At 31.2% G+C, this 141,400-nt stretch overlaps 2 protein-coding genes across 7 annotated transcripts; one reads left to right on the forward strand and one right to left on the reverse strand.

Annotated features, from left to right (window-relative positions):
* The first annotated feature begins 4,048 nt into the window (after positions 1 to 4,048).
* LOC134687439 (cubilin-like) lies at positions 4,049 to 115,859 on the forward strand. Of its 6 annotated transcripts, XM_063547740.1 has the most exons (18): positions 4,049 to 4,109; positions 20,592 to 20,679; positions 60,888 to 60,972; positions 77,589 to 77,772; positions 92,409 to 92,623; positions 93,659 to 93,860; positions 96,346 to 96,596; positions 97,228 to 97,275; positions 98,553 to 98,736; positions 99,361 to 99,548; positions 102,164 to 102,371; positions 103,449 to 103,654; positions 105,352 to 105,516; positions 108,197 to 108,326; positions 109,763 to 109,845; positions 110,518 to 110,655; positions 112,407 to 112,439; positions 114,923 to 115,859. In XM_063547740.1, the coding sequence occupies exons 3-18, from the start codon at positions 60,894 to 60,896 to the stop codon at positions 115,375 to 115,377; spliced, it is 2,769 nt and encodes a 922-aa protein (XP_063403810.1). In that variant the 5' UTR covers positions 4,049 to 4,109; positions 20,592 to 20,679; positions 60,888 to 60,893; the 3' UTR covers positions 115,378 to 115,859. The 6 variants fall into 6 exon arrangements, with proteins under 6 accessions (XP_063403810.1, XP_063403811.1, XP_063403812.1 ...); XM_063547741.1 differs by lacking the exons at positions 4,049 to 4,109; positions 20,592 to 20,679 and adding an exon at positions 35,835 to 36,101; XM_063547742.1 differs by lacking the exons at positions 4,049 to 4,109; positions 20,592 to 20,679 and adding an exon at positions 53,443 to 53,565.
* Positions 115,860 to 123,083: 7,224 nt separating this feature from the next.
* On the reverse strand, positions 123,084 to 133,502 carry LOC134687440 (mitochondrial carrier homolog 2-like). The gene is made up of 12 exons (XM_063547745.1): positions 133,361 to 133,502; positions 132,066 to 132,156; positions 131,307 to 131,413; positions 130,732 to 130,827; positions 129,882 to 129,939; positions 129,236 to 129,287; positions 127,876 to 127,935; positions 127,447 to 127,540; positions 126,731 to 126,763; positions 125,980 to 126,047; positions 124,416 to 124,491; positions 123,084 to 123,672 (listed from the first exon to the last, which is right to left on the reverse strand). The coding sequence occupies exons 1-12, from the start codon at positions 133,436 to 133,438 to the stop codon at positions 123,574 to 123,576; spliced, it is 912 nt and encodes a 303-aa protein (XP_063403815.1). The 5' UTR covers positions 133,439 to 133,502; the 3' UTR covers positions 123,084 to 123,573.
* Positions 133,503 to 141,400: the final 7,898 nt, after the last annotated feature.

The following is a 141,400-nucleotide window of genomic DNA, read 5'->3' on the forward strand; positions in this document are numbered from 1 at the left end:
GGTCCACAGCTATCATCTCTCAAAAGCTTTATGATGTATTGAGGTCCACAGCTATCATCTCCCAAAAGCTTTATGGTGTATTGAGGTCCACAGCTATGATCTCTTAAAAGCTTTATGATGTATTAAGGTCCACAGCTTTCATCTCCCAAAAGCTTTCTGAGGTATTGAGGCATTGAGGTCCACATCTATGATCTCTTCAAAGCCTTATGATGTATTGAGGGACACAACTATGATCTCCCAAAAGCTTTATGAGGTATTGAGGTCCACAGCTATGATCTCATAAAAGCTTTATGATGTATTGAGATCCACAGCTATGATCTCTTCAAAGCTTTATGATGTATTGGGAGACACAGCTATCATCTCCCAAAAGCTTTATGACGTATTGAGGTCCACAGCTATCATCTCTTAAAAGCTTTATGATGTATTGAGGTCCAGAGCTATGATTTCTAAAAAACTTTATGGGGGTGGGGGGCTTCATGATTTCTGGAGAATATTATTGTCTGCTTATCTTTATTTGTTCATCTAGTCTTGAATCCAGTTAAGGTTAAAGTTTGAGATAGTTTACTATGAAATAGTGGTCACAATTGTTAATTATAATGTGAAAGTTTTAAAATATATGCCAAATGAGGGTTTAGACCCAGATAACCCTTTTCAAAGAACAAGGCAAGTGATGGTGTAAAAACTTTTGTCAGATTTTCTTATTTATAGTAGTTATGTATCAATAACAGTATTGGTCTGCCACAGTAAAACATTAGTTAAATTTTATCAACGATATCTTACTACAGACTGGGAAAATTTGAATTGTTTTAGCATTATATAGAATGAAACATAGTTTTGATTTAAATTTCAAATTTCTGCATAATTTCCTGAAATTGTATCAATAAATCGTTGTTATTTTTCGTCCATTTATCAACGAATGCAATAATTAATACATGCACCAATATCAGAATTTACAGTTTTCTGTTTGGTCCATCAAATAGATTTAACATCTGATTACACCTGGCTAAATAAGGGGTGGATGAGTTCAATCAAAAATGAATTACTGTTTTGATTTATTTATTTTTCAAATTGCAATTTATGATAAGTTCCAGTAAGGAAGCTCATGAATAATAGATCTATCTTCAGAAGCATTGATTAAAATTTTGAAATTTTGAAATTATATTAAAAACATCCTGACATGCAAACCATCTTCTGATGTCTAAATGAATTAACATGATCTAAATTATTTTTCATTCCATTTTGGATTTGATTTTGAATTATTTCTTACTATGTCTACACAACTAAGTTTTCATAATAGATATGGAAAAAAATGATTCAGAAAAAACATTTTTTACCTTAGATTTCTAATTTCAAAATTGAATAATTAAACTCTCTAGAGTGATTATCAGAAGCCAGGTATACTCCCTTTGAAAAAAAAACACTTTTTGTACAAGGTTATATAATTCAAAGGATAAATTTTCCTTGATGTTTGATTTAAGCTTTAGCCTAGTCTGTATACAAACATATATATTTTTTTGGACTTTGGTTATCTCACAAATGATAATGAATCCACAGTAGATATATGAAACGCTTTGTAGATAAAACCTTTTGAAAACTAAGAATGTTCTTGCCTGCAAGGAATGTCACAGAAGGTGAGACATATGGATGCTGTTCATATTTTCTAGTTCATTGGTCAACTTTAAGTTTCTGTTAAAATAGCTTTGTACCTTAGATACTATAAGCAATAGCCAAGCTCTACTTTTTGTTTGTGATCATCTCTCTGTCGGAGTTCATCTTACCTTTAATGTGGCCTACTGATTAAGACTTAATACCAGGATGTACTAACATGAGCAACATGAGGGGTGTCACATGTGGAGCAGGGTCTGCTTACCCTTCTTGAGATCAACCCCAGTTTTGGTGGTGTTCGTGTTGCTTGGTCTTCAGTTTTCTTTGTTGTGTTTTGTGTACTGTACAACAAATGGAAGTTTTTAATGACCTTGACTGGCTATACAGCCCTTGCACGGTCGGTTGTGTACTGCTGTTTGTTCGTTTTCCTTTTTAAGCCATGGCATCGTCAGTTTATTTTCAACTTATGAGTTTGAATATCCCTTTGATATCTTCCGCCTCTCTTTAACTAATTTTGAAACAACCTTACATTTTTTTTACATAAATAAGGTCGTTAGTTTTCTCGTTTGAATTGTTTTACATTGTCTTATCGGGGCCTTTTATAGCTGACTATATGCGGTATGGGCTTTGCTCATTGTTGAAGGCCGTACGGTGACCTATGATTGTTAATGTTTGTGTCATTTTGGTCTTTAGTGGATAGTTGTCTCATTGGCAATCATACCACATCTTCTTTTTTATATTACAGAAATTATAAGCATTAGGTAAACTATATTTGGTGTAAAAAAAAACCAAACTTTTACTTATTATAAAAGCAGGCAAGATATTTCAGACATCTTGTGAACTATTGCATAAAATATACTGTGAACAATTACAGGTGACAAATACTTATATAGGTTTTTGTAATGGGAAATCACTTTTGATTTGTACGTATAAATTAGGCGTATAAAATGTTTCTGCATTTATGTGTAGACATCGTTAGACAAGAGATTTGTATTATGAATACAATAATATCTCTAGAGTCTATGGCAGATTCAATTATTAGTTAAAATAATTTATTTCTGTCTGGACTGTACATATCATATTTATATTAAATGCTCCTATAATTGTTTGTCACTATTAGTAATCTTTAATTTTGCTCAGTCTGGGCTGTACATAGCATATGTTTATATTGTTCGTATGATGACAATTGTATATATGATGTCCTCTTGTCCACCTATGTGTCTGAGGTTTATTCATTTAAAAAAAAAATCAACTTAATTTAACATCTTTATTGCATATTTGCTGTAACAATTTACTAAGTTTACAGCTTTAACTTAGTATCCCTCATGTTAGCTTACCTAATAGTTAAGGGAAGCACTATGAGGTTTATTAATAAAGTATTGTCTATTGTCTATTATTAGTTATCTTTAAAAAATGGTCAAGAAATTATGAGACAATATGTTTAAAATTGCTCTAAGGCTGGTAAGAAAGAATCTAAAATAATATGATACTAGCGTTTGAACAAACTTAAAAAGTGATAATTAAATTTGATTAATTGATTAAAAATAAAAGATATTAATTGATGATGAGAAGAAAATGCAGGAAAATGATTCAATAAAAAAGTGTAATACAATGTATCTATGATCTTTTGTAATTACAGTAAAATCAAATAAGAATGTTCAAGACTCTAAGTTCAAAAATAATTAAAACTATCATAAATTACCAACCATTCAATAAAGATATCAAAGTTTTTCACAAGTTAGTCAACTGTTTTATTATTTCTATGATGCGACAGCTGCCCCAGATTTTTCTCCTGGGTTTTACTTGATATTTACATTTTCTCCAATGATATAGTGTAACATGTGCTAATAAGATGTTTTCAAATTAGCATACATATATTGGTTCAATTAGACAATCTTGTATCTAATGTCAAAATGAGAAATAAGCAAATACTTATGATATATTGAGAAAAGATTTGTATCAGAATTGTATAGGTTGCTATCTGTTTTAGCAATCGACTGTAGATTGTAGTGAAGACGTTCCTCTATGATACACTTATACAATTATACTTCTGTGTTTAAGTAGGAAATAGAACGAATTCTGTGTTGATTTGTTTCTACGCCTGGACATTGTGGTGACATAATACAATCGGAGAATCTTCTGTCTCGTTTTCTAAGTTAAGAATTGGTTTGACTTAGGAGTAGTAAGAGGATTACAATAAAAGTGACTATCAATACTATTGATCTGATAGAGCTAAATGTCTACAAGACGTTCCTCATGTAGTGTATTACTATATTTCTTGGCGAGGAGAATGTTTTTAGTGTAAGAACAGAATTGTTTTTTAGGTCAGTGGTCCCATCTGCTGTCAAAAGGAATCAAGGACTATTGAATGTTGGAAGCATAGATCAGACCAATCATTAATCGGTGGGTTTTTAGTTAATGATCTCCTGTCACTGACGTTGATAAGACCTGAAGGATTAATACAATAAACACTCAATTGATCTGATTTCCTGAATGGGTGAAAGGTAAGTCACTTTTCAAATAGTTTCTATTCAATATTAAAAAAATGGAATTTTTATTTAATGATTATTTATTAAAATATTTGCTCATGTTATTTTTTTAAATGCATGACATAAAATCGATGTGTTTAATTGGGGCTGAAGAATGTATGTTTGTAGGAAAAATAGGCAAATAATGTCATCTATTTCTAAGGATCAATATTTATTTCCTTTTCAATAAATAATTTTTTGTTCAGTTTTAATTGATTTAAATAGGAATTTCTTATACCGATTATCAATCATATAATGCATGAAAATGAAAATTAATCGAAGTCTAATATTGAATCAAGGAGAAATTTGTTCAGAGTAAAGGTTGTTAGGTGTATGATGGGGAAAAAAATGTCTTTTTACATGAAATATATTCGAAACCAGAATCTTTTAAGACTGATAGTTTGGAATTATTGATTATTATAAGAAATGGAAGCATTCCTAAAGAATAGAATACATTCAAATATTTTGAATCAATTTCATTCAAATAATTTTAAGTCTGTGAAACCATTAAGAAGAATGTTGTGATTTGTGGTTTTTAAAATTAAATTATTTTCTCTTAAGTTTTACCATAAAACAACGGAGAGTGGGAAAGAAAATAAATGTTTTATTGAATTTTGAATTAAAACAACAAGTCTGTTTATTGTTCTGGCTAAGTGATCTATCAATATTGGCAGAAAATAGGTTTTCTTAAGAGAACAAAGCAAATCACATTTCTAATCAAACATTAGTTGTTATCAAGCAGCCATATAAAACGTTGCACTGGCTAGCATAGCACTTTGATACTTCAAGAGGAAGATATTACTTGTTAAATCAAAACTATAGTGATTAGTATTTGGTTTTGAAAAATTAGATATAAATGCTAGATATTTCCCAGATTTTATCAAAATGATGTATTTATAATAGTTTTAGAAAGAAAAAAAAGTCTGAAGATTTGATTTACAGGTTGTCCTCAGTAGCTAATTTTTGAATGGACAGTTACGTTTTAATTCACATTTTCTATTGTTAATATTCCCACAAAAAATATAAATATAAGAAGATGTTGTATGATTGCCAATGAGACAAGTGACACAATCATCCTCCAAAGTTCAAATGAAGTGTATGTAAGCAGTTATAACAAATTATATATGTAGTATATTATTATTTATAACAATATAGAAATTAAGGTTAATTTTATTGTATAGAGTTAATATAAGGTGAAAGGTCAAAGTAAAGTACTTTGCAAACTGTGAAAATCCATGTTTAAATTAATATGTTTCTTATTATAGAAGTTTAGAATTGGTTACATGTCAGTCAAATCAAAAAGGGCACTTTTGACTTAAAATGTAACCAGCTTTGCTTTCCTTTAGTAAGCTTTTTTTTAAGGCCCATCTACGATAGTAGAGGGGCATTATGTTTTCTGGTCTGTGCCTCCGTCTGTTTGTTCGTCTGTCCGTCTGTCCTGCTTCAGGTTAAAGTTTTTGTTCAAGGTAGTTTTCATTTGATGAATTTGAAGTCACATCAACTTGAAACTTAGTACACATATTCTCTATGATATGATCTTTCTTATTTTAATGCCAAATCAAAGTTTAGACCCCAATTTCATGGTCCACTAAACATAGAAAAAGATTGTAAGAAGATCAGTTAAAGTTTTGGTTAAAGTTTTTGGTCAAGTTAGTTTTTGATGAAGTTGAAGTCACATCTACTTGAAACTTAGTTCACATGTTCTCTATGATATCTTTCTAATTTTAATTCCAAATTTAAGTTTTGATCCATATTTCAAGGGCCACCAAATATGGAAAATGATAGTGCGAGTTGGGCATCCGTGTACTATGGACACATTCTTATTTATTGTAAAAAGGGGTAATTTTGGTCTAAAATTAAATAGCTTTAGCCTATATTTGGAAAGCATTTTTTTTCCATTTGATCATTAAAAGATGACTTTTGGCTAGATCTTAATACAGCTTGATATATATGATGAAATAGCTTAAGCCTCAATTTGTTAGCAGTTTTTTTTTGCATTACATCATAAGTTTAAGGATACTTAATGTTGTTAATTTTTCTCCATTTGTACAGTTCATTGACTCCAAGTCTCAGTTAAGCTTTGATTGAACAATGTCCGTTGAATGTATCGTTTCACAGAAATTGTCATGATAGAGACATTGTATCTAGACATTTACTTTAGATTGAACAATTTCTCTTTTCTCTGTCAATGGCATCATTTATAAGAACGATGATTTTGGATTATGTTGTTCCGTGAACCAAGAAAGTAATTACAGTATCTTCTGTAAGAGGAATGCCTTGAAGCGCTGGTGATCTGCTATTTCAATCGTTCATCGATTCAATCTTATCTACAGAATATTTTAGTTCAGCTTTCAGTTTGGATCTTTACATTTTTTTTTTAAATGAACTCAGTGCATAATTTTTTGGATGGTTTTAATGCATTTCTAATGAGAGAGATATTTATTTTGATTTTGTCTTTATCACAGTGAGATTTGAAGTCAGTTTTTTCTTGATGATATTTAGTTCTTTAACCCAACATGTTTCTCACATTTTCTACAAACTTTTAAAGACAGAAAACTTTGATTAATGATACTTATATTATTCCAACATTGTTTGCCTTTATAAAAATACAGTATACGCCAATGCATATAATTAACATCACCAGGCACTGTTAATTGTGTGTATTGGCATATACTATATTTTTATGCTTTCACATTTTCCCCCGCTGATACAAATATAAATTAATATGGCTTCTACTAACGAAAGCTCTATTTGTAGCTAATGTGTTTAGAAACCTCTTATGTCAGTACACCTTTCTTATATTGCCTATCTGATTGTTTGCTTTCATACCTGAAAACATGGTCACCTTATTTCAAACTAATTTAATTAATTTAGCCTTTCGTATAATACTTTGAAAAAGACATGTTGAATATTGAAGGAGTGCAAGCACTGAATGTAATTTCCTAGTGATATTGATGATTTGCTCTTGTCATACTAGATTATTTGAACTGATTTCTGGACAAAAAGTTTAAATGACAGATATTGTAAAACGACATTCTTCAAAAAAAAAATCTGTAATTTTTAGATTACTTGTACTGTAGTGCCATATTTTGGTAATGTTTTATTAAAATCTTTAAAAATATAGATACTATTGATTTATCTTGTAACTTCATACTGATGTAAACTTTACATCATGTATCACAATAGAAATTTGAAAGTAAACTCTTAACACTCAAAGTAAATTGTACTGGTAGACAGACAGTGCATGTAAGAGGTAAAACTTTAATCCCATCATGTATCAAAGGTAAAATGATAAAACGATTGCCTTTTAATTTTGGATTTAAAATTTCCCAAAACATAAATTTACAGGGTTCATCCTGGATCAGCCCCTGACACACCCCTTTTTAAAATATAATAAATGCAACAATATCAAATGCCATAAAAACCATTTCATCTGTGTAATTTATTTATAATTATAATACAAAATAATCCCCTCTTCCCTTTAAGCTTCAGATGGCTGCATTATTACAGTAAATACAAAAAATCATTGTTCATACTGCAGTGATCTGCCGTTTATTATACAGAGAAAATATGTTTAAAAATAGCAACAACAACATCATTTTCTTGTGGTTAATCATAAAGAAAATTGACAAGAAAAAATGCCTTGGTACACATCTGTCATCATAAGCTGTTTCCATACAATTATGTACAGGTAGTGGAGTTCATTCATTATACACAGTCGGTATCCTTTGCTCTGTTTTAAATAAATAATCACAACATGCACAATATTACATAATTCAATCACAGATTCCCAACATCTGAAGGATACACCTGTGACAGGTGGCGTTTTGTTTTCCAGTTTGGTACACACATGAATATTCTTATTTCCTGTAGCTGGCTTAGGTTTGCTGAATGTTACATATGTAAATGTTTATCAGATGGGTTTCAAATTAAGAATTCATTATGTTAACAATATAGTTCATGTTTGATTTGTCATCTTTTTCTTAATAAATATGTGGCAGTGGTGGATCCAGGTGGTGTGGGGATAACTGTTATTTGGACAGCTACCCTTACAAAAAAAGCAATACTGTAACTGTGTTATGTGAATGTCCATACTATATTCTTTAATATTCCATAGCCTAATGATCAGTATGCCAATACATTCTTCTTGCTGTGTTGACGACCCATTGGTGGTCTTTATCTGTTTAATGCTTTGGTCCAGTATATTCTTAATGGTTGTTGTTTATTTGTCATTCCACTTTGTAACCACAACATTCCTATTGAAAAAGCAAATTATCAACTAGACATTTGTTTGTATGTTTTTATCAAATTCTAAGAAATTCATGTACCTTCATATTGAAGAGTTGTTATAGTGTTATATATTGACTAGCTGTGTCTGTCCATCTGTTATTTCATTTTTTTTTGGTTTGTTTATTTTCTCATTCTTTCATCTGTCTATCAGAAATTCCTCAACTCCTCCTAAAACAGTGATATGATTTCACAGGTCAAACATGGATTTTGATATCTATTCTTACTCTTATTCAAATGGTTTTGGGGTGTTGATGTTTTACTCAAATTTTTGATTGACACAATTTCTCTAGTTAACCTACTTCTGTCTATAGCTTTTACTTTGGGTATAAAATCAACCCCATTGGTTGTTCATCCAATTGTGTAATAATCATGAATATATCTTGATGGATTTTTTCCTTTACAGTGAATAATAATTATATTATTTGATTATCTAAGTCTCTGGACAGTTTCTTATGTATGTTTATTTACATTTGATGTTCATTTTAGTATATGCAGTTTGGCTGAGAATTGTGATGGATAAAGGTTATTATTATATAAACTTAAGTTTACATCTATGTTATTTCTTTTGACGGAAGATAAATCAGTAAAAGCCTTAGTATGGTAAAATATGATTGATTTATAATTGATTGTTTGCTACAGCAAATACAGGTTAAAATACAGACCCTCCAAATGTAGTGAGAGAATTGCAATAAAAAGAAGTGGCATTCTTGAGAGGGGTTGGAGGGGTTCTGATCCCTAAATCCCAGGCTTAAAAACATGAACTCATGAGGTCCCGAATTTAAAGAAATCTAAAGCGTGAAATTCAAATAAAAAAGAATTCCGAAGGAATCAATCACGAAATTCCGAGCTTGAAAACACCTGATCCCTGAGTCCCTGACAAGTGTCTCCTCTACGTTCTCCTTATTTTTTCTGTCCTGTTTATCGGAAAGATTTCTGTAACATAAGGGGCTTGTTGATGTCTAAAAACAAGTATTGTTTTGCAACAAATGCTTGCTTTAAAGATTTGTTTTCCTTAAACTACTATTATCAGGGTTTTTTAATTGCAGAAAATGTTGTAGGCTAGTAAAATATTTTATCGGACCACAGATGAATTATCACGTTGTGATTGGTTAAACGCCGTCACGTGGTGACCCCCTATGAGAATGTATGGGGTTAGTAAGTTTCATATGGGGTTCATGACGCGTTAATGGCGACGTCATCTATTAATGTTGTTGTGTTTCATTGTTTATTTTTCAACAAAACGCCGCAGAAGAAGTCCATTGTCCGATAAATTCGTTATACGCTTAACTACTGACCCCCTACGGATCCATAGAGGGTGAATAAAATTCATAGGGGACTCGGCCTCTGGCCTCACCCCCATTGGATTTTACTAACCCTCTATGGATCTGGATGGGGTCAGTAGCGAACCATATAACTTATAGTAATAAGGTATAGGTATGTATTCACAGTCCCTTGAATATTATATTAATGTACAACATGGCCTTGAATATATTACCTTGGAATATGATTTCCCTCAATATGGACAACTATATCATATTTTATATTTATCCTGGTTTGCATTATTTATCATCAATGGGAAATGTTTGATAGAAATATGAGTCATCTCCTTTGATTTCATGGAATGGTAATATGTTATATGGATTATGTTATACACCTGATTTTCTTTGAAAAAAAAAAATATCCTCCAAGAAAATATGTTTGGTAATGATGAATATATTAAATTTTGAGCTCGTCCTGAATATGCATGAAATATTTGCCACTGGACGTTAAGCAACCAACAATCAATCAATAGATTTTGAGCTTGACATATTGTGCATTCATACTTGCTTATTGTTGAAGACCATAATGTTTTTTTAGCCTTTAGATGTTTTTCTTATTGTTGTTTTGTTAGGTTGCTGTTAAAGACTATATTCCACATCTCCTTTGATTAGGATCCTGCTAAATGGTGGGTTGCCTTATAGTGATCAGTCCGTTCGTTTGTCTGTCTGTAACAAATTCAGTGTCCGCTCTATATCTGGTGAACTGTTATGATTTCAAAGATTATACTTGACTCATATATTAAACAATACCAGAGGAAAGCACTATATATAAAAAAGAAGATGTGGTATGATTGCCAATGAGACAGCTATCCATAAAAGACCAAAATGACACAGACATTAACGACATTTACCAACTATAGGACAAACAATCTGTTAAGAAATGATACTTCACCTAAGGCTTAGACACTGTTTTTTATAAGTTCAGTTCAAATCTTTACAATATGCTCAAATAAATTCCTGGGAAAGTATTAATATATCTGTTTTAAAAGTTAAATGTATTTTAGGTAGAAGAAATGGACAAAATGTCTGATGGAAAATTTTAATGGCTTTTTACAGCATTAACATTTACAGTAAAAGCTATCAATCACATAATTTTATTGCTAGATTTATTTCTGTGAAAAACCTATTGTCTGTAAAGAATTTCTCTTTTATCTGGTCTACAGTATTTAGTAAGTTGGGTTACAATACTGGTAGCCATCAAGGGATTGGATAAGTGTTGATAAGTTCTCGACTGTGAAATTGATATTTTTTCCTGGTCATTCTACTTAAGATAGTTCTAAGGCTGTTAGACAAGGTTAATCGGCAGAAGAATTACATAGAAAACATACCCATTGATTGTCAACTCCCTGAAGACTAGGTCCAAATAGAGGTGATGAATCATTAAAATGTTTTCACTAGCAGTCATGTTCCGAATCCCAAAACAACAATCTATATGTTGTTCGCATGTTATTAAAATCTGTTCAAACATGTGTTTGACTACACACTGAAAAAATACATTTCTTTCCATATTGTATATTTTTAGTCTTATTTCTTGGTGAGTGTCATTTTATTTTTAGTTTCTTGGCTTATAATAGTGTGATTTTATGAATCATTGGTCAATGCTAAGTTGTGTGTGGTAAGGTATGATCTAAATCGATATTAGGAGCAAAAGGTCAACTATATGTAGTATATATATAATGAATGACTGTAAGTTATACATTTAAGTCCAGCAGAGTTCACCTGACTTTGACCTCATTTTCATGGTTCATTGGTTTATGTTAAGTTTTTGTGGTAAGATATGTTTCTAAGACACCATAAGTAAAAGGGTCATTATATTTGGTATGAAAATTCAATATATAGAGATTTGGTATGATTGCCACGACGACTACTATCCAGATTAAGCGTCCAAAGGATAAGGCTTTTCGGAAAAAGTAAAGAATACAATACAGCCTTCAACAATGAAAAAAACGCATTAATTTTAAATAATAAGATGTTGTATGAGACAACTGTTTTGCTTTTGTTACGGAGGTATGTACCAGCTTTAGGCTTGTCTTGAGATAGTCTGACGACTTTCTTTGATATTTATTTTGTGTGATTTTGTGGGGGAGTAACCCATTTAGTAGGCAGTGTATTAGTTTTCATTATGGGCATGACGTCTTTATTCTTCAGTACTTAGCCTTTAGAAACTTGCCTAACATTATCATTTACATAAGATGAATACAAAGATTAATTTTTTAATGCTGTTGTTCTATGAAACCTATATGATATTGTTGATGTTTTACAATGTTCAAAGAAAGATATTTCTTTTGTACAAACTATACCATGAGGTCCTCCTACTGACTTGTTTATCAGTATCTTTATCTATATCATATAGACTCAATAAGCACGAAAGAATATCTAATATAAGCAAAATGTTTAAAGCTGATTGTACACTACGAATTCGATTTGAATTAATAATTATAGAATAAGGAATTCTGCTTTATCATTAATACCAGCTATTTATAGCTTTCAGTCTCCTTATTTTAAGCTGTTGTCGTACATGTGCTTTGATAAACTTTCGCAATATTGACCTCTTTTATCAGTTTTTGCCATCATTTTGGGTCTTTTATCTGCTGTCCATTGTCTTTAGACTTTTTTTTTTTAAAATACTCTGAAATTGCTGAATGGATTGAAACAAAAGTGTGTCTGCCTCTTCAATAAGATTTCTACTTTGAAGGTTATGATTTTTGTTCAGATTGATCAGCCATGTTAATATTTTGAAAAACTATAGCAATTAGTGAAATACAAACCAGGGTAATCATCACAAGCTGTATTAACCGTCAATTTCAGAAAATTTCAGAAAACTGTAGAGCTTTTTTGGAGTTATTGCCCCTGAAATGTTAATTTTTTACAGTTCTTGACTGTTGTTTAAAAAACTCAGCTAGGATAAAAGTACCAAACTAAAAAAAAATCAACATGGCAAGTTCTGTGAACCATGAAAAGATCTGAAAATCAGTTCAGGAGTTAATGCCTCTTGAAATTTTGAATGGTGTATTTTCTCATAATTTTATAGGTACCATTTTATTGTATCTGCATTATAATTCAATTGGCTTAGGGTTGAAATCAAACTTGATAAGGTTTTGTGTATTTTTTGGCAGAAATTGCTTTTTTTTCAATCTTAATATGGATTGATGGTAATGTATTTGTGGTAGAAAAAAAGTTAAACTGATTTTCCACCATTCTGCTCCAGGGTCGTTTTTCAAACTAACAAATGAGATTTTGAGTGATTTTAATCATTAAGTCCTGAAATTCATTTCATCAAAAGCTCTCCAAGGCATGATCCCATGAAAAATACAATTTTTAGTATGACTTTTATTTATTTTGTATTTTTTGGCTTTGATCTTTTCGTTGATATAATTTGAGGCACTTAGGGGAAATAGCAGTCTCATGAAAGAAAATCACAATTTGAAAAAAATGTCAATGTTTATTACAATATTATGACAAATTTGATAAAAAATGATACAAAACGTTTGGTTTATAAACATATTTTAGATCGATATTAAATTTTTGAAAATTTCTAATATTTCCGAGGATCCTGGCGTTACCTTGGCTAGATCGTAATGTCAAATCCATTCATCATTCATCTTGTTAGTTTCATTTGGCCTGTCCGTTATTAATCTTACTCATGATCTAACTGTCCGTGATACGTTAATTTAGAATGTCCAGTTAATTAAATAAAAACCAGTATTGAACCTATAGGTTCCTTTCATCAGACTGCCAAAATTGGATTATGAACGACTTTGCTTTCATAACCACGTTTATTTTATGTGGTCAATTTTGTCCAGTTACATCAATAAGGTCCTGATATGAAGTCCTTAGGTCTATAATTAGGTTTGAGATTATTTGACTGGAAGATATCATAATAGATTTTAAGCATAAAGGTTATTAGGAATTAACAAGAGGACTGGATGTTTTTGGGACCAGTAAAGTAATTTGGTGTGGACTCACTAGATAATTAAGGGAAGGATTGGGATTTAGTTCTGTATTTTTTTAAATTAAGAAAGTTTTTACCAAGAATAGATGTTATCGCTAGGATACTTATCTAATATGGGTAAATGTACATTTACAATTCAAATTCTTACTGCATTATTTGTATCCAGCATTTCCATTAATCCCATTTAGTTAGAAACACATCTATAATACTAAAATTACGAAGTCCAATTTGTCAGCCGTCATCACGTAAAAACGACGAATCAAAGAATTCAACTTTATATATAACTAATATAGTACAAAGGTATAGATTAAAAATTACACCACTCCGGGACCTTTTGTTTTCCACGTTATTAATATTGCCAATAATTAAGAAGTTCCGGGTCGAGTCCGATACCGATACCAATAGTATAATTTACCTGGTACCTATTTCCTTATCTGTACGTTCCGCATCTGACATGCGCACCACCAAACGGTGTATTCAGGATTAATATGCTATATACACAGGTCATAATCACAGGGTAACGTTGACACTACTAAATTGTCAAATTGTTACCTATTGTAGTGTTTTAATCAGTAAGACTTTCTAAGATAACAATACGAATACTAAAAATCTATACTGAAAATAAGGCGCATAGGTACAGTTTTCAATTTGTTAGCGGGCATTACCTAAAACAGCATATCAAAGAATTCAACTTTATTTATAACTTATAAACGACAATGCTGTTGATTAAAAAATAATCCATTCCAGGACCTTTTGTTTTCCAAATAATTAATATTACCAATAATTGATAAGTTCCAGTTCGACGGTTTCAAGCAGAAAGATTTGAAAGCAGAGAAAACTGTGTATCTTATAATCGGTATGACTTTATCAGATGACAAAACTAATACTAAAAGAAGGCTTGCGCATAGTTATATACTTTAATTCAGTCACGGACCCGCGATATCATGGGTGTGTTCTAGTAAATATTAAAATGTAGACAAATATCAATAACTATAGATAACCATGACCTACATTCCATGTTGCAATGATTTAGTTTGAAATTTTTAATTTGGTATAAAGTTTTAAATTAATGATGCAGTAAGATGTACATCTATATGATATTAGGCACTACACACATATTTGGCTAGTCAAGAGTGCTCTTAAGACTTAAAAAGTTTGTTAGGTTTTTTTAAAAATAGGGAACATACTTTATATAATTATCAATGGATATCATAGAGTACATATTGGTCAACTGTAGTTGACCTTGCTGAAAGGGGTAAACTCTTCTTTTTATTAGCTCACCTGGCCCAAAGGGCCAAGTGAGCTTTTCTCATCACTTGGCGTCCGTCGTCTGTCATCGTCCTGCGTCAGTTGTCCGGCATCCGTCGTCCGTAAACTTTTACAAAATCTTCTCCTCTGAAACTACTGGGCCAAATTAAACCAAACTTAGCCACAATCATCATTGGGGTATCTAGTTTAAAAATTGTGTCCGATGACCGGGCATATCAACCAAGATGGCCGCCACGGCTAAAAATAGAACATAGGGGTAAAATGCAGTTTTTGGCCTATAACTCAAAAACCAAAGCATATAGAGCAAATCGGACATAAAAGTGTTTATCAGATCAAGATCTATCTGCCCTGCAATTTTCAGATGAATCAGACAACTCGTTGTTAGGTTGCTGCCCCTGAATTGGTAATTTTAAGGAAATTTTGCTTTTTTTGGTCATTATCTTGAATATTATTATAGATAGAGATAAACTGTAAACAGCAAAAATGTTCAGCAAAGTAAGATCTACAATTAAGTCAACATGACCAAAATGGTCAATTGACCCCATAAGGAGTTATTGCCCTTGTTAGTCAATTTTTAGCCATTTTTCGTAAATCTTAGTAATCTTTTTGAAAAATCTTCTCCTCTGAAACTACTGGGAAAAATTAAACCAAACTTGGCCACAATCATCATTGGGGTAGTTAGTTTATAAATTGTGTCCAATGACTTGGCATACCAACCAAGATGGCCACCACGGCTAAAAATAGAACATAGGAGTAAAATGCAGTTTTTGGCTTATAACTAAAAAATCAAAACATTTAGAGTGAATTTGACATGTGTAAAATTGCTGATCAGGTCAAGATCTATCTGCCCTGAAATTTTCAGATGAATCGGACAACCTTTTCTTAGGTTACTGCCTCTGAATTAGTAATTTTAAGGAAACTTTGCTGTTTATGGTTATTATCTTGAATACTATTATAGATAGAGATAAACTGTAAACAGCAATAATGTACAGCAAAGTAATACCTAAAATAAGTGAACATGACCAAAATGGTCAATTGACCCCCTAGGGAGTTAATGCCCTTTTTAGTCAATTTTTAACAATTTCATAAAATTTGTAAAATTTCACTAACATTTTCCACTCAATCTATATGGCCAAGTTCATTATAGATAGATATAATTGTAAGCAGCAAGAATGTTATGAAAAGTAAGATCTACAAACACATCCCCATCACCAAAACACAATTTTGTCATAAATCCATCTATGTCCTTTGTTAAATATTCACATAGACCAAGGTGAGCGACACAGGCTCTTTGGAGCCTCTAGTTGTTAAAAAACAGCTCTCCTCATTGATAATTTTGATATTTGTTTAGGTATACAATGTACTTGAAATATATTTCAGTTTTGTTTTAAATTAGCCAAATTGGTTTCCTTATGAAGGTGGTATTAAGCTGTCTATGTGATAATTTTCTAATAAAAAAAATCTTAAATTTTGTATCTGTGATGCCAAACAAAATAATTACAAAAGGAGGAGAGAAAACTCCTCATGCTGTTTTATAAACTAATACCAGGCTAATTTAATGAAATGTAGATTCTTTTAGCGGAAATGCATTTCAAAAGTAACGTTTTCATATATAACTTTCTCCACAAATAACCCCTTCTCGTAACCACTAGTCAAAAATAGCCAAATTTTACATTAATTCTTACACTGTTACAAGGTAAAGCTATTGAAACTCATTAATAAAATCTAATAGAATCGACAAAATACATATTGGTGTTCCAATTAAATTAATTCTCTTGTTTTGTTGATTAAATGGAGAAAATTAATATTAGTAGCTCAATGCAAATCAGATGGAATAAACATGTTTTAAATTAATAGTTAACAACGACCGATACCTCTTAGTTTTTCTGCTGATGATTTATATAATTGTTCTTTATTGGAACAATTATCTATTAAACAGGAAGAATATGAAAACAGAAATAAGACGATATTGAAAATTCTGATGAAATTGATTGCTATTGATCATTTTATATACGAACAGCTGACAAAAATACAGACATTGATGAATTCTATCTGTTTGTAAGAGTGTTTGAAAGCACTTGAGATAATTGTGAAAAGAAAGATTGTAAAGGTTCACTATTGTTTACTACTAATTACCATTGCACGTTGTTACAGTAATTACTATATTTATATTTGATGTTGATGAAAATCGTTACAAATACTAATTTATCCAATACTATATGATCTTCACTATTGTACAATTTTTCACCATTATTCAGCAAGCCAATATGTGAATAGGTGGTAAAATGTGGTATTTTTTCTCTCAGTTATTTCCAACTAACTAGCATTGCTTGTCTTCACAGTAGAATGTTGGTCAGTTTTATATCAGTTCATTGAACATTTGGCAGGGTTTATAGAAATAGGAAGATGTGGTTTGAGTTCCAATGAGACAACTCCCCATCCAAGTCACAATGTGTAAAAAGTTAACAATTATAGATCAAAGTATGACCTTCAACACAGAGCCTTGGGCTAACACGGCAAGCTATAAGTGGTAAAATAATGTCCAGCATCAAACAAATCAAAAAAGAAATTTAACGGTCTATTCTATATAAAAACATGAATCGAGAAACACTCACAATCAACATCAACAAATGATAACCACTGAACAACTGGCCTGGACCAATGACAGGTGCAACAAAACCCAACAGACCTAAACGTTCAAACAGATGCTAACCCTCACCCAATCCAAATCAGCAGTGTAACACCACAGCACAGACACTAGAACTAGTTTGTTTTTGTGATCTCAACTCTCTCTCTTTAATATACTCTGCAACTGGAGTAACAATATGTATAGGTATATATAATAAATGTAAATTAAATATTGGTGAAAAAAAGTTCTGAAATCTAAAATAAATGTGAAATAAATATTAAAACAATTTAATCAATAAATTATGCCTTATAAAGAATGCTTACAGTTTGTTTACTGACTATTTAAAAAAAATATTCAAGATAACAGATTACAAAAACACAAAACAATTTACAAATTATACCTAATAAAGAATCCCTACAGATATATTTACCGACTATTAAAAAAACATAATCAACAAATTAATGTACCAATTTGTCACTGTTAGTCTTTGTTAATAACTGTCTGTTGTCCTATTAACATTGCTGCCTCAGTGATCCCATGGTAGAATGTTTGCATTGAGAACCAGAGGTCTTGGGTTGGAACTCTGCCAGGTCAAACCAAAAACTTTTAAATTGGTATTTGCTGCTTCTATGTAAAGCCCCCAGCATTAAGGAGTAGGGAAAAGAAAGGTTGTCTCAGTGTGAGAATAATGTGTCTGGGTAAGTTTATAGGTCTAATCCTGCAGACTTGCCTAGTGAACTAGCACATTAAAAATCAGATTGATCATGGTGGTCTAGTATATTAAAACAGTGTGAACATTTATTTTATATTAAAATGTACTCTGCCTGACTATGCGATTGATTTGCCCTGGACATTAAACAGCTAGCCCACCATCATCATTTTCTTATAAAAATTTGGTAGTTTCTTCAGATCTTTGGGTGACATATGATATAGAAGTTAACATCAGTAGGTCACTGTTAGACTAAAGACAGACTTGACCAATAGTTATATTTTAAAGTTTCATTGTGTATTTGGTTTGCATAGGCGGATCCAGGGCCCCCCCCTTTTTGTGGGAAAAATTTGATTGATTAAATAGTGAATCACTGACGCATGACTGGAGAGGCCCCTCCCCCTTTAGGTCAGTCAGAGGGCTCCCCTTATGAAAAGTTCTGGATCAGCCACTGGGTTGTTGTCTTGTTGTCATATTTTATACCAATATAAATATACCCTGTCACAATATTTCATGTTCAATTTGTTGCCTGTATCCTAATTATATTGTAATAATACAGTTATATATAACATAGCTGCACCCTGTTGACTAGACTCTCTCTGTCAGTCTTCATTAAAGTGCCGTTATATAGACTGGTATTGTGATAATGAGCCATGATGTAAAGATACGTTATTATGCTGGAGAAAAATCACATTTCTAAAATTAGATACTGTAGTTTGTTTGTGAAAAATTTGTCATTGTTTCGAGAGTATAATGCAATGTCATGTGATTTTATTTAAAATACTGTGAATTTGAAATTTTTGCATTGCATTTGTAATTTGCAGTTGTTTAAAAATGAACAATTTTTTTTTTGTTTGTTGATAATTGCAATTTCAGGAAATATTTAATATACAAATGATGCTACCTGTATCAGTATTAAGAATGAAATTCTTGTTTTTGCTTATCCCATCCACTCGCTCCCATTAAAACTAATGGTTTCTGCCATTCACAAAAAACATAGAATCTGGATTTCCTGAGAGCTAGGGATATAGTATCTATTTGTATCACACCACAGAAATATAGTTTACAGAAATCTGGATTTTTTTCATGTAATTTAATGTTTTCCACCTGCACATGAAGTTTTAACTAGTCATGAATTTCTCTATTTATAATATTAACTATCACTTTCATGATTTAGGGAACATTTTTAATTGGGATATCAATGAATGTGACATTATGGCCTTTTCTTTGCTTAGAAACTTCAATTTGTTTTTGGAGTACTTGATGTACTGTACCCCCTAATTTTTTTGCTTTACTTAAATTTTATTCTCTGTGTGTTTTTTCTGAACATTGTTTGTCTTTGGGTTTTTTGCATCATAGACTATTCAGTGGCAGATTCAGAACTTTTCATAAGGGGGGGGGGGGGCTCTGACTGACCTAAAGGGGGGGATTCAGTCATGCTTCAGTGATTTCCTATATAATAAAACAAAACCCTGGATCCGCCTATGCTATTAGTTTTTATTCTCTGGGTATATTTCTTGTTTTAATTTTGTTGTGAAAATCACATGCATGTAAGTTAAAACTAACATCACTATTTAAACCCATGTATTTATTTATAGTTCTCTGAATGTAAGCTGTATTTGATGGTTAACCAGTTATTTTTCCAAGAGCTCTTGTTATAATTAGTAGAGTGACTTATTTTAGCCAGAGGGGAGCAATTAAAGTCTCTTAGGAGCCTCTAGTTTGTATTCAGATTTTGATTAAACCTTGAAACTCCATGGAATTGCAAATAGGCACTGTGTTTGCTCTGGGATGTTACAAATCAATATAATTACATACATTCTTTTAATTCCAGATTACAGTCTATGGTGCATGTTGTGCTTTTGTATTTTTATTCATTTGCTTTTAATGCTCCAGTTATTCTTATGCTTCAGTGTTACGAAAGTTGTCCTTATAGCATTGTATAGTGTTGATTATCAATATTAAGAGTAGAATAATACAACACAAACATCAAGTATAAAAAAAACTAGTATTTTAAAGTGTAACAACAGCTGGTAGTCACTTGAAGTTTATAGCTTTGTTAAAGAAAGTTGTTTATTGATCAGTATTGAAATATGTTCTCATTGCCTGGTGAGAAACTCTCAATCAAGTTTGGCCTTCGTGTTTAACCATAGTTTGCCTAGTTATACAATGACTGAATTTCCGAAGCTTATCTACAGTTTCTTCGTTTTAATTTCACTTAATTAACTTGATAAAATTAATGAAGGAAATGATAAAGTCGTAAAATATTTGATTTTGATTTGTGTTTTAGAAGTGATCCTATGGATATGGTATGAGATCTAACCTTAAGGATGTAAAACAGACAATGGGAGATATTCCTGGATGTTTTTACTTTTACTGTAAGTTCTCTTTTACATTTATAACTTCCTATTAGATGCCATGCTATCTATGTTTAATTTGTTAAAAACCTTAATTACTTGTTTACATGAATATTCATGAATGTTTGATATTTCCACCTTCATATACTGAACAACCTAAAAAATGCACCATTATCATAATTGTGTAAAGAAATGACTGGATTTGTTAAAAGAATTACACGAAGTTGTTTGCCATTAAGGAATTTTAGTTCAAGATTTATTTATAAGAAGTTTTCCAATACATGAATACTGAAAAAAAGTTTTTTTAACCTGTCAATGAATATTCTAGTACTGCTATGAAATTGAAATTTTCTACGTGAGTTAAATTGACATAGACTTTGAGCAAATAAAATTATATGTAAAGTACAAAAAAGGAGGCACTCTTTCATTGATGCACTTTTTAGATAAAGAAGTGTTTTTGATAAGCTTGAGCGATAAGAGAATGCATAAAGAGTTAAAGACAGATCGAATTGTACTTTTAGATCAACTAAAAAAACTCAGAAGTATACCTCTATGAATGATAAAGATATAAAAATTTTGTATTAACTGTTGTTATTAAAGATCTGTATTATTTCCAAAAAGATTTAAGATATATCAAATCAATATTAATTTATCCTTTAAAAGAATAATTATGGTGAACAATGATATAAAAATGACAAGTAATTTGAAGTTTTTCAAGTCTTTTTGACTGAAATTGAGGTTTTTGTTTCCAATTCTTATTTGCTTAGGGCACTGCTATTGCAAACAACTAGTAATTGAATTTGCTAAAACTCCTGTTGCCTTAAATTAGAAAAATTCAAGTAATGTCATATCTATCAAGAAAAACAGTGTCAGAACTTTGAAAAATAGATTTATTTCCAAAATGAAGGTGACATTCTGGCGCTAAAAAGAACCCGAATTGTAGACAGATTTGTCTGACTGCAGTCATATACTTCAATGAAATGAAATTTGTCTACGTTTTTTTGAAAATCATGTTATTTTTAATTCTTTTTTTCAACTTTGAACATTGGATACTAACACCATCATAGGACAAAAGACTTTAAAGACAGTGTAATTGAATTTTACTATACAATTTACCAAAACACTTTCTCTCCAGAGGCAAATTTAACTAAAGTAAAAGTCTTTTAAGATATAATTATAAAACATAAATTTAGGCTTGTGATTGGATTATAGTCGTTACTGGATTTCCTCTGTGGTAGATTATCTCTTTTAGACTGAAGCCAGACCATAATTCTGATCGTAAAATCAGCATCAATTTGTTCCTTGTCTTATGCAGACCTTTAGTGTCTCTACAACAGTAACCATACAAGGAAATTACAAAGGACAAGATAAGCTCTTTATGATATATGTAATTAAATTTTCAGTAGATTTATGCTCCTCCTTTGGCTTTGACATAATAAAAATAAAAGCTAAAGTGATATTTATGTCCCCTGGATTAATTGGATCCTGTCTATTCAACCTGTTTATAGATTTCAATAGGATGGTCCTGTGGTATTGGAAAATTATCAGTGATCAATTTCATAAAAAATCTTACCAGAAAAATTACTTGTGAGTTACAAACATTTCAGTATAATGACCAATTTTAGTATAAATATTATTTGCTACAATCAGCCTTTTTTTTTTAATGCAGACTTCTTGAAACATGTAATATAATGTAATAAATAAGGATAAGATGATATTTATTGTATGATTTATATTGCTACAGAAATATTATATATGATTATATACTTCTGAGGTCTGAATAAATTATTAGCTAATTATTGGAGGGTTTGGCGCCAGCAAACATGTTTAATCAGCTGCCTCTTTCTATTTGTGCTTGTCCTAAGTAAGGAGCCTGTAATTCAGTGGTTGTCATTGTATATCATATTTGTTTGCTTGTTTATTATTTGCATTGTTTCATTGGCAAGAAAACCAAATCTTCTTTATTCTATATAATCTATGAACTTTTGATTCCCTGGCATATGTATTTAAAACTATCTTTATATTTCCTTATTTTATGGCAGTTAGAAAGAGTATAAGTTAAAACATTATCATAGCAAAACATATGAGATGGCAAGTTGAACTCAAGCTCTCAGTGTTCTTGTCTGGTTTTTATCTCACCTGTGACAATAGTCCATTTTGAGGCCTCATTGTCTGTTTATTTCACCTGTGACAACAGTCCATATTGAGGCCACATTGTCTGTTTATCTCACTTGTGACAATAGTCCATTTTGAGGCCTCTTTGTCTTTTATCTCACCTGTAACAATAGTGCATTTTGAGGCCATGTTGTCTGTTTATCTCACCTGTGACAATAGTCCATTTTGAGGCCACTTTGTCTGTTTATCTCACCTGTGACAATAGTCCATTTTGTGGCCACTTTGTCAGTTTATCTCACCTGTGACAATAGTCCATTTTGAGGCCACATTGTCTGTTTATCTCACCTGTGACAATAGTCCATTGTGAGGCCACTTTATCTGTTTATCTCACCTGTGCCAATAGTCCATTTTGAGGCCACTTTGTCAGTTTATCTCACCTGTGACAGTAGTCCATTTTGAGGCACTTTGTCTTTTTATCTCACCTGTGACAATAGTCCATTTTGAGGCCACTTTGTCAAAGTAACAGCAGCTTTGATAGACTGAATTTGAGCTAAATGATTGTTGAAAGAAGATCTTTTGTACTATATATGTATTGGCTATCAATCTTGGTCATTTAATGGTCAATGTACCTATTGATTTTCAGGTCACTGCGTCTAATGTCAAGGTCACCGTATAAAGAGGGATACTGAAATTGATTTCTGAACTATGTTAAACTTTCACCGAACTTGCTTGAAAAATGCCATGGATAGGAAATCCTATTGTTTCAGTAAGTCATAGGTGAAGGTTACAGTGTCAATGACTGAAAACTTTGGTAAAAGTCTCATTTTAGGAAATTGCCTGTTGAGATTAAGATTTTTTTTTAGTTTTTGTTTAATGATGCTGGTGAAAAAGATTCTCATTGATTTTGAGGTCATTAGGTCAAAGGTGAAGATCACAACAGCAATTGATAGACTAAAAAGTAGGCAAAAGGTTTGATTCCTTTAGAATTTGATTATAAAGACAGCTTTACTGAATTTTCTGGTCTAAAGGTAAAAAGTCATAGTCTTACCAATGTTTTTGTGAATCATATGACTTCAGTCATTTGAGTTCATTTGTCCAAGATCAAGTTCACAGTTCACAGCATCATACAAGAGTATGAAAATTGGGAAAAAATAATGTTTTGAAATGTAAAATATTTTGTCTGTTTCTTTTACTCATGCAATTCATAAAATATTTCAACTAGGCTAATGCACCCATTGTGCTTCTGAAATTTGAATTATTAAACAGCTACAGACATGTACATGTACTTTCAAGTTCACTTGTATCAACATTTAAATATCAGTTCAAAAAGAATCTGTTTGACAAAGTACTTCAAGTGAATATTATAAAGGTAGAAAATGAATTGTTAGTTTATTAAATCTTCACAATTATATGCAATCTTTATGGTCAGAATATGCAAATTTTAACTGTAACAGTTGTGATTTGTAAAAACAGAAAACTAATATGTACTGTGTTCACTTGAAGCAGCTGTAGGCTAACAATTGAAGGGTAGGGAGAAGAATATTTTATTTTTTTTGTTAAATGTCTTGATTTACTGAATCATCCTTTTGTTAACTAGAATATAAGTTACATCATTTATATGCAGGGTTTTTTCAATACTGTAGTGTAAATATTCTCTATCAAATGTGTCTTCGTATTATTTTTTCTTAAGAATATACTCCTTGGTGAAATTTATTTTTGTATATAGATATAACCAACATGAAGACAAAATTATAGTGGCCAAGTCACTGGTCCAAGTAGTTACTACTGAAATCACTAGCCAGTCAACACTGAGATTGTGAGTTTTAATCCCTCTCGTGCAGGTGCACTCTACTCCAATCTTAATTGACCATGAGACAACTATTCACAAAAGACCAAATTGACACAGACATTAATAACTATAGGTCACCGTACGGCTTTCAACAATGAGCAAAGCCCATACTGCATAGTCAGCTATAAAAGGCCCTGATAAGACAATGTAAAACAATTCAAATGGGAAAACTAACGGCCTTATTTATGTAAAAGAAATGATCGAAAAACAAATATGTAACACATAAACAAACTACAACCACTGAATTACAGGCTCCTGTCTTGGAACAGGTGCATACACAAATAATGTGGCAGGGTTAAACATGTTAGCGGGATCCCAACCCTCCCCTAACCTGGGACAGTGGTATATCAGAACAACATAAGAATGAAAAAACTCAAAAACACTTTTTATGAAAGAAGTTTATAAGGTTATTATTTTTCTCGTTTGTATTGATTTCCATTTGTAATTTTCTGGGCTTTTTATAGCAGACTATGCATTATTGGCTTTGCTAATTGTTGAAGGTCTTACAGTGACCTTAAGGTGTTAATTTCTGTGTCATTTTTTTCTTTTGTGAAGAGTTATCTAATTGGCAATCATACAACATCTTCTTTTTTATATGAAAATAAATCAGAAATACAAATACACATTTCATAGAGGTTTATGTTTCCTTTAAACTTTGGCATCTATTTATAAAATATTGAACAAATAAGATAATACTATTGCAGGAAGCTTTGTACATCTGAATTGTCCTGGGGTAAATTTTTCTCTAATAAATTTCCAATTAGAAATTCAGACATATTCCTCATTCTGACATAACCCATACAGCAACAAACACAAGTAGCTGGAATCCTTATTTAATTCTGAGCTTGTCAAATTTAATTCTCACCAGACTTGCCATGGATTAATCTTGGCATGCCTGAAACCATTGACGATGTCAACACTGAGAAATGACAAATCGTTGATTTATAAACAGGTTTTATTGGCTCTCTTCATTGATTTCAGTTTACATGATAAATTACTAATTGGCAGATTACATTAAGAAAGTGCCGAGAAGAGATAAGGAAATATTTAACTTCCAACTTCACTGTCATCATTTATTTTTTCTAAAATAAAAGAAATTACAGAATTGCCGAGTCCAATTTTATTGGAATCATAGTTTTCTTTTTCAAAAGTTTTGCTAGAACAATTGAAGTTATCTCCCCTTTTCTTCACTTGCAGCACAAGAGGTTAAAGTTGATATATTATGAAAAATCTTATGACCAGAACATTTTGGTTTCATTTTGTCTTAAAAAAGCTGGTCTATTACACATATTTTCTTGCAAATTAATTGTTGTTTAAGTCAATCTTAAAGAGAAACAAACCAATTAGCTGTTTTTAGGCCTGGATGTATTCAACTTTTAAAAGGACACAGACAGCCTTCAACATTAGGTGAAATGTTAATGCTTCAAAAGTTCATGGCATAACAAAATGAGAAACTAATGGTCAGATTTAATGCTCATAGCAATAATTCAAACTAAATAAGGCCAACAGTAACCAACAACAAATTTATCTCATGCCCTATTTATTTTGGAAGATTTTAGATTTGTATGAAAGATTTGTTATGTCAATATCACAGTTGTGTTTTCAAATGAGGGGGGAGTAATAGTCAGTTGGAATGTGAAATAGTCTTAAATTGCTGTTACCTTAACATTTTTTACCTTTATAGATATCATTGAAACTCATATAACTTGTAGGAAATAAAGGATATTTAGAAATATATGTCAGTCAAGTTATTAAAAATAAATGGATGCCACTTGATATTTTTGTGACAGTTATGACTGTTAAGGTGCGTTTACACGGTACGATTTTCCATCCGATTTCCATCCGACTTTTTACCTGTGATGTCGTTTCGTCAAAAATCGCACCGTGTAAACACTAAAATCGGATGTCGTTTTGTTGATCAAAAAGTCGTTTCCAAATCGGTTGGTACCCTATTTTCATCCGACAAATCGGTTCAAAATTGCATCGTGTGAACGGAGAAACGACAAATCTGTACGATTTCCTGCTATTCTGATACTATAAAAGCAACACACAAAAGAAAAATTACTCAAAGAAAAATAAATTTAGAAAAACATCTGATTGCTCTTTTCTTCTTGCTGTTCATATTGCTGTTTGCGTTAATGAAATCTTGAACGGAATGACGTCATTGCAGATATTCAACGTTATGACGTCATGTGTAGTGCAAAGACAATAAGTGACTGACCATTCAATTATTTTAACAAAGGGGTTCTGGACAAACAGTTTATTGGGAGTAAATAGATATTTTTTCAATTACATACAGAAGTCGGTGCCTCATGTAAACGACAACTTTCTCATTTTCGCATCCACTGCGTAAACAGATAAAAGAAGCGACATCCTTACAACATAATGTCTGCGCCAGTGCATTCAGCTAAAACACAATTTATAATGAATAAAGTCCCGGCAACTTGACATAAATATATTGTACAGACACATTTTTTGGAAACGGGTATGTTGGCCTTTATAGGTCATTTTGCCGTTAATAAATTACTAGTGAATTAAATATAATTACAGTAGGCTGATAGTTCTTCCATGGGAAATAATTCTTATTTAGGCTTATAATTTTCTTTTTTTGATATTTTTGTCGTCAGGTTGCTGTCTTGTAAAGTATACAGTCATATCTCCTTTTATTCATTATATTTCAAACTTTAATGTTATTTGATAGTAAGAAAAGACATCAGTGCGAGTGATGTGACATATTTTGCAAGACGAAAGCATTTTTTTTTTATCGCTTACTGTAACAACTCCTAGTTAAAATGCATCAGAACTTTTTCAAAACATAAAAAAATAAACAGTGCCCGTCGTCTTGTGTGTGAATTTTTATGCAATAATCATAAATAGTTTCTAACATACGGCACGACATGTGAAAAAAAACTTTTACAACAAAAAACTCAATATAACTCTAAAATAAAATTTTGAATCAACACCCATTTCACCAGAAGAAATGTACGCACATTTTACGAAGCTTAACGAAAGTATGGCAAATGAGAAGGAAGAGTTTCAACTACCTAACCTAGAGTTAAATGAGTTCGACGAAATTTTAAATGGGCCTATTACAGAGGAAGAAATTATCAAAGTCATTAAAAATTAAAAAAAATAACAAAGCCGCTGGATATGATGGAATAAGAAACGAGTTTATTAAAAATTCCATGTCTGTATGTTTACCTCTTTAAGGAAAATTGTTTAATTTTGTATTCGAAAAAAGGAATTATACCCGAAATTTGGTCAATGGGAAAAATAATTCCATTTATAAGAATAAGGGAGCTCTGAACGATATCGAGGTATTACTTATATAATAGTTCATGAAAAACTGGTCATTATCGTGATATATGGTTTGCCCACAGGACAGTGGTATTGACTAAGATAGTGATAATGACTGAGCCGCAGTCAATACCACTTTCCTACCAGCAGTCCATGTATCACGATAATGACAAGTTTTTCAAGAACTATTATGTTTATTTCATTGAGAAACCATGTTTTGGAAAATTCGCATAATTTAAAAATGCCTATAGCAAACTCACTTAGTTGTATTATTTTTATGGCAAGGAGTGAAGACCAGTCGTAGTAAAACTGCCATTAATTTTAGTGCAATTTTTAGTTGATAATACTTAATCAAGTTTTATAATTAACGATAACATATAATAAACAATTCAACAACTTAGATATAATATTGAAAATGTTTTTTTAAAGGGATATCTCATTTCTAAAAAGAGAAACCACGCCACATCGGTCATTAACAGAGAAATCACGCTCCAACGGTCATTATCAGACGGAAACCACGCCCCAGCGGTCATTATCAGACGGAAACCACGCCCCACCGGTCATTATCATGTTAAAGTTTGTTAACGACCGGTTTTCTGGTCTGTTTTGTTCTGTTAATGAATTTATTACTGAGGAATAATGAATGTCATGTGGCCTCTTTTTATCCAATAAAAGAAGCTTATTCTTAACCGATATGAAATAAACTGGTATCATGTTTAGGTAAAGTATTTACAGCTAGTATACTGAATAAAAGACTAGACAAGTTTGCACAAGAAGTTGAATTACTCTCAAAATGCCAAGCGGGTTTTAGGAAAGGGTACTCCACACTTGATAATATATTTAGTTTATACTGTTTGATTCAACTTTATTTACTCTCTAGAAAACGTTTATCTGTACATTTGTAGATTTCAAGAAAGCCTTTGATACAGTATGGAGGGTAGGACTGTGGCAAAAGCTAATTTCTAGTAACATAACAGACAATTGCAACATATTCAACTCTATTTATAACCTCTATTCTAATGACAAATCATGTGTAAGACATAACTCGAGTTGTTCAAATTGTTCAGTGCGAAGTTGGAGTTAGGCAAGGTGAAAACTTATCACCCTTTTTTTTTCTCTTTTTCTTAATGATCTTGAAAGCTATTTTATTCAGCATGATATAACAGGTTTCAAAAAGGTAAATGAATACTGTCTAAATGAACTAGGCATTTATATTCGAATTTTCTTGTTATTATATGCCGATGATACAATATTATTGGCAGAATCAGCTAACGATTTACAAATAATGTTAAACAAGTTTGATGAATACTGAACTGACTGGAAACTAAATGTAAACATTGATAAGACAAAAGTAATTGTGTTTGAGAAGGCGAAACGTAAAAGAAATATGAGATTCATGCTAATGGGCGAGGAGTTACAGCTCACCGACAATTATATTAATTACCTGGTGTTATTAATAAGATACAATTGTAATTCTAATTTATCAAAGAAAAAACTTGTTGAACAATCACAAAAAGCATTGTATGCATTATACTATAAGTTAAGAAATGTAAACATCCCTTCAGATTTACAGTTTTGTCTACTAGTATTTGATTGTATGGTCGCTCCAATTTTACTTTTATGGGTCGGAAATCTGGGGTCATGAAAATGTTGACATGATTGAAAAGGTGCACTTGGGTTTCCTAAAAAGAGTCTTGAATGTTAGATCAAAAACACCAAACTATATGGTCTACGGGGAAACTGGCAGATTTCCATTTAAAAAATTAATATCAAAACTAAATTCCTATGCTTTTGGTCAAGGCTAGTGCAAAGCGGTAGTAACAAATTATCTGGGATTTTGTATCAGTTAATGTATAAATTACATAACTCAGGCCAATACTCATTTAAATGGTTATCTTTCTTGAAACAAATTTTCGATAATACAGGATTTTCTTTTGTCTGGAATGCGCAGGGTGAAATCAAAAGTTCGGATATTAAAAAAGAAATAAAACAGAGATTGGTTGACCAATTCGGACAGGGTCTATCTGCTCATATGACAAACTCATGATCTAGAGGTGTGTTTTATGCTTCATACAAAACAATGTTTTGTTTAGAGTCATATTTACTCAATCTTAAAGTGGCAGATAGATACATCTATAGTAAATTTAGATGTTCAAATATCAAAATCCCTATCGAAGTTGGTCGGTGGAAAAATACACCAAGAGAAAATCGTATATGCTGCCACTGCGATTCAAATACCCTTGGTGACGAATATCATATTTTTTTTTGTATGTTCCAATAAACAAAGTATGTCTTTAAGAGAAAGGTACATACCTACATATTGCATAAAAAATCCTTCCCAATTGAAATTTATTGGTCTATTATCACACTGTAACGTGCCATAAATAACAAAAGTGTGCATGTTTCTAAGACATATTGAAAAAATATTTTCATAATTCATAGCATGTTACAATAATTTCTAACCACGTTGCAATTAAGAATTTTGCAAACATATCAACTAAATATATTTCAGTTTTATTGTACAGCCCGTAACAGAGTAGTGATCGAATTCGCGTTTCTTTACCGTCAGAATAAGTTACGTTATCAACAAACTTATTTCAGAAGTGACATCATTTAATTTTCTTCATCGGGATTCAACACTGTAATAGTTTTTCTTTAGTCTGATACAAAATACCCCATATCTTTTCTTTTTCATACCTATCTGTGTATTATGTCCCCGGGATTATATGTCAATCATACATTGTTCCAATACCAACATGCTTGTACTTTGTCACAGAAACGTAATGAAATAAATTTCCTACGAATCGAAGTAAAAAATACAAATGTACCCTTTAACATTTAAAATGTTGAAGACAAAATTGCTCTATATTTGAAGTTATTGGCGAATATTTGAAATTTAAACCTCTATAAGATGTGATGAACGGCATTTCATTTTGTCATTGGTAATGATCCATATCTGACAGAGACGAAATATCCATAATTCTCAGAAAGTTTACGTAAATATTGTTAGATACCACTAATCGTTCCAACAATCAAGACATCAGAGACAAACAGGGGAAAAATATGAAAATGAAAAGATATGACTTAAGTGTTAGCATGTTCAGGGAGACGGCACTCAATTTACAAAAAAAGTATTGATGTTTTAAGGAACTGTATAGGTCTCCACAGGTTTTCAACAAGGGTAGAATTCAAAACCTTGAATATGAAAGCCTCGAAATCCATGATACTCTTTCTGTGCGGTAGTTATATCTACAAAATTCAATCATGTACACGACATATATTACATGTATATTCATACATGTATATTTATATATTGGGAATTTATTTCTGTTTCCAAACAGAATTATAAGGTGATGTATAAGTTCCTTCGTTCACTGCAAAATTGTAAATTGTCTTCCTAAAGACCAGCAAAAATAAATGGCACAAGTTCACATAGTCATAAAAAAGTCGTATAATTTACGTTATCGAACAAAAAATCAGAAATACGGAATATAATATGTGAATGGTTAGGAAATCCGTTTCCCCTACATGTTTCAAAAGTCAAAGAAAAATGTTTTCCCTGATACAAACGTTTTAAGGACCAGCTTTGTGTTACCTTTAGACAAATTCGAATCTATATAAGGAAGTTAATATGTTTACTCTGATTTGAAATTATCTTAAAGAACTTTTTTTAGTAATTGAGAACCTGTTGTTTATGGGTAAAGGGTGAAATGTTGCATGAACCCTCAAAATGACAGCAAGCGCAGTTTCTGGACGATTTCCATTTGTACACAGTCACTGCTAAAAACTGTCAGGTCCTGGCCATGGTATATTTTGGAGAATTTTTTTTTTACTGATTTTACTAAAAAAAAATATTCTCTGTGTGTGCCTTTGCAAGAAATGGTTTTGCTCGTTATTTTGTCATATTAAAAAAAAATCTCAACAAAATTTTCCCGTTGAAACTGTACTAGAAAAAAGTTTGGCATGTGAAACGGCCGAAGACATATTCTAACAGAAGTACAAATACCAGCCCTCCCTTTTGTGTATACATAGGAGAAAACATTTCAAAGTTATTGATTGAATTCAAATCCATCACACATACGGTACACATTGTAGTCCGAAAAAATAAAGGACTTCATTCCTATCAAACACCTTTTTAATTGTTTACCAGTATATTTCTTTTAGTTTTGGGTAAAATTGTAAAGGAAATAATACTATCAAGATGTCCTTCCATAAATCTTTTTTTTCTGTTCTGACTTTGAAGAAATTACTACTTTCCGCCCAATCGAAAAAGTGCATGGACATATATATTTTGTTTCAATATTATCGGTATTAAACTTGATTATCGACACATGAAAGTTTGTCAGCATTGTCAATCTTTTTAACGTTTAAGTACTAATAGTTCGATCACTTCTCTAGATCTGTTACGGACTGTATGATATCAATTATTAATTTATTGTGTGTCTTGCTTGTAAATGTATAAGTATATATGTAATTGTTAATGTATAATTGTTATCCTATTCTAGAACCATACGTGTGCCTAAGTTGTAATAAATTGTCTTGTCTTGTCCCAAAAAAGATACAGGTCTTTAGGTATCACTAAGAAGTGTTTACAGTTGTAAGCAATAATCATAAATCGTTTTTGAGATACGGCTGAACATATCAAAACCCCCCTTCCCCGTTTTTTTTTTACAAAATACTCAATAACTCAAAATAAAATTTTGAATCATTACCTAACAGCAATAATCATAAATCATTTCTGAGATACGGCGTGACATGTGAAAAAAACACAACCCTGTTTTAGTTACAAAAAAGTATCGGTTGACCATCATAAGAAACAACCGTTATGTTAAGTTTCATGAAATTTGAATGAGTCGTTGTCATGACATTGTTTACGCCGGACATTTGTATACATACATAATACTTCCCGTCAAAATTTTGACGGGCGTATAAAAAAACTTATCAGAAAAGAATGCGCCACGTAATTACATCCGATATGGAAAGTAAACATATATAGCATTGGTTCGAATCCCGGCGAGGGAAGAACAAAAAATTTGCGAAAGCAAATTTACAGATATAACTCAACAATGTTAGATCTGTAAATTTGCTTATATATACGTATACTTACAAGATAAAATATTCAAGTTGTATGTTTATTGTTTGGGATTTGGGGTTATATAGATTTTTTCTTGGTACACCATAGAGGTCTACGATTATAAGTCTAACAAGAATGTGTCCTCAGTAAACGAATGCCCCACTCGTACTATCATTTTCCATGTTCAGTGGACCGTGAAATTGGGGTAAAAACTCTAATTTGGCATTAAATTAGAATGATCATATCATAGGGAACATGTGTACTAAGTTTGAAGTCGATTGGACTTCAACTTCATCAAAAACTACCTTGACCAAAAACTTTAACCTGAAGCGGGACAGACGGACGAACGGACAGACGGACGAACGGACGGACGAACGGACGGACGGACGGACGAACGGACGCACAGACCAGAAAACATAATGACCCTCTACTATCGTAGGTGGGCATAAAAATACAGAACGGTTCTTCGTAACTGTTTCAAGCTTCCATAAATATTGCCAAAAACATGCAATTGATGGTCTTCCACGAATCAAAACGTCATAATGTCGGAAGAATAGCATTTTATATGCCATTAGAAATTAATAATAAACGAAGAATAATGTTTTATCCAGAATAACTTATTCCGTTTTATTTTTATGATACTCGACATGATATTTGTTCAATTATCAAGCAAAACGCACTTGTTCGAATCTGTACAAAATCGGATGGAAAAACGTATCGTGTAAACAGAACGCTATACGATTTACCTGAGCGTCGGTATAAAATCGGATGGAAAATCGGATGGAAAATCGTACCGTGTAAACGCACCTTTAGAAGCATGAGACAAATTAAAATTAAATCTGTGAGTGTTCTTGTTTTTACAATTTGTTTATGGATTTCATTGAAATTTATTAGAAAAATTTAAATATCAAATAACCCCTGGATTTTTAAATTAGCAAAGCTTTATACATTTTTATGAGAGTTATATTTGCCCATTAAAAAAGTGAAATTCATATTAAATAGTCAAGTGAGCACTCTCAGGATAATATTTGATGAAAGTGACTTCAATCAAATTAATATATGTCTGACCAGCTGTGTCTTTAAGTTCAGTTTGAAACTGATTTGAAGCTGTATAATTCTACTAGAAGTTTTACTTCTCTGAATGGTAAAAGACTTGGCAAAAATAATAGTTTTTGTGTATCATTTTTTTTGTGTGTATTGTTTTATAGAATTTGTTTGTATGTATGTGCCTGTCCCAAGTCCTGTAATTCAGTTTGTTGTTTGTTGCTTCATATGTCCTATTTGTTTTTCGTTTATTGTTTTGTACATAAATCAGTCCTTTGTCTTTTAAGGCCTTTAATAGCTTTTTGTATATAATGGGTTTTGCTCTATACAGCGACTTATAATTGCTTAGTTCCCAGTCATTTGGTCTCTGTTGGAAAGTTGTCTCATTTGCAATCATACCACATCTTCATATTTTTTTTTTGTATGATATTTATCAAGTTTCATCTGAAATATATTTGTATCACTAAACCCAAAATATATTTGTATCACTAAACCAAAATATATTTGTATCACTAAACCCATATTTTTTGCACACATACACATGTTAAGTTATTGGCAAGGGTAACATCAGCTATCATTAAGAATATAATGGTAATAAAGCAGGATTTCTCAACTGGGATCAATCTAATAAAAACTAAGAAAACAACCATTATTTTATCAATAAAGAGGTTTTATTTCACATTCACATGCAAACTGTCTGTTAAAAAAAACTGAACACTTGTACATTTAATATTTTAACCTGTTGGAGTTCTATTTGTGGAGTATCGTGGGATAAAATGGTGAAAATTGAATTTGAGAAATTTTATGTAAAATTTGTGATAGATATACTAAAAGTTCAGTCATTATAGTGCTACATTTAAAATGATGTGATATATAAACTAGGAATTTGACCAACTTTTCATGATTGATTGATTGATTGATAGATTGTTGGTGTTCAATGCCACGTTCAACACTTTTGGCTTTATCATGAAACTCCCTTTAAATGGGAGAAGGCAGCTGGAGTTCTCTGAGAGAACCACTAACATTTGGCAGGAAAACCAACATTCCTAGTCCATTGTAAGCACCTACCTTATGTGGTTTCAAACTCACAACCTCTGTGTTGACATACTAGTGATACTGTAGATGAACTCAGGGGCGGATCCAGCCATTTTAAAAAGGAGGGTTCCAACTGTATTACCCATTCAAATGCATTGATCGGCCAAAAAAAGGGGGGTTCCAACCCCCAGAAACCCCCTCCCTCTGAATCTGCCAATGAAACTACTTAGACCACTCAGCCACTAAGCCCCCATTTACTCTCCATGTGCATGACAGATGGTTGTTAAGCTTAGACATATGCACAATTTTGTGTTACAAATGCAAATTCTGATTGTTTAACCTGAATATCAATATGACTTAATTTCAAACAAAATTTTCTGATTTATCATAAAGTAACAAAAATACCTGGTATTACAAATAAAAGAACCATGATTATTCTCTATGAAATTAATTATTTGTAAGCTGAAAATAATGTAATTTAGAATAAATAAGTTATATAACAGAGAATGTATTAATCTTTATTAGTATCCTAATACTCAAGTTTAATGTTATTTTGAGTTGTAGAGATTTGCGTCTGCTTTGTGCCAAGAATCTGGTAGATACATCAAAATAGTATGCCATAACTACTGTGATGGCAAGGTTGTAGTTCATTGGTATATAAATTGTTCTCCTCTGTAATTAAACTGGCAATTTCATGCTCTGTGATGAGTCTTTGTGTGATACAAATTATTTGTTCTCTTATTCAGTCTTTTAGCTTTGGTTACTCTCCTTATAAATATGATACCAGACTATTTTGTAAACCAATTGATTTATTTCTAGTATGCAAATTCATCAAATCGTTTTTCAGCTTTTTCTTGCAATTGATCTTGAAGAATTTGATCATCTCCGATGAACATGTGTGATTGTAAAATTTGTGTTAATGTGATATGATGTTCGGATGTAGAAACTCTGTGTATTTCATTCTTAAACATGGATTATTTTGATTGACAACATAAAACAATGGTGTAACATTTAAATTAGAATTTTAAGGTAATTTTATTCTCTTTTCCTATTTTGAAGCGCTATGACAATAAATCAAGAGACTATTTTTTTGTATTTTATTGCCGATTTCTTGTGTAACTCTATAATTTACATTGTATTTTGCAGCTGAGGAACATTTTATCAATAAAATGTTGTAATTGGCATTTACTCTTCAAAAAGCTTTTTCAACCATCACAAGAATCTAATCTTCAAGTTTCATAACTGAAGATAATAAAATGTCACTTGATTTAGGATAGCAAATCTTTTATTGTTTGTCTTTAAATTTTAATGCATAAGCAGATACCTCAATAAAGTTGATACCTGTTTCAACAGCTATGGTGTAAGATGTGTCCCCTAAATTCATAGCTTTATTCTTATCTTGATTTGTGATGTTGTTTTCAATGATGTGAAAGTTGTAGCATAGGAATGAGCTTAATTCCTACGTTTCGTGAAAGTTATTCAGATTTTATGCGAATTTACTTACCTGTTGCTTGACTTCATTTTAAGTTTAAAAATGCTCTATTTGCAAAATAAAGCATATAGATGAACAAGATTTCAATATTTTCATTTTATTTCATTTCAACCTATTTCAACCCTAGAAGAAAGTTGAAATAATTGCGGAAGGAAGAATATAAGACAAAAAAATGAATTTAAGATCTCTTAGATATGTCATGAGAAAATGTATTTGAATTCTCTGAAAGGGCATTCTTGTTGATATAACATAAACGTTTTCTATGTCAGAGATTTTTGCTATGGAAGTAACCTCTGAATAAAAACAACTACTTTTAAATATGACTGAATAAATAAAGTGAATTGGTTATTTGTATAGAATGCATACAAAAATATAATGTTAAAAAAGTTATTTTTATTATATTGAATTGCATCTTTATTGTCTTTATTTTGCACATCTGAATCCCCCATCATAATTTTGCATTCATCTTTCCTATGAACACTGTAAAATTCTTTTATTACCCCAAAAATAGAGGGGTGTACGGCATGCATAATAAATAAAGTTTAGGATATGAGATGATTATTACTATCACAGAATGAAAAGAAGAATGAGAAATATTTGACTGTGTGTGTCATACAAACTGAAAGAAGCACGCCTTCAGGTGCAGGATTTTCTTGCTGTTTTGAAGACCCATTGGTGGCATTCAGCTGTTTTCAGCTCTTTGGTTTGTTGTTGTCTCTTTGTCACATTCCTCATTTCCATTCTCAATTTTATAGTTATCTGTTTGTATAGTGTATTTGACTTCAATCAGAATCTTTAATAACTTGGAGGGTTTTTTTGCTGGTTTATGAGATGTTGAAATTTTTGTTTCCTTAGTTATTAAATCTTATCAAAATTGATACAGAATATCAAATGAAAGAAAAACTGTTTTTTGCGGACTTCTTGCCATAAAATCAACAGTATCAACTGATTTCAATAGGAATATCATAAGATTTTTCTAAAAAAAACAATAACTGGCTAATTGCTATGGCAAATTAATGTCACAAATATAATCCCCATCAACAATCTCATCCATGGTCTGAAGCATGACCTGACGAATATTTCTAGACTGAAGACTGAATTATAAACATTTGATAGATATTTATCAAACAAACTAGCACACCTACTGAAAGTGTTCTTATATAGGACTAATTGTGAGTTATCACCCCTGGATTATTATATACATTGGTTTGGGGGTTTTGTTGGTATACAGAAAATTCAGAAATAAATGCGAGGTTTTTATTATTGCGAAAAATGCGACTGAGTTGTAAATGCAATAATTTGAACTCGTATTCTGAAATATTTTACATGAATTTAACAGGATTTTTCTCAAAATCGTAAAATTTGAAATCACATTTAAGTCTAAAATGACAAAATCTCAATAATATAAAATGCACGCAATAACTTCTGAATTTACAGTATACCTAAATGCTCCTTGAAGTTTAATTTTCCTCAAGGTTAATATAAGCAATTTTTTTTCAAACCCAGGAAATTAGATAACCAGGAAAATAAGATTATACATATATGTTGGTCTTCTTTATGGCTATTTGAAGATAATATAGGCTTAATGTAGCATACTAGAATCCCTGATTAACGTTTATATAATGTAACTTTTGAATAATTGTATTTGTTTGATTATATTTGCCTGATGTAATACATTAGCTCTTTCAAATGTTGTTGTATTCTTTAATCAGATATTGGTAATGTTGTCATAATATAAGAAAATCACTAGATGCCAGGGATGAAAATATAAATTGTATGTGCTAACACAAGTTTATAGGAGAAAACTGCAGGGTGACTGCCAATGATCTGAAAGATTCTGCACCAATTATCAAGCAGGCATTCATAAACACAGTGTTTTAAGGATATATATATCAGGGATTAGTAGATTTGATGTAAATATTTTATCATTTGATGCAAGCTAACTAACAGTTGATTATCAATAAACACTCAAAAAACAGCTTGAGAATAGTAACTGTGAAGGCTAAGGCAAATGAATTTCTTAGTTTTATAAAGAAACTCAAACTTTTAAAAGTTTTAAATGAAAAATTTGAGAAACTGACATAAAAAGTGACTAAATGATAAGTTGACTTGGAGAATATATCATAACAAAAGCAAAAAATGAATATCATGGGTAACAAAAAGTTCAATGAAATAGCAATCCAGCAACCCAATAAAATAAGAAATCATGTCTAGATAGCTGTTAACAGCTGTTTAAATTGTTTAAATAATAAGTTAAGGTTCAAAAGAGTCTTTAAAAATTATGAATGAATTTTAACCTGACAGAACACCAACAATCTGCAATCAGCACCACAACATCAGAAGGGAAAGAAATATAAAGATAGACAACCATTAACAAGACTACTGACATGGGACCAACTCATATACATGTTAGGGGTTACACTTTTTAAATTACTCAACCCTCATGGGACCAACCAGGGGCAGATCCAGCCATTTTCAAAATCAGGGTTTCCAACCCTGGATAAAGTGGGGGTTCCAGTAATATGTCCCCATTCTAATGCATTGATCGTCCAAAAATTGGAATCAGCAATACTAAAAGATATAGTGTCAAATGAAGCTCACATGTAGTCATTGACAGCAAGCTCACGTACAGCTTCAACATAAAATAAGCCCACTCGATCATAGGCTTCTTGGCTGGGGCCAGGCAGAATAATCAATTAATGAGATGGGTTATTTTACAAGCTTGTGAGCACTAAAACCTTCACTAACCTGGGATAATACTGTAAACCAACTTATTTTCATGGATACTTTATTTCACTTGGCGGCGATTTAATTTCGCGATATTGTTTATATTTAATGTAGTCCAATATTAGGAAAGATCCAAGTTTTACAAATATGCAATGAATTATAAGTGCTTCATTTTTTACTCACAAAGATTGCTTGCGAAAATTAGTTTGTTTACAGTAGTCTATCAAACATACAACATAAGAAAAAAACTGTAATAAACAGATTTATTTCACTGTTATATTTGCCTCATTACTTCAAAGTATAAAGCATACATCAACATCAGGAACAGTACAGATCATCTAAGATCATGTGTCAATGACCAAGGTTAGGCCTATTTGGTTTACAGAATTTTAATTAAGAAAAGGAAATGAATGAAACATATACACTTTCTGAATACTGTTGAATATTATCAAAATATCTTTCTTGAAATATAAAAACAAGTCATTAGTTCTGTTTACAATATTAAAGAGACTGGATTTTTTTTAAATTTTAATTTATCAAATGAAACTTGGTAATTTAGGTAACTGTATAAAGCCTAAATACATTTTTATGACTTCCAGAGATTTTAATTGTCGGTTTAATGTCGAGTTTGAATCAGTCCCTCGGTTATCTTTTGCCCCCTCTTTTTTAATGTCTCATTTTTGTGTCTTCCAATATTCTGTCTAGTGTTTAAAGCTTTGAATGATCTAGTAGAATGGCTTTCTTTGAAGAATTTTCTTGGTTATAAATGCCAAATAAATATAATTTTTAACATTCCAACATAATTCAAATACTTAATGCCTAATCTTTAAAAAAAAATTATCATTGTATTTTTATAGGAGTAACATTTTGACAGGTATAACATTTGATCAGGATCAATGTACCTTTCTGGAGCTATCATAGTTTTGTCAGATTCTCTTCTACTTGTGAGTTTTAAATGTCCCTCGACTTGTGAGTTTTAAATGTCCCTCAACTTGTGAGTTTTAAATGTCCCTAAGGACCCTTGGTGTCTGCTTCATATTTTTAACATTCCTTCATATTCAAAGTTTTTAATGATTGAGCTCAAACATAATGAGTATTGCAGCTTTTATGTTTTTAACTAAGATAATTTGTGGTTATGTTTGTATTAGAGTTTACATTGAATAGTTCTGGCCTATAACATGCATTCTGATGTAGATAAATGTAGAATGTTAAAGTAGTTTGTTTTGCAAATACCATTAAAGCAAAATTGCTGTCTACATTAATTAAGTTTATGATTATTTTTATTGATATTCATAATGAAAATATCCATTTCAATAATGTTTTAAGTGCACAGCATAATGAGTATGTATGTTAATCTAACATAAATCATTCAGCAAAATTTTAGTAAACAGTTGTTTTTTTATACCTTAATTTCATTAATGCAATGATAGGAAAGTTCATCAAGCCAAATGAAATAATTTCCCAGTAACTCTTACATTTAACTCCTATCCCTACAGATTAATATAATAGAGGGAGGGTAGAATGGGTCCTGGTCCCGAAATCCCGAGCTAAATACACGAAATCACGAAAATCCCAGCTTAAAAAACACGGAATCCCAAGGTCCCAAAATTCGAAAAAAAAAATTCCCGGATCTGAAAGGGTCAATATTTGAATACTTCAATAATTCAAATTATATATAATTCAAATTATAAGATAGCAACCTACAAAAAAAAAGGTGCATGCCTAAATTTTGAGGAAAGAGGGAGCATTATTGGGCATATGGTAAAATGTCAATGATTTTTGCAAACAAGTTTTGATTAATTATTATTAAAGGAGCAGCGGTGTACATCCTCTATGCCCCCATGTCCCCCCTCCTTTTGACCTGAATCTGCCACTGACATAATATGAAGAGGATATTTGTTTCATTTCTTTCAAGATGCAGACATAGTCAATATTAATGACATATTTTCATGCATTTATTTGCATGTGATTACTCTGTCTGATTTAGTCCATCTATTTATAACATTGCACTTATAAAGCAAACATTCCTCTGATGAACATCTTGTTTCTAACTATTCATCTCATGAATGAGTTTTTTTTATTAGAAAATAAAAATTCAAAATTAAATTTTAAGACATTTGATACTAAGGTTTTAGATTATTTAATTGAAAAAAAATGAAAAAACTTTGACAGTTATTTTTTTTAAGAGTCATTTTGAAATCAATCTCAAGAAAAAAGAGATATTTGTTGATGATTTTGGAATATAACATTTCATATGACCAGATGTTTTTTCTTTCTAATTTACACTTTATATATAATGCACATAATGATCATTTTTAAAAACAGAATAATGAACTTAAAATATCATTGAAAACTGTCCACTTATTTTTAATTAGGAATTTGTGACAGCTTTGTGCATTGGCATAAATAATTAATTACAAAAATTGTCACCTAATTGAAAGAAGGAAGTGAAAATGAGTAATAAAATCTGAGCAATCAGTTGTATTTACCACAAAAAAGGACTATTGATTTTTAACAAAGCTTACAATAAATATTGCCATCAACTTCTGCAATATCCTTCATCATAATTCAGTTCAATCATAAATGCCTTTTAGAGACAAATAAAAGGAGAGTGTGGCAGGATGCCTAGCCCCCAGCTGAGGCCCCAGCCATTCACAACTCAGGATAAAGTAGGGGTTCCAACTGTATGTCCCCATTCAAATGCATGAAGGGGGATTTCAACCCCCAGAACCTTTCCTCTGTATCTTTCACTGATTCATATATTTGTAGACTCTCTACATGTTTCAGTCTTAACATTACCTAGTTTAAGGGCATATAAAAGCTTGAATTCATAAGACAAAAAATACATAATTTTCATGATTTTGTCTCACTGTACACGTTTCTTTACACTCTCTACTGTAGGTCACAGTAGGCTTTTTCTAATATATTCATTCAATAATTCAAGTTGTGTATGGCTCACTATACAACAACACCATATTTTATTACCAATTAAATTATAGACCTTTAAAGGACAAAAGAAGTGTAATATATGATACATGTACAAACACCTATTCATTATTATAGTTATATGATGAGCTTTCAAAAGCTTTAATTCTCAGGATGCTGTTCCAATGATATTTACCGTGCACACTGTTTCTTAATTAAACTTTCAGTCTGTTAAACACCCCCAATAGTTGTAGGCAAAAAAACGTTCTAGCTGTTAATTTCAAATAAGAATTTGTAAACAACTATGTTAGATGCTTCATTAACTTGCATTGATTTTTTTTCAAGCCAAAAAATATCATAAAATCACTTAAGAATGTCAACGCATCTGTCTGCAATTAGTTTTTACTTGGTTTCAGTCTGACAACCTTGTCATGTAACTATGGTTAAATGTCATACAATACATAACTTGTATGGTGTCTTACTATTGAACTAGAAATCAGCACACCCAAATCACTACTGTCTATTTCTAAATAAAGTACACTATACCAGTAGTTAGATGACTATCCTAGAGGCATGTTTCATCAGAATGAATTAACTGTTTATAAAACAGTTGATGAATTCAAGACTCAATTATTAATTGCTGTAAAACCTAAGTCTACGAATATTTTCATCATAATTGTGCAAATTTACCAATAAGACAAAAATAAATAGAAGGATCATAGTTTGATCCCCTTTCAAAGGTGAAACCCTGAAAGTTTTTATACGCCTGTGGTAGACAGGACGACCATTTTTTTGATAGAGAATACTATGTGTTTTATCATATTAACAGCTGTATTTAAAAAAAAAAACATATTTGTTCATTCATTTTTTTTCAACTTTGCCACATAAGGGAGATAACTCAGAAAGTAGGGGATTTATCTCAAATAAAAAGTAATTTTTATAATAATATGTTTTGTGAATCCCCCTTTTTTTTTTGAAGGCATGTTATAAGATCTATCTTTTCACATTTTATCTTAAAATTCTATGGTGTAGTTTTCTTTCTATCACACAAAAATGGATTTCCAATGCATACTTTGACAAAATCTGACAAAATTAAGCGAAAAAACAGTGACTGGAAAAAAGTATTATAAAAACTTCACTTTGACATATAAAATTCAATGGATTTCAATTTTAAAAACCCCTGAATGGGCACTTAGTCTACTATTCCTGGCCTTATTTCCTCCAAATTTTACATTATTTAGGGGGTTGGTGAAAGAAAACCTCCTTTTATTTGTTTGGTATGTAATTCCAGAGTTATGGGACTTTGATTGAAGTTTTCACATGTTGTAATATAACTTGACCATGCCTTATTGCCCTACATAATTGTTGGAATTGGAGTAGATAACTTACTGGTCGAATTAAAAACAGTTATGATATGTCATTCTAGAGTTATTGGACTTTGATCGTTAAAAAAACACCTTTTTTTTTTAAAATAATATGCTCTAGCTCTAGTATGCTTGGATAAAAAAGAAACGATGTCATGATTCCACTTTAAGTTTATGTTTGAGCTGTTATGTAAATGTTTTGTATGATAAGCAGACCTTAAGCCAAGTATATGTGTGATGCCAGATAAAATGTCACATCTATTCTTTCAGAGCTGTTGGTTTTGTCCTCTGATGGCCATTCAACCTTTGTACTTTAATCTAGTTGTACATCTTGTCTCTACTGACCTAGCTCTTTCTCTCCTCTCCTACACCACGCCTTCCAATCTGATGTCACATTTATTCTTACAGGACTGTTGATTTTGTCCTCTGATGACCATTTAACCTTTGTACTTTAATCTAGTTGTACATCTTGTCTCTACTGACCTAGCTCTTTCTCTCCTCTGCTACACCATGCCTTCCAATCTGAGGTCACATTCAGTCTTACAGGACTGTTGATTTTGTCCTCTGATGACCATTCAACCTTTGTACTTTAATCTAGTTGTACATCTTGTCTCTACTGACCTAGCTCTTTCTCTCCTCTCCTACGCCATGCCTTCTGATCTGATGTCACATTTATTCTTTCAGGACTGTTGATTCTGTCCTCTGATGACCATTTAACCTTTGTACTTTAATCTAGTTGTACATCTTGTCTCTACTGACCTAGCTCTTTCTCTCCTCTCCTACACCATGCCTTCCAATCTGATGTCACATTCAGTCTTACAGGACTGTTGATTTTGTCCTCTGATGACCATTCAACCTTTGTACTTTAATCTTGTTGTACATCTTGTCTCTACTGACCTAGCTCTTTCTCTCCTCTCCTACACCATGCCTTCCAATCTGATGTCACATTTATTCTTACAGGACTGTTGATTTTGTCCTCTGATGACCATTCAACCTTTGTACTTTAATCTAGTGTACATCTTGTCTCTACTGACCTAACTTTTTCTCTCCTCTCCTACACCATGCCTTCCAATCTGATGTCACATTCAGTCTTACAGGACTGTTGATTTTGTCCTATGATGACCATTCAACCTTTGTACTTTAATCTAGTTGTACATCTTGTCTCTACTGACCTAGCTCTTTCTCTCCTCTCCTACACTATGCCTTCCAATCTGATGTCACATTTATTCTTACAGGACTGTTGATTTTGTCCTCTGATGACCATTCAACCTTTGTACTTTAATCTAGTTGTACATCTTGTCTCTACTGACCTAACTTTTTTTCTCCTCTCCTACACCATGCCTTCCAATCTGATGTCACATTCAGTCTTACAGGACTGTTGATTTTGTCCTCTGATGACCATTCAACCTTTGTACTTTAATCTAGTTGTACATCTTGTCTCTACTGACCTAGCTCTTTCTCTCCTCTCCTACACCATGCCTTCTGATCTGATGTCACATTCAGTCTTACAGAGCTGTTGATTTTGTCCTCTGATGACCATTCAACCTTTGTACTTTAATCTAGTTGTACATCTTGTCTCTACTGACCTAGCTCTTTCTCTCCTCTCCTACACCTTTTGATCTGATGTCACATTCAGTCTTACAGAGCTGTTGATTTTGTCCTCTGATGACCATTCAACATTTGTACTTTAATCTAGTTGTACATCTTGTCTCTACTGACCTAGCTCTTTCTCTCTTCTCCTACACCATGTCTTCCAATCTGATGTCACATTCAGTCTTACAGGACTGTTGATTTTGTCCTCTGATGACCATTCAACCTTTGTACTTTAATCTAGTTGTACATCTTGTCTCCACTGACCTAACTTTTTTTCTCCTCTCCTACACCATGCCTTCTGATCTGATGATCATCATGAGTAAAACTGATTTGAATATCTATCGTGTATTACAATACGCAGTGGGTGGTTAATTAAGCAAGTAAACTGTTGGTAGAATTGGTAATTAGGTTTTGCAATAATCGTATCCCAGACAAACTATGAATACTAAAGATGCACAGCCAAGTGGTAATAATTCGGTATAAATAGTTTGTAGAAATCAATTTCGCAAGAATAGAATAAAGAATCTTCGATATTATCACTTGTAAAAGTGTCAAGCATCATTGCAATGCCGATGATTGTTTTGATAAGAATAAGTATAGACGGGACTAATTTGAATTCTTCACAATTGTTTTAATTAGACTGAGGTTTGATGCAATATCTGTCTGTGTTATAGTATGGTAATTTTTCTGCTTTAATGATTAATAAACACAATCTTTGTTTTTTCTTTTTTTTTCAGAAATGCATAATCATCTTTACTGTCTTTTGACTTTTCCTAAATTTTATAAATACGTAAGTTCTTTATTCTCTGGTTATACAGCAAAATGACTTGAGTATGAAGGTAAAAGTAAATATCATTGGTTATCTTTCTGGCTCTCTGGTTATACAGCAAAATGACTTGAGTATGTAGGTAAAAGTAAATATCTTTGGTTATCTTTCTGGCTAGCTGAACCATAAATCATTATGAAGCTAGGTATATTACCCTCCTTAAAGAGTAGACTAGTCTGGCAGATAAGCAATCTCTCTGTTTGTAGGACTAGCTTGCTCTGAAAGGAGGATAATATACCTAATCATGCTAATGTAATAACAGTTCAGCTAGCAAGCAAGCTAGCCAGAGATATTACCTTTAACTACACACTCAAGTTATTATGCTGTAACAGTTATTCAAGATTTCTTAAGAGTACTATTACCAACCATAAACATAGTTGCCGACTATCCAATTATCCCTAAAAAAATCAGTATTCATAAAAATATATTGTTATGAACAAACACAAGTAAAAATGTTGTACTGTTACAATCATTAGATTATCAAAGATGTAAATATTTATATGATAACAGCGGATTCCTTTGATAACAAAGAAAGTTCAACAAATTAATAGAAACAGTTTTATTCTATTTACTATTACAGCGGATTCCGTTGAGTGTGTAGCGAAAGGTAATATCTTTGGTTAGCTTGCTTGTTAGCTGAACCGTGAAGTCATTATTTGGTCAGGTATACTTCACTCCTTTCAAAGTAGCAAAGTCCAACAGACAGATCGATTGGTTTTCTGTTGGACTTGTCTATTTCTAAAGTAGGGTAGTTTACCTAACCTTACAATGACTTCGTGGTTCAGCTAATAAGCAAGCTAACTAAAAATACTACCTTGGGCTACACACTCAATGGAATCCTCTGTAATAGTAAATAGAATAAAACTGTTTCTATTAGTTTGTTGACATTTCTTTGTTATTTTCATGGAAACATTCAGAACTAGATAATGTCACCTATCTAATGAGTGTTGGTAATAATTGTCAAGTGTTTTAACCCTTTCCTCCATAATGACGCCTTTCGACTCCACCCCCCTTACTCCATAATGACACCTTTTGACGCCTGTGTAGTACCTCAGTTGAAACACTTTGACTACAAAGTGTCTGCAGTTGACTTAATAAAATTTGTATCCAATATGAAAAGGAATATCATAGAAATATTGGACTTAAATTTATTTGATGAAATAGTTGTTTTTCGCAATGCTTTAATACTTTAAAGCATAGGTTCAGCATTTTATCAAAAAAATCCTATGCGAATCAAGTATGCAAAAAAATAAATTCAATGGAGGAAAGGGTTAATATGTCTCATTTTGAGTTTAACTTTCAAGTTGGTTTTTTTCAGTACTGGTAATGTAAAATTACATTCTGTAAAATTGACTGTTGTGTTTTCTGTCATCATGTGATCTCTGTGTTAAAACCAAATGCATACTTTAGTAGAAAATTTTCTGCACAAATGGACTATTCTTTAAATCCTGTTTGTTTTATTATTTTAGAGCTGTTTTACAGTGACTTGACTGTTAGTGTTGCTATCCACAAATTGCAACTCATTCAAAATTTTGACCAAATTGCAATTTGTTTTATTAAATCAAATTGTTCAACTGGTCAAAATTTTGAACAAATTGTTCAGTCAAAATGTGAAAGTGCAAGGTGATAAAATAAAATGGTGGATAGCATCACTAACAGTCAAGTCACTTTAATAAAATGTGTTAAAACTGAACTCTAGAGTCTGGCAATATTATCAGAGTGTCTGCAGTTTTATTTCAATAATTCTCCATAAAATTTTGAAATGAAAGCACTTTAGATGAAGTATTTTGTTAAGTAAACTAGTATTGACTAGTTTTTATGGATGAGCTTGAGAATGATAAATTATGATGAGTTTTTATGTGTTAGTGATATTTGGAACTGTGGTGAAAGCTTCTACCTGTTTCCTGATTGGTTAAACACAGAGGTTGTCAGATTTATCATTGCAGCTTCTTCCTGTTTTGGAGATTGTTTGAGATATAACTTTACCCACAGTACTGAACAAGTGGGGACACGGTTCACTTTTGGCACAATATGTTCTTGAATTTCAATGCTACTATAGAATTGTAGAGGCTGGCTTCAGCTCAGACCCTGTAAACAAATCTGTACTTAAGTATAGTGAAAATGAACTACATGTACTCTTAAGCTCCCAAACATAAATTAAGTAAAAATTTAGGTTAAAGGAAAACTTTGTAAAAAAATAAAGATTGATAGTCATTAAAAGAGGGACGAAAGACACCAAATGGACAGTCAAACTCGTAAATCTAAAACAAACTGACAACGCCATGGCTAAAAATTAAAAAGACAAACAGAAAAACAATAGTACACATGACACAACATAGAAAACTAAAGAATAAACAACACGAACCCCACCAAAAACTAGGGGTGATCTCAGGTGCTCCGGAAGGGTAAGCAGATCCTGTTCCACATGCGGCACCCGTCGTGTTGCTTATGTGATTACAAATCCATTAAGATAGCACCTTACAAGTAGAATGATGAAAGGAGATTTTTTTGTTGTACATTTCAGTATTATCTGAATTTACATCTTTCCAAAATTGGGTTTTTCCTTCACATATTTTCCACTGCTTGTTTGCTTCAAATTTGAAATTAGCATCTAAAACCTGTTTCTGATATCATATTATTATTTCTGTAAAAGAGAACTTTTATGGCAAACTTTCATTGGTAGAAACTTTATTAGCATACCAGAATGAAATCAGCCATACTTAATGATAGTTATGTGCTAAATAACTAGAATTTCTCTCACATAACTGCTTGACATTTGGAATAAAAACAAATCATATTATACATTTATGACAGTTGTGGAAACAAATCTTTTATGTGAAGCTGTCATTTAGGCATACATTGCAATCACAAAGTATTATGCTCCTAATCAAACTAGGAGTTTGTGAAATATTGTTTTTTATTGAAAATACATTATCGAAACTTGACTTTTAGCATTAAATAAAAATTACATTAAGTAGCATATGATTTATAACCCAAGAATTTAATGTGCAAAAGAGTCCCATGTGAACTATTTGTGATTTTTTTTAATTGGTTTATGAAGAATATTGAAATTCCATATTGGAATGAAAGCTGACAATATCATTTGAATATTACAGTTGCCTTTTGCCTTTTGATGTTATTAAGTCTACCAAGCAGTTAAAATAGGGTTATAAATGGCTCATTTTTTAGTTGATGATACATTTGAGCTAGCTATCTTTCGGCAGATGTAATAGCAATATTTATAGAAAGAAATTATTAGTTATGATCGTTGCAAGAGAAAAATATGATTTTTAAATTATAAAAGGATTACGTTATTTTCCCGTACTAATGATCTATTTTTCATTTTCTAATTGAATTTATCTCACACTGATTATATTTATGGTTCCACAGATGAGAATAAGAGTACTCATGAAAAATTAAAAGATGCAAGACTGATAAAAAGCTTTGTTCTTTGAAACAATAATTTTATTGTAATTAAATTAGCATTGAAAATGTCATTAAGATTAACTATCAGTTAGCTGCGCAAATGTGGAAAAATTAACTTTGCATTTTAATGTACTCTACAGACTGAATGAAGAGATATTTGGCAATGTTTAAACCGAATTTTGCATGAAAAAATCAATTGATAATAAATTTTGCGTGTTCTTTCCAATCTGAAACCTGCTTATGGGCTTTGCTCATTATTGAAGGCTGTACAGTGATTTTAAGTTGTTAATTTTTGTGTCATTAGGTCTCTTGTGGAGAGTTGTCTCAGTGGCAATCATCCCACATCTTCTTTTTTATATTAGTAACATATTTGGTTATTAGCTCAATCTGACAGTTATGTTTTGTAATAAACACATTTCCAATAGAAATATTAATAAAAAGTCAAAATTAAGACAATAGAAATCCAGAGGGAATGCTTGATATATTTTATTTTCAAGGATAAAGTTTATTTTATTGGCGAGTTAGACTGATGTTTCAATAAACTCCAGCTTATTGTATTCAGGTTGTGTTGCATTGTTTATTTATGATCATAGAATACAAATTTATTAGTTTGTTTAATGTCGAGAAGCCTTATTAGGTCAATTGTGTCATGCTGACATGATAACCAAAAAACGCAGTCTTCTTTTTAATTTTAATTTTAGTTTCTTAATTATGTATAATTCCGAGTTTAGTATGATGTCCATTATCTGACTGAACTAGAATACATATTGTTTAGGGGCCAGCTGAAGGACTCCTTCAGGTGCCGGAGTTTTTCGCTGAATAAAAGACCCATTGGTGGCCTTCGGCTCAGTTATCTCCTCTATCAGGTCGGGTTGATGTCTCTTTGACACATTCCCCATTTCCATTCTCAATTTTATTGTTGTTCTAGCCAGCTGTAAAAGCTCTGACATGACAAAACCTAAATTGATTCATATGAAAAAAAACTAATGGCCTAATTTTTATGCCTCACCTACGATAGTAGAGGCCTGAGGGGCATTATGTTTTCTGGTCTGTACGTCCGTTTGTCCATCAATCATTTTCGTCTGTTCGTCCCACCTCAGGTTAAAGTTTTTGGTCAAGGTAGTTTTTGATGAAGTTAAAGTCCAATCAACTTAAAACTTAGTACACATGTGCCCTATGATATGATTTTTCTAATTGTAAGTGAGTGGGGCATCTGTGTACTATGGGCACATTCTTGTTGACAATACAATAAATGAAATACAAATTTGACAGACAGCAACCTATGAAAACCACTGAATCACAGGCCTGTGACTTTGGACATTTAGCATATATACGATGAAATGAGGTTAAACATGCATGTGAATACTCAACACCCTTTTAACCTTAGTCCTGAAGTATGAATGAAAATATATTTTATTATTTATATACTGTAGCCATTTTATAATTATGGCCATCTTCCAAGACTCATCTATATTTTCTAGGAAAGTAACCATGCTAAATGAACACTATATAGTTATTAGCCCATTTTATCCTACCTCGCTGCAATTTGATTTTTCTATTTTCAAATTTACCTCATGTATTTGAATAATGGAAGATCCAAGTTTGATATATTCTCGTTATTTATCTTTTGGCGAAAGTTACAAAAATATATCGTTCACCAAAAATAGTTGGTTTACAATATAGCTCTCCAAGCATATATGCATGTAATTGGTAATTTGCATTATACTAAACTCTGAATAAAAACAGATCCATTCAAAGAAACAGATATTATTCCAGAAACTTGCCTATTTATCTGTTTTCCCCAACAAAGAATTATGAATAAAGGTATGGTGAAATATGAGTGTGATTACAGAAAATTAATACTTCACATTTACTGTTGATTCTAGTCAATAGGAAGTTTTTCTAAAGCTGTTTAATAGATAGTACATTTCCTCACATCTTATAGCCTGGCTTTATGTCTCTCAAATTGATTTTTTTTGTCAATTTCTTCTTTATTCTCGCAAATATTTGAATGACAATAATCTACATGATAATTTTGTCGATGATTCTGTTTGGATTCCTGAAATGACAACTGTGATAATTGCCTATCATATACAGCCTACCATAATTGGTAGTTAGACATATGAATATTTTGAGGAGTATATTGTTTAGTAATTATACTTATTGATTAACCCTTTAATGACTGATGTTGACTTGTAAATCCCTGTGACAAATGACAGAAGAGCGTTTGTTTGGGAGATCACTACTGTTTGGTATGTCTATTTGTTCATATGTTTTATTCCTTCATTAGGATAAATGTTTTTTTACATTCATTAATGGAATATTATGTGGAGTAGCATGTCTTAAGTAAATCTCTAATAGCTCTTTCAGGTATGCAATTTAATTTGATGTAATGCTAAAAGGAATCATTTTATTTATAAGAAAGTATCTTAGATCAAAGCTTTTATTAATGTTTTTTAATTTGATTTTGTAGAGAAGCTTATGTGTAATTATTATCCATCAGCTATGATAAATTTTTTATGTAACTTTGAAATGTTTATCAGGTTGTTCCATTTTTAAAGTACGGAAATAATAAGCTTAAAAGTCAAAACTATTGCATCTAAGGTTAGTCTTAATTATATTTTTTTTATGATACCTCTTTTTTAACCCCTGACAATGCGATGCAGGGGAAAAATAAAACATGGCATCTCACATGACCAGTTCTTGCCATATTTTGAAGAAGTTTATATCAGTAATGTCAAAAGTTCAAAAATCAGGAGCCTGTAATTCAGTGGTTGTTGTTTGTTAATGTGTTACACATTTGTTTTTCGTTCATTTTTTTATTTAAATAAGGGTGTTAGTTTTCTCGTTTGAATGGTTTTACATTGTCTTATCAGGGCCTTTTATAGCTGACTATGCGGTATGGGATATGCTCTTTGTTGAAGGCCGTACCGTGACCTATAGTTGTTAATGTCTGTGTCATTTTGGTCTCTTGTGGACAGTTGTCTCATTGGCAATCATACCATATCTTCTTTTTTATATTATTACCAATCTTTAGATTAATGCCCCTTGCAAAACTGCTTTGTTAGCATTCTTACATGTACATTACCAGATTACTTTCATATTTTCATTAAATTTATACCAAAGGTTTGTCAGCAATTTGTCAGACAATTTTGAAAATCAATATAGGTCACCAATTTTTTTAAAGAGTTATACCCCTTGGAAATCTCAACTATATGAAAAAAAAATCAGTTTATAATTGTATTAAAAGTGTTCTTCATAATCCTTCATTTCTCTAAATTATTTATATAAAGTATCAAGAACATACAAAAAACAGAAATGTTTATGTAGTTATTTCCCTTAAACAGAAAACATTAGCAAAGGAGTTATTGCCCCCTAAAATGTTTTTTTTTTTACTTTCTTGATTTTGCCATTTTGTTGTTTAAAAAAAACATAGGAGATAGAATAAAGTGTTGATTACAAACAGAATATATCCAACCTGATTTGAAAAAAAAGGAAAAAACAAAAATATAGGGAGGACAAACCAGTCCACAAATCACTACACAGATAACTAAAGATAGATCAAAAGAAAAGTCACTAAAAACCTGCTTACATTTTCTGTCCTCAAATATGTAGTGTATTTTTGTCAAAGAAGGTTTCTTTTTAAATTTGATAAATAAAATCTTCTTCTGAATGTTTGAATTTGATGTTATATTATCATTAGTAATCAGTATATTGTAAGGCATAATTGTATAATGTTTAAAAGTAATATTTAGACTGAAATTCTCAATAAAAATCTTTTGTTTTGTGCAAACACTTTGACAGAAGATTTTAATAGAATTATTTAAAGTAAGAGTTAACAACTATTCTATTGAAGTTTATTCATGAGTGTTGACGGGATAAGTTAGTAAATAAAATATATTCCTCTTTTCACTTTAAACTAAATAAATAAAATGTTTGCTTTCCAAACTCAAATACAGAGACGAGATTTTTCTCACAAATTATTACTTATACAAAGGAATTAGTAACTTTACCCCACACTCCAACCTGTAGCATATAAGTTTTAAAGTAGTATTTTTTTCAATTGGACTTATCCTGATATATTATACAAGACATTTAAGGATATAAGTGTTTTGTTAATCCTGTTTTACTTCTTTGAAGGTAGGACAATATTATTTCTATATAAGTAGGTCTTATATTTTTACTCAACAATATGTTTTGGAATTTTTAAAGTTTGAAAAAAATAAGGTTATGTCTCCAATACATGACATGTCAAACTCAAATTATCACATCTCTATATTTTAGGTCAAATGGGAAATTTTGGATAAAGCCTTATTTAGCATACATTTTGAAATATTTAAACCATATCTAATGACCATGATATAAGTCGATTTGACCTCTACTTCATCATTATCTACTGGCAGCGCAAAACTTTGACCTACATGATAATCCAATACTTTAACCTGATCAGTGATTCATGAAATCTAGGTTAAAATCCTAGATTTCATGAATCACTGATCAGGTTAAAGTATTGTTTTATCAAAGAAGGTTAAAGTGTTATATTTTAAACACCATTAAGAACACTTGCCCTGATTTTGCATGAAGTATATTCATGGATGTTAAGAAAACAAATATAATGAATTAATCAAATAAGCACCACACCACATATCTTATACCCTTATTATATGTGTGTTTACTAATTTTCAAGTTCAAGTGACCACAACTTCATGTTGAACTATCTTAAACAAAACAAATCTTTAACCTGATACAGGACAGATGGACAAACAGACAAACAAATGTAAGCTCAGACTGGAAAACAGTGCCCCCTCCCTCCTATTGTCGAAGTTGAATGAAAAAAAAATGTTTTAAGCAAACATATCAGACTTTGGTGTTGAAAATTTAGATTTTTTATGAGATATTCATCATTTTTGCGATACAAGAGGTACCAATGATTACAGGCAGGTTGTGAAATTTGTTTCTGAAAGTTCCTTGTAAATTTCTACCATTTCGACATTTTGTGTAGACACTTTCTAAAAGCTGTATGTTGACTTATAGATGTCTGTTTGAGCTGTTGGGTTTCTATTTTATTGGCATATAATCCTCCTTTTATTCATAGTTTACATTAGAATTTATAGACTGAATAGAATTTTTTCTTGAAAAAAGGAAGGGATAACCGAATTAATAAAATAATGGTCCACAGAACTTACATGTATATTTATATCTTATCTTCTCATAAATCCTGACCTCAAATGTCAAAGTATAGAGCATTAGTTCTTTTTAATTAGTGAAACCCCCTAAAAGGGAAGTCTAATAGAAATAAAAAGTGTAAGATGACACTAATTACGGGAGAATCTTTTAAATTTTCATGTTAAATCATTTGCTTGATTAGGAAGTGTTGCAATAGATGAATCCTACCTACGACAGATTTCATTCTTGACTGTGTAAACAAGATCAGTTCAGGCTAATATTAAATAGAAGAATCAGAATAGATTGGTACTGCGATACTACGATCGGTTCATGTAAGTCCAAGCAGCTTTACAAAGTGCATCCAATAGAAGGAACATTAGACATATTGAATCAGTATTATACATGCAGTAATTATTAGACATAACATATGAAGAACATAGTTTGAAATTAAAACCTGGAGAAAAAGAAGTTTGAATGAATGAATCATACTATTTGTGGATGACATGATGGTCATGTACGGTATTGACATAGACCATATAAGGAATGTTTTTGGTCTGTGCGTCCATTCATTTGTTCGTTTGTTTGTCCTTCTGTCCTTCTGTCTCTTCAGGTTAAAGTTTTTGGTCAAGGTAGTTTTTGATGAAATTGAAATCCAATCAACTTTGAACATAGTATGCATGTTCTCTATGATATGCTTTTTCTAATTTTAATGCCAAATTAGATATTTGAGTGGGTCATCCATGTACAATGGACACATTCTTGTTTTTATACTTAATTTATATACATTGAACATTCTGGACATATGTTAGTAATTCTACAAGTTCCTCTAAATGGTTAGAAATAATTAAAGCAAAATAAATGAAACTATTCCACGGAATCATTTGCAGTTTAACGGTTGATTCAAAAGTTTTGTCAGTTCACATGTACCATTGAATGAATGCAAAAACTGTTTTAAATTAAGTTTCCTGTAAAGTTTATTTACTTGGAGACCTATGAATGTCTTCGAAGAGAAATCTATCACTTATTGATTTATTTAATTGAAGAAAAAATGTCTTCTTAGTAGATGAAAATACATGTATCAACTCACAAAACTGCATGTGAGGATTAATATTCAATATTAATAATATATTTTCAATCTTTTCAAATATAAACACTAATTCAAATATTTCCAGTTGATATCTGACAGAATTTCAACATTGTTCCTATTTTAGTACCTATAATCATTTTATGTAAGTACGCTCTTTTCAGTACAAGCTTTTAGCCACAAAAAAGTTCTATAAGGTTTACCACACAGATTTAACATTAAGCAAATGACAATTGATACATTTTAGTAAATCTGATATTTTCATTTCATGCAAGCTTTTTGCTACAAAAAAGTTCTATAAAGTTTACAACACAGATTTAACATTAAGCAAATGACAATATGACATTCAAAGATTTTTGTCTGATTTTATATGCTGCTATACTGAATGGTATGCCCAAACAGAAAGGATAAAAGATACTCCCTACTGCAGAGGCTGTCAGGTTCTCTTAGTAATCACAGAAAAAATCTAATCTTTTATCTTATGAAAGTCAAGAAACGGAAATAAATGTCACAGTAGCAGTTAATCTTTGAAAAAATCTCTGTCACATGCTTATTTTACTGCCAAAGTGTTAAGTTAGAGGTAAATTGAGCAGGAAGACCCTATGAAGATCCTAGTCAAGTGTCACCAACCAACCAATCAAAAGATCTCAATCTGTCATACACCAAAGCTTTCCTAATAGCAGTCAAAGATAAAAAAAATAACTATGAAAGACAAAAAAAATATAATTAAGATATAGTCTATAATTGATTATACTATTTCCATTATATTTCTTTGGGTATTAAGATAGATTGTTATAGAGGTGATAGAAGCTGATTATGACTTTATACATTTGTTATAAAGCAACATTATGGTTGGAGTTAGTTAGCTTTATTTCTACAGCAATTTGTCTTTATGTTTTTTTATTGATTTTTTTCTCCTAACTATCCTCGTTGACTCGTCACATTACTGACCAACAGTAGGTATTAACAAAGAAGAATGTAAAACATTGTCCGATAATTTGTTCTATCGATAAATTGCATGTTATGTGTCTCAGTAAGATCTTGTTAACGAAAAATATATCTTGCACTTTAGTTCTGAAAATAGCGAAATATAACCTGTACTTTAGTTCTGATTATAGCAATCGTAGGAATTTAAAATGAAATTCAATATTAGTTTAAATGGCATATCCTTATATCATCTTTAATTTTCTTATGTAAAGAAGATTTTTATTTAAATCTCAGAGGCAAAAATTCAAATTGAACAAATTATTTTTGCTGTAGTCACCCTCATATTAGATCAAGTTCTTTTTTAATGATTCATTGACAACTCCTTACTGCAAATTAATTCAGATTATTATATTAGTTTTATTTTTTGCACTGGGATTCCAATTGCAAGGTGTTTAAATATTAATAATTTATCCCAATTTGCATTCTATAAGTTGAAAAAAGTGGGATGAAATTGGAAAATAAATGAACATGCTAATTTTCCTATATTTTCCCTTCTTTTTTATAAAAAACTAAGTTTTACATTTTTAATGGATCATTTTATTTATCTGTACTTTTAAAGGAACAACAATTATAACAAAATTGCAAATTTAACTATAATACCATGAAATGTTAGAGATAAAGATACATTTTCTGTCAACTATTTGACTACAAAATTAGTTTCGTAAATAAATTGTGATTTATTTTGGTTGTTAGCGGAACATCATTGAATCAAATGGTTATGATTTGTCTTTACGTAGGGGTAAATATTAATAATTATCGATCTGATATACTCTTTCTAATTAGGGTATCAGATTAAACTAATTACCAGCTAATCAAAAGGGAGATAATAGGCACGTCAATACCACTATATGACAAAATAACTGTTCCAGCATGACACAAAGGATTGTCAGATTAGGCTGTTATAATAGCTATTGATTGGTCGATGCCATTTGATACCTATATTAACCTAAGCAGGTGATTTCGTGAGGTGATTCTTATTAGAATCAGCAGATTATAGAGATTGTCTGATATAATGTTATGAAAAAAAGTTATCTTTGAACTATGTATGTTTTTTTTAACCTTTATTTTGTAATATTAATTCGAATGAGGTTAAAGCAACTCCAGTTTACAACATCACAGTTATTTGGCTCGTTATAATATTATTTGTTTTCCACAGCTATATAAACAGGTCCCCAAAAAGACTTTAGATTCATAAAATATTTCTATAAGTTAAAAGTAAAGAAAATTTATGTAAAAATAAATTAATGAGGAACAAAGTCTTGATAATATGATTAACCCATGTGTGATATACTTAAGAAATTGGTGAATAAATCCACTTTATTTGAACTTTGGTTGATACAATTGTTTGGCAATCATACCACAACTCCTTATTCATAAATAGGGTAAAAAAGAGGAATATTCAAAAGTTTTATCTCATTATTAGGGTGCAGTTATTAGGTTTTCATCAATTAGACAACAACTCGTCAAATTACCAAAAAAAACAAGATTGATTGCTTGATTATTGGTGCTTAATGCCACTTTCAAGACTCCTGGCTATATCATGGTTGTCCTTTTTTTTTAGATAAGGAATTTAAAGCCATACAGTACGCAGAAAGAACCAGAACAGTTCCTTTGTCATGAAAACTTGCAAACCTATAGTCAATTAAAATTTTATTCTCAAGCACCTGCCAATTGAGCTTGTTCTGAACTTACAACCTATGTTTTGATTGGCCGTTGATCACTGTAGATGAACTAGGAAGACCACTTGACCACTAAGGGCTCAAAAAAACCGAGACATCTAAATATCAACATTAAGTCTTGAACAATAGGGTAGTTACAATGAGTGTACATGTAACAAGTTCTTAATCACAATGAATCTATAAATTTATAGACTAAATGTTAATACCATACTACCTCAGAAGAGTTGACAAGACAACTATTGACAAGAACTCTTATCTTAAAGAATCTGTATCAGGTATAGGTACAGGTACATGTTTTAAAATATGTTAGTATGTATAGGAGATTGGGAGTTCAAGCTCATGAACATGTGTTAGTGTCTAGACAGGGTTTGGATCATACACTTATTAAGGTTTGGAGTTCAACCCTCCCCCTTTTTAATCACGATCACCCAAATAACAAAATGGTACACAAGAAGCTACTTAAGTATGCCTTTCACTGAGATTTTCTCAAGTTATTGACATAGATAAATTGAAAATTAGATTTAATACACATAAAAAAGTTTACATGATAACTAATTATGATGCTCGTATTGAAAGGACATTGAAAATTTCATTTGCAATTAAGATCAAAGAATTTATCATACTCATATTTAATATTTATCAATGATTTTTCTTTAATTTATATGTAAGAGAACACCTGATCTTCTCTATGATATCCACCAGGTATGACAAAATACCTGTTCTTTTGGAATTATCTTCTATGACTTAATTATACCTTTTTCCCCCTGAAAAGTTATATTTCATTAGTTATCCCATTACCTGATTATCATGGGAAATAAAACCATACCTAGTTTTATTGAAGTATGACGAAAAATTGAATAATTGACACAATAGATGAAATTAAAATCTATTCTTCGATATTTCTTATATATTTATCATTTTAAACATTTAATGGATATAAAGTGCAAATTAGGATGCCAAACTATTTGTTTGCTGACATTTAAAATGAATTAAAATATATTTAAGGGCGACAAAGGATTCATTTACACGAATTTTACAGGTTTTCACCTGACTATATAAACATCCTTGGACTTTTTTGTCTGTGATAGGAAAGTAATAAGTAATTTGTAAATATTGAGTAAGGACGGACACGGAGAATAATGTGAACTTGCAATGTTGAGTGCAAATTTATGGTAAGAAAATGACTACTTATTAACTAACGTGGGAGATCAAGACACGAAACCTTTATATATTGAAGAGCTAATTTGGGAATATTCATTATGTAACGTGTGACTCAGTGTCATTCTATATAGAGAATGAATACTTAAAAAATTATATAAATGAGAGTGAAAGCCTGGTTGTAAATTGTTTTGCGTTTTTACTTGTGATTAGAATTTAAGAGATTATATAGATGGTCAATGAAACTTTTCAGTTTATAGCTGAATTATAGGTGAAATACACTAAATTTCTTGTGTTCAAATTAAAAAATTCCTCTGTCTGCTATTTTTTATTTTTATTTTAATGCATTTATCGTTTTTATATTTTTTTGTTTATTTTTAATGCAAATTATGTTAAGTTACCAGAATTCTCAATTAGCAATCTCATATTTAGTTGAAATAATAAATGCATGTTATAATTTCTGAATTTACAATAAGTACTTTTAGTAGCAAAACTATTAGGAGGCGATCTCTCTGCATTGTCAAAATGAGAACACAGATTATTAAGTTTAGTATACCTTGTTAATTTAATTCATTCTTAACTCCAATTCCAGTGAACAATGTCACATCCCTAATTGTTTGTTTCAATTTGGGACTACAGTACGGGACTAAAACCTGATTTTCCCTTTCATGTATTCCTGGTTTCAACATGTTCTTTTGGAATATGAGAAATTTTGATATGGTAGAGAAAAGATAATTGCAAAATAGAAATGTTCATTCCAATTCAAAAACTATCTTAGGTTGCAAGATCATGTTTTCATCTTTAAACCTTTTAAACATATTACAACAGTGTAAAATGTCTATTACATAGGCTTGCAACTGTTTATATTTTTTATTTTTTTTATAACTACCTTTTAACTGAAAGTCATTCCTAATTTTCTTAAAGAAGACAATATAACATGTGAAGCAAACTTAATGACATATTGATGATATATCTTTAACATTTAAAAACCCTGAAATCTATTCTTGTCAATTGATCATGTCAAAGTTTCTAAAAATGTAACAAAAAACAACTTAACATCTTGTTTCCAGTTGCATTTTCTAACATTTATTTTTAGAATATTAATTCCAAAATTAATAGTTAATTGAGCCAGGTTCTGCTTAGCATTGTTATAGCAGTAAAATATATAACTCTTGGCACATCCCATCAAAAGAAGCAATATAAAATAGTCATTAATTGATGGAAAAAAATATCATAAGCAAGTGTAATATACCAGAGAGTATTGAAACCCTCTATCATTACTCTGGATATAGTTTATGTATTAGCAACATGTATTATAAAAGGGGGAAATATTATTTCATGCTATACTTTTATAACTTGTTTACCTAAACTGGTACCTAATTTTTCAGGAAAGGATGTTACCAAGGGAGACATGTTGGTTGCTATGGATGTTGTACTTGACAACGATCTATTTAACACAGACAGGAGGTCAAGGTAAAACATGAAATTTGTACTTTCATTGCATTTCAGTGTTGTAGTGTAGGTGTCCCAATTTACAATTTTTAGACATACATTCAAATTGACAACTTTGAGACAATGTTCAAAACTGACGACCCAGTTCTTATAAAGAAGAAGAAAAAGACTGATTAGAGAGATAACATTAAAAAACTGAAGAAGATAACTATTAAAAGCATCAAAAGCCGCACATACTAAAGTGTCTTTTTCTTGATGTGAATGTTTGTAGCTTGAAATGTGTGAATGTCTGTAGCTTGAAATGAGTGAATGTCATATGCCCATGAAATTAAGATTTTGAACTTGTATTTTACAATGTTTGCTTAAAAATTAATGGACAACGACTGGATGTATAATTGAATGCTTTTTTTTTTAAATTTTAAGATGAAAGCAAGTTACTCACTGGTCATCACATTTTTTATGAAACACTTTTTGCTTAAAATGGGACTATCAATTCAATAAATTGAAAAACAAAAATAAACAATTGTTTCTTGTATTCTAACAGATCTTCAATATAATTATACATGTTTTGTGAACATGTTGAAACTGAAACACAAAACTCAAGCAGAAATTGTGTAGTGATTTGAAGGCAGTATCATGTAACATCAGAATCAATTGTATAAAATGAAGACATTAATTTCAAAGAGAATAATAGCTCATATCAATTTTAAATAACTGTTATATAATATTGGATAATAATTGATTATGGAATACTTATATTAATAATTCATGTTTTCAACATATAATGTTGTCTAATTTTTTTTTCAAATATTTTTCCCCCGATGCTTTTAGATATAAAAAGATGTGGTATGAATACCAATGAGACATTACTCTCCATTCAAGTCACAATTTATAAAAGTAATCCATAATAGGTCAAGGTAAGGTCTTCAACACATAGCCTTGGCTCACACCAAACAAAAAACTATAAAGTGCCTCACAAAATTACTAGTGTAAAACCATTCAAACGGGCAAACAACTGTCTAATCTATATAAAAAAAAAACAAGAAATGAAAAACACTTATGAAGCACATCCACAAACAACAACTACTGAACATCAGATAATAAATATTTCATGTTTGCCACAAGTACATAAATAATGAATGATAGGGTTGATATTTTGGTTGGTGGATGGATATAAAAAAATCTATTTTTAGGTTACTTCAATATAAAATGGAAACATATGACCGAATCAGGTGATTCATCCTACAACCAATAAAAAAAATGTATTTTATAAATAGAGAACATACTGTACATATTGAGCATATCTAGCAATGTGACTGAATCCATTAATTTATCTTACAGGAGTTACTGCCCTTACACAATTATTTAATAAGTTGACTTAATATGCTTCAAACTTTGAAAACTGTCCTTAAATAGGAAGTGTAACATCACTCCTTCTTACATAAATGCAGTAAACAAGATTATTTGTATGAATATTTTTTAAGCACACAAGAAACACAAGGTATGGAATCCCACCCATTTATGATTGAACCAGAGAGATTAGAAATATTTAAAAGATTTTGTTTAATTTCGTATATCGCCAGTATGCCAAGTATCAGTTGATTACATAGACATTCAAACGGATAGAATCGTAGGTGTAATTTGTCCCTGGTAGATTAATTCTTTATTTATAGATTTTTAAATTACCAAGTATGGTCTCCTTCATCTTTAAGATTGTCAGAATAAAATCCTATTTATAGTAGTTAACAAATATTCCAATATGTCAATTGAACCTTTCTGCACTGTTTACTGTTGTCAGACATTTTGTTTTGATTTATATATTTTGTAGAAATATACAGACAGTGTCTTTACACAAATGAAAGAGTATGCTTGGTATTAAAATCCATGAAACATTGTTACAATTTCACTGCTGGTTCGAACATCTTTATTCTTTTTAAGTGGAATACCAATAAAAAATGTCTCTGTGACCTATATTTCATGCTTCATCAATTAACTCTAAAGATTTATAGTTTATTATAAAGTCTACAGATTACATAAACTTTTATATTTGGCATTTTTTTCTCCTACAAAGTCTGAAGTTAATTTCTTAGATGATGAATTGATATGTAATGTATTTAGACAAGTAAAAAATTGAAGAACTGTAAAATTTGATTATTGCATCATTTTTTTTTGTTGCTTTCTTGTAGTCTCTTTTGATGACATTACATACAAAGTAAGAACACATCTTTTTGTAGAGCATTGTTTGTCTTCATCATAAAAGAAACGCATTTTACCACTGAAATTTCCTGCAATACGATATTTATTCACTCTCGACATTATCCACTTATGACAGCTAAATTCCAAATACAAAAATGGATATAAATCCCTCACGTTTAACTGAATAAAATGGAGACCTATCATATTGCACTTGATGCAGTGGAAGAATCTATATGTAGCTGTTACAGGTTTTAGGCAATATTATTATAACTGCTGCAAATGTTTATTTTAAACTAAAAGTACATTAAATGTTCTTGGGATGCTTAGTTTATATTGAAGAGAAAGTTAAAAAAAAAAATGATACAGAAATATTTTGATGATGCAAAGTTTTGCTGAGATTTGTTTTATAGACTTACATAATTGTAAATCTGAATAAAAATATACTAATATCTTATACTCACAAAATTGAGTTTACGACCCACGTTTTGAGTGCAGTGTTAAAGTCACATTTTAAATGACAGGAGATTGCTGCATTCATAAATCACTGAGAAAAAAAGAGAAAATGATTCTAATTCAATTGAAACTTCCATCGCTAGGTTGAAGCAATACCATCAATTCAAAATCCAATTTACACTTTCATTTTACAAGAAAGTTTTTAAATTGATGCTTCAGGATTTCTACCATATTTGTTACTGGAGAAATTATTGTAGAAAATTAGCACCTTAGCCTCATGCTGCAACGTCTCTAAGCTTCGACACCGGCAGTTAATTCATCATTTATACCATTAGGATGTCACAGTGTTCGACAAAGGCTTCAGTGAAACGGAAATAGTCCCATTCTTTTCATCTTAACATTTTCTAGGATTAAGTAAAGTGGAAATTTCCCTGGAGTGTATTGTATTTGTATTGGGTATATATCAATGTCTACCGTTTCACATACTGATGATATAATTGTACTTTTAAGTAATGGTCAGCCAAAAGAAAAAAATAAGCTCATAACCTTTACAGAACTTTAACAAATTATCTCCCCTTTTCAGAATAATTACTGTAGCATTAAGACATGGGGTAGATATAATGAAATGAGATGTTTTTTTTAATATATTATCTGACATGTTGACTTTGAGATTTATTTTATGGTTCTCTAAGGGAAAATCTTAGACTAGTATATATCACATGTCCTGACATTAAGTAGTATTTCAGATCAAGAGGTAAAATACAATGAATTATACCTTTACATGCATAACTTGACAAATGGTATCTTCATTTCCCATGTGTATTGTTTTAGCAAGCTCTCAATACTAATTTCCCTGAATTGACATTTCAGACTCAGGACAAGGTCAATTTAAAAGAACATATATAATTTTTTCCTTAAAAGTCTTATTGTAAGACATGTAGACTTTTGAAAGTTGTTAGATTGGCGTCTTTATCAAACACAAGATATGCAAACATTATAGTCACATGACACTTGCCTCTTTCAAGCACAAGATATTTACACATTTTAAGCAATAGCAATTTACTTATTACAAGCAGTCCAGACATTTAAACATCTGCATTTTTACACTATAAATGTATCTTCTTCAACTTTATGTTTTAACTTAGACAACATGTATGATTAGTCAAATCTTTAAGTGGCACTAGCTGTCAAATTCATGGTCACCGATTTGACTCAAATTCGCATATGTGATTTATAACAATGTAAAACATTTATCCAAACTGTCAAAAGTCTAAAATAAAAAGTTTACAGAGCATGGGGTAGATTAATTAACTATCGATTTGACCTCCAGATGACCATATAAGCGATGTAAACATAAATAAAGATATGAATAGATTAAACCAGCACATGCAGTTGGATTTTTATTGGTCTGTTTGATTTGATTTTATAGATTAAAAATAAATGTTTCTCATTGTTTTTAATCGTATAAGAATGATTTTATGTGCAGGGAATTATTGATTAAATGATTTACAGTAGTTTCACTTTCATTGTTGACATTCTTTTTCTTTGAATAACCTATACATGTACAATACATGCCTTGTCCATCTCTAACTAGGGGTTAAATTGAAGTTCACATGAATACAAATTTAAAGAGGTCGACTGATTCACTTGCAAGTAAATTAGTAATTATCAATGTTTCTTAGTGTAATTGACAAAATTGAACCTTTTTGGCTGCAAAAAGCGAATTGTTATTTCACTATTTCACTTTCATTATTGATTGAACAGAAAAAAATCAAACTTTAGATTTTTAAATATCTCGTAGCTAGTGCCCTTTTAACAACAACTGACTGTTTATGTCTAAAAAAAGTCAATTTGAATTTAGGTCTAAAAGTGTAAAATCTGACATTTAAATGTAAATTATGTGAACATATGTCTTAAGGTTGCAAATAATGGGACACATGTATTCAAGTTGCAAATAACAGGACTCATGTCTTAGCAAATAATGGGACATGTCTTCAAGTTGCAAATAACAGGACTCATGTCTTAGCAAATAATGGGACATGTCTTCAAGTTGCAAATAACAGGACTCATGTCTTAGCAAATAATGGGACATGTCTTCAAGTTGCAAATAACAGGACTCAGTTCTTAGCAAATAATGGGACATGTCTTCAAGTTGCAAATAATGGGACACTTGTCTTAGCAAATAATGGGACACTTGTCTTAGCAAATAATGGGAAATGTGTTCAAGTTGAAATAAAAATAATGGGACAGAAGATAAGCTTATTTTCAGACAGACTTTGCATACAGCAAATATCATTCACATTTTCAAATGGTCCAGTACAGACACTGTAACCCTAACTTTGATTAATTATGAATATTAGGTGATTATTCCAATCAGCCATGCTTATGGTGCCTAACAGAAAGAAATTGATCTAGTCAAATCTCTCACAAAGAAAAGTATTCTCTTAAATAATTCAAAAATTCTCTGCATTCTCTTCGTTAGTAATAAAAACTCCTCAAATCTCTAGTGATTTGCCTGATGTTCTATAGAGAGCAGAAATCAGAATGCACGACATCTCTTTTATAGCTTGGTAAATGTTTTTACGCCTGAGTCAGGTAACATTACGAGCATTCAATCCATTATCTGTTTACCTGTTAATTAAATGATAAACCAATACCCTTCACACCTGACCGTTATTTGATTGTGCCAGAAATCAGGATAGAGCTGTCGTCAGCTTCCGACTCTAATTATTAACGTTACCTGCCAGCAGCATATTGAAGTATTATAGAATCATTAGTTTGCATATCATTAATATTGATAGTTTATTGAAAAGCAGACAGGCTGCGGAAAGGAATAGAAATTGTTGTGTTTTATTTGAAACAAACTATTCTCCCTGGCAGGCATCTTGTACCATTGATAATGTACTTGGTTGACATTTTTAGCTTCAAGGAAATTCTACTTATGGTTGAGAAGACAATGTTTTGATACTTAAAGAAAATGCAATGTGTACAAGCATTGCTTCTCTAAGCCAAGGGTTATAAACCTATTTTGAACAATTGACATGCAACTGACTGAATATTAAATTTGTTAGTTTTAAGTAAACATGTACTGTGTATGAAAAATATCAGGAAATTCCCAAAGTAGTATAGCATCAATATGAACAAATATAAAGCCTGTTCAAGTATAAATGTCTACTTTTTCATACCTAACCCATTTGTTGTGGCTCATCTTTAGCTATTTTATGGTACTTTTAGGCAAAGTACCATCAGAATAAAGGTACGGTAATTTATTTTTCCCAAGTTTTGTTTATATGATTTTAGAATAAAAAAAATGGTTTTATCTTCTCCAGTGGTGGATTCAGGGGGAAGGGGTTCAGAGGTTTGGACCCACCTTTTTTTGGACGATTAATGCATTTGAAAAGGGACATATAGTTGGAACCCCCCTCCCCCTTTGTCCTGGGTTGGGAGCCCCCCTTTTTAAAATGGCTGGATCCAGCCCTGTACTCATCTATCAACTATTTGATATCCAAAATAGCAACATTTTTTTTCTTTCTTTTATTAATAATCATGATTTTGACATAACTGACATCAAGTGCTAACTTAAATTGAAAGTGTTTGCTTTTTATAACTGTCCCTCAAAAAACAAGTATCTTTGATGTCTAACCATATATTTTTTTTAATATACTGTTTAGTTAAAGACCACTGTGATACCATTGATCATAAAAATGTGACTTTGAATGGATTAATTACTGTAGCTTTAAAGATACTGTTTCTTAATATGTATTGCAACTCATTAAAAATTCTTCCCAATTACAACTTTTCTCATTAAATCAAAATGTTTTATTAGTCAGAAATTTTAACCAAATTGCTATGGAAGGGCCACATTCATATTTTCATATTTTTTAAGTTAGTACATTATATTGAATCAAGAAAGTATTCTTATGATCTTAAAGATTTAATTTCCACATGGCTTACTAGATATTTCTATGCAATAGTCCTAGTAACTTTTACTGTAATGAATTGCAATATGTAGAGTGATTCCCCAAGTGAAACACTGACAGTCAAGTCTCAGTAATTGATATTTGAATAGACATGTTAGCTATCTTTATCACTTTCTTTGATTGAAATTTTACAGGAATGATGTTAGATTCTTATTGAAATCAGTTATTTTATGTCCGTCTAGCTGAACTCCAACCACCATTCATGGAGCATTCTGTCACAATCGACACCATGAGAGATATTATTTTCATATAAAAACAAAATGTGGTATATCATTGTCAGTTAGACATCTTAGATCCCATGAAAACCAAAATACAAAATGCTGTATATCATTGCCAGTGAGACAACTAGATTCCATAAAAACCACAGTACAAAATGTGGTATATCATTGCCAGTGAGACAACTAGATTCCATGAAAACCAGAGTACAAAATGTGGTATATCATTGCCAGTGAGACAACTAGATTCCATGAAAACCAGAGTACAAAATGTGGTATATCATTGTCAGTTAGACATCTTAGATCCCATGATAACCAAAGTACAAAATGTGGTATATCATTGCCAGTGAGACAACTAGATTCCATAAAAACCACAGTACAAAATGTGGTATATCATTGCCAGTGAGACAACTAGATTCCATAAAAACCAGAGTACAAAATGTGGTATATCATTGTCAGTTAGACATCTTAGATCCCATGATAACCAAAGTACAAAATGTGGTATATCATTGCCAGTGAGACAACTAGATTCCATGAAAACCAGAGTACAAAATGTGGTATATCATTGCCAGTGAGACAACTAGATTCCATGAAAACCAGAGTACAAAATGTGGTATATCATTGCCAGTGAGACAACTAGATTCCATAAAAACCAGAGTACAAAATGTGGTATATCATTGCCAGTGAGACAACTAGATTCCATGAAAACCAGAGTACAAAATGTGGTATATCATTGCCAGTGAGACAACTAGATTCCATGAAAACCAAAGTACAAAATGTGGTATATCATTGCCAGTGAGACAACTTAGATCCCATGAAAACCAAAGTACAAAATGCTGTATATTATTGCCAGTGAGACAACTAGATTCCATGAAAACCAAAGTGCAAAATGCTGTATATCATTGCCAGTGAGACAACTAGATTCCTTGAAAACCAGAGTACAAAATGTGGTATATCATTGTCAGTGAGACAACTTAGATCCCATGAAAACAATAGTACAAAATGTGAAAGATAACAGTTCCCTGTACAACAATGAGCATGAAACATACTGTCACTATGTTGACCTCTGGTCAAGGGACAATAACTGTGTCCACGAACTAACATGCTGTATACTGTGGATTCATTAATATTCTTTGGATACCAATTTTTGTGTATTTTGTGGGTACAGGAGAACCATGAATTTAAATGTTCAACCAATAACATTTTTTTCTAAAGAAATGTATGCACACTGTGCTGAAACCACGAAATTAGATATCTAAGAAAATGCAAGTTTTCCTCAATCCACGAAAATTGGCATCCACGAAAAATAAAATGAATCCAAAGTAGTATCGTAAGCTATAAAAGGCACAGAGATACGTATGAATAGTTTTAAAACTTTGTAAATTTAGTGGTAGATCAAGAACTTTTTATAAGGGGGAGGTGGGCTCCAGTCATGCTTTTGTAATTCCCCGTATAATCAACTAAACTTTTCCCACAAAATGGTGGGGGGGGGGGGGGGGGGGGGGGGTACCGCAGGGCCCCACCTGAACCTGCCAATGGAATTTGATGCCAACCTGCATTTTAAGATGTTTGAGATAATATGAAATTTAGTTTACTATGGACAGGGTTCTATTCTTGAAGGTACTTTCTGAATTCTTTTACCATTATTTTTAATGCTGTATTCACACAATATATTTGGCTTATCAGTCTTCTATACACTGTCAGCTTAACATAAACTCCCTTATTATGGTTTTATACTGTCAAATGTGTTGACCTGGCTTTGATTATCAGATTTGTCTGATATTGTTGTTAAAATGAGCTCATATTTCATGATATCAATATGTAAAAAAAAAATGAATGATTGTGTGTAGAAATTATCTTTTTTTTATGAATCAGATGAAGTATTTTGGTAGCTTATTTTGATCAATCTTCCCAAACATGTATGTAATATTGGTCACTGGATATTTAGCAAATAACCATCAATTAATTGTACTATGATAAAAGATAGATTATACAAAACTATGTTCCTTGATTCAATATAAAGTTATGATTGATCTTCAAATTAACTAAATGTAAGATTGGAAAATCCTCAACAAGTCCTTTAATGAAGCTGTTTGGGATGATTTTCAAAGTTATCTTTTTGTAAAGTGATACCATTGCTTAATATTATAGCACTGAAAATAGTGATAAATAATACTCTGTGGGAGTGTTTCAACGTGGGGAAAATGATACTCTGAAATAGTGATGTAACAGGGAAAATTATATCTTCAGAATAAAAATAGGAAATATTAGTAGAAAGTGTTAATTTGAATGAAATAATACCATGAAGAGTCTTAAGGACAATATAAGATAACACTCATGTCACACTAGTACTATAAGAACAATGTAAGATAACACTGTTAAACTATAAGGACAATGTAAAATAATATTCTATGTCATTTTATAGAGACAATTTATGACAATAAAATAACATTCTATGTCAAACTATAAGGACAATGAAAAATGATATTCCATGCAAAATATAAGGACAATGTATAATATTATTCTATGTCATTTTATAGAGACAATTTATGACAATAAAATAACATTCTATGTCAAACTATAAGGACAATATAAAATAAGACTATGCTAAACTATAAGGCCAACATAAAATAACACTTTGCCAAACTATAAGGACATGTCAAATTACTCTTTATGTCAAACTATGTCAAACTATTAGGATAACATAAAATAACACTGTGTCGAACTACAAGGACAACATAACATAATACTATGTCATACCAAAAGGACAACATAAAATAGCACTTTGTCAAACTATAAGGACATGTCAAATTACACTTCATGTCATTAACTATATCAAACTATTAGGACAACATAAAATAACACTATGTCAAACTATAAGGACAACATAAAATAACACTATGTCAAACTATAAGGACAAAATGAAATAAGTCTTTGTCAAACTATAAGGACATGTCAAATTACTCTTCATGTCAAACTATGTCAAACTATAAGGACAACATTAAATAGCACTTTGTCAAACTATAAAGACATGTCAAATTATTCTTCATGTCAAACTATGCTATACTATAAGGCCAACATAAAATAACACTTTGCCAAACTATAAGGACATGTCAAATTACTCTTTATGTCAAACTATGTCAAACTATTAGGATAACATAAAATAACACTGTGTCGAACTACAAGGACAACATAACATAATACTATGTCATACCAAAAGGACAACATAAAATAGCACTTTGTCAAACTATAAGGACATGTCAAATTACACTTCATGTCATTAACTATATCAAACTATTAGGACAACATAAAATAACACTATGTCAAACTATAAGGACAACATAAAATAACACTATGTCAAACTATAAGGACAAAATGAAATAAGTCTTTGTCAAACTATAATGACATGTCAAATTACTCTTCATGTCAAACTATGTCAAACTATAAGGACAACATTAAATAGCACTTTGTCAAACTATAAAGACATGTCAAATTATTCTTCATGTCGAACTATGTCAAACTATAAGGACAACATAAAATAACACTATGTAAAACATATGGACAACATAAAACAATACTATGTCATACTATAAGGACAACTTAAAATAGCACTTTGTCAAACTATAAAGTCATGTCAAATTACTCTTCATGTCAAACTATGTCAAACTATAAGGACAACAAAAAAATAACACTATGTCAAACATAAGGACAACATAAAATAATACTATGTCATACTATAAGGACATCATAAAATAGCACTTTGTCAAACTATAAAGACATGTCAAATTACTCTTCATGTCAAACTATGTCAAACTATAAGGACAACATAAAATCACACTTTGTTAAAATATAAGGACAATGTATAATAATTCTTTATGTCAAACTATAAGGACAACATAAAATAACTCTATGTCAAGTTAAAAGGACAATTAAAAATAACAATATGTCAAACTATAAGGACAATGTTAAATAACAATATGTCAAACTATAAGGACAATATAAAATAACCCTTTATGTCAATAAGGACAATGTAAATAAAACTATGCCATAAGGACAACATAAAATAACCCTTTATGTCAATAAGGACAATGTAAATAAAACTATGCCATAAGGACAACATAAAATAACACTATGTCAATAAGGACAACATAAAATAACCCTTTATGTCAATAAGGACAATGTAAATAACACTATGTCATAAGGACAACATAAAATAACACTATGCCATAAGGACAACATAAAATAACCCTTTATGTCAATAAGGACAATGTAAATAACACTATGTCAATAAGGACAACATAGAATAACACTATATGTCAAACTATAAGGACAGTGTAAAATATCATCACACTATCTAAACAATATTTTCTTTGGAGTTGAAGTGTAGGTTGTGTTATATCATAACTCTTTGTTTTAAAGCTGTTTCAATATTAAAGTGTCACCTGTACTTTCAATTATTTTGCCAAGATGGTAGTAATAGTAACAGTGAAAAATTAAACTACTAGATAGAGAATAAGAATTGTAACAAAATCATTGAATTTAATAATTTTGTCAGATAGTTTTCCATGATCACATATCAATACATAATATTCTGGAAATTCCTTAATGCAATGTTTGTTAAAAGTAAAATCACAAAAATACTGGATGTGTTTGATATGTGATATAACTGTGAAAAGTGTAAAATGTATTTTTTGAAATGTTAAGACAAAGGTACCGGTATATCAAACACTAAGACAATGCAACACTTGCATTTGAAATAGAAATATATTTATATTCTTATACACTGTCAATTGATGAATATTTTTTTTTAAAGCTTTTTCTATCCTTCAAATAGTCAGTAAATACACAATAGATATACCTATTACCCATTCAGGAGACCACACATTATTAAGCTGCAGATTCAAGATTTAAAAAAGGGGGTGCATGACAATCATCTTTAGGAGTCTCTTGTTATGACAATTTCAAAGAGAAGAAATTGTAGCAAGTCTAATCGTTTTGTCTACTCTTCTTTCTCTTAAATGAAAAGTGGTAGTGTATTTTAGGTTGAATGAAAATCATTACCTTTAGAGTAAGAGGGCATCTGTATTTTATGATTTGTACAAAAAGAATTCAGTGTCCTTTGTTAGAGTGATGGTTGGCCTGTTCATAATGGTTTATAGCCATCATCTATTTCAATTGACCCTAATTAGGTATTCTTAAAAACAATTGTTTCCTCTTTAACAGACTTTTCTTCTGTTTTATGTGTCTATAGGGGTAAACACTATTTAGGTATTCTTAAAGAATGGTGTCCTCTTTAACAGACTTGTCTTCTGTTTTATGTGTCTTTTTAGATTAACACTATTTAGGTATCCTTGGAAGACTGGTGTCCTCTGTAACAGACTTGTCTTCTGCTTTATGTGTCTTTTTAGATTAACACTATTTAGGTATTCTTAAAGAATGGTGTCCTCTTTAACAGACTTGTCTTCTGCTTTATGTGTCTTTTTAGATTAACACTATTTGGGTATTCTTAAAGAATGGTGTCCTCTTTAACAGACTTGTCTTCTTTTTTATGTGTCTTTTTAGATTAGCACTATTTAGGTATCTTTGAAGACTGGTGTCCTCTTTAACAGACTTGTCTTCTGCTTTATGTGCCTATATAGATTGACACTATTGAGTGTTCTTAAAGAATGACATCCTCTTTAACAGACTTGTCTTCTGCTTTATGTGTCTTTTTAGGTTAACACTATTTAGGTATCCTTGAAGACTGGTGTCCTCTTTAACAGACTTCCTCTTCTGCTTTATGTGCCTATATAGATTGACACTATTAAGTTTTCTTAAAGAATGACATCCTCTTTAACAGACTTGTCTTCGGCTTTATGTATCTTTTTAGATTGACACTATTTGGGTATTCTTAAAGAATGGTGTTTCTTTAACAGACTTGTCTTCGGCTTTATGTATCTTTTTAGATTGACACTATTTGGGTATTCTTAAAGAATGGTGTCCTCTTTAACAGACTTGTCTTCGGCTTTATGTGTCTTTTTAGATTAACACTATTTAGGTATTCTTAAAGAATGATGTCCTCTTTAACAGACTTGTCTTCTGCTTTATGTGTCTTTTAAGATTAACACTATTTAGGTATCCTTAAAGAATGGTGTCCTCTTTAACAGACTTCCTCTTCTGCTTTATGTGCCTATATAGATTGACACTTATTAAGTTTTCTTAAAGAATGACATCCTCTTTAACAGACTTGTCTTCGGCTTTATGTATCTTTTTAGATTGACACTATTTGGGTATTCTTAAAGAATGGTGTTTCTTTAACAGACTTGTCTTCGGCTTTATGTATCTTTTTAGATTGACACTATTTGGGTATTCTTAAAGAATGGTGTCCTCTTTAACAGACTTGTCTTCGGCTTTATGTGTCTTTTTAGATTAACACTATTTAGGTATTCTTAAAGAATGATGTCCTCTTTAACAGACTTGTCTTCTGCTTTATGTGTCTTTTAAGATTAACACTATTTAGGTATCCTTAAAGAATGGTGTCCTCTTTAACAGACTTCCTCTTCTGCTTTATGTGCCTATATAGATTGACACTTATTAAGTTTTCTTAAAGAATGACATCCTCTTTAACAGACTTTTCTTCTGTTTTATGTGTCTATTAATTAGTCTACCTATTTAGAAATTTCCACCTGTCAATTTTAACGAACTAAAGACGACAATTCTTTCCCGAACACAAACTGTCTGATGTCAGCATTTTTAGGGTTGCTTCTAAATAAAAATTGTATTTATTGTCTTTTTAAGTAAACTGTAATGAAATAATGGATTCATTGTTTTTAAATCAGCAATATTTGTCAGGGATTTTAAGAAACCAGAGTTTTCCGACATTTTAAATGACAGGATGTTTTCTTGTGTCGCTAATCTTAATGGACTCCCACCTGAGTGCTGTCCTGACAATTCCGTGAACATTTGTAACAAGACCATTGGAATGTAAACTGAACTATCTCTCTTTAAAATGATTATACTAAAATGCTGATAAGTCGAAAGGAATGGTAATTGTCAATACAGTTGTCAGAAGTTAATCATATCAACATTCAAACAAATTATTCTTTGGGGGACCAAATCCTACCAACAACACAAAAGTAATGTTTTCTGCACACAAGAGAAGTAAACAACGAAAATTATCTTAATGAAAGTTTATAAGTGGCAACTGGTAGAATGATTAAGTCCCCTGAGAGTTGTAATATTATTAGAATTGATTAAAAAGGTATAGAAAGGCATAAAACTTGTTGAATTTGTTCAGGTTAATGACAGAATAAACACTGAGCTTAGTTTAACATAAGCAATAAATGAAAATATAAGTGTCAGGCTCAGTATAAAAAAATATGAAAGAAAAACTAGGTTTGATCTTCCCACCTATAGTCATGCAATAGTTTGTATAGGAAACACATGAGGGATAAAGTTCATCTTTTGATCTTTATTTTTAACTTCATCCCACTTTTCCCACTTGGTTTCAATTATTATTTTTTCAAGGAGTTACTGTTCATTGGTCAGATTTCACTTGAAATAGCACATATGTACTTTTTTGTCAAATGGCTGCTAAATTTCAATCACCTAAATTTAGAAAGTACAAGAAGACATTCACAAAGTTATGAATTTTCAAGTGAAAAAGTACATTTTGATTAGATATTTTATTATCTTCAAAGAATTAAGTGAACTATTTTTTAAAGGTTTTTTTCTGTTTGTCATGAACTCAATTTTTTAAGCTATTGGTCCAGTTATATTTTCTTTTAATAAAGTTGTGTAATTAATTGTTATTTGAATTGCTTTATGGTTTTTGGACAACATTTATTTCATTTAGGTATGCTGTGGAGGTTGTTGTTTTACTGTTTTTTTAGTTTTTACCATGTGCTTAAAAAACAGCCGTGCGGTTTATTTAGGGGTGCGTTTTTTAATCCGCAAAATACGGTATATTGGAAACAGAAGTATTGACATCAATCTATATTGTATGACAGGACAAATTCCCAAAGATCATTTTCTTTCCTAAACTATTCCCAAGATATGTTTAACTAAATGATGAAAGTGAGGATGATAAACTACAATGTTTATTATGCTAACATCAGAACACAGAGGTCATACTGATTAATTCAATCTTTTAACTTAAGCTATAGAGAATCAACACATAAAACAAGTGTCTTCACAAACAATTATACTCACTTATTTCCCATTTGTTTTTTTGGTTAATGAAAAATTACTGGTTGGCTCATGATAATGCAGTTATTTCTGAAATAATTCATGTTACTCAGTTTTGTGTTTTACTCTTTACATTTTATCAATACTAGTGATAGAGTTATACTCATTGATTCCAATTTGTTTTTATGCCCCACCATACGATAGAAGAGGGTCATTATGTTTTCTGGTCTGTTCGTCCCTCTGTCTGTCTGTTTGTTCGTTCGTCCATTCGTTCGTCCATGAATCCGTTTGTCCGACTTCAGGTTGAAGTTTTTGGTCAAGGTAGTTTTTGATGAAGTTGAAGTCCAAACAACTTGAAACTTATTACACATGTTCCTTATGATATAATCTTTCAAACTTTAATGTCAAATAAGAGTTTTGACACCTGGATTTCACAGTCCATTGAACTTAGAAAATGTAAGTGCGAGTGGGGCATCCATGTACTTGGGACACATTTTTGTTAATTTTATTTTTGAAAAAATGCTTGATGGCTAATATGGTAATACTGATATGTTTCTGAAATAATTAAAGTTGCTCAGTTTCTGTTTTGCTCTTTAAATTTTATCAATACTAATCAACCAATCATATACATTAAATTGTTCAAATGAAAATAAAAAAATTGATGGTTAAATTTTTATCATATTCCTGGAGAAGAAATCTGAAAGTGCAGATGACATTAATCTATCAACTCAACCAGTGCTTCAGGGTAGCTAACCATTTACTCCATCTTAATGTCAATAGTGATGGCTCATTCTTTATTCATGTTCGAAATTATAAGTGGAAAAGTGGTAAAATTGATATAATTTACTACACGATTTGTCCCTGGGTGTTGGTTAACAGCCTCTTTATTACTTTTTAGGTTGAACGAATAATTTAGGTCTTCATTATATGTCTTATTTTTAGTGTACTTTTAATAAATAAAACTGTCCATAAATTTTCTATACTGTTATGGTCTTTAACAAATTATACTAAAGAAATTCTTCTTCAAAGCAAAATAGTATAGACCTATTTTTTGGTAATTTGAGGTTTTTAACCTGTTTTTCCAAAGATTGTATTGGCCAATTTTCTTAAGATTAATCAAGCTTGAAAAATATCATAAATAATTAGATGAATTATTGGGAAAAATTGTCAGTTTTATTAATGCATTTGGATATTAATGAATATTAGAGAACCATTATTTTATTTGTCAAAGTAAAATGTAATGTTATCTCCCCTTAATTGTCAAATATATATAAAATCAGAATTGGAACAGAAGTGAAATGTAAAATTGCTGACATAATTATTGGTGAAGTTTTCCTCCTGCTAGTATTCTATGCCAGAAAATTTATATATACAAATTGTGTAAACAAATGTTATCTCAAGTTAGACAATGCATTTGTTACATTCAATGTATAAAGTTCCATGCTATCAAAATCTACCCAATCCATCCTGTCTGAAGATCAAAGTTCCCTGAATCAATCTGCTAAATGTTAACAATTTTTCATTTCAGCAGCTAACAATCCTGTAAAAAGTATTAAAATTTAATTGACTTTTAGATTGCAAAGAATGAATAGCCTTTATATAAGCTTTAACTTTCACTTTTTTTCAGATTGTAGATACATATTCAACAATTCCTTACTAACGACTGTCAGCCCTGGGATATTTGGCACGCCTGGCTTTGGTTCACGTAAATATCCAGTAGGCAGAAGATGTCACTACATTTTTATTGGAAAACCTGATGAACGAGTAGAAATGAAGTTTACCAAGTTTAATGTCCAGGGAGTAGCACCACTGTAAGCAACTTACATGAGATATAATTAGTTGTTTCAGAATCTAAAGGACTATGGGTAATTTGATTGTTTAAACACCAAAAATGAAATAATGTCACATCATTGGTTAAATTTCCATAAATGTGGGATGTTTTTAACCAATCATGAAGTTTTGGTGTATACTTTTGGAAATATTACCCAGAATGCATTAGATTTTGAAACAATGAATTTAGGTAGTTCTCTTTGCTCATCCAAAAAGAGACTTAAAGTGGATTAAGTGGTAGTCTGCTAAATGTACAAATAAGAAAAGTATATTATTTCATAGTTTTATTATTCCTAACTGGCTTCAAAAACAGTTGTTATTGTCTAGACAAGTCCAGGAAATTATATTTTCAACTGGTTGTACTGAGCCTGAACCAGACATCTAAAGTGGGTTTGCTGTTCTAAAATAAACATTATGTTCTTAATCTGTGTGCATTTTCAAAGCAAACTTGCCAATTGCCTAATAGAGATTAACTTAAGCAGCTTTAACATCAAGCATTTATCAGTGATAAGGAGAGATTTAACCGTGAAAAGAAAACAGTGAAGAGAGCGCATGATAATGCTTTATTTATTTAATGTCATCTTCTATGCTGTACGTTTTTGGTTTTTTTTTATATATTTTTTTTAGTTTTTTTTATCAGATACATTTCAATGTTTCGCTATGAGCCTGCTTTGCGACCACATGATCTTTTTGAGGTCAGGAAATCATAGACTTATTTCTGATCTTTTTGAGGTCAGGAAATCATAGACTTATTTCTGATCTTTTTGAGGTCAGCTAGGAAATCATTATGGACTTATTTCTGATCTTCTTTAAGTCAGTATTTATATCTCTGTTAAGTAATCAACTAAGATTGGTTATTATAAATAAATGGTAATTTACCAAAGAAAATACAAGATTGCACCAACACCATGTTAAATTGCAGAATCTCAACACAAAAACTGAAGCCAATTGAATCATTTGATTTCCATCAGATAACATTTCACTGGGACTGTTTGATATGTAAATTTGTCTAGCTTTCAGGTCCCCCGAGACCAGATTCATTACAAAATAACATATAAAGTTAACAATATTTTATGAACAAATATCCCTTTCAATTTTTGGTGTCTGTAAAATATCCCTGAGGAATTGCTTGTAATGGGTGTGAAATATCGTAACTGTTTTGATACACAACACATGTCCCATTAAATAATTTGATTAAAATAGTAAGATTGTGATATATTCCTGGAGTAATTTATTACAAAATCAATTATATTTTGTCACTTTTTAATATCTTTGGTAATATTAGATAACATTATCAGATTTCATACCAAACATTTGTAGTTGTTCTCAAACGTTTTCACAAATTGACAGATTTCTGCAATTACGGTATTGATTCAATGGACATGAGCTAGTGTAATTTGGCGGACCAGAATCGTCAGAGGAGCTTTGTAGTAGATAATACTAATGGAATCCCCTTGTTTTTTTAACTAAACTCATGATAAAAGACAGAAAAATTAGTTTTTGAGATTAAAGACAAAGCCTAAATGAAATTGTTTATTGTATTAAGATAGGGACGGATTTGACATAAAAGAAATGTTTTGTTTGAAGTCGAATTATTGACTATAGGAAATAGTCATTCAACAAGTAGTTGTCAGTTTTTGCACATTAATGTTACTAAATGTTGCAGTAAAATATATCCTTAAAAGCAAAATAATCTAATGCTTTGTGTATCAAAAACAATTGTAAAAATAAAATTACACAACACTTAGAACATAAAATTGATATATTGGTTTCATCCAAAATAGCTTTGCTTCACAGAATAAAATTGAGTTATTGGTTTGATCTTAATAACAATGTTGCATTACATTTGTTTGAGTGACTTTGACCCATTGTATTTAGTGTTATCTCTTTGGTTATCTTACTTTTTGGTTTGATATTTTTTTCTAATTATCAAGTATGGCAATATTTCATTTTCAATACAATAATATAAAACAGGCTGAGTGAGGGCTATATGTTGCAATCACCTTGTCTGTTCATATAATCCATTTGTCCAAAAAAAACTTAGTCACACATTTCTCAGAAGTTATTGAACAGAATGTCTTCATATTTGGTCAGCAGTACTGTACCTGTGTTGAATTATAGGACTTGGCCAACTACATGTATTTGTGTAACCTACTTTTTTCAAATTTATTTCTAGAACTTAATTTCAGTCCAAATATTTATTACAAATCACTTAAAATATCAATAGATTTTGAGAGTTTTGAAAGCTTAACCACTCTCTCTTTTCGTCTCATCTTTCAAATCAATTTGATTTTTTTAGCAAAAAAAGTAGACATCAAATATTATACAGGAAAACTGTTTGTTTGTGAACTGAATCACAACCTAACCAATACATACAGATTAAACATCAAAACCAGAGTTATCTACCTTGAAATTGCAATAATTGACATGCATGAAGAGCAAAGTTAATATTTACTTTGATAAATATTTTTTGGCTGTTAATGTTTGATAATATTGAAAATATTTCTTTGGTAAGTTAGTACTGAAGTCTGATTTATCAAATATTGCTAGTCATTGCCAGTACTGTATTCCAATATGTGATGGAAAATCAGTTTTTATACCAATTAAGAGTAGAATTATAGAATACGACTAACCATGCTATTTTTTTTTTTAGTATTAACAAAGGACCTGGGATGACCTTAAAATCTATTAAAATATTTTTATTCAAATTATGCAAATTTTGCCTATTAGTCCACCTGGTTTTGTGTAAGCTTTATCTTTATTATGATATATTGAAATCTACACTTTTTCTTCTATCCTAAAAACATTTTTACTTTACTTTTGAAGCAGACTTTTTATGCATGAAGATGGATGCTAATACTGTTTTTATGGCAATAAAAAGACAGTTACTAGGGTTCAATTTCATTGAAGGGCAATCTCTCTTTATGGATTCTTATTTAAAAATGAAATTGAACCCTAGTAACTGCCTCACTTTTTCAGAACCATATATATTCTGTTCTTATTGGTCTGATATTATCATCCCTCCAGAAATTCATCTCAAGAATTAATATATTTAGAAAATACAACATCCTTTTGTCACACGGAAGTTACTTCAGCTTTAAGGATTTGGAAAAAAACTAACAAGAATGCCCTTAGGGCAAAATTACTACAATTGAGATTTATGACGTGACTTTTAACTGCCGTGTTTGGATGAACTTAGTTCTAATTACATCTCTTTCGCTCTAACCTTTTCACCACAAATGAATGGCAAAAATCAATTTTATTATTTCCCTTCTTCATGATGGCACTTCTTGAAATTTTAAATCGCTGAAATTATTTGAATTTGATTGTTCGATGACATGAAAGTGTAAGAAGACTAAAATGCACTTATTCAGTATTGTAAAGATTGTATTGTGATAAATACTAAGTGTCTGATCTCTTCCATTACATTGAGATGTTTGATGCGTTTATTCTTATTTGTATAGAAATGGCAGACTTTGAAATGTCAGCTTTTTCAATTTTTATTGCAATTTCCAGTAGAGAAATGATTGTTTTTTTTAAATGTTAAAAGTCAGAATCTCCTAAATCTTAAAGGAATATTTTTAAAGAGGATTAAATGGTTTTTCATGATTTATTTTTTTTGATTTGTACAAAAGTTTATAGTTCTAAACGACTTATTGTAAGCAATGAAAATCTTCAATTCCAATATGGAATTACTAGTAAATTTTCTATGCCTTAAGGTGGTACCTATCACTACAGGGAGATAACTCTGTAAAGTCAGCTAAACGTTTTAATTACGTTGTGTTGTAAAAGGAATATTAAGCTTCTCAATGATCAAAATGGGTGTTTGTCAAACTGCTATATAACCAGTATAATTTTTCTGACAAAACAGTTGTTCAAAAGTTTTTAAATTTTTATATTTTTGTTAAAGGGTCAAAGTAAAAAATCAAATGAAAATTAAACGAGCCAAATAAATTTTAGTGAAAGTGTTGGGTACCACCTTAAGGTCATTTGATTTGTTCTAGTGATGGTCATTTGTAGTTTTTATCTGGTGAGAGTCTGATACAGGTTTTCTGGTAATAAGGTCATTCATGTGTTGGTTTTTTTAAAGGTGAGGGTAATTTTTGGTTTTGGTCGTGGTGTATTCTAATGAATAAGGCAGCCATCAATAACATGGGAAAAAGTATAGTTTAACATGACTAAAAGGATGATATTTAGGATAAATTTGATATAGACATAACTGAATACTTTCAATGTTAACCTAAAGATTCAAAATTTTCCAACTGGAAACTATTCTATGGTAAAGTCTCTAATGATAAAGCATGGTATTTAAGATCATTTAATGAATGAAAAGGTTAAACCACAGACCCCCTTACATCTCATGAGAACTATTGATGATAGACTGCTAACAATTTAGGGAAGTTTAAATTAAAAAAATAAAAGTCAATTTTAATCTAGCTTTTTTTTTCATAACAGATTGTTTGAAGCTCACATATAATGTCTTTGCATTTATTTTTGTTTATTTATTTGTGTGAATGAACATTTTAAATGGACATCTGTGAGTGATTAAGTCATATTTTATGACAAAAAGCTATAAGACATATTAACATTATTTGTTAAGGTAAAAATATTAAAGGGTGATCTGTGATAAATCTTAAAGCCACAGTAGCAAAACAATCATTACCCACATTTTACAAGGAAGCTATAGAAAAATTACAAAAACATTCAGAATTATTTCAAACTAATTTTCATTTATTAAACAGTCTTCTCTCGAAAAATAGGAAAATTAAACATTAAAGGATGTATCAGAAATTTCAAAAAATACGACACCATAGGACAGTCCACATAAACCACCAACACCCTACTTCTCTGAAAAAAACAGACATACATTCAACAACAATCTACATTGAACAACACATGGTGCAGAAGTCGTAAGACCTAAATTTTCAACACAGCACATGTCATGATAATTGAAAGGTAATTTACCATAAAGTATTCTAAAAGATTTTTGGGCCTGGCGCACCACAGTGTTTGCCTGAAACAGCTAAGATTAATGATAGTAATTCAATAGAAATATCCAAAAATGTTAATCAAACTGAAATCAGGAAAAGATTAAGTATTTACACCAGCATGGTTTAGTTTTTTTGTTAATGCAAAAATAATGTGTTTCAATTATGAAATGTTCATTTTTATAAAGTAACAGATGTACAATCATTTGTTAATTGGTAGGGGATTTTGTAAAAAATGAAAGACAAATTGATCTTGCCTGTTGGAGACATATTTTTTGGCAGATTCAATGCAGAATGTTAGCAGGTATGAACAGTTAAGGAAGTCATTTTTTTCTGCATCTCGCACAGAAAATTCCTAAAATATGCATGCATTTTGTGAAAATGAATGAAAAATTGTTTAAGCCTGTTGGAGACCTATTTTTTGGTCAGATTCAGTGCTAATGAGAGAATGTTAGCAGGTATGGCACAGTTAAGGAGATGCTTTTTTCTCTGCAACACACACACAAAATTCCTTCAAGTCCTGCATGAAACTCTACCAGTCTTTGATTAATCTAACTTCTCAATTTCATATATATGAATCGAATAAAAGCAAGCTTTCAGTTTGAGAAATTGTTTCAAACTCATAAATCAGCTTGTCTAAAAGATTTTAAAACCCATTAGTTCTAGGCAACCAAATATTAATATTATTGAGTATTGGACTGAAAAATAAAGATTGAAAGCAAAATATACACTTTAGTGCACAGGTTAATTATAAGAAGTAATCCATTATTTTACGTCTCAGTTTCTTTCTAGGAAGTAAAACGAATTTACCTACCAGTCTTCATCTTAACTTCCCAATGTCAAAGATTTGAGATAGTTATCTCCCTTCTTTGTAGAAAATCAATATTGTTGTCTCCTCTTGGTATGTGACTTTTAATCTTATTTAAGTTCCTTCATTGAAAAAGATATGTTTATACTTTATAGTTAACTGGAAATGGAGATATAATTAAGTTGTGAAAAGCTTCATGATGTTTGTTGTTGTTGATAAAGCCTTTAAATAGGTTAAATAGAGGTACAAAATGTATTTGATACATGTGTTTTTCTCTTGTGAAAGGTAGTAGGGTTGCCTATGATTGCTTACTGCCACTTCATTTCAACTTTGGGCAGATAGTTGTCTCATTGACAACCATAACACTTTACTCATCTTTTTAGAAACAATTTTAGAGCCTTCAATTTGACATTTCGTTTCTATGAATATTCCAAGATGGCTATCATTGCTAAAAATGGTTACAGGAAAATGCAATTGAAACAATTCTTTGCATTTCCTAGAGTGTGTTGTAGATTAGCTGTCCATTGATCTCACTGAACTACAGGCTCCATTACTTCCTTGAATATATTGGGATACCATATCAGTATTATAAAATAGAAGATGTGGTATGATTGCCAATGAGACAACTATCCACAAAAGACAAAAATGACACAGACAGTATTGTTCTCTGAGTAAACCATGCAAATAATTTCTTTCTAAAAGTTGAATGAATATGTTTGGTTCATGTTTCATTGACTTGTATTGACATTTGCTGTAGACAGGAAGACAGGAAAAGATTACAGACATGCTGACTTGTTGACATATGGAAACTATTTATAGATTGATAATAATAAAAGAAAATGCAAGGTACTATGACAGAGAAACAGTATTTTCATGTGTATTTTGTCTCTGTTGCAATAGCAAAAGTTTATGGTTTTGATTTTCTTGTAGTTTATAAAGTTCTACTCAAATGTATTGATAAATACTTTGTACTATTTCAAATAATTTTTTTTCTATTTCCTGAATTGCATAGAAGTAAAACTCTAAAGTAGCTGTAGAACCGAATTTTACAATTTGATGATCAGCACTTTTAAAAAGATGTAATATGATAGATGACAGTTTTAATTTAAGTACCGGTAATGCAGACACCTTGGAGCCCCGAGTTTCATAACTTTTTTGCCTATTGAAATGAATTTATTTATTTCTAATTTGAGAAAGTATTAAATGTAAATCTTGTTTTCAGAAGAAAGTAAATCATGAGATTAAATTGTATAAAATTTTATGAGATCTTAATCTTTAAAGGAAATTAATCCTGGAAAAGTCTATTATCTTTTGAACATTGATGCAGATTACTACAACATAAATCTTTCTTGTTAGTTTCTAAGGTTTCCTTTCCAGGGAATAACTACCATGTTCTCGAGTGTCAAGATTTCTTCCTAGGTCTGAAAGAACATGGCCTTTCAAGAACGTTTTGGGTTTGTATGGCATTGCATCAATAAACATTTTTGCCTGTAAATAAAAAAAATGCTTTCAGCTTCATAATATATAATATTGATAAAGCCTAAAAAAATATGAGATGCTTAAGGCTAAACCGAATCAGTTTTATTTGACAGTGACGGTCAATTAATTAAAAATTTCATTTGTATGGCTGTCCATCCTTGATTGATTTATAAATATATTTTTGTCTCCATGTCTTGACTTGATTTTATTTACCGAGGAAGCTGTATCTGGAGGGTACTAAGCAGACAATATAAGTTTTTTTTCGTGATGCATATTGGTATTTTATAATTAAATATTATACAGAAGTTATAGCCAATAGCTGAAACATGCAGACAAATAATATTTGACATAAAGAAGATAAAACGTCTTCTGCTAAAACTTTTCACATCATTGTCGTCATAAAAAAATCTTTACATGTTAATCTCCTTTATAGAAGAAGGGGGATGGGTGAAAAATCTATTTAAAGTGCATATTGATACTGATAATTAAATGTCAAGTATAGTTAGTAACAAAGACTCTGATTTGGTACCAGATTGATACATTTGACATACAGTCTGTCAGACTCAGAAATCAACCAATCTAAATACTGGATTAGCGGTTTCAAGCACAAATTTTGTTCTCTGTGACTGTGTATTGAGTAAAGTTTTATGACCAAGTGCCCAGATGTCTTGACTGATAGTGCACTTTAGGTCTAGTAGTTCCAAATCAGCAGTACCAATCCAGAGGTAGTCCAAAATATATTATATGATTGATTTCATATATTAAATTGGTTTTTGTCTAGCCTGCAACAAAAGTGACAGTATACAAGATATCAGGTTTACAATTTGGCGTGGCGAAGGTGTACGTACACTATTTGTTTAATGCTTTACATTTCAGAAGGTAGAAGACCTGGTTGCTTCATACCTTGTGTATAGAAAACATGTTAAGAAGTTTTTGTCTCTCATATGTCCCATTGTCCTTGACCTCATTTTCATGGTTTAGTGACTACTTAAAAAAGTACAGTTTTTTGTCAAGTGAAATACTCCCTTATTATGAGCAATAGGATAACAAAATTAGGTATTTGGATTCCTTTTAACATCTACATATCCATCAAGTAGGGTTTATCTGACCTTGACCTCATTTCTTGGATCAGTGATCAAGGTTAAAGTTACATGGTTTACTCCTTATCACAGATTCTATTAGCATCAGGTAATTGACCTTGACCTCAATTGCCTGATTGTACAATGTTATGTTTTTGTGGTTTGGTTTTTTTTTTTTCAAGTAACTACAAGGGATAGGGCCACTATATTTAGTGTTTGGGATGATTGTATGGTGTACATGTCTGTCTGTTAGGTTTCATCTGAATTTGAATTCATTTTCATGGGACATTGGACAATGTTTACTTTTTGTGACTTGGACTATTTCTAAGTTATTATTTTTAGCAATTAGGTCAATTGTGTTTGGTGAATAGAATGCATTGAAAGGTTTACATGATTATCTCACAGAGTTTTTATGACCCTGACCTCATTTTATAGTACTTTGGTCAATGTTATGATTTTGTGGTTTAATTTGATTCTCAGCTACTATTAGGGATCAGACCCCCATAATTGGTGTATGAATGATTGTAAGGTGTTTTGTCTATTAGCATGGTTCATCTGACTGTGACCTCATTATCATATAACATTGATATTGTAATACTTGTAGCAATATATTGTCAATATTATGCATAACTATATCTTCTGCCCAATACAGAACATTTATGCTTCATGTTAATTTGTCATAACAAATTAAATTTTCTCTTTTTCTTCAAATCTTACAGAGAAATATATAAACATTCTTTCTTCCTTAAAATTTTTAAAATCATGTCCAGATTTGACAGTTATGCTTCTGTGATTATTTCCTAGAATTATTAACGTTTCATGAATATAGTTTTCAGTTAGAAAATAACATGTTTATATTGATTCCATATTCATTATAAAGCCTGATTAGTTGTTTGAGAACCCAGCAAGTGTCAGACTGGCCTCCTAGTGTTAAATAACATTCATTATATTTCCTACAAATGCGAGACAAAAATAAATATGGTAATAAAGCCTGGTGTTGGAACAATGACACTGAGAACAGAAGTAATTAGGCTACACGTTAGTAATTGTTTGTTGATAAAGAAACAGTCACCCTTATTATGCTTAGTGTAGGCAATTGATTGTTGATACAGGATCAGTCACAATAATTAGGCTGAGTGTAGGCAATTGATTGTTGATACAGGATCAGTCACAATAATTAGGCTGAGTGTAGCTAGGCAATTGTTTGTTGATACAGGATCAGTCACACTCTTATAAGGCTGAGTGTAGGCAATTGATTGTTGATACAGGATCAGTCACACTTCTAAGGCTGAGTGTAGGCAATTGATTGTTGATACAGGATCAGTCACACTTATTAGGCTAAGTGTAGGCAATTGTTTGTTGATACAGGATCAGTCACACTCTTATAAGGCTGAGTGTAGGCTATAGATTGCTGATACAGGATCAGTCACACTCTTATAAGGCTGAGTGTAGGCAATTGATTGTTGATACAGGATCAGTTACACTTATTAGGCTAAGTGTAGGCAATTGTTTGTTGATACAGGATCAGTCACACTTATTAGGCTGAGTGTAGGCAATTGTTTGTTGATACAGGATCAGTCACACTCTTATAAGGCTGAGTGTAGGCAATTGTTTGTTGATACAGGATCAGTCACACTCTTATAAGGCTGAGTGTAGGCAATTGTTTGTTGATACAGGATCAGTCACACTCTTATAAGGCTGAGTGTAGGCAATTGTTTGTTGATACAGGATCAGTCACACTCTTATAAGGCTGAGTGTAGGCAATTGTTTGTTGATACAGGATCAGTCACACTCTTATAAGGCTGAGTGTAGGCAATTGTTTGTTGATACAGGATCAGTCACACTCTTATAAGGCTGAGTGTAGGCGATAGATTGTTGATACAGGATCAGTCACACTTATTAGGCTGAGTGTAGGCAATTGTTTGTTGATACAGGATCAGTCACACTTATTAGGCTGAGTGTAGGCAATTGTTTGTTGATACAGGATCAGTCACACTTATTAGGCTGAGTGTAGGCAATTGTTTGTTGATACAGGATCAGTCACACTTATTAAGCTGAGTGTAGGCAATTGTTTGTTGATACAGGATCAGTCACACTCTTATAAGGCTGAGTGTAGGCGATAGATTGTTGATACAGGATCAGTCACACTTATTAGGCTAAGTGTAGACAATTGATTGTTGATACAGGATCAGTCACACTTATTAGGCTGAGTGTAGGCAATTGTTTGTTGATACAGGATCAGTCACACTCTTATAAGGCTGAGTGTAGGCGATAGATTGTTGATACAGGATCAGTCACACTTATTAGGCTAAGTGCAGACAATTGATTGTTGATACAGGATCAGTCACACTTATAAGGCTGAGTGTAGGCAATTGATTGTTGATACAGGATAAGTCACACTTATAAGCTGCCGCTAGATAGAAGCAATTGTTTGTTGATAAATAAAACCAGTCACACTAATAAGCCACATTGAAGGCGATAGATTGATGATATTTGAACAGACAGAATCAGTACTGAAGAACTTAGGATTAGTCACACTTATAATCTAGGTGTAGGCAATTATTGATTAATGATATTGTAACAGGCATTCTGAGATCCAATGAAATTAGGTAACAATTAGTTGTTACAGGATCAGTCATACTAATTAGGCTAAGTGTAGGCAACTGATTGTTGATAATGAAACACAAACTCTTAGATCAAAACAAATAAGACTTGATGCTGGCTATTTTTGGTTATGTGGGAACAGTCTAGCTCATCTAGTCATTTTTTTGTCAAGCCTGCAACTTTTGTTGCAGAAAGCTCGACATAGGGATAGTGATCCGGCTGCGGCGTTAGCTAACTTCTTTATATCTCTGAAGCTAGAAGACCTGGATGCTTCATACTTTGTATATATATGCCCCATGATACGAAGTTTCCGTCAGTCACATGTCCAATGTCCTTGACCTCATTTTCATGGTTCAGTGACCATTTGAAAAAAAAGTTCAGATTTTTTGTAATGTTGAATTCTCTCTCATTATAAGTAATAGGATAACTATATTTGGTATGTGCGTACCTTGCAAGGTCCTGATGCCTGTCAGACAGTTTTCACTTGACCTCGACCTCATTACATGGATCAGTGAACAAGGTTAAGTTTTGGTGGTCAAGTCCTTATCTTAGATACTTTAGGCAATAGGGCTAGTATATTTGGTGTATGGAAGGACTGTAAGGTGTACATGTCCAGCTGGCAGGTGTCATCTGACCTTGACCTCATTTTCATGGTTCAGTGGTTATAGTTAAGTTTTTGTGTTTTGGTCTGTTTTTCTTACACTTTATGCAATAGGTCTACTATATTTGTTTTATGGAATGCTTGTAAGGTGTACATGTCTAGCGGGCAGATGTCATTTGACCTTGACCTCATTTTCATGGTTCAGTGGTTAAAGTTAAGTTTTTTGTGTTTTGGTCTGTTTTTCTTATACTTTATGCAATAGGTCTATTATATTTGTTGTATGGAATGATTGTAAGGTGTATACTGTATAGGGGGTTATTTTCACGGGTGTAAAATTTCGCGATTTTCATTGAACAAGATATATGAAATATTTTGGCGGTTATTATTTTGGCGGATTAAAAACTTTTATTTATACCTTTGTATGTACACCTTAAATTTGGCGGAATTTATTTTGGCGATTTAGTTCTGTCCGCGAAAATAAGCGAAAATTTGCACCCCGCAAAAAAATAACCCGCTATACGGTATGTCTAGCAGGCAGATGTCATTTGACCATGACCTCATATTCATGGTTCAGTGGTTATAGTTAAGTTTTTTAGTTTTGGTCTTTTCATCTAACATTATATGCCTAAGGTCAACTATATTTGGTGTATGGAAATATTTTCTGATCTATATGTCAGTCCCGCACGTTTTATTTGACCAAGACCTTAATTTCACGGTTCATTGCACAGTGTTAAGTTTTTGTGTTTTGGTCTATTTTTCTTAAACTATAAGTAATAGGTCAATTGTATTTTATGTATGGAAGCATTGTTAGCTGTACATGTCTCCCTGGCATGGTTCATCTGACCTTGACCTCATTTTCATGGTTCATTAGTTTGTGTTTAGCTATCATGGTTAATGTTAAGTTTATGTGACAGTTGTATTAAAGCTTTATACTTAGGACTATCAACATAATATCAATGATTAGTAAAGAAGGCGAGACATTTCAGTGTGTGGACTCTTGTTTCTTAAAATATGAGCAAACACACTGAAAAAAACCAGAAATAATTAGGTTAATTACTTGTGTATTTGAATGGGGATTTGCATATACACTGAATTCAGACGTACAGTAGTTAGGCAAGATACAGGCATTATTTTGTTGAAATTGAAAAGACATTGAAAACAGAATAAAAATGTTGATATACTTAGAAGAAAATTATTTTGCTTAGATTTAGAGTGGTTGCAAATAAGACTGTGAAAGCAAATGATTTTGGAATTGATTCAGACACACTGAGGCCAGGCAAAATTTAATAAGGCAATTGTCTGTTTTCATAAACAAGATGTTTCTGATTATTTTGTTTGCCAACTGAATATCAAATATAGCAATGTTTATAGACATTTTTCACTTTCACATTTAATTATTTTCAGTCTTATATGGAAACCATCTGTGAAATTATACTTTTGGTGCAGTTTTATAAGGTTTATTTACCGCAATGATTAATTGAATAAAAAAAATGTTAAATAGAGAGAATGTTATCCTGTGTCTTCAGAGCTTATATCTATGATTTGATCGGACTTGTTAGAAATACAGTCTTTTCCAAGGATTTCTATTTGATTAGGTGATATTTTTCGTCGACATATTGGCTGCTTCTATTACGTTTGTTCTGAACAGCCCTTCCATTACAAATAAGACTACAAATTGAATATTTTATTTACTTTTTTGTCATGTGCAATCCTAATTAATTTTGTATCTGATTTTGCTAGTATTTATCGAATATGTTACATAAGAAATGTCTTTAATGTGAAATTCAGCAAACATTTATCAAGTTTTTGCACTTAAGCTTCATTGGTTGTGATATATTTCCATGGAAATTGTACGAATTATTTTTAAGTGTCTTGTAATTTTTAGATTAGGTTAAAATACCATTAAGGAAGACATTCTCTGAAATGCTGTGAAATGAAGATGTCTTCAGACTTAAATCAATAATTGAAGGAGTTTAGAAACAAAATCTGGTTAAAAGAAATGTTCCTCTAATATGAATTGATATTATTTTGTAAAAACATAGTTTCTTTTGTAATGTGGTGTTAATCAAATTTGTTCTTTAAAATTGATCATCATTTTCAATTGGACATGTGATAATTCTAACACAACCTATAGAACATTAAAGGAGGCAAAAATCAAAACGAGAAAATGATGTGAAAAAAATTTTGTTTTCAAAATCTTTAAATGAAAAAATAAACAGGGACGGAGAAAATATTCTTCCTTGCATGTCAGTCTATTTTTACCTAATTTTATTTTGTTAAATGAATCAAGCATAACTTCGGATTATTTTGATATTTCTTTCTATTGTTAACATGAGCACATGGACCTCACTTTTTGTGTATTGAAATCACATATGTACTAACATTAGAATTTATTTTCTATATGCATTTGAATTGGCAAGAAAATTGTCTACAGCTTTTTATAACCAATAATTGTATGGATCCGCAAACATTTTATCACATTAAACTTTCATTGTTTTATACATTAAGAAACACTTTCCAATAAACAGGGAAATATATCTTTCTGCTTAAAGGTTAGATTTTGAAAAAATGTATTGAGAAATGAAATATTTTGTTTCTACATGAAACTGGAAAATTTCAAACTGAAATATCTCGAAATTAAAGAATGCAGGTATTTTTTTTATAAAAATTGACTTAGTGATAAAAAAAAATTGGACAATTCTATGTGGTATGCTTTTAACTTAAGAATTACTTTCAATCAATACTATTATTACACAACTAGTTGTTGGAAAGTCAGAAAATTTATAGTTGGGAAAGACATCTTTCTTTCTCCCTTAATAACCTCTTAGCAGTCATGATTGCCTGAATAAGAATTAGAATTGAAATCCTAATTAAGAAGGTGCCAAGGTTATTTATTTTTTGTCTCTTAAGGGAGAGAGACTTACAATATATTATTGAATGTAAAGTAGTGAAACATTCCTCAGAGGAGAAATAAAACAGTACAAGTTATCTTTAATTTTATTTTACTACCATCTCTTTCTACTTTAATCTAATGATCATAGAATTTAATCTTTTTCAGATGTCAATTTGATTATCTAGATATTTATGCTGAAGTTAGTGATATGACGCAACCCCACATTGACACGCCCCTCCTAGGAAGATTCTGTGGGGAAGGTACTGATCGTCTGCCGAATCTCATCATCTCAACATCGAACATCATTATTTTGGACTTTTACTCTGACTTTGACAAAGCTGATGATGGCTTTGAAGGACGATATAGGTTTATAAATGATTGTAAGTTTACAAGAAATATTTTTAACTAATGATAATCATAGTTAACATTTCTGATGCTAACTTTATTTCACCTAGTTAGCATATGATATGACCAACATTGTTTCACCTTAATTGCATACGATTGACATTTTTCGCAAGTTTTCCATATGACCACTATTTTGAACTTATTAGCATTTGACCAAAAGTATTTCACATAACTATATATATATAAGCAAACAACAAACACTTCTTCACCCAACTAGCATATGCCAAATGCTATTTCACCAAACTAAGATATGCCAAATGCTATTTCACCATACTAAGATATGCCAAATGCTATTTCACCAAACTAAGATATACCAAATGCTATTTCACCAAACTAAGATATACCAAATGCTATTTCACCAAACTAGGATATGCCAAATGCTATTTCACCAAACTAGGATATATGACAAACAGTTTTCACCAAACTAGCAAATGACAAACATTTTTCCCCAAACTAGCAAATGACAAACATTTTTCACCAAACTAGCATATGACAAACATTTTTCACCTTTTTAGCATATGGCAAATATTGTTCACCTTACTAGCAACATGACACACACTGTTTAACTTAACAAGCATATGACAAACGTTGTTCACTTTACAAACATATTACATACACTATTTCACCTAACAAGCATAAGACAAATATAATATTCTTCACCTTTTAAACTAGCATATGATAAACACTGTTTTACTTAACAAGCATATGACAAACACTATTTCACCTAACTAGCATATGACAAACATTTTTCAACTACTCTAACTAGCATATGACAAAAACTGTTCAAAAAATTGGTATATGGGATATAAGTGAAAACTTCAGATTGACGATCCACTTTTATATATGTGTAATATGCTGAAATGTTTAGTAAAAAAGTTACTTACTAGATCTGCAGTAGAGCCAATTATAAACTTGTGGATTATGGTTCTGCCAATATTACCAATGTAATTGTCTACAAATATTATTTGAAAATGTCAGCCAAATAATTATTTTTTTGCTTTTGATTTTAGCTATATATAATTTTGGACAAAAGAAGAACCTATGTGATTTTGTGATAAACAGTACAGAACAACGATTAGGTTACATTGTATCACCAACATACCCTGGAATGTACCCAGACAATCTACATTGTAGTTATACTCTTGTAGGCAAGATAGGACAGAGGATCAGAATCAAATTTCTAGATTTTTCACTTTTCCAAGGTGGAGATTAGTAAGTACTAGTCAAGATTTGTGGAATCACTATTTTTGGGGTTACCAATTTATGTGGGTTTTAAGGAAAAATGCTATTTTTATGGATATTTGATTGTGAGGTGTTTAAAAAAGTCTGCCCAAACCCAATATAAAATTTGCTGAATATCAAAATTAGCGGATGACCAGGACACCCATAGAATACACAATAATTGGTATATAATGAATCCACACAATATCAGAGTATTGCCTTATTACTACTTTCTTGCAAACACAGTACTGTGGATTCTTTTGTTATCATTGATAAAAAAAAATGTGGATAAAGGAAAATTATGATATTTGATTTGATGGTTCAAACTTATTAAAAAAAAATCAATTCTTTTCATATTTTTTACACCATGAAATCCATGAAATATAAAAGAGATAAGGAAATATGTCATGATTGCAATGAGACATTACTATTCACCAGAGTTTAAATGACGAAGATATATGCAATTATAGGACACTGTACAGCATTCAACATTGAGGAAAACCCATACCTACCATATAGTATGAATTTACCAAAGTATACTCAGATGGATGACGGAAGTTTTCATCAATGTAAATAGCTCAGAGAGAAATAGCATAATGCAGGTCATCTGAGTCATGCTGTTTCTCATCTCACAGTAGATATTGTTTTTAGTTTTTCTAACAAATTGTAGCAGTTCTGAGTTAATTATCACTTTTTTGTTCTTCTTGAAATGAGCAACAGAAAGGTTGCAACTAGTGGTGCAGGAACTACTAACCATTATTGAGCATCCCTAGTTTCTGGTCCTTAATCCTTAGTTTTCTGGATGTTATCTGTCTGCTCATTATTGTTTGGTTGCTGTCTTTCTTCAGCTTTTGGTTTTTAATTGTAGCCTTGATATCTTTTTTAAAAAATATTTGAATTAATGGACTAAATGTTGGTTAATTTTTAAAGTACAACCATCAATATAACAGACTAATTTTCATCACAAAATAATTAAATTTGTATCTTTTCCATCTAGATAAGGTGTTACACAATTTGTGCCTACTTATTGAAATAGTGAGTAGGACTTCCATATAAAAAAATCTGTGTGACAGATATTTCACTTTTGCATCAAACGAAAGATATCTTTTACCAGACTTATTATAAATGTCAGTTGTTATTATCTATCATGCTACACAAGACGTGACATTTAATGTCCCTAAATCATTCACTTTATCATGTGATTAAACCTAATACACACAAACTTCAAACGATTTTTGATCTGAAAATTAACAATTAAAATAGTTCCAGCGAGGCACAACAGGCACTAATGATGCAATAATGGCCTTATAAGGGATGAAATTTTGACTTCATTATCTCATGCTAATGACATCAAACATACAAACCAAAGATTATTTTATGAAAGACAATGTCGAGGTGGTTAAATTACGATCATAAACCTTTCACAGATTGTTGAGTTCTTCATTAGGGGAAAAAAAAAAAAAGACTAAATCTGAAACTGCATGTAATGCATATGGCTTTAAATTGGTAATTCAAATAGATGTTAAAGAACTTGTACTAAACAATCAATGGGTTCTAATAGCTTTTATACATGCAAGACTGAGAAAATAATATCATCGTACAATTAAGTGACAATTCGTAAATTGGTTTGGTTGTACTTATAGTTTAAATAGTCATGTTATTTATGTTTTAGTACTAATTAGTGAATCTCATTTGTAAGCCAAGTAAATGGTTTATTGGGGAATGGATTGTGTCAGTGTGTAAATAAAAATAAAACATTTATAACATTCCTTTCATTGTTATAAAGAATTTGAGATTCTCACCAACTGACTAATTTTTAAAAGTATAGAAAATATTATTACTATACCTAGTACCGGTACCTCTAAATGAGGATCAATGGCCAAAGGACCTTAGTACTTCATCTACAGTTATCTCTAGGCTGTTATCTCTGATTTTCCCAATACTTTCTCCACCAATAAAACCTGGCCACCATGATGATATATCCAAAAGTGCTGCAAGTGGCATTTAACATCAACAAGCAATCAGAATGAGGACATAACGTATAGTGGGTTATTTTCAGCTGTAAATTTTCGAGATTTTCATTGAATATTCTGGCAGTTACTATTTTGGCGGATTCAAAACTTTTATCAATTCCTTTGCATGTGCACTTTTAAATTGATGGAATTTATTTTTGCGATATTGTTCTATCCGAGTTAATAAGCGAAAATTTACATCCTGTGAAAACAACCCGCTATACGGTACTAGTTTCCCTCTGTTGGTTCTTTAATCAGTCTTGGATCTGTTTGTCTGTGACTCTTTTCTGTCCAATTTTCCTCAGTAACTATATACAAGTCATAACTTCTTGTCATACCAAACCATGTGACATGTTTTGGGTTCCATTGTTTTACAGCCTCATTAAAAAAATATGTACCATGAAATTGTTATGCACTTATGAAAATTTTGGTCGCATTTTCATATTTTATAATTTTTGTTACAGCTGTCCTATTGATTATGTGTTGATCCATGATGGAGGAAGTTCAAAGGGAGAAGTAATAGGAAGATTTTGTGGAAATTATAAAGACGTTGTGATTTATTCCTCTGAAAATTACTTATCTATAATATTTAGAACTCAGAGTGGGAGAATAGACTCACTCAATGCTGATAATTTAGAAGGAGACGCTGACTTTTTATATAATAGAAGAGGATTCAATATTTCTTTTGAATTTAGTGACAAGTTTGTAAAACCAGGTAAGAAAAACTTCTGATGTTCAAATCTATTATCAATGCTACCTGCCAACCACTGAATATGTGTTTATGGGACACAAGACATTTTTTTAATGTAAAATTTAGATTATTTCTGAGAATAATTTTCTGAACAGCAGATCATGTTGTTTGGATACTTTACTACAATGCTGTCTGAAACATTTCAGGTGTTTCAGACAGAATTCCTACATGAAACTTTTTTGAGAAATGCAAACACATGTGTTCCCATTCTGCAGGTGTCTTATATTTTCAAAACCTGCAATCATTTCAAGGTGATGCTTGATAATAGAGCAGTCATTTGTTTTTAAAGTTGTATTGCAAATAGAAATGCATTTTTCAAAACATTTAAAATTTTATTATATGAGTTAAAGTTTGTTAAGATAGCCAAATGATATGTCAGTTCACATCTGCCTTTAAGTTTGTTGACATTATCTTTTTAGTTAGCCTTTTGAATAAACATGGTTAAAACTATACTGGAAAAATTTGAGTCCTAATGGTAAGAAATTCTTAAATGTTTCTTTGTCTGTATTTGACCTGTTGTTATATTTCTGGAATATTTTAAACAGATTAAGAGTCATTTACAAGTGTGTTTATTTTTCTATTTTTATTATTTCAGCCTTTTCAAGAGCTGGTGGTGACCACATTCAGCATATAAAAGGAACAGGTAAACATAAAGTGCATTTGTTACTTTTAAACTACCAGAATAAGTAAATATACTGACATACACTTACTGTTTAATAAAGTCAACATTAGGTCCGAGACCACAATTTATTTGTAGTGCATTTCTTTTAGAACATAAATGAAAATTAAAAAAATCCCACCTGCGCTTTCTCAATGAAATTTTTACAGTGTGTTGTACTACTTTTGGGACCAATTATATCAAAATTATAGAAAACTTCATCGTCTCTAACTCAAAATATGGACAATTTTGTGTTTAGGGTGTCTTGAAATCTTTTGACAACTTCTGAAGTGCTTATTTTAAACCTTTTTCAGCTGGACCAAATCACTGCTTTCCTGTAAAATTCTGGACCAAAATTATTTACAGTGTAATTTCACCCCCTACTTACAATTTGAGGCATTAAACATGGAAAAATAAATTTGAAAGGGGTATAAAAATTAATGGCAAGTAACCCACTGTTAACACTAGGGACTATATTCGTGAACAACAAAAATCAAGGGACGACAATTGTGGTCTTGGACCTATTAGTTTAGTGCTGTTCAAAAGTCATTAAACGATTGAGATTAAACAAATCCAGGTTACAAACTAAAACAGAGGGAAACACATCAACTAAAAGAGGAAAACAACGAAATTACAGAACACAGTCGGTGCAACAAACAACAATGCAACATGCATACACACACACTGTCATATTCCTGACTTGGTACAGGACATTTTTTACAAAAAATAAGGGTTGAACCTTGTTTTGTGGCTATCCAAACCTTTGCGAAAATTGTTTTACAGATTAATATAGAATAAACAGAAGTGGAATAATTTTAAATGAGACAAGTTTATCCAATAGAGTCAAAATAAAGGGATTTCAGTAAACCTATTACTGTTACATTTCTATGAGGTGATTGTAAAGTGGCTTGTTTTACATTGTCTTATCGGGGTCTTTTATAGCTGACTATGTGGTATGGGCTTTGCTCATTGTTGAAGGCCGTAGGGTTACCTGTAGTTGTTAATGTTTTGTGTCATTTTGGTCTTTTGTGGATAGTTGTCTCATTGGCAATAATACCACATCTTCTTTTTTATATTGTTTAGTTGTTTACTTTGTATCACCAAGGCAAAGTATAAACATAGACTGTGTTGTTGTAAAATCTTTAAGCTTTTAAAAAAAAGGTATGAAAGGCGCCTAGCTGAATGGATCATGTGTAGCATCTTGTAAACTAATGATGCTTTTGAATAATCGAGTAATACAAATATAATTTTCAATGTTGCAGCATGTGATGTGAGGATCAGTAGTAAAAAACGTTCCTTCGGTACATTGACGTCACCTGGATACCCGTCAGATGTACCTCCAAATGTTACCTGTAATTACTACCTAGACGGTATGAGAAACAGGAAAGTTCTAGAAAAAGTATCGATATCTTTTAAAGATTTTGAAGTTCCTGGTCAAATGCCATAGTAAGTATTCAATTGTGTGGACAATATTTTTCTATATTCAGGATTTCTAAAAAAATTTCTAAAGTAAGAATTCAAGGGAAAATAAGATCTTTTAGTTGAGTCATATCTTATAATTAGATAAGAGAATGTAAATAGATAGGCATTTTTACGTTGAAATGTATAAAAGCAAATTGAAATTAAAAAGTGTAAAAGCAATGGAGAACAATGAGAAAAAAGCGATAAAAATTACTAAGGGTCAATCAAAAAAAAAAGTAAAATTGAGGAAAAAACAAAACTCTAATAAAATATTACACAAAAAACTAAAGAACTAAGCTACATTACCCCACAAAACAAATCAAGGGTGAACTTGAGTGCTCTGGAAGGGGTAGCAGTTCCTGCTCCTAATGAAGGACCCATTATGTTGCACTTGCAAGAAAAATATAGTAGTATAAATGTGGACAGAAATAATCAGGATTATATTACTACTATGTTATTCTGTGTGTGTTTATATTGTATTGATGTGTGTATGCACATGTTTGTGCCCACTATACTTATAAATCTATCATCTTGTACTCTATTGATGTGTGTATGCACATGTTTGTGCCCACTATACTTATAAATCTATCATCTTGTACTCTATTGGAGCTGTTATGAAGGTTATTTAGAAGTCAACCTTAAAGGCACTCTAGGAGTTGGTGCTTTTGATGAGAGATTCTGTGGGTCCTTACTGCCTCCTAATCTTACAAGTGAAGATTCCCGAATGATTTTGACCCTTGACACACATAAATCTAGGAGCAGTCGAGGGTTTTCTTCCACATATCAGTTTATTACAGGTATTTATTTATCTTTGATTTATTTATTACCATGTTTTGCAAAAAGAATGTAACTATGCTTGTATATCCTTGGTGAAATTTTAATGAATCACACAATTTGCTTTGATCTGTTACTTTCTTGTAAAGTGTAAAATGTAGAAGCTTTTATAAATAGTATAGTTATATTTGAAAATGATAAGAACATTTTACCATGATATGAGTGTTCACTCAATGTGTTCATCATTTTTCACTATCAATCAATCAAAATCCTGGAGATAAAAAAATATATGGCGTAATTATTCTTTCTAATTTGTTTTTGTATGCTCTACTATTTTACTATATCATAAAAACTGTGTACTCTATATTATACACAATTTTAATGTACATTCCCTGTATCAGATACTTCCCTTAACTTGCACAAATGGGAGGGTAGGCCCAAAAACTTTTCCTATGGATCATCTGTGTTTTAAAATCAAATTAAACGCTTAGTTTATATAATACATTTCAGGAAATATGCAGCGCACTGCTGACACTGTTGTCATTAAAAAAGGGAAGTGGTGTCCTATAATGTTGTTTGTCAGAATAAATGTCAACGGAAATATTCAGTGAAAAATATTTTTACATTTGTTGAATTTTATCAAAAGAATTTAGTTTTTTTACAGTTAAGGCCTGTTTAACAGATTTTGTCATTTTTCTGTTGCTCTTGAATAAGATTAATGTATGGCCTGTTTGTGCTTTCAAGTTTTTTGTAGATAACTGTTTTGCTTGGTTATACATTGTAATAGATATCCTTTTTACTTCAATACTCTTATATTAAAAATCTTAATACTTATATTACATTAATGAGAACACGTCCCAATCTTGTGGTTACTAAATAACCCTCCTATCTTATATTTATTTTTCTCAATACCAATAGTGAAGCTCACCATTTAAGTTTAGATTTAAGAGAAAAAGGGGGATGGGAAAAGGGGGGGGGGGGTATTCAGTAAATTTTAAAGATATGATTTTTCTTACATTTCAAAATGAGTGCTTGTTCAATTAACTTATTTTGGTTTAATATAGAAATGAAATCTTTAAGATTCAGCATAGAATAGATTTTTTTTTATTCAGTGTTTTTGTCTTGGGATTTTACACAAACAATGATAAATATGATTTTGTTTGGATTAATTGGTTTCAACTATACCTCCTAAGAGCCATGTGGTAATTTTAGAAACCCAATCCATTTCAAAAATAAATCCATATGCGATTTAGGCTTTTATAACTTAAAAGCAGCAAGTTCTGGCGCATTTCTGTATAAAGGCATTATTGAAGTGAACAACACAATGGTTTGTGTGGTTTGACAAAAGAAAACAACTTGAAAATTAATATAGTAAACTTGCACTTATCTTAAATATTTCTGCATCTTAAATTAACCATATCTTGGTGGTGTAATAAGGAGGACAGTTAACAAAGCAGTTGCAGAAATTGTTTCAATGGGCTTTAACTGCATTTTCTAAAAAATATATCAAAAGTTCACTATTTTTCAATATGCTAATTGGCACCAGCTTTTTTTTTCTATCACTGCATATTTCTTGAATGTTTTAAAATGTAAACTATTTGCTTGTGTCTGTCTAGCTTATTAGTTACTTTTTCATTTGTAAAAATGGGATTTTTTTCTATATGAATAATGTGGACTATTTATCAAACTCTGTAGCAATTATTACAGAGACAATTCATACAGAGAATAATACAATAATAAAGTTATTTTATATATTTAATTTAACTAACAAATATTATTTAGTCCATAAATTGTGTTGTTTTATGTGTTATGTAACTGCCACTATTGACAGGAAAATATTGTAAAAGGAGTAGGTTCAGTAAGACCTCTTTTTGGCCTAAAAAAAAGCAGTTTTACAAAATTGTGAAACTGTAAATTTTTAGCTATATACTGGAAAGTAGAATGCTTCTGCTACATAAATATAGGCTGTTTTTGACAATACAATGTACATATAAATGAAATCTTCACAATTTTAACATTTTTGTTCAATTTAAGACGGTTTCCGTCTTAAATAAAAGTGGCCGCATTGGTGTTCATTCATAATATTGAAATGTAAGTTGTATTTGATGATAATACATAACATATATTAAGGTTGAGGATGAACACGGATGCGGCCACTTTCATTTTTGACAAAAACCATCTGAAAAGTGACGTTTTTTGGCATATTTGATATTTTTTTCATATATAAGCTTGAATCAGAGCGTTTTTAATGACTAAATCAGTTAATTTCTTTCACATAAACTAATTGAATCAATTAAAATAGATACTTTAGTGTTTAAAAAGTGCACAAAATCTTTCTTTTATGAACCTGAAATTTGAGGCCAAAATCAGCCCTTACCGGACTTACTCCTTTAAGGTGATACAGGTTGTGTTTAGTTTGAAATAAATTTGATAGTGATGGCATTCAGATTTTCTAAACCTTTGGTTACTAGCAAACCTGATGATGGTTGTTCAAGAAATATATTCCATGCAAACAGAAATCAGTATCATACAATTACATTGGTCTTGTTTTTTCAGCACATAACTCATATACCACTTAATAAATAAAATGTTTTAAAGATACTGTGTGTATAACTTGTTTAGTTTTATTTCCTTACAGATTTTGGAATATCTGGTCATAGTCCCGAGGATGGGAAGTGTATATTTCTGTATATCAGTCGAAGCTATAAAGAGGGAACATTTAATTCACCATATTATCCTCAAGAATATCCAGACAATACTAAATGTGAATACATATTCCGTCCTGCTGTATCAGAAAGACTTCTTATTTCATTCCATGCCTTTGATTTGGGAAGAACCAGAGGGCCGTAAGTTTCTTACTTTCCAATCAAACTAAAATTAAGACTGATTTTTTTCTGTGCAAAATTACATCATAAAGAAGAGAGGTGAAGATACCAGAGAGACTTTCAAACTCATCAGTCAACAAATAATCTGACATTGCCATGACAAAAAAAAAGAAAAAGACCAAAAGACAGACAACAGTATACAAAACACAACATAGAAAACTAAAAACCGGGCAATATAAACCCCACCAAAAACTAGGGGTGATCTATCTTAGATGCACACACAAAAGTTTTGATGTTTTAATGCTTCAGAATAATTTACAACAGTTAAGAATTATACTTCATACTGGGAATTCATTTATATCAGTGGGTACAATTTTTCTTGATTGCATTAAACTTGTATTTTGGTATGAAATGGTAATAAAAACAAGTACAGGATATTACTACAAAAATATGTTTTAAGGAGGCTCGGGGGTATAAGATTTTCCGAAAAAAAAATAAACTTTAATTTTTCATTACAAATTTTATTTATTACCTTTAGTAGTTGTTACTTTATCATAAGATCCAAAAATCATTAAAAAAAAACAATTCGTGTTGGCCCCAGGTGACTTTTAAAATATTGATATTATTGAAAAAGCTCAAAATTATCTCCCTTTGGTGCAAAAATGCCATTTTTTGGCTTTAAAATTGAAATATCTTTTTTAACTCATCGGTGACCTATATTTATTACTTTTGTTTTCGAATAAGCTGTACATAAACTAAATAATTGTAAAATTTAAGCGATTTCTGTAATTTAGTTCTTTTTTTATTTCGATATTACCGATATTTCTCCTATTAGTTCAACAGAAAAAAAGGACATTAACAAAAATGCATGCTTCTCTTGATGGCAGATTGTGAGCGTAAATGAACGGTGACCCCATTTTTTTATTTCATTTTTCTATTGAGTATAAGATAAAGTTCGTTTATAGAAAAATATAGAGAAATCCTATATTAAATAAAAATTTTGATTTAGACCCGCGAGCCCCCTTAATTTAAACATGGACGATTGAAAATAATCATGTGTATTTCTTCAACAAACTTGGTTTATTAATTTTTTACTAGGTGTCATAGTTCAGACAATATTTTGGTAGACCAGCATGATTTAAAAGGAAATTATACAAGAATAAACACATACTGTGGTACACAATTTCCTGGACCAATAGTTGGGGCATTAGGACAAGAAGTGAGAGTAGTCTTCAATAGCAGAATTGGTAGTAGACATGCAGGATTTCAAGCAAAATTTGAATTTTTAAATACCAGATTGAGAAGTAAGTGATTGTAAATAATTAGATTTTGTAATTTCAAGAAATGGAAATTATCTTTGACTTATGGTCATTAAAATTTAAACCCTGGTAAAATACAACTTTCTTTTTATTTACCGTATTCACTTCAAGGTAACTAAAATTAACATTGGCAGTTTTTAGAGCTAATAACATGAAGTAATGTTTTTAACCTAGAAAAATTGTCACCAGATTATACAAAATCATGGAAGTGATTAAGAGTTCAAGCATAAACAATGGCATGTGAGCTAACTGCAATAGTATAAAAGTAAAAGTTCTGAACACTATAGCAAACAGCAACCACTAAAAGTATTAAGCTATTGAACAAAATGCACCAACCACTACAAGATAAATTAGACATCTACCAAACACAACCAAAAATATCTAACACCAGAGAGAGACTAACAACTACCAAACAATTTAGTAAGAGCAAACTACACCAACCACTACCAATATTAAAAAAGAATTCCATATTTTTATCAATACCAGTAGTCTGAAATTAAAAAGTAACAACAAACGGTTTGTATAAAATTGAGATTGGAAATGATGAATGTGTCAAAGAGACAACAACCCGACCAAAGAGCAGAAAACAGTCGAAGGCCACCAATGGGTTTTCAATACAGCAAGAAAATCTGGCACCTGGAGGTGTGCTTCAGCTGGCCCCTTAACAAAAATGTGTACTAGTTCAGTAGTTATGTGTAACGGAGGGGGTCGGTGACGACACCTCCCGGGACGTGTAGCGGCCAGTACTTCGCCCCTATTCGACCATTGGGATACCTGATATCAGATTATGGCTGAACAACAGACAATGAATCAAATGAAACTATAATTTTATTCATAAATGTACAATAATTGCATGAATTTAAACAAAGTCGGAAATAAACAGGAGTCAGAAAACTTTCTAAAATGGAGTTCAAAAATAAAGTAATTTCAAATGTAAAATGAAAAATAGAGTGTTCCCAGAGTTAGTCTTAAATATAAAATAAGGTAAATTTGCTTCGCGTTGTGTTTTAAAGTGGTAAATTGCACCAAAAAGGGGTGACTAACTCTGGCGAACTGCACCGAAGTGGTGGCTAACTCTAGACAGTAGACTCGATTAGTACTAATATTAGTTCCGGCGAGTATTTGGAGGCCTGTGCAAGGCCGACTCCGACTGAATATCAAATGATATCCTAAACTTGTCATTAATCAGGAGAACTTTAACATAAAAGGTACTGAAGAAAAGTTAAATAAATGAATATTCTTAAAATATTATAAAAATATCAAAAGTTAAATACTAAAACAGTTAAATTAACATCCATTACTTTTATCCTACTATATTTAAATCAAATTTAACTTAAAATAAACATTTAAATACTAAATAATTAATCTGTCCAAATTAAGGGGAATTAATCAGGCACATCAAAGCACATCTATTACATATGAATGTCATACTAAACTCAGAAACATATAAAAGAAACTAAATTATATAGTATTACATGTATCATATATAGATAGACTAAGGAAGATGTGGTGTGAGTGCCAATGAGACAACTCTCCATCCAAATAACAATTTTAAAAAAGTAAACCATTATAGGTCAATGTACGGCCTTCAACACAGAGCCTTGGCACACACCGAATAACAAGCTATAAAGGGCCCCAAAACACGTTTATATCATGTATGTTTGAACTTGATTACTTTTCAGAATGTGGTGAAAATATTACTTCCTTTGGTGGAGGAGGATTGATAAAGAGTCCAGGTTCACCAGAGAAATATAAAAGTTACTCATTTTGTCAGTGGATAATTAAAGCCAGTCATAGAAAAAACAATATATTAGTTATATTTGAAGACTTCCATGTAGAGGGAAAAGGTGAGCACATTACTTTAGATTAACAATAAAATTGAGAATGGAAACGGGGAATGTGTCAAAGAGACAACAACCCGACCAAATAAAAAAACAACAGCAGAAGGTCACCAACAGGTCTTCAATGTAGTGAGAAATTCCCGCACCCGGAGGTGTCCTTCAGCTGGCCCCTAAACAAATATATACTAGTTCAGTGATAATGAACGCCATACTAATTTCCAAATTGTACACAAGAAACTAAAATTAAAATAATACAAGACTAACAAAGGCCAGAGGCTCCTGACTTGGGACAGGCGCAAAAATGCGGCGGGGTTAAACATGTTTGTGAGATCTCAACCCTCCCCCTATACCTCTAACCAATGTAGAAAAGTAAACGCATAACAATACGCACATTAAACAACAATGTATTAGATTGTCTTCAAGTATATTTTTTTTACAATTTATATGAAACTAGTTTTTTTTATGACATGTAACATAGAGATCTGATTTGGTGAACCTGTAAATTGAAATAAGATAGATAATTAGAAATAAGAAGATGTGGTATGATTGCCAATTGATATAGTAGTCCAGCTCATAGTTAGAGAAATTTTGTTAGTATGAAGCAAGTGTTGTGTAATAAAGATTATACTTACAATCCCTTTTAGATTTGAATTCTACATCTGTCATTGCGTACAGATGATTTAATTTGATTTCTGTGGTATAACGCCACTTTTAAGCTCCATTTTAGGGCTATTTTTGGGGGGGGCTAGTTTTTATTTGTGGAGGAAGTCAGAGTGCCTGGAGAAAACCACTAACCTTAAATAGGACAACTGATTATCCTAGTTCATTAAGATTGGAGTCCAGTGCACCTGCACTAGGGGGATTCGCACTCACAACCTCTGTGTTGACTGGCTAGTGATTACAGTAGTAACTTCTTAGACCACTCGACTGCTAGGTCCCGTAATGTAATTCTTTAAATATATTTCAGTGGTTACATAAGCTAAATTTTACATGTTGCCATATGAATTCATTTAAAAAAAAGAAAAGCTGATGAAATGATTAAATTTTATCCTATGGCTAAAGGAAGGTTGTTTGTGTAAAGCAAGTATAGTGGAAAACAATTGTATTATCCTGTACTGATAATTGACTTCCTTCTTTACAAGAAATGTTCGAAAATTGAAAACCTAATTATTATCAGGCACACTAAGAATAAAAGAATTTTGACTTGAATATGAAATATCTATCATAATTACATTGTAAAAGTTATTAAATCCTGTAATTAGTGTCTGCAATATATAAAACAAGATTTTTATTGATTTGAATATCAATTTCGCTCCTCACGACTGTAAGTTAGATTTGATTGGTTCTAAGCTGTTATAGCGAACCAAATGAAAGTTTTCCACAGAGTCGTCTGCTCTTTACCAAGGTATTTAAACTTTTGCAAGTTTACCTGTCCCATTGAATCAATACAATAGCTATTGTTCTCTGTGTAGTTTATTCACTTGGACAATTAAATTTCTTCTAGGAAAAATCTATCACTCATTGATTAATTTGCCTGACCAAAAAAATATCTTCTTTGTTGATTGAAATACATGTATAAACTCACATAAACTGCAAGTGATACAGTATTTATTCTATATCAATAATATATATTCAATCTGTTCAATATAAGTACTGATTAAATTATAAAGTTTATTTCTGATTTTTTTTTTAAGTACTGCATGCATTTATGTTTCAAAGAATGTGCATGTTTTTCATGGTTCTTCAGTTATTAAGATTATACATTCATGAAGACCTTTATTTAAACATTATCATTTTAAGGTTTTATTTGTGAACAGACTAAAACAAGCAAATTTTAATAGGTAAAATGTTGTAATTTGATCAGAAATAAACTTTTAATTTTTTAAATCAGTGTTTATATCAAACAAATTGAAAATGTATTATTGATTGAATAAATACAACATCACATGCAGTTTTATAATTAATTATTTGTACATGTATTTCCATCATTGACAGTTCAATTTTTTGTTCAGGTAAATTAATCAGTGAGTGATAGATTTCTCTTGCAAGAAATTTAAAGGTCCCATTGAATAAACTATACAGAGAACAATACCTGTTGTATTTGTTAGATGGGACAATAGAACTTACAAAAGTTTAAATGGACAGGTAACTTGCAGGTGAAGCTGTGGAAAACTATGATAGGTTTCGCAATAAGTGTTTGAATCATGTTGCATTCCTTTTTTATTTTTTTATTTTTTTTTATTTTTTTTTCACTCTGGATTCAATATTACTTGTGAGATACCGTATTTCATGGATTTTTGGGGTATAGCAGAACAACAAATTTAGATGTTCAAAGAAGTACAAATTATCTACTGTAGATTCCTTATTATTTGTTGGATACCAATTTTCGTTGGTTTCGTGTTTACAGGTGAACCACAAATTAAAATGTTCAACAAAACACAAATTTTCTATAAGCAGAGATTGGCAAAACCACAAAAACAAATATCCACAAAAATGCAAGTTTTTTCCGCAATCCATGAAAGTTGATACCACAAAAAATAAATGAAATCACAGTATATGTTTATTATATAGACTTAATCAAATCCTTGAATTCAAATATTCTCAAAAATACAAGACTTCCTCAATTCCTGAAAATGTATCCACGGAAATAAATGATTGGACAGTAACAATACTGTATGATTTACAGAGCAAGAAGGTGCTGGCTGTAAGAATGCTGTAATGAGAGTTTACCAAGATCTTCACCAACCAGGGAAAGAATTATGTGGAAAACAGGAAAACCAGTTCTTTCTTTCTATTGGGGAATATCTAAAATTAGAGTAAGATTTGTATTTATGGCAGTTTATTGTTGCTTATGATAAAAAATGAGAATGGAAATGGGGAATGTGTCTAAGACCCCGTTCACACTAGCATTTTTTTTTATCGATTTAATTTGAATCGATCTAAATAAAACCAGTTAGTGTTCACATTATCTTTAATCATAACGATCTCTATCGGTCTAATCTGAACCACTGCGTTCACACTACAATTAAAAATGCAATCGATCTAACCTTTTTACCCGGAAAACTGTAAACATTGTGTATGAATAGAACTGATTTATCAAATTCATGTGTTGATACACTGATGCACACACTTGAAAAACAAATTCGATAAAGTTATTGTTTCTTTTAAATCACAAGTTAAAATTTTGATACTGGTGTTATTGAAGTTTCTTTAATTTTGAAAAATATATCTGGAGCAACGAAGTTACAAAACGACGCCGGAAATACTGCGGTTCATGCAAAGTAAATAAATCAAAATAAGTAAAGAAAACACAGATTTCGCAAATCTATATATGCTACGGCGAAGACAACATATTTTAGTCTTTTTACAGTGAAATATAGCTTAAACAACAAACCTCTGAGATAGTTTTGCCACTATACATGCGCATACATTATTTTCAATTTAATCGTACTAGTTTAAACCAAACTCTGCGTCCACATTTAAAGTAAGATCGGTTTACTTTAGATCGATTCAAACTAAACTACCTCTTTTGGTGTTTTAGTTTAGACCGATTGAAGACCGATTCAAAGCGTTCACATTAGCCCTTAAACCGATCTAAAGTTAACCGGTCTAGTTTAAATCGATAAAAATGTCCTAGTGTGAACGGGGTCAAAGAGACAAAAAAAATACAAGACTTGTCAAGGCCAAAAGCAAACATGTATATTTATTTGTTGTTTAAACCTAGACATTTCCTATTGAAAACATCAACATGTATAGCCCCTCATGTCTTGATTGAATAAGTAAACATTTAGATTTTTATGAATTTAATAGTAATTTTGTAAACAAATTTTCTGGACATTAAAATTACTTTGGGAGTCAATAAAATTATGTTTTCAACTAGTTTTTATGTATAAAAATCTCCTTTACAAGGTGTCCACCATTACTATATATGAGACATAAAATTTCATTTATTTATGGATAAAAATATATTCATTAACTCACATCAAGTTGAAATCTTGAATGTATGCATACAACTACAAAGTTTGTAAATGAGAGTTTTATTTTTTTTCAGATTTGTTACGTCAAGTAGAGCATTAGGTGCTAAAGGATTCAAAAAATCTCCTTTACAAGGTGTCCACCATTACTATATATGAGACATAAAATTTCATTTATTTATGGATAAAAATATATTCATTAACTCACATCAAGTTGAAATCTTGAATGTATGCATACAACTACAAAGTTTGTAAATGAGAGTTTTATTTTTTTTCAGATTTGTTACGTCAAGTAGAGCATTAGGTGCTAAAGGATTCAAAATAACCTGGACAGAAGTTCATCAAACAAATCCACTGACTGGTTAGATATACATTTTATTATTTTTTTTATTACATTTGTGACGTAGAATTTAAAGCAAGTATTAGTATATTGCTTTATATGTTAAACTTGATAGCCATAATTAATGTCGACAGCTAAATTTTAATTTTTTCAGCTTATAATTACCGTAGTGTTATGCAGAATTACTTGATATAGTTTATAAACATATTTTATTGTAGTAAAATGTACTTTATAGGAGTACCAAAATGGGTGTCATGTGTAAAGCAGGATATTCTAAATCTTCTGGAGCACTCAACATTACCCCCTGGTTAATATACACCAGAAAACATGTCCACATAAGAGTAGAGTTAGTGCACTAGGTCTTTTCTGACTATATTCTTCTAGGACCACATGTTTCACAAGTCATCCTTGGAAGTCAAGACTTATAATATGTTGAAAAAAATGATTGTTCTTTACAAGGTCAATATAAACTAGAAAACATATTTATATTAGAGTTAATGCAAAGTTATAACAAATGTGACACATGTCATCATTAGACAACTCACACATTTAAAAAAAACCAAGTTGCTTCCTTTAAAAAAAAGAAAAGCAATACATGAGCCTAATAGTTCTTAACAAGGTCAATACAAACTAGAAAACATGTTCATACTAAAGAATTAAGATGCAAAGTAAAAAAAATGTTTTTAATTGTAGGAAGTCAGACATCTTCTGGTAAAAATGGTTGTCGAGGTTTTACATGTAAAATAACAAAGTACTGTATAGATGAATCACTGAAGTGTAACGGACTCCCTAACTGTGGAGATAGTGATAGGTCAGATGAAGAAGAGGGATGTAAGTGTATATTATAATGTATTAACATATATTATAGGAGTTACACAAAGGGTGTCCTATGTTGAGCAGGATCTACTTAACCTTCTGGAGCACCTGAGCTAACCTCCCCTTTTTGGTGGTTGGGTTCATGATTATGCTCAATATTTGATTTTGTAAGACCAAAGATACCAGTCATAAACTTTACTCAGTACTTTGATACTAAATATGGGGTCAAAACAACACATATAGTAATTTTATTGATTGATTTCTGAGTCTGATTGTTATACATCATACTCACAAGTTTCATTAGTCCAAGCCCCAGTCTTTTTCTTGTTGTTGTAAAGCATAGCAATAAGACAATGCTTTTGATTTACTTTTACAGGTTTAATAATTCTATAAATAAACATTGGTGTTAATATTAGTGGCATACAGTATGATTTATGGCTGACCTGTGTTAAGAGAGAGCCATATCTCTTGCATGTAAAAGACACCCTTTATATATATAAATATAAATAATAATACCTAAATATAAGTTGCAATAACTTGTTTCCCAATCCACTATAATTAAATATGTTTAAACTATGTATGATTTATGTCTAGATCAAGCTGAGGACACCCATGCCATTTTTTGTTAGTTATTTCCTTGTCTCTGTGTTAACATATTTATTTAACCAGTATCATGAATTAAGCAAAAGCCATTGACTATTTTGACTAGATACATGATAGTTGATTTGCATGATAATAGGTTGTAAATGACTGCTAGTTTATTTTAGTGATTTTTTTACTTATTTTATTCCCATAGGTTAGGAAGAATAAAGTTGTAGAATGGAATGCATCTTGGATAAACAAATATTATTTTTGAAAATATAATTTGTTATAGGAGTGTCGATTTAAGTTCTTACAATTATTACTTATACATCTGTATTACAGGAAAAGATATGATACTATCATTGGGTGTTAAATTAGTTGGTCAATTCAATTTGAAAAAAGTTGCCTACTCTCACCAAAGAAGTATTCAAAGACAACTGATGTTTAGATTTTTTTTTTTAAATGGGAGAGGGGGGCATTATTTTTGTACTTGCAATAATTTGATTCTGATAGGGTTTAAAAAAGATAAGTTTGAATGAAAAAGCACTCAATCACAAATTATCTAAATACTGAAAGAGTTTGTTGGAAGTTGTATTCCACATCTGAGCTTTTAAAGTTATATGACAATAGAAAAATCCTATATTAAAGAGCATACCAACTAATAAAATACCATGCCATGATAGTATTTACTTTCACTGTAGTATATATATATATATATATTTCCTTATTTTCATTGATAATATCCATTTACATTTTATCTCTCTCTCATCCAGGTGGTACAGGGAGAGTTTCTTACTCTCTTTACCTTACTATACTATTTCTGATAAGTACTCAGTTATGACAGGTAAGATGGAATGATCCAAGATGCATGACAATAGGAAATGCAATATATCTTCAATTTGTTTTATGCATTCTTTCCATTCCATCCTCCATTAAACTTTTGTCTACTTGATACTAAGATTTTTTTAATTCTATTTTTAAAGAAACAGCATAGTGTTTGACCCATCAGTTATTTATTATCGAATCCCATAAACAATTTTTATCAAATACATTATTGAGTGTTATAAACAAATAGCAGGAACATTAGTTGTATATTTTTGTAATGGAAAGTTTGCTGATATCTATCAAACTAACTGCTGGCATGGGCCTCTAAATAATAATGAATGATATGAATAAATTAATAGGTCCAACTATAGACCCTGTAACAGGTCAACTAGGTATGTATATATAGGAAATGCAGAACTAACAATTTAGCATCAGCAAAGTACTAACAGTAATAACTAATCATGAATCAGTACTAATCATAGAATCATTTTCATAACAGGGTGGACAAGACCATTTGTTGGCATGCTCTGGTTATTAATTGACCTTGTCAGAATAGGTAAACATTCGTCTGTAATGCCCACTTGTCATATCATATGTGTATTAGTCATTTAAGTTGTTGGGTCGCCATAGATTCAAAATGCTTTAATCAAATAATATGAATAACTAGCAGAGAACTAAACCTTGTATGTTGATAACTTAAAGTTTCTCTTTTTTTCTTCTCGTGCACCTGCATGTACTTTACTCTTTTATTCTATTTAAATATCAAGTGGAAGGCCTCCGACAGACTGTGTGATCTTGAAATCACTTTTTTCGTTAGCTGATGACAAATAAGTTAAAGGTAACTGATTCAGTATTATTACCAACATCAGTATTGTGGTTGTCCACACTGTTATGAAAATGATTCTATTGAAATCTTTAATACCAATACTGAACCTCTTTATATTGAATTAGTTAAATATATCAAGTGATTGTAGAAGAAATGTTTTTACAGTCTGTATTTGATCTGTCAACATCTCATAAAATAACTCTAATATGTGGTCTTTGGTGGATAGTTGTCTCATTGGCAATCATACCACATCTTCTTTTTTATATTTTAATTTTTTTTACAACAATTATATTCAAGAACCCTTTACTTTTGTCTGATATTTAGATCAGTCATTCCAAAGTTATAGGGCTTCATTAATAATGACCTTGACAATATAGTTTATATATAACGTCATGGTAACTCAAGTATGCTCTCAAGAATCCTTCCAAGTATTTTGATACACAATTGAAATATTTATAACTAATTCTTAACCCATTTTAAAAATGAATTAGTTAAATATGTCTAGAGATTGTAGAAGAACTGTCTTTGCAGTCTGTATTAGGTGGGTCAAACATTATTGTATTTTGATTCAAATATGCTTACAAACATAATACACAATTTTAAGTTACCTAAAGATTTAGTAGTACCTTTCTTTTTTGATGATTTTTAGAACAGTCATTCCAGAGTTATATGACTTTAATCGTCGAGAGCCTGTCAATATAGTTTAAGTCCCATGGTAACTCCAGTGAGCTCCCTGGAATCATTATCATTTATATATAATGCAAGGTTATGGATTTAGTATATGCCAATTATCTATTAAAAACTAGGCAATTTTTTCTGGATGTTTGGTTAAGATTTAAGTTTGTATTGAACAAATCACTAGAAATTTGTTTTATTGTCACAACAATTGAAAGTGAGCTCCATTTCAGTTTTGAAGATTTTTGTACTTCAATTGATAATAAGTATAGCATACCTAATCATTTGGTGAAGCTGCTTTTTATGAATAAAAAAAAATGTTTGTCTTAACTTGAGTATATCCCTAAACTCTCTGTAGGCATGTATTGCAGTGTATGTTGATTCATGTGATGAACAGTTTTTGTGATTCGGTAGACGCAGTTGTGTTTTTTGAATTGATAATTTTACTGCATTTGTAGTGTTATTTCCAACACTGTAAAACATAGCTATCATAAAGAACTAACAGCACATAATTCAAGGAAGGTTTATGAATTCATACTTTTAATTTATTGAAAGTATGTCAGTGATATGCTTTTATTGATAATCTAGACATTAAATGAAGTTTTGTATGTTTATAATATGGACTAACATTCAAACTAACCAAAATACACAATAATCATCACTTATATATAAATAATGCTGATATCACATATTTTTATATTATATTTACTTACCCTTTTTTAAATGGTCTTCACAGTTTCCAGAACATTTTATAAAAGAGTTTATAACATTTTTGTTGAAATCAAAGCTCAGGCATGACAGCTTGATTCTGGTAACTTTTCCTTAGTTTACCAATGATTTCAGCAGTTATCAGTTTTTCCTAAAAAAAAATTTAGTAAGTAATTCTAGAAAAGTTATGGCTTTCAAGAAATTGGTTACCTGACCTGCATTTAAAAAAAAACATACCATTAAAATTGATCTAAAGTACTGTAGATTCAGAAATTATTGTAAGGTTTTTATTAATGCGAATAATGTGACTGGGTGAATATCGCAATAAAAAGTACTCACATTTTGATGACAGAAACATAGATCTTTATGCAATTTTTATATTTTTTAAAGGCGCAATGTTGTCCTTTCATGAAAAATCGCAATAATAAATGCATGCAATAATTTTTTAATTTACAGTATACAGTATCGTTACAGACTAACAATCCATTTTATTCCTAAAATATTGTTGAAATGCAAACCAGGTGATTAAAATTGGAAGTAAGTGATTATAATGTCTGAATTTCGATCTTTTGTTCTTTTTTTATTTCTGTATAAAATTGATTTTGACGATAAGTCATTTTTGAGTAGCTTTTGTTTATTACTGAAGTCTTCAAATTTTATTTTCAGGTCCTCAACCAGGAAAATTTGAAGTACTTCACATAGCTGTTGGTGCATCTATATCTTCATTTTTCTGTGTCATACTTGTAGTTTGTGGATTTTATCATAGAAAAAGATTCAGAAATAATCCTAAACCACCTGACAACGATCAAGTAGAAGTACGTTATGTAGCAGCTTCATCATCTAATAACACAGCTGATAGACTCTTAGCCGTTGACCATGCTGGCGAGAACGGCTCACATAAATCATCTCATATCTCAGTGCATAATACCACACCAAAACTGCCAAACCGAACACCAAATCAGGTGCCAAAACATATAAAAAATCCTTCAATTGAGAAAATTAGTCAGTGTTCATCACAATCATCATTTTCGCCTTCATTAACTTCAAATCAGTCTCCAAAAATAGCATCAATTCCACGGACTAGTCGGACACCACGAATACAGAAAGTCTCTATTGTATAGTGCTAGGAAATTTATTTAATATGTCATTTTGTATATTCATTTCATTAAGCTTTTGTGTTCTGTAAATATTGTAGGTAATTATGATGGATATATGTGTATATTTGTGTACCAATCTAATTAAAACTAGTTTTCCACAATTACTCCTCGTTTTCATTTGTTTTATATGTCACATGTGGGAGCTCCCATGCACCACATACGAAATTGAGGAGCAAGTGCAGAGAACTTCTTGTAATTGGATTGTTTGTGTACTAAAGTCGAATGAGTGTAAATATTGTAGGTATAATGAAGGATATTTGTGTATGTTTGTGTGCAGGAGAGGATATTATCAGATATTTTAGTGTAAATAACTTAGTTAATTTTATTTGATGTATATGTATGCTTGTAGCCTTTGTAGGCCTCCTATATTTTTCAATACAACTGCTATGCAGTGGTGGTCAATAAAGGGTTGGAGCATTTAAAATCTTAAAATTATTCTACCAACTCTATAATTAGACAATATACGTATAGTGTCTTGAAATATGAAATTTATTTGTATGAGGCTTAGAAACGGGAAAATGCGAGGTTCTACCGAGCATTTTCCCGTTTCGTGCCGAATACAAATAAATTTCATATTTCAAGACACTATACGTATATTGTCTTTATACTGAAATCGAAAAAAAAATGAAAAATGAAAAAAACATGTAACAAAAATTGTTAAAAAGAGTGTTTGGAATTTCCCTCTTGGGGTACCATTTTGGGGTATTTCCCTATGAGCGTAGTCCAGGTGGTAAGACATTGGCGTATTAAGGAATTAGAAAGGAAAAATGAACTTAATTAATAGCATTTGATAAACATGATATATAAATAACCAATTTGAAGACACAAAAGTTTAAATTCAAAAAAGTTTGACCATTGTTACTTTACGTTGTCATGGTCGTGACGTGATGTTGTTGATGAAATACAATAAGGAGGCGGGGCTTATAGGTCAATTGGGGTCATTGACGTATAAAGCTAACGTTTATACGTATAGCTTTATCTGTACAGTAAAATAGCTGATTGCAGTATAAAGATCTATAAACCGTAGCTAAGTTCTAGGAATTATTTAGATTCAAAAAATTTAGAATTGAATAATGTTACATTATGGGAGTAACATGTTATTCACAGTATGACTTGATGAAGAGATTTCAATGAAACCATATACGGAAGAATTATCATAGTGAAAAATATCATTGATTTATGATTGTTAATTTTATTATGCATGAGAGTGATTATATATTTAGTTTTGGTTATGAAAAATTCATGAGTATTCAAAATTTGGAAGCAAAAGGAATACCATATATGTTGCATAATAGAATTTGCTATAATTCGATGATTGCAAACCTTACATTGGTTCCAAAGAAATAATAAAGGTATATGCAAATCTCATCTTTCAAGTTGATTGTGACCTTTGCAGATATATTTTAATATATCTATGGACTTGATAGACACCAATTACATAAGAGGTGTATAAACTTTATATTTTGCTATACATGTATGATGTATTTAGGACTGAATGGTTTGGTAGTGTTCAGGGTAAGAAATTTTAGATAAAAAAACAGAAGGCCACATTTATTGTAGTATTGCTACTTTTTTCAGTTTGTCTGTACAAGAACATAGTGGTTAGAATTTCTTAATCCCTTATATAAAACTTTTAACCTCTTCTATCAACCCTAACCCTCAAAAGAATAACAGCAACATTTGGTTTCTAGATCTATCACAAAGTTCAGAACATTTGATCATTTGCTCTAGTTTTATATAGCAGGGTGTTAAATACAATATAGAAATAGATTTTATATGAAACTATGGAATAGAATATCATTAGGTTACACATTTTTTGTCTTTATGCATACATTTGGTCTACTGTGTAAACCTTTTCCTATGTCTACCTCTGAAGGTGTGAGTCTATCACATATTTTCTCCATTGGGGAGCAACCATTTAACTTCAAGTGGAGCAGGGTGGGTTGTTGTTATTTCCTAGTCAGAATCCCCCCCTTTTGCAATGCACTATAGAGTATTGGGAAAATCTAGATTCAGATTAAATAAAATCTCATCTGCAGGAACAGAATATTTTTTCCGCAAAAATTGGGATTCAGAATATGTTTTTTAGGAAAAAAACATAAAACATAACCAACCACCCCCTTGAAGTTAAATGGTTGTTCCCTTAGTAATGTTCATTTTTGGCTACATATTGGGCTTCTGTAGGCCCCACTTTGGGTCGAGGTCATGTTTAGAACTGCCAAAGGTCACAACGTCATGGTTAATACTGCCAAAGGTCACTAAGTCATGTTTAAAACTGCAACAGGTCACCAGGTCATTTTAAGCAGAATATAGTTTAAATCTAATCTGATTATTTGATTGAACAATTTTTATTTTTAGTGTTTTAACGCCACTTTTAAGGACCACATTTAGGCTATTTTGTGGCGGCCAGTTTTTATTGGTGGAGGAAAACTGACAATCCTAGTCAATTAAGATTGGAGTCGAGTGCACCTACATCAACAGGGTTCCAACTCACAACCTTAGTGTTGTGATTACAGTAGTAACTACTACTCAGCTACCAAGACCCTTTTAACATTTTTTAAAGTCACAGGTCCTTCAAACTATAACCTCTGTTTGCGAGGTCTCCCATCATGCCCTATGACCCCTCTGGTCACAGATGTTAGAGTCACATCTATGCTTCTTATGTGTCATCTTATTGACATTAACTTCATATAAATATCTTGGGTATTCATAAACAAGGCAGCAGCCCAACACCACTGGAAAATCCAAAATTACATTATCCATTTCTAACTCTTTTTGTCTTCATTACACTCAAGTCTTCCGATTAAGATATTTCAAAATTTACTGACACTTCAAAACAATTCAATGGTAGGTCTAAATCATTTTTTAAAGATGGAGCTAAACAAATGTACTTTTATCACTTGATCTGGACTAACAAAATGTAACATTTAATCATTTATAGACTTTGCTGTCAAAACGATTTGTTAAATATAAATCTTGACTAACTATAAAGATCTCTTTTCCTCAAGTTTTTCAGCAGAATAGCAAAATATATGTACTTTAAATTACATATTGCAGGTTGGGATTCAAAGGTGCAGAGAGGTTGTTTGGCAATTGAACTTATAAAAAAAATCCTTAAAATTGAACTCAAAAGTTATGAACTATGCTAAATACATCTTCTCCTTCATCTCAATGGAATATTATATACTATTTTCCTAAAATTATTTGAAAAGAAGGAAAAAAACAACTTTCTACTGTTGGCAAATATTTTGGTGTCACAAAAGTCAAGAGCCCTCGATTTGCCTCTGCATTATATTCATTCTTTTCCACAGAACTTTAAATAACAGAAAATAGAGTTGACAAATAGGTATAAAAGTGGTAACATGATTTATTATGATTTATGCCATTTATTGTGATATTTGCACTGTGTATGCATCAATGTTTTTGAAAAAAATTGAAAACCATAGATTGTTAAAAACAATGAGATTAAATATGTTTTATAAAATCTGGTTGCTTTCTATTCATTTACACATTACTCAACATTATCAAACTGAAGACATAATATAAAATCATTTGCTTCCATAGAAGGATGGATAGGTGGAAGGACAAGACCTGCTTTGATGATAAAAACATTTTCTAAGATCACACTGCCAGAATGACATCTACATCTTAACAATTTTTAAAAATCTTGAAAACTTTACCTTAAAATTAAAGGTCAGGGTTGAATAAACCCTTCCAGACTAACAAGTACACCTTAAAACTAAACATACACTAAACATAGACTAGTTGACCACTTATAGTACACAAAGACACAACAAAGAAAACTAAAGACTACGCATCACCAGTGGATGATCCAGAACTTTTTGTAAGGTGGGGCCCGCTCCAGTGATTCCCTATATAATCAATCAAATATTTCCCACGAAAGGGGAAGCCCAGGCCCCCCAGGATCTGCCTATGAACTTGAAACCCACTAAAATCTGGGGATGATCTAAGGTGCCTTGGAAGGGTAAGCAGATCCTCCTCCACATGTGGCACACACTCTGTTGCTTATGTTATTACAAACCCAGTAAACAGTCTTATTTCAATTGGTAGGTCACATTTGAGAAAAGGGATTGTAATTACAACATAAGGAACTTATCTAATATCATCTGTGAAATGGATATTCCATCATGGTCAACCAACTTGTAATGGTGTGCATATAAAGGGATGATTTTAACTTCCCCATTTGTAATAATATGAGGCAGGAATTACCTGTGAATGGGGACGAAGTCTGATTTTTTTTTTAAATCAACAATGTTAAGGAAGCTGGCTTGTCCTGTTTTGGATTTTTTGTCAGATTATCGGAATTCACTGGTTTTATCTATTTGAATGCCTTGAAAAAAATTGCCCGGTAACCCCTATTTTTATTTTTGTAAATCTTTTACATGTATAATGATAAGCCATCTGTTAAATTCTTATAAAATTATAATTACTTTTATAACAGTTTTTGAGAACTTCAACTTGTCAATGATAAATCTATGAAAAGTCAAGAGAGGATATTTTCCCGCCAAAATTTAAATGGCTAATACCTTGAAAACAAGACCGGTGACCTATATATTTTTTTTGCTCTTTGGATTTCTTTATTAAACCCCTATCAATATAAACTAGTGTTTTGAAAAGTTAATTACTTTGAAACTGATAGGCGAACTCTCTTAAAAGAGAAACGGAAATACCGTAACGTTTCCGATTTTGGTTCTGTTGTTAGGGATTTTAGTTGTGACGTTATTTAAGTTATGACGTTATATTCAATGTAAACAAAGAAACGTTGTCATCTGGTAACGTTTTTTTAATAACAAACATTTTTTTTTTAAATGAATTAGTATTAGTTCCTTTCTTAGACTTTATACATTTTATTCAAAGTCTCATGTAAACAAGACCAGAAACGGAAGCAGATTTCTGCGCCAATCCGGAACTTCAAAAACACGACAAAAAAAAATGGAACGATTTTGAGTTGATTAGTACAATGAAAAATTCGGGAAATTTTCCCGGATTTTTTTTTTTTTTTTTTTTTATTGAATTTTCTACTGTAATAGGGGACTTCCTCCCCATAATATATACAACAGCAGTCACAGATACTGCTAATGTTATCTCTGTTTATTCTAGCTTTTATCTAAAGAATAACAAAATTTCATAATCTGCAACCCTATTCAAGCATTAAGAAAGAATAGCTGTGTATAAATATTTTATTTTTTCGTCAATATAAAACAACTTTTATACTGTATGGCTGCTAACAAGAGTGCTAAATGCTGACATTATATACACATATAAGTGTGAATTATAGTTTAATACATTGCTTCCATCACCTTATTATGCCAAGTCTTTTCTTGAAAAAAAAAAAAAAAAAAATTATTAGCTTTATATCACCTGAGTCAATCAAAATCAAAATGTTGGAGAAATAGCATGAAAACTTGAATAAATATCATTTGAGAATTTACTAGTACTACTTCTAATGTCTATGTCCAGTTAAATTTGTTAAATAAAACTAGTTATCTATTAATTTTTTAAATAGTTAACAAAAAATACCCATTTGAAGTCCGAAGATAAGAAATAAAACCCTATAGGTAAACCTATGACAGCTAATGAAACAAATAAAAAATGTCCTAACTAAATTGCAAAAATAAGTTACAAATAAAACTCCAGTATTAGTGATACAAGTTTTCAATTATACAAATCTTGTTAAGTTATGTGACAATATTAGTCCATGAATTCAAACTATAAATATAACTAGAGGCTCTAAAGAGCCTGTGTCGCTCACCTTGGTATGTGTGAATTAAACAAAGGAAGCAGACAGTTCATGACAAAATTGTGTTTAGCTGATTGTGATGTGTTTGTACATCTTACTTTACTGAACATTCTAGCTGCTTACAATTATCTCTATCTATAATGAACTTGTCCGTGTAGTTTCAGTGGAAAATGTTAGTAAAAATTTACAAATTTTATGAAAATTGTTAAAAATTGATTGTAAAGGACAATAACTTCTTAGGGGGTCAATTGACCATTTTGGTCATTTGACTTATTTTTGAGTCTTAAATTGCTGTACATTATTGCTGTTTACAGTTTATCTCCATCTATAATAATATTCCAGATAATAACCAAAAACAGATAAATTTCCTTAAAATTACCAATTTAGGGGCAGCAACCCAACAATGGGTTGTCTGATTCATCTGAGAATTTCAGGGCAGATAGATCTTGACCTGATAAACAATTTTACCCCGTGTCAGATTTGCTCTTAATGCTTTGGTTTTTGAGTTATAAGCCGAAAACTGCATTTTACCCCTATGTTCTATTTTTAGCCATGGCGGCCATCTTGGATGGTTGGCCAGGTAATTAAACACAAACTTTAAACTAGATACATCAATGATGATTGTGGCCAAGTTTGGTTTAATTTGGTCCAGTAGTTTCAGAGGAGAAGATTTTTGTAAAACGACGACGGACGCAGGACGACGACGACGGACGCCGGACGCCAAGTGATGGGAAAAGCTCACTTGGCCTTTCGGCCAGGTGAGCTAAAAACAAACTGAAAATGAGAGATATGCATTACGTGTCTACAATGAGATAATGTGTAATCACAATCTTCTAAGAACTAATATGAAAAGTTACATAGTTGGCACAAATTAAAAAACTAGAGGCTCTAAAGAGCCTGTGTCGCTCACCTTGGTATATGTGAATATTCAACAAAGGACACAGATGGATTCGTGACAAAATTGTGTTTTGGTGATGGTGATGTGTTTGTAGATCTAACTTTACTGAACATTCTTGCTGCGTACATATATCCCCATCTATAATGATTGGCCCAGTAGTTTCAGTTGAAAGTGTTAGTAAAAATTTACAAATTTTATGAAAATTGTTAAAAATTGACTATCAATTCGTCTGAAATTTTCAGGGCAGATAGATCTTGACCCGATAAACAATTTAACTCCATGCCAGTTTTGCTCTTAATGCTTTTGTTTTTGAGTCATAAGCCAAAAACTGCATTTTACCCCTATGTTCTATTTTTAGCCATGGCGGCCATTTTGGTTGGTTGGCCGGGTCACCGGACACATTTTTTAAACTAGATACCCCAATGATGATTGTGGCCAAGTTTGGATGAATTTGGCCCAGTAGTTTCAGAGGAGAAGATTTTTGTAAAAGATTACTAAGATTTATAAAAATTGGTTGAAAATTGACTATAAAGGACAATAACTCCTAAAGGGGTCATTTGACCATTTTGGTCATGTTGACTTATTTGTAAATCTTATTTTGCTGAACATTATTGCTGTTTACAGTTTATCTCTATCTATAATATTATTCAAGATAATAACCAAAAACAGCAAAATTTCCTTAAAATGACCAATTAAGGGGTAGCAACCCAACAACAAGTTGTTTGATTCATCTGAAATTTTCAGGGCAGATAGATATTGACCTGATAAACAATTTTACCCCATGTCAGAATTGCTCTAAATGCTTTGTTTTTTGAGTTATAAGCCAAAAACTGAATTTTACCCCTATGTTCTATTTTTAGCTATGGCGGCCATCTTGGTTGGTTGACCGGGTCACCGGACACAATTTTTAAACTAGATACCCCAATGATGATTGTGGCCAAGTTTGGTTTAATTTGGCCTGGAAGATTTTTGTAAAATTTAACGCAGGACGACGCCGGACGCAGACGACGGACGACGCCGGACGCCGGACGCAAAGTGATGAGAAAAGCTCACTTGGCCCTTTGGGCCAGGTGAGCTAAAAAGTAAACTTAACAGGAATAAGACCTTTGATAGATTATGAATTTGAGGGAAATTCAAAAATTCTTGGGGTATATGAAAAAAATTCACAACCAAATTGCAAAAATGAAAATACCTTAATCTTAATTGCCATTACTACTTGTTAGGTTAAAAACAATTTTCATTCCATTTTACAAGAATTTTTCCTGGAGTGAAAATAAATGAAGTTTAAATAAAGAAATAAAACTGTCAACAGAAAAAAATGAGTCTTAATTGAAAGCATAATTCCAAGAAATTCACAAATAATTTCATTTTATTTCCAAATGGCACTTGATGTCTTACAGAGATGTTCACAGCTATATAATAATGTTCAGAAACCTGCAACCTTTAAACACTTTGATACTTTAGCTGCTGTAGTTTACTATTGTCTGGTTCACATGAATTATTAAAACTGTTTGGATCCAGCTACAAAAACTGAGGGTGAAATTCCGGATTCTCCTTTCACATATCTAAAGAACATGGCACTTCCTCTGTGTGACAGACCCTGTAAATATACAATTGATTAACTAAAGCACACTCAGTCATTTATTTTTATATTTACAGCTATTATAAGCACCAATGCATGATTAATAGGCCAAGTTTGGTAAAATTGGCATAACACTTTCAGAGAAGAAATAAAGATGTTTAATCATGGTTGACCGGTTTTCCATGTTGTCAACATAACTTTAGGATTGTTTTTAGAGAGTATTCTTATTATCAAGCTAATTTTATTTAGAATTAGTCGTGTAGTGTCATCAGATAATGTTTTTTTAAACTAGAACAAAGAGTAAATGAAATCTGGCAAATTTGAAGCAAATGAAGATTATTTGTGAAAGCCCTTTCATATTCTATCTTACAAAGTTGATAGGAAGTTTTACTGAAGAAGATATAAATCTTATCTTTAAAAGGCTTCCAATGGAAACTATGTACCACCTAAGCCTCGATGTTTACTACTAGATCAACATCAAATGAGGAGCAATCATAAATTCCCTAGAGAACATTTTCAAAAATATTTGCACTGAACTTTTTAAAAAGATTTTACATTCAAATTGGTCAATCACAATCAGAGATTTCATCAAAGCAGAGCCGTGTAAAAACTATTTGTGTATGATCATCCATAAATCATTCATGACAAGTTCAATAAAAGTTGAAATGGTGATTCTTACATGTTCATGTATTAACGATTTTTGTCTTTGGGTTCACACATTTTTTCTCAAATTTTTTTTTAGAGAGAAATCTAGTTCTTACCCTTCCTCTGAGACTTAGCATGCAATCAACCCATGATGTGTAGTTGTCCATGAATGGGTAACGGCTAACAACCAAACTGAAATATACAGACACAATATATCTCAATTCCTGTAAACAATGCAAATTCTAAACTCTTTGGTGTATTGTTTATAAGTGCCAGTCTGCCTAAGAATCAGGCAGTGCTGAAAACATGACCAAAAAAACCCACCCAACTTGTCATTGATTTCAGTTCATAATAAGTTGTTATGCACAAAAATATCATTCATTTCCATTTTCTGTTCTGGTAATAGGAGATACAATTTGGTTGAAATGCACTAGAAATTAATGAATAAGGGGAGATAACTCTGTAATTTGCTATCATTCTAACCAATTTTCTAACCAAGTTATTTGATATTACCAGGCCCACACAAACGAAAAACTTATACTTTTTAACTCAGCATGGTGGTTAGTATTAAATAGCATGATTAGCTCGGCGGGTTTTTTCTAATCATGTTTTAATTTTTACCTAAATTGCCTGATTCTTACAAAGACTGGCACTTAAATGATAAAATCTATATTTTGCAATGTATTTTTATATATGATGCTGATTGGGAAAATCTAATTTTCCTTTGCTAATTCATATTTTATCTTAGTAAAACTATTGAATCATCAATTCTTTGCTGAACTAGCATATATTATTGTTTAGTGGCTAGCTGAAGCCCCCCTCTGAGTGTAAGATTTTCTCGCTGTGTTGAAAACTCGTTTGTGGCATTGGGTTGTTTTCTGTTCTTTGGATACATGTAGGTTCTTGTCTCTTTGACCAATTCCCAGTTTCCATTCTCAATTTTATTATTCATAGAGTACCAACTTTCGTAGATTTGGTGAACAAAGGTAAACCAAAAATTGAAATATTCTACTCAGCAAAAACATGCAAACATGTCTAAAGAATTTTTTAACTTAGTAGACTTGACAATTCCATGAAAACAACTATCAATAAAATACTTTTTCTCAATCCTCTGAATATAAATGAATACACAATAGTAAGTATTGGCTATAATGATCTCCTCCCTAACAAAGATTGATGAATTGACTGATTGATGTTTAATGTCATTTTAAGCATGATGTTATTTCATGGTGGTCAATTTTTATTAGCGATGGGAGCCTTAGTGCACAGAGAGAACCACTGACCATTGAGGGGACAACTGAAAATAATAGTAAATTAAGATTGGAGTAGAATGAACCTGCCTCATGCAGGATTCAAACTCACAACCTCAGTGTTGACAAGTTAGATAAGACAGTTAGTTTTTATTGTTTGAATTGTTTTACACTAGTCATTTTGGGTCCCTTTATTGCTTGATGCTTGGTGGGATCCTATGCTTCTAACAGAAAGCTGTAATTTGGCCCTTAATTGTTAATAATTTTTTTTACATTGCGACTTGGATGCAGAGTTGTCTCATTTGCACTCATACCACATCTTCTCCATGATAGTGATACTACTGAGTAACTCAGTTCACTCAGCTAACAAGACACACACACCCTCCTTTTAACAGTGAGTATAACTGCTAGTGTAATCAATAAATCTTACCCTGCATTATTGACAGCCATCACATTACTAGCTAATTGAAATGGATATGTAAACTGACCAAAAAGTAACTGAAAGAAATACAAGTAGAAAATTACAATACATCCAACTTTTAACAGTATTTGTATCTAAGTTTAAAAATAGTTTACATAATGTTTTTTTGTGCCATTCTATCATGATTATGTCTGCTTTCCTTCATTGCTTGCACCTTCTTTACTCCAAATGAATTTATGCACATGAACTGACAACAAAGACGACTCAAAAGTTATTCTACTTAAAAAAAAAATAGAATTTTAACTGTTTCAGTCACTGCTCTATTGTGGAAATCCTTAAAGAATACCAATATGTTATAAAGTCTTTTAAATATCATGGTAAGCTGATGAAGGTGAAGAAAACTTCATTTACCAATTTAAGTCATACTTTTGTTTACTCATCTGTTGAATTAAAATTTTAATTCATTAGGTATCTCTTTGCTTAAGATATTTTAATAAATTATAAAAAAAAACCTTCACCAGTTTAAAACAACTATGATTCAAGTTTCTTGCAAATGCTAATGTGTTGTTTATTAGAATATATCTTGTTGTTTGTTGTATCCACATTTGTCCTGCACTCTTTAACAGTTATTTAAGTGTGTATTGTCATCTAGATATCTAGTGTTTGACATTAGTTGCTTCGATAATCTTCTAGATACATTTGATAGCAATATTTAACCAAAAATCCTGCACAAGTGAGTACACTTGATAAAAATACTTACCCCAAACCCAGCACCACAGTATGTCTGTAACTCCTGAAACAAAAGATTGGAATTATTAATATAATATGAAAGTAAAGAAAAAACAATCTCATCTTCCTTGCTTTTTTTTTCACAAACTGCTATATCAAATTGAGATATTCATATATAAAACATGATAAAACAAAGAAATCTTCAAGATTTAATTTAGAACTTTTCCTTCAAAAAATATGTGTGAGAATAGGAAGGGAAGTTTGATAATTGAATGTAGTTCATGTGTCTTTTTTCAGTATGTAAAATTGAGAATGGAAATGGGGAATATGTCAAAGTGTCTATTACCATTATACAAAATTCATTTCTGGCATCTGCACATTTATTGTTTTCTTTGTAACCCTCAGACCTACAACTGATTCTTGAAATCTTAACCTAAAAAGTTGCATTTGAAATGACTAGACTCTAGACCATATTTTTTGGATCATTCCTAATTTATACTCATTTTTTTTTGCTATACAAAGTACTCTAATTGTTATATCTAGTAACATAACAAGTTAGTTTGTAAAAATTAAGTCAAGGTAACAGCTTTTAAAACTCTTTAACATTTATTTAAATGGTGTAGTCAGTGTATTTTCAGCTTTTTCAAATTCCCTTTTTTTTTAATGTCATATGCAACTTTTAAGTATTTTTAGCTTTTTCAAATTCCCCTTTTTAAATGTTATAAGGAACTTATAAATGGTTCTTACCTTGTCTTCTACAAAATATTTGTTGAAAAGTTGTGATACGAAATTAGAAACAAATATTAATAACATTTCTCCTATTACTCTGGGTGCCAAACCACTGAAACATAAAATATGTAAAAATTAATTATAGAAGCCATGGTTTCAGTTTTTCTGAAGAAAACATTAAGTGTCAATTTCAGTTTGTCTTGATACAATGATGATTTATTATTGAATGCAAATAGTTTCCAGTGAGCAAATTGTAAAAGAATGGGATATCTATTTTCATAAGAAAACAAACAATAAAATAATAATCCAATAGATGTTTTGTTTAAATCCTTTAAAAAGAGTTTGATGATTCTGTATTCAAATACATATTCAACTTGTTTTCAAATACTGTTTTCTTTGAATAATACATTCTGCTTATTTCTGCATATCTAATAAAAATATACTTACGCAAAGTAACCAAATATTCCATCATTGTGATAAATTTCTGTTACGGATGAAAATATTGAGCTGAAAAAATATTGATAATGATGAGTTTAGAACCAAAACATTAAAATTCAAACAATAAAAAAATATTGCCAATAAGGGAGATAATCCTTGATTTCAAATTTACAAATATTGTACTAAAAATTTGAATTATAAATAATCTTAGGATGTTTTTTTGTTTGCTTTGCTATTTTTTTTTTTTTGGTGGGGGGGGGGTAGTTTAAGAAGACTTCCAAAATAGACCAATTTTAAAAACAAAGACTTGTTTCAGAAATTACAAACATACTGCTGTACTGAGTTTGGGGTAGGATTTCTTTTAAGTAACCAAGTCTTTTTTGATACTCTAAGATAAAGTTGAAATTCAAGGCAAAATTTTGTAGTAAACTAACCAATTTCTAAATTAACAAATTTACTTATTAAAGGAATGTACAAAAAATCATACAAATTGTATGGATGTTACAGGCACTGAAAATTGTTCTATAACTTTTTTAGATTTTCATTAATATCCTTTCTGCTGTTTAGAAGGAGATGTATTTACAATACTATAACCACATATTGCAATACTGAAGTATGAATTTGATTATCTCCCCTGAATAACAGGAACATAGGAGTTGCACTTACAAGGCATATGCAAGGACAGAAACGAATTTTATATACAAACCTTAAACTCGTACAAACAATTAAAACAATGTCACCAAACTCTTTTTCTTGCTACATAAGTAAAAGGGACATTTCCATAATTATCAAATTAAATTATCTCCCTTGATATGTATTGACTGATAAATTTTCTGAGATCATCCATGGTTTTTGGTGTGGTTCACGCTGCTTTGTCTTATTTTCTGTATAATATGTTTTATGAACTGTTTATTGTTAATAAATTTGTCCCTTTAATATCTTCAGATGTTTCCTCTAATCATTGTACATGCAACATTGTATTCATGGATACACGATTTTATAATTTTGACAAATTCTGCATTCAAGCTTTTGGAAATCAAATTTAGTTAAACACTTAAATTTGTGGTTAACCCATATCCATAAAATCCATCAACATTGGTTATCCAGGAAAAATAGTGATTACACAGTATCTATATCAAACAACCACTACTGTAAATTCAGAAATTATTGCGAGGTTTTTATTATTGCGAATAATGCGACAGTTGTAATCGCAATAATTAAATCTCGCATTTTGTAATATTTTAACTGAATTAAGCATGACTTTTCTCAAAATCGTAAAAATTAAAACCGCATTTAAGTTTAAAATTACAAAATCGCAATAATAAATGCACACAATAATTTCTGAATTTACAGTACTTGTTATGCTTACTTGTATTCTGTCTCTCCACCTACAAACTGTGCCATCTGTCTGATCATAATAACTGTAATACAAAAACATCTTTCATAGAAATGTAGTTATATAAAGATCAATTTAAAGGATGTTTTAGAAAAATTACGGGCTTTTGATGGTACTTTTGATTCTGTTAATAGTTTTGATTTTTCTACTCTTTACACTACCCTTCCACACTATCTTATTAAACAAAACAATTCTTTAACAGACATGATAGATAGACTAAGTTATGAAAGCAACCCCTCCAAAACTTTCAATATCTGATTTGCCTACATAATTTTTGTACGTTAATTTAATCATGACAGCCTTCCATCACTTGCTATACTCTTTGTTAAGCAAAAACATATTCATCAATGAAACATTTTACCAGTTGAAAGAAAACACAGAAGTTACAGTACAAACACACTTTGTTTTAATTATATTTTCCTCTTGAAAGGAAGCACTGTGTATTCAGCTAATAATCAATCTTTCAACAATTTAACAGATAAACTTGTTACTGTTATCTTAGTCTTACACTCATTTCACTTCTATTGTTAAAGATTTTATATTTTTATTAATCTTTTTAAAAGAATTTCCTATAAACTAAATTAGAACACGACCATTTGAAATTGTCATAAAAGTTTACCATGTAAAGGTTGACTTGCTAGTACACCACAACATTTGGCTAATACTTCTTCTGATGTCTGCAAAGAGCAAATAATTTGTATAAGTAAACAGGTGCTTAAAAAAGTTATAGGATAATAACCCTTTGCCACAATAAAACATCATTCATTCCAATCAGATTCTGTGTTCATGATTTGAATATACATGGATCTGACAATGTTCAGTTCTACTTTCTGTTTTAAGGACATGATTTGAATATACATGGATCTGCGCATGCTCAGTTCTACTTTCTGTTTTAAGGACATGATTTGAATATACACGGATCTGCGCATGCTCAGTTCTACTTTCTGTTTTAAGGACATGATTTGAATATACATGGATCTGAGCATGCTCAGTTCTACTTTCTGTTTTAAGGACATTTCAGGATGCTCTGGTTTTGATGAAATGCACACACCCTCAAAAATTTGAAGGCTGAAATTTCATTTACTGGTGTAATAATTAACAGAACAGAGAGTCGAATAAAGTGTTGTCATCCTTTTTAGCCATTAATTGTGATGGTTTTTGGCTTCACTACCTGGATTTTAAAATAACTCAACTAGATTAGATGTTACATAGTAATAATAATGGATGCCATCAAAAATATTCCCAAGAAGAAATGACTATTTCATGAACTGTATTTCCAAGCAGGTTCCCTTTTAGTTTATTTCTTCTCAGTCCTATTTTTAGTAATATAACTGCCATGTTGTTAAACGGCAGCAGCTGAAGTTATAAACCCCAATTTGTTAAGGGTGTCACAAATGAAAGACTTCCTAAAAAGTTGAATTACCACACATCCTATAGATAATTATTCATCTGAATAAATTACAACAAACCTGTTTAAAGAATGTTTTGCACCACACTATAAGTTCATCATTGGCTTCTAGTTCTGTTGGTTCTGATTTGGCTCCCAGTCTTTGGCCTTTAACGGCCTAGAAAATGAACAGAGAACTTATTATAGAAAATTGGAATAGCATAGTATATTTTGATCTATTATACATGTTAATTCTCTAAATATTAGTTTTTTGCATGACAATACATTGTAAAAAGATCTGTCATTTATGAGTGGAAGGCATGTTATAAAGAAAAGGGCAATAAATTATTGATAAAGGCTAGCAGATAATTCAGTTGGTCAACACTTCAACAGTTCAAGTAATAGCAAATTAATTTCATTTTTAAACTGTTTTGTAATTTATTTACATCCAAAACTGTCAAACTGTTTCATACTTAAAATTAACATCACTGAGTTACTCATTGTGCATGTGTCTTCCATTGGTCATCTCAAAAGGGAAATTATTCTTTACAGGTATTATAATATTTCTTATCAACCATTGTAAATCTCTAAACTATTATACTTGTTGATTACTGAACTTTCTCCATTTGAACCATATTAAAGTTATACTTTTTTTACCTTGAGCACAATTTTATCAACATAGTTTCCTACAAAACCACTTAAAATTCTTGGTCCAACACCTCTATATAAGCCAAGAAAGCCATCTGTTTTGTAAATGTGTCCAACTACAAATAGATACATAACTAGTTACTACATATCCATTAATCAATCAAAATATATTACAACCAATAAATAACAACAGAAAATCCTTTATTTAAATGAAAATAAAGATTTCATTTCATAGCAATGTTCATTAAAAGTTTATGTCATACAAATTTGCTCTAGAATTGACATAATCAGGGGCACATATATAGATCTTGACCATTTGATCATTTTATCTATGTCAGAATTTCTCTATCTATAAAAGGTTGTTTATAAGTAGACAACACTTACACTACCCCTATATCATATTGTTAGAGATTTGTAGCTAGTTGAATCATTGAATACAATTTTAGGGTGATTTTGACCAAGTTTGGTTTCATTTGTCTCTGTTATTTTAGAGAAGATTTTTTTGTGTTCAAAAAAGACGGACACGAAGGGTTGAAAAATGGTAAAACTCTGAGTCCTTCGATTATAAGGGTCAAATCAAACTTTCAGTATAGTATGGTCAACTCACAAGATAATGATGACAAATAATCCTACCAAGTATACAAGCTTTCTGTCAAATGGTATTTAATTATTGTTGTGTTTCACAGACGGATGATCAGCTGTATTAAAGGTATCTATTTTTATATGAATATGCCTAATAAATGGAAACCCAAATTCAACAAAACTTACTATATTTAAAAATATTTGGATAACAAAACTTTTCTTTGCCAAGTCCAAACCATGTTTTAGTCAATCCTGGGTCTAATGGTTCATGTCCAAGCTGAAAATATATAAAATAACAAAAATAAACCAGGTTTACAAACTACATGTATTTAGAAAGGAATATGACATTTTCATTTTTATGCAATTAATGGATTAAACATTTACTAATGGTTACTTTCCACACCTTCTAATGAAGTAACAAACTTATTTTTTTAAAAGGTAGAATGATTTGATGTTCGCTTTTCAGTAACAAGTACTGAAAGTGATAAAATATTGTCTTTAAGAAATAATATATATAACCTAGGCCTCCTGTCAATGCATTAACCTGTTTTCTGTAGGAAAATAAATCGTTTAATATAAAAAAAGAAGATGTGGTATGATTGCCAATGAGACAGCTATCCACAAAAGAACAAAATGACACAGACATTAATTTCTTTTACTTTTAAATTAAAAATTGCTTTTTCATCATCTTGGTAATTCTTTTAAAAATTGATGATGATGAAGTGTCAAAAGCAACAGAAAGTCAGTATATAGCCCCAGTTCCTGGCTAGATCCAAATGTAATCATGCGCTGACAAGAAAGTCAGTATCCAAATGTAATCATGTTCAAAGTCGTGACAAAAGATCATTATTTTGAGATCATCGTGATGTGTTATACATGGCTTTAAAACAAGAGAAAATCATTCAGAAAAAATCTTTGTATGAAGTCTCACCATGAGTATAACCAGTTGAATCTTATTAATTAATGGTGAAATTTGTTCACATGGTGTCAAAGGGAAATAACTCTTACTCAAATCAAGTCAATGGATACAAGTGAAAAATAAAACGAAAGTACATGTACAGGAGATTAAATGACATAGGAGGGCTTTACAGTGGTTTCCTACACATTTTAAGAAGACATCATTATCACTATATACTTTACAGTTGACCCTTTTTAGTTTAATTTAAAAAAAAAAAAAAGAGTTTTGATTTTGACAATTTTTGAGCTAGGGTGGAACATTTATATTGTCTGCATAAAGAAAACCAATATTTCAAGTGTCGAAAGAGTTATAGTTTCTCAGATAAAGATGTATTTGTCGGAGGCTCGTCGTTATGATTCGTATGATAAAGTGAAAGTACGTGTAAAGAGGCCGGTAATCGTATAGAGATAAGATAATACAGAGGGCATGCGACTAGAGCGGTTGCCTGGATCGTCAGACACAGTATATTTCATCGTCACTTTATTCTCCCTTGTTATGGATTCTTCCTTTATTTTTTAAATACCTGTATTAAAACTTTGGCGTATCCTATTGGGTGAAATACTGCGGTTAAACCAGCAGAAGCAACATATTGTGCAGCCATTTTTCTTTCTTGCTTAGGGATAGGAAAATTCCCGAGAAGTCGGAAAGTCACGGAAAGAGTTGTCCCCCTTTGGGTCTTCTCAAAAGTTAAAAAGAAATCAGATAATCACATCTGGGCCATAATATAAAAGTCCAAGGTCACATATCGTTAATAGCTGTGGTTTTATATTGGTACCTTTTATACTTGGGTATAGATATACATCGGTTTACAATCTATATGTGCGGCTGACATTGCCCTAAAGGTCATGGTTTTCACCTGAGAAAAAAGTTTGTTTCCAATTTTTTGAGAAAGAAATAATTTGTTTTAGACCGTAAGAAAAAAATAAATGTTTGTTTCACCCTCAGCTGCCACTCTATATGTAATGTTAAAATTAAAAGAAAACAAAAGTTTTCGACTTGTCGCCCAAAAAAAATAGTTTGTCCAGAAAAAAAAACACTCAACAGAATTTCTTTAAACCCTTTTAGGTAATAAGGACAAACTATGTAGATATGCATATCGACAGGAAGTTACGATTGTATTTTTTTATTCTAGGAGTTACGCCTTTTTGAACTTATTTGCTTCGATATACTTCTGCAACAGTTTGTCATCGCAACTCCTCTGAAACCACACAACCGAATTTCATGATGTTTTTGTAGATAATAAAATTGCATATCGACAGAAAATTATGATTCAATTTTATTTCTTGTGCAAATTTTTTTTTCTTCCAGTAATTTTGTTTCTCCAGTGACAATGTAAAACGTGGGGTTCTTTAATTTTATTTGTTATTGGCTTTGAACTTTGTCTTTCTGTACTCCGAATTTCGATTTATTAATTTCAACTTTAGAATCTTAATCAAGTTTTGGCGGTTGGCAAAAAGACCTATTCAAAATTCGAACCTTACTGTGACATGTGAAAAAACAGTTAAATTAGTAGGCATTGAAATAGACTACCACGGCTAAATTTTGATGTTCACAGCTCAATCTGTAAGAAGGCATCACAGCAATCAAATGTTTTAAAACTTTTGAGGCTCAGTTTTGGATAGACTTAGTAATCTTACTATATTTCATACTTTTATTCTTAGTAATTTCAATTTTTGCCCTTTGGCATGGCATTTTTGCACTGAGAAAAATTCCAAAAAACTAGAAAAGGTGCAGGAAAGAGCACTCCGTTTTGTATATGAGGAGTTTAGCAGCTCATACGAGGACCTCTTACTTAAAGCTAAGGAGCCCTCCTTGCAGATCAGACGGGTAAGAACAATGGCTCTAGAAACCTTTGAAATTATAAACAATATAGCTCCTGTGTGCTTACAAAATTTGGTGAATGTCAAAAAATCTAACTATTCTTTCAGGTATGTAAATATTCTTGAAATTCCACAGGTAAAGTCAACCCGTTACGGTAAAAAATATCGTTCAAATTTGCAGATCCTACTTTTCGGAACAGCTTTCGAAACCATTTAAGGACTGAAAATAGTTTTTCACATTTTAAAAGTCTTGTTCAGTCATGGAACGGTTTGGAATGTCGATGTTCTGCTTGTAGTTAATTCTTGAGCTGCTTATTATTTATGCTGCTTTTGATTGCTCTGGTCTAGCATGTTTTTACTTCATTCTATAATTTGTTCCTTATTTTTATTGCATGCTATGTATGTGAGATTTAAACTTTGAATGACTGGTTGTTTTATATGTCAAAATGGACTGTTTTTATGTTATTTATATGTTTTTATATTCGATCAAAAGCTCCTAAGAGCTTGTGTTGCTTATTTGTACTTATGACGAATCAAAATAAAGTTTTCTTATCTTATCTTATCTTATCTTGTCAGTAAATGTACTCTCAGATTTGGGCGTATAGTTTTTTGTTGTTGTTAGGATGTATATAGAATCATTTTCATAACAGCGTGGACGAGACCATTTCTTGGCCGATGCGCTCAGGTTATCAATTGACTGGGTCAAATTAGGTAAACGTCCACCTGTAATGCCCAGTTGTCATGTCGCACGTGTTATAGGCATTTAAACCGTGGGGTCGCCAAAGGTTCTAAACACCTAAATCAAATAAAACGCAATAAATAGCAGAGGACTGCCCCTTGTGTGTTGATTTGAATGATAATAAAATTGAGAATGGAATTGAAATGGGGAATGTGTCAAAGAGACAACAACCCGAACATAGAAAAAACAACAGCAGAAGGTCACCAACAGGTCTTCATTGTTGCGAGAAATTCCCGCACCCCGGAGGCGTCCTTCAGCTGGCCCCTAAACAAATATATACTAGTTCAGTGATAATGAACGCCATACTAATTTCCAAAATGTACACAAGAAACTAAATTAAAATAATACAAGACTAACAAAGGCCAGAGGCTCCTGACTTGGGACAGGCGCAAAAATGCGTCGGGTTAAACATGTTTATGAGATCTCAACCCTCCCCAAATACCTCTAGTCAATATAGAAAAGTAAACCCATAACACTACACACATTTAAAATTCAGTTCAAGAGAAGTCCGAGTCTGATGTCAGAAGAGGTAACCAAAGAATGAACAAAATGACAATAATACATGAATAACAACAGACTACTAGCAGTTAACTGACATGCCAGCTCCAGACTTCAATTAAACTGATTGAAAGATTATGATTTCATCATATGAATATCAGGCACAATCCTTCCCGTTAGGGGTTTAGTATCATACCATCATAACATATATGAGAAGAACATTATCCGTGTCATGCCAACAACTGTTTTTTTTAATAAATGTGTTTAGTTCCGATGCAAAGACCATATAAGTGAATCAATATTAACGCCAAAATATGCAATTTTTAATGACCTGACAACAGTATCGTAACTATATTCCTTCTTAATAAGTCTTTTAAAGGTTTTGTTAGTTCTGAGATGAATACTGACATTTTTGTGCTTTATAAAGAATATTTCCATAAAAAAATGGATGTGAAATACCTGAACGTATACGGAATGTCTGCATGTTGAGCTATATTTACGAATGATGTCCTCATACCGATGACAACATTTAGTAAATGTTTTGACTAGTTTGTGATATCGAAAACCCTTGTGTAGTAATAATGAATACTTAAACTTTCTTTTTTTTTCTTTTCGTGCACCTGAATGTAAATTTCTGTTTTATTTTTTCTATCTCTATTGGGACCTCTGACAGACTTAATGAGCGTAAAACCACTAGTACTGTTATCGATAGCCGATGACAAACAAGTAAATGGGAAATGATTCAGTTTTATCACCAAAATAAGTTTTGCGGTTGTCCACGATGTTATGAAAACCATTTGTATACCCTGCCACGTCCAGTCCGTTGTGTTTTCCAACGATTAGATGTGGGTTCTGTTTTGTACAGATACTCGTTTCAAGTACTTTTTATTTTATAGTTTGGTCATATCATAGATGGATATTACAATCGGCACGGGGTTTGCTCATGGTCGAAGGCCGTACGGGGATAGTTAATTATAATGTTAACTTCTATGTCATTTGGTTTCAGATGTTTCTAAGATGTTTCGTTGGCATTCATACCACATCTACTTATTTTTATAAGTGTTACTTTGATTCGTAGTCATGCCAATTAAAGCAATGCCTGCAGATGGTTTATGAAAACCAATTGAGGAGTCGTACGAAATAAACCTGCCGATTTCAATCCGGCATCGCTAAACACTCGTAGAATGCTCTCAATTGCCTTGGAGACATTTAAACTAGACAAAGTGATGCCACGCACTCCGCTCCGAAGCCATACATGCCAACTTTTGAAAATGCCAATGGGGGTTTTGGCGCGCGACAACATACTATAACATTTAGGCAATGTTGGACTTTCTTGTAGATATCATTGTGTCTGGGAGACACAATTCATGCCCCCGCAGATGCAAAAAGTGTTATTTGAAAATAACTAAAATCGATGATTAACATATTTTTTTTCTACTTTTTTAATCTATAATTTAAAATTCAAACAGACCTAGAAAATCCAATTCCACGAGTTCGCTTTTTTTAAAGGCATTTTGCTCTGCTTTTGAATCATTATTATATATACCTGCTATTACAATGCCAGTGCTCAATTCATTTATTAATTTTCAGACACGTAAATATGTATGATTTTTAGTTGGTTAATATTTTTGGCTCACCTGGTCTGAAAGGCCAAGTTTGCTTTTCTCATCACTTGGCGTCCGTCGTCCGTCGTCGTCGTCGTCCGTTAACTTTTACAAAAATCTTCTCCTCTGAAATTACTGGGCCAAAGGAGAAGTTTCACGAAGGGTTAAAATTGGCCCTTAATTATTTAGTGTTTTTTTTTTTTAATCGGGCTAAACAATTATAAATTTCAAATAGAAATACTTGTGATAATACTGTTAAAACTAAAATATAGGCACCTTCCTTACATTTTTTTTAAGCTATCACACCTTAAATAATTACACTATCTGTATTTTAGGTGAATTATGTCAATTTTGTCCAAAATTTTAATTGTTTTTGGCATAATCAACCTTGACCGCCATCCACGATCCAAATTTCTTTTTTTATATCGATGAATTCTATATCACATTTGGAACCTTTTGGTACAAAACATTTTAGATCGTAGGTGGCGGCCAAATTTTTCCTATTTAGCTTTTAGGTCTGAAAATTTCCCCAAATCATCATAATTTGACAAATTGTTCAAAATGGGCCAAAATTTGGAGAGTATTATGTACTTTTATGAAAAGAACTGATTTATTTGAGCATTAAGACTTTTTTAATAGAACCATTTACGAACCAATTTGTGAACTTTTTAAGTTTTATGATAAAGTTGATATTATCATAGGCCATTTTTGGCCATAAGTGAACCTTGTTCTTTAACCAACTTGGCCATAATCATCATTTGGGTATTTAGTTTTAAAAATGTGTCCAACGGCTCTGCCTGCTAACCAACATGAACGCCATAGCAAAAAAAAAAAAGAGCAAAAGGGGTAAATGCAGCTTTTATCTCTGAAATTTAAGCATTCAGTAAATTTGACATGGAGTAAAAATGTTCCTCGGGTTAAGATCTCTGTGCCCTGACATTTTGAGACGAATCAGGTTACTTATCTTGAATATTATCATAGATAGAGACAAACTGCAAGCAGCACTAATGTTAACATTTAAGCAAAGTAAAACAACCTACAAATAAAATGGCACGCCAACCATCATGACCAAAAATGTTCATCAGGCTTAGATCTCTCTGCCTCGAAAATTTCAAACTAACCAGACAACCCATTGCTGCTGTCCCTGAATTTGTAATCAAATTGAAAGAATTAGTGCAGTTTTTGGTTACTATTTTGAATATTATTGTGAACGGACTGATCTAACATTCAAGTCAAAGTAACGTTTTCCGAATATCTTTTTACTTTATGCTAGCGCAGCCACGAAATAACCAAATTAACCCAAGTTCATTACATAAACTATCATGCCGACCAGTTCTGCCCTGGACACCTTGTCACACTAGGGGACAAGTGTCTACAACAACCGACATAACGGACAATTCTCTGGGAGGACAAAGCTAATACTTGACCGGATAATGATTTGGACCAGTATAAGCCATCATTCTAGGAAGGGAAGTCTTAAAGAAATACAAAATGTAATACCTAAATTATCATATTTATTTCATACCAAAATACACAATAAATATTCTAATAATATGACAGTAAGTTGTACAACAATACAGAAGTTAAATAAAGTGGAGAAATGTTTTACTTTAACATGTTAAGAAGGGGCTTTTAAAATGTATAATTTAAACCATGTTATTCACAAGTCCAAGCGTTTGAACCCTAATCATGCGGCTGCCATAACATTTTTAACAGAAGTATTGGTGCAGATCAGGAGGGGGTCAATAGAATGACTGTAAAGATTGCTGTATAAAATGTGAGTTCAGTATATAATTAATAACAAAATGACTTAACAAATGGTACTTTCTTGAAATAAGATTTCAATACTTCTGGGTATACTATCTTATGATCATAAACAAGCTTCTGTACAAGTTTGGTATAGAAATACAGGATAGTTTAAGAAAGTTATTGAAATACAAAAACTTTAACCACAGAGTGGATATTCATGGACGCCGCCGACGACGGAATGTGGGATCGCTATGTCTCGCTTTTTAGACAAAAGTCGAAGGCTCGACAATAAATGGCTTACATTTAAAAAAATACAAGACTAGCAAAGGCCATGCAGCGGCTCTATAGAACTATAAAAATAAGTTGTGGTATCATTGTCAATGAGAAAACGCCCAACCCGAGACCAAATGACGAAAAACTAAAGCTAATCTTATGGCCCTCAACAATGATGAACAAAACCCACACCGCAAAGCAATCTTAAAAGGCTCAAACGATACAAAGCACACAATTAACTATATAAAAAAACCCACAAATTTCAGATCTGATAGTACCATAAGTTACTGAAAGCAAGTTAAAAGTCACTAAGGACTTATAATAAATAAAAACAACATGTTTCTAAGACCATAATGGATCCGCCTATGAACGGTTGTATTCATGTGGGGAAGGGTTTCCACAAACGATCCTATATAATTATAAGAAGATGTGGTATGATTGTCCTACTGGATGAGACATTTATCCCCAGAAACAAAATGACATGGGAGATTAGCATATAAACTTACAGTCTTCAACAATGAGCCAAATCCATACCGCACAGAAAGCATGATAAAACGCTATTCGAAATGACAAATGTAAAACAATTCAAACAAAATGTATAAAACAATTAATGAAAGCACTTCATAAGAAAAAAAACCCACTATAAAGTTAAGTTGAAATAGGCTGAAATCGTCAGATCGATACACAGAACAACACAGAGGTTACAAAGAACAGATTTATGTCAGAGTACTCAAAGTTACTGAAATTTGTTTAAAGCAAAAAATAACTAATAAAAAAAACCAATCTCAGTACACATCCAACTTCAACGGATTTAGCGTAAAGATTATGTTGGTTTTTAGTTTTTATTATATTTTTTTTGTAGTCATTATTTGTGTCACCCCAAAATGCAGTTCATTGTAAAATCGGCACGTACATGCAATCAAAACAAAACTTGGGAAATCTAACGGACATTGAATGTACCTTAAATCACTTAAATTAGAGTTAACGACAAAAAGACATATTGCTTAGAACAGAAATGGCATGCAGTGAATGCCCCTCCAACGTATCTCAAATTTCCTCCTTAACCTTTTCACCGTTAAAGGGACACACGCTACGAGATAGGATAAAAAAATATCTAAAGTATGATATTCTTGTTCATTCACTTATGAAAGTGATATACACAGCAATAATAATTCGCTTTAAGCAGCCAGTAATTTTGGTTCATTTTTTGTCAAATTAAGCTAAAAAAACATGATGATGAATTATTTACTCGCAAGTGAATAATACGACCTCATTGAAACCATATTCAATCATGTGAACTCAACTTTAATCCCTAACCTAGAAATGGATCATGAAAACATGAAGTGTACTTGTTCGGTTATTCAAAGGAAAAGAGTGTCAACATTGACAGTGAAACAAAGGCAAATCATTTGATTGACTGATTCGATCCACAACAAAATCATTCTTATACAGGAAAAAGCGATGATTAACACATATTCTTAATCTATAATATGAAATTAAACATACCTAGAAAATCCAATAACACGAGTTCGCTTTCTATTTATATATATATGCTATGTTTTATCGCTTATATGATCATCGGAGGTATCCGGAGGTCAACTCGATAGTTATTAATATATATGCTATGTTTATATCGCTTATATGATCATCGGAGGTATCCGGAGGTCAACTCGATAGTTAAATGGCGTCAAGACTAAAACATACTCGTTACAAAGCTACATATTATCGAGCACATGCCCTGCAAATTGTTTATTTTACTGAGATCATTTTATAATTTAGATAAATGTTTTACATGGTTATATATCAAATATGAGAATTTGAGTCAAATCGATGAAAATGAATTTGTCAGCTAGTGCCCTTTTAAATGTTGATTATTTTTG

Source organism: Mytilus trossulus, chromosome 10 (genome assembly GCF_036588685.1).
Source record: "Mytilus trossulus isolate FHL-02 chromosome 10, PNRI_Mtr1.1.1.hap1, whole genome shotgun sequence".
Taxonomy (NCBI): Eukaryota; Metazoa; Mollusca; class Bivalvia; order Mytilida; family Mytilidae; genus Mytilus; species Mytilus trossulus.

Bases quoted from the DNA above. Each gene is read 5' to 3' on its own strand.
- LOC134687439 (XM_063547739.1), top strand. The intron at 105,517-108,196 runs GTGAGCACATTA...TATGATTTACAG, and splicing joins CTTCCATGTAGAGGGAAAAG to AGCAAGAAGGTGCTGGCTGT. The intron at 108,327-109,762 runs GTAAGATTTGTA...ATTTTTTTTCAG, and splicing joins GGGGAATATCTAAAATTAGA to ATTTGTTACGTCAAGTAGAG.
- LOC134687440 (XM_063547745.1), bottom strand. From the start codon at position 133,438: ATGGCTGCACAATATGTTGCTTCTGCTGGTTTAACCGCAGTATTTCAC. The intron at 132,157-133,360 runs GTATTTAAAAAA...ATATATTTTCAG, and splicing joins ACGCCAAAGTTTTAATACAG to CTTGGACATGAACCATTAGA. The intron at 130,828-131,306 runs GTAAAAAAAGTA...TTCATTTTCTAG, and splicing joins TTGATAAAATTGTGCTCAAG to GCCGTTAAAGGCCAAAGACT.